We start from the raw sequence: 144,179 nt of genomic DNA, 5'->3' as shown, positions 1-144,179 counted from the left end.
AGATTCAGTAGTATAGTAAATAGTAGCATAGTACAATAATACTTGTACTTTATTTAAGTATTTCCATCTATTGCTTCTCTACTACATATATTTATGTATACATATTTATTTTTACAACTGTACAGTAGTTACATTGCACAATATTTACTCACAAGTCAATCTGTGACCCATGAATATAATTAGCATGTGAATGTGTTCAGCATGATTTTTTTTTCCCTATAACATTTTACCGGATCTTAATATTTACTTTTAGAGCCATAATTACCAAGAACAATCATGTCATCATAATAGCTTCTCAAACTCTGTTCAGAGAAATCATTAGTGAAATGATAAGGTTTGAAAAGGTTCTGTTATTTAACATTTTTTTCTTGTACGTATTTTTGAACCTGCGTTGAAAAAAACACAGTGTTCACTATCATCTATATTATTATAGATGCAGTAATGTTAATGTATAACATTTTAACAATATCAATTTGAAGTTAATTTTAAAAACTGTTGTCATTATTTCATTAAATCAAGATAAAATTGCTTCAAATGTCTGGGGATCAACAAGGACATCATAAGTATCTAAAAGTAAATGGTGGGTTTGATGTTGCAAAAGGATCAGAAAGTACAAAATGTGCTGTTTTACAATAAATAAACATAGTCCACTCTGTGTACACAAGTGGTCTATTGGGTCCAATATCCACCTTTGGCGAGTTGTCATGCGTATTTGAGCACAGTGCAGTACACCGGCATGTCCCAGGTAATGAGGAGTGTATTTCCAATATGTGATGGAAGGTAATGGGAGACGTCCTGGCTCTATCACCCCAGTGAAAGTCTGGAGAGCAGCAGAAAAGTGTCTGCTGCACCAACACCAACAAATTTCAATTATGAAAAACATAATTTTGTCCAGTCCCCTAGGACGGGGACACTTTGAGGGCTTTCCCTCACATGGTGCGAACAAACCTCTATGCTTTGCAGCTGTGTGGATGTGTAAGTGAGACGCACATTAAGACAGTCTCCCTCAGTTCCATGCACACACGCACACGAACACGAACACACACACACACACACACACACACACACACACACATACACAGACGGCAAGGAATTATACTTGTCTGTATGGTTTGTTAGCACTCAAGAGATAAAACTTTACATGTTGCTCCCAATTAGCACAGCAGTGACCGTGCACCGTCTCCTGTGCTCAGCTTCCCTTCTGAAGAGGGCCTATTTATGTGAAGACTCGTGAGAATGTGAGAATTGAGGCGAGAGAGAGAGGAGATATGGACTGTCTCAGATAGTGTGTGTGTGACTGTGTGTGTGTGTGTTATGAGGGAAAGAGGCTGAGAGAGAGGGAGTGAAAGAAAGAGATAGAGAGAAAAGGGGAGCTGAAATGGCTTAAGCATCCATTTTGAGTAGAGAGACAGGTCCTATTAACATTTAACAGCATTTGTGCAACTTGGTGCCGAGGTTATGATGCAAATGAGGAGGAATTAAAACTGGCCAGAGGTTTGTCATTGATGGATTGCAGTCTGGCAGTGTGCGCACTTCCTAGTGTCCATCAGAAGCGATTACTGCGTAATTAAACCTTATTTCTGGACTCTAGTGCATAATTACTTTGTGAATGTAACCATCATCTAAAAGCTACGAAAATGCTCTACCATTTAGTCTAGCAGTCAGCTCCAGTCCTGTGTCAGATATAGCCATCAGACAGAGCAAAAGAACTGTCACTTTTAATAAGAGGCAAAAAAAAAATAAAAATGAAACAGTATGCTTATTACAGAAAAATTAGGCTTTCAAGAGTCCTTTCTGTTATTTGCATAATTTATCCCCCACCCCACCCCACCCCCACACATGCACACACCGCAAGCTTTAGGCAATTTCCCTCACATTTGAATAGATTGCACATTTAAGGCTACTTAAGGAAAATTATCACTTTGCATATTTTAATTGTTATGAAGGAAGTGATTTGAGAGAGGTCCGTGGCTCATCCTCTTGAGCCATGTGGTTGCGGAGCTGTCTGATTCGACCGCTCAACGCTGCAGCTCCACAGATAACCTCCGAGTTCACACACATCCACTCCAGTTTCATCAGAATGCAAATGAAGCACAGAACACTGGGACAAGTGGATCTTTGATATTTACAAAATAGCCACTAATAACTTGAGTGTAATTTGTTTGACACAACTTTATTTTTCTCTTATCAGTCCTGATTGTTTTTTTTTTCTTTTTTTGCTCCTCCTGGTCAAATGGCCCTTGTTATAAATTCAGTGGAAGAAAACAAAGAGGCTGAATTGCTGCTAGAATTTCAGAGACCGCAGGATGGAGATGTGTACAGAATACAAATATATATATATATATATATATATAGATAGATAGATAGATATACACAGTATATTTCTCTGCTGTGTGCAGCTCGCTCTTATGACAGAAATGCTGCTATGGCACAAACCTGAGATAGACACTGTGTTAAAGCTTTAAACATGAAAACAAAGCATGCAGCTAGATGTTTCGATCTGTTTATCACACACACAACACCAGTCACACTTACCACTGTGAGAGCGACAGACTGCTGAAGAAACTGGATTCAGGAGGAGCTTAATGGATGGAGAGACTCTCTCCATCCATTAAGGTCTAACTGAGGGTCTCCTGCTTTGTTGTTATACAAATGACTAAATTAATTTGATGTGTGATTACACCTGCATTGGATATGTGAAATTGTTTTTTATAACTTAACATCTTTTTAAAGTCTTTTTATTGTCATTAAACGACGAAATATTTAGCACTAATACCCATGCTGAATAACACTGGTTTTCTAGTGAACACCATCCTCCAAAGACAGTGCTCCATGGGAGATTGCAGTGTTTTAAGTGTTAGTGCTCTTACCTTGACAAGCTTATCAGTGTGTATCAGAGAGAGAGTATTAAGACAACTGATAATGTGAAATTACCTTTTTTTTTTTTTTTTTTTTTTTACAGTTTTTGTGAATTTGATAGTTTTACTGCACATCAGGTGGAACTCAAGGGTTTATTCAGGAAGAGTGTACAGAAATGTAATGATTTGTGCAAAGAATGATGATCTCACCTATTATTATATTTAACTTAATACATTCTTTTACAAATAGGCTAAATCTAATGATAAAGAGTACCCACTACATCTGATAATGTCATAAATGTGTGAGGTGAAAAGGAGAATTACCAGCACAAGCACAATATGCAGTGTCTTTTCTCATTAATGTAAAACTTCCCACGCACATACTACATAATGACACCATGAAAGAGTCAAATTTAAGCATAGCTTAAAAAGCTTAGTTCATTTTCTAACAAAACACTGCCCGTACGGATTTGTAACTTATTATACATCATCATAAAGGGTATATTTGTGGGAGTGCAGTAAAAAGTTAGACTTTAATGTAGGCCCTATAAACTGCTGCAAGCTCAATTACAGTCCCTATGTTTTTTTGGGCTAAAATTATGATTCAAGTTTTCAAACTGCATATTGAACACTGTTTTGCACAAGAAATCACTTGGAAGGGAAGTAGCACCGGCTTAAATCAATCACACCAAAATATAATCAAGTAAAGGTATGAAAAGCAACTAGTTTTCAGAAAAAAAAGGAAACAGCTTTATTCAGTTTTTTGATAACCTTTATGTACCTTGAAATTAAAATACATTTAAGTTGACTGTACTGTATGGCAATACATACACACATATAAACATGTATGTGGTGCATTTTCAGTATTAATGCTGTGTATCATTAGCAAATGTACAGTACATACAGCTATGTGCAAGTTTATTCTCTGTACATGTATAGGAAAAGTGAAAAGTCAAATTTTTCATATCTTAATGTTATCCCCTCATACTTGCATGTAGAGTTGCAAGTGCACATACATACACATTAACATGCGCACTACAACAATTGAAAAAGGATTTAAGCAATTGTTATGGTTTAGGGAAAAAAAATGCATTGGAGACCTTGAAAACCTACAGTACACAGTCCACAACAATTCAACATGGTATTATAAATAAACTATGTCTGTACTGTGTGCAGGCTAACTTAATTTTTGCCCTCAAGGTGCCTTATTTTTTTCTGTAACTTGTATTTGACAGTGTAAAGACAGTCTTTAAGAGGTAGACTGCTCGGATTCAAGGGCAAGCTATGATTTTTTTTTTATTATTCCTTTTTTTTTGTCATTGTTTTAACTTTTTTATCCACAAATGCATGACATTCAAAATGACAGGACATAAATACTACATGTACAATATGTAGCAATGAGGTAGAAATGGTTATACAGAATGTCAGACTATAAAACTACATAAGGATGGAATCAAAATCATAAAGCACTCCTCCTCCTGTAAATAGAGAAATACTGACAGATTTTGGGGAAAATAAAAAAGCCATTCAAGTGACCGAGTCAGCATCACTGTCAGACTCTATGTGCTTATCAAAGGTTCTGCTCAAGTGTTGTTTGTGACTTTAGTTTTTGATCACTCACCCTTAACAATGAATAATTCATTTTAATGATAACATGTACAGAATAATAAATATACACCATATATTGATACATTGTTTTCCTCATTCCACATCTTGCTGTAATTCTTTTTACTGTTGAGCTGTGATGAAATAAAAGACAAACCTTTTGTCTATGTGCCATCTGTTGCACTGTGCTCTATTTCAATGTTTGGGAGACAGATTTTTCTTTTTTTTAAGCAAATGTGACTAGATGTCGGTTGTTGCTTAAGTGATTACAAGTACCACTTCATGTGAGTAAAACATTTCCCCTTCTTAACACAAATCTCTCTGTAAGTTCATGAACAGCCAACCTCTTGAACTCATGAAATCTGTGCTTGTTAATGGCACTTAGGGCTTCTCATCAAATTCTTCTCAAAAACCTTGTAATGAACAAAATGACTTCTCAAAATTGGACACAGAGACAATTATATTCTGGTGTGACAATACACTGAGTGGCATATGATGTTTTCTCCCAATATCTGTGCTGCATTTTATTTTGAAGACAAACAAACTAGTTGTGTTTCTCTGGGCAGATGAGAATGACTGTTCAACAACTGAAAATCTTAGTTTCACAAAACTCACATATCTATTAAAGATATTTGATTTACTGTGATACAATAACTTCACAACGCCCAGCGAGAGTGCTATGAAATGTCCAATTTAAAATACCAACAGTTTACATTGTGGCAATAAGGGCAGTGAAGTCCTTGACTTCAGATGTTTTATCATATTCAAAAGAAAGATGTTTTGCTTTGGCTTCAAGAAAAAAATGCAATTAATAAACACCTCAAAGTGCAATAATTAATGACACAATATTTAAGGGGGAGCTCTGCACTTTTGATGTTTTCTACTTATTTCCTTCATTTTTCCATTTAAAGTATTTGTAAAAATGTGTTTTACGTGAATCTAATTCCATGTAAATACACGTTCTCTTTTGTTTGAAGCTTGTTAAAAGAGAATTACTTTTAGAAAACAAATTTGGCTATTGACCCCATTTTTGGTGTATGTTAACAGTTAAGTTAAGTCTTCCTGTTATATGCAACACAACAGGAAAAAAACAAAAGTTTAAAGTAGACAGAAATTTGTCAACATTTTTCTTGACAAAAGACAAATGAAATGATCCTGCTTCTTTTTAAATCAAATTCTGTTGGGTTGGGTAGGGTTACCCTTCTACCCTGCCACGCATTTTATGACTGGAGTTGTTATCTATAAATATATAACACAGATAGTGTGAAACTACAACCAAATATTACGTAGTCTCTATTGTCTTGGATGCTCTTTAAACAAACTTCTCTCTTGAAGAGTTAATGATACCAAACAAGGTGGCTGTTAATCAATACATACACTATGTAATAAAAAAAAAAACCGAACACGTAAAACATGTGCAATAGACAGCAAACATGAAGGAACCCCCTATGAAAACAAACACAAGGTCCTTTAGTGCCTCTGCAGTATCATACACACACAGTGTTCTCTACTTTAGTGGCATTTTTCATTGTGCAAGTGCTTTGCTTTCCTTACTGCTCAGAGGACAAAATACATTCAATTCTTTTACTTGCCAATTCAGCTGTCAGACCTCTTTCATTGATGGAAATGTTGCATGAAAAATGGTTAATGGCTGCATGTAGTGATTAATAACACCTCAAACGTGAAGATGAGAAGACAGAAAAGGCAAACAAACAAACTGTTGCATTTTGTGAACAGACCTTGTGAGACTAGCTTTCAAGACATGTTCTTAAAAAGGAATGCCACTCAAGTCATGAATTTTACAGTTAGGGCCTAAGAAGTTGAAACCAATTATTTTGTGTACATTATATGAAAATAATGGAATTGGTTAAAGCCAGGAAATATGTACATAGCATCATCGTGGTGGTTTCACATTTCCTATTTTCTTTTTGAATCACAGATTCGGGGGGGAAAGATGCATTTGACAACATGATCCACCGGTGGATGTTAGCTAACTCAGACCAAATTGTCCTAAGGCAAAGGCATAGTGTATACCAAACCTTATATCCAGTGCATAAGTGCATTATGTGGTGAGAAACAGGGTTATTGGGCATGATCAAAATGTAAATCCAAAAGATTGTTGGTGGTGTTCTCTAAAAAAGGTCTGACATTTTGCAGTCTTCATGAATGTGTCTTTCAGAGATAACTAACAAACTGAGGTAGAAAGGAACTTAGGCTATACATAATCCGTAGGTTTCATTAATGATAAAACAGCAGCAGGATTGAATGAAATAGCTGAGGGCAGTTGTCTTCCTCAACCCCAAGATGTTTGTCTGCACTTTTCATATTTCCCTTCGCTCTGCACACCTCAAGCTGAACAATTGTGTCTGCAAACAGCGTACTAAAAGAACAAGATCACTGTATGTGATGGAAGTGAACGTTTTACCCAACAGGAAATAAAATACAAACAGAAATGGCCTTGAGGCTACAATTCAAGATACATAGTGGTTCAATTATTTTCAAAAGGCAAATCTCTAATTTTAGTTCAGTCTTCTATTTCGAACAAATCCAAATGTAAAGACCCACCGCTAAAATGATTTTATCATGTTTTGCAAATAAACCAGAAATACTCTCATACATTCATCATAATAACCTTCTGATGTCATTTTGAGCTATTTGAGGTATTACATAGCCTTACTTGGTTCCATAATGGAGTTTGAAATGCAAGCCAAATGCTCTTGTAGTTTGTAGTGCTTCGAACACAAGCTTATGAGGTACTATACATGTCATTATCACTTTCCTGAGTTTTCAAATTGAGAACATTGAAAGAAAAAAATGGTAGAAATTACATTAATGCGAAACACTGTGAATTACTACAGTACTGTAACAATATTTCAACAGCAATTACATAGTAATTTATTGTTTAAATTGAAGTCACATTGAAGTCATATTGTAAAATAATATTTGTTTTTGGAATTTCATCTATCGTGGAGAGGTTAGTTAAACTCACCTTAAAATTGCTTGAAAACAAATATCAGTGTCAATGTTGTTTTAAGTAAATTGTTACACATACATGAAAACTGTGGAAGGTAATGGGGCTGAACTGAAATGGTACCAATAAATTCCAACTTACCTCAAAATAACCACAACAGTTCACAGAGAGCACAAAACAGACACAGCTGTAGAACACAGTTCAAATGGGGAAGAAAAAGCAAGTTTTTTGTCTCATTTTAAAGCTTTTACATTAGCGCGTCACCAATGAAGATTGTGTGGCAAAAAAAAGAAACAAATTCAAAAAAAAAACTCAACTTAAAAAACAGCACCACCTCAGGCACTTGATAGCAACTAAATCTCAAGATCAGCAGAATAGTGTGTATATATAATAGTGTGTGTATATATATATATATATATATATATATATATATATATGTATATACAAAAACTGGGGGCATTCTCTACATGTCGTTTGCGCTTTAGTGAGCAGATGGCTTTAGCCGAGTAAAGCATTAATTAGTTACAAATGTGTGATATCCAGACTGTCACCTGTCTTTCAAGGACAATCCCTTTGCTCTACATATGTTCATGTCACCACTGTTTATTTTTCTTGTTCGCTGAATTTGTTTAATTATTGGGTTTAAAGAAATTGTTTTCGATGGGTCTTTTTCACTGACAACAACCAAACATTTTATTCCACTCAGTGTACATATCAAGTTCTTTTTGTGATATGTTAGGCTGAAATTTGCAGAACACATTGTCGAAGTCTTGGTAGGAGACCAGTCGCATCTGACTGGGATGGATACTTGACAGATCAGCACCAGGAATTCCATGGAAAGGACCTACTACAGCCTCTTGACACAGCTGGGCCACGTCCAGTCCTGAAAAACCCTCTGTCCTCTGAACCAGTAGTGACATCTCTTTGTCACTAAGACAGTAGTTATTCTGTGACAGCAGTTGGCTGATTATCTGGTGTCGTGCTGTCCCATCAGGCAAAGGGATGAGCAGTCGCTTGGTAAAGTACCTCCGAAGGGACTCTGGGATCTCTTCCGGCTTATTGGTGGAGCAGACCACGAGGACATGGTCCTCAACAGAGGTCAGAATACTGTCAAGCTGCATGAGGAGCTCAGCCTTGAGGCGATTCACCGGGCTCTCCTCACTGAGCTGGGCAGACAGCAGCAGGTCCACTTCGCTGATGAAGACCACGGCTGGCTGGCGGCACCGGGCCACCAGGAATGAAGCCTGGATGATCTTGTCCCCTTCCCCGAGCCACTTTGTCACCAAACTTGAGCTGCTGAGTCGCATGAAGGCAGCCCCGAATTGGCTAGCCATGCAGCGGGCCAGCAGCGTTCTACCAGTTCCCTGAGGTCCAAATAAAAGGAGGCTTCGAGGTAATGTGGCAAGTCCACTAAACATATCTGGCCTTAAAATGGGCCATAGTATTTCCTCTTTAATGGCTGCTTTGATCATATCAAGACCCGCAATGTCACTCCAGTCCACTGGAGGAACCTGCTGAAGGATTTCTGAGGTTACCATCTCCACCAGGTTGGAATCACTGTTCTTCAGTTGCTCCTCTGCAGCATGGATAGACGAGGTAGCCGTACCAATGTCGGGACCTGTTAGTGAGTGAGAGAGGTGCTGTCTGTGCTCTTCAGTTTGCTCACTCATGATGGGAGATCCAAACTTGCTGTAGGGCTCTCCAGCTCTAAGATCGCCCACAGAGTTTTTGGTTGATCCATAGGATGGAGGAGTTAGTGCTCTGCCAGAGTGCATGCTATATTTTCTTTGTTGATCAGAAGACAGTGGCTGCTTGGTTGGCTTAAACGCTAAAGATGAAGCCTCAGCATTTCTTTCAAAGCCATTGCCCCTGTTTGAGTCTGAGACACTGCTGTCTGTTATTCTGTACATCGGGCTCTGTGAAGAGCGCTGTTGGTTGTAGTTGAAATTACCGTAGCTGGAGTCCATATCTTCATGTCCACTCATGTAGAAAGCTTTTCGTTTTAATGAGTTAGATGTGCTGCCATTCAAAGGTGTTGGTGCAATTGGTGTATGATTATGGGACTGGTAGGTGTAGCCAGGCAGTGTGGAGGGAGGGAGTGGTGTTGGAGCTGCAATACCGGACGGCAGATAGGCAGAAGGAGGCGGTCCCCCAGGGCTATAACTAGGACCAACAGCAGTCTGGGAAGGGTACCCTGTTGGAGGATAATTGTAGTTGGGAAGGTTGGGAGACCCGGCATTGTAGCTTGGCACTAAGGTAGGGGGAGCAGGTGGGGGCGGTGGTTGTAAGAGCCCAGCACTGTGCAGAGGAGACGGGTGTGGGGAGGGAAGGGCTGGGGTATTCTGGCCACTGTAGCTAGAATGTAGGTAGGAGCCATTGTAGCTGGCGGTATATTCCTGAGAGGGGAGGCCCGAGTGGAGAGTAGTGGCTGTGTGGCTCCCACAGTTACTGCTGGAAAAGCTAGGCTCAGACAAGCTGCTGGCCACCCCTGGGGAGCTGCCTATGCTAGCCGACACATCTGTAGGGGGTAGGGCAGCTGTCATTCCAGCTTTGCTCACAGATATAACATCTGGAGCACAGTTCATTGGGTAAATCCCCTCCTGCCAGGACTCATTCTCAGACTTTCTTCCATTCATGAGTCCGGTGGTGCTATCAGAGTAGGAACACAGCAGGGCTCTTTCGTTTGGGCCCTCTAGGATCCCAGAGTACTTCTCTGCATATTTCTTTAGCAGATTGGAGGCAGTCAGTGCAGAGATGTCATCATTTGCCCACGCATACTGGTACGTTCGCTGTAAGTGCCCCCGGTAGGCCTCTACTTTGTGTGCTGGTGAGCGGGTAGTGGATGAGATATCAAAGTGTTGCTCTGCCCATTGTGTGTGCTCTGGGGTCCACTGCATCTTTAGACCTAGATATTCCACATAAGGGAGAAAAATGTCAAAGTAAGCATCAAACCATGGCTCAAAATCATTGAAAATAATATTCTGATCATTTTTTATGTTCTATAATAATCAAATAGTAAATAACTCAAACAATGAAAAGGGCTCCATGAAGATGTGTTCCTCCTTCACAATGAATGTAAAAGGGGAAACAAACCAAAATTGCAATCTTTTTTCTAATTGCTTAGTTGAAGAGCAGGTGGGAAATTGAAAATATATTCTTTATCAGGAAAATAAAAGTTCATCCCATTTCCTTCCAGAAAATATTTTTAATTCAACTTGCTTCATAATGTTCAAATGTCATATGCCATATGACAACTGACAATGACAGAACACACATCATGGTCAGTGAAAGATGTGGGATGGAACACCTGGTTAACGTGGTATAATCCACCCAACACAGAGCAGAATGACACAGACATTGCGGGTCAGTCTATAATCCAACTCTCATCTGAGGCATTCGGAGACAGTTTCAAATCTGCTTGGAGGAGAGCAGCAAAGCAATCTTCCTTGGCAGCGCTCCGTTGCTTTCATCACACAAACCCCTCAGCCCAGCATGAATTACATCCATATCCAGTCTGCCTGCTGCTTCCTTGTCCACAGAGTGAGGGAGGGGAAAAAACATGGTTCACTTGTCTTTTTCTCTGAAACCTCTTTATAAGGGTTTGAATGACATAAATAATCCTGTTAAATCCTAAAGTCAATCTGCAAATAAAAGTTTTGGCACATGCTGTCATGTTTAACTCTGTTTGGGATTATCAGAGGATGTACTATACCCCCAAAGAATGTAGACTATTAGAGAGATTATGGCTCAGAACAATCAGAGATAGTGTGCGGAGCCTCACACATCTTACATCTACACTAATCTCACCAAGAGCTACAAGAAGATATGAGAAAAGATGCATTTAACCAAGTCTTCTTTGGCTGTTACAATGGTCCTTGCCCCTGCTAAGCAGATGCTGCACTGCTTTAGTTCATACTTGAGCAGGTTCAGTCCATATAAAAGGATTTAGGCAAAAAACAGCGACTGTCCAGAGGCAGAGCAGATTCCCCTCTGACTCCCTCCCAGTTACTTGCCCACCCGCCTCACTGGACACCAGGAAGGAGCTAATTAGCAGGATGATGCTTCACTAATTGTGTTAATTTACAAGGTTTTAGTCAAAGAGATCTTTGCTACGGCTCATGTGGTTGTCAGCAATCCAAGATAATGATTAAGAAAAAAAAAAGAAAAAGCATGAGGCAAAAAACTCAGAGCAGACAAATATACAGTAGTAGCCTAACACAAAGAAACAAAAAGGTTCATCACTGAACAGAAAACATAGTATTAAAACAAAATGTATTATCACAGTGCAGTGATGGAGAATACAAAATTATATATTTCTTGTAAAGAAATCAATATTTAATTTAAATGAAAATTAACTAAAGAAATGTAGCATCCATAAAAAGTAGGTAGTGCTGAGGTCACCTTTTTTAGGTTTGTAGTTGGGTGCAATGCAAAAGTAGAGGTTTTAAGTGCAAAATTATTTTTCCAGTAAAGCCTCAAACACACAGCTGATATTTCCCCTTCTTGTTAAAACTACATTAAAATGCTTTTTTTTTTTTTTAAAAACTCTCAAACATGACAATTTTTTCCACATTATTCCTGAGAAAAAATGTGTCTTCAAAAAAACAGCAACTAGCAGTTCAATGCCTGGCAACTATCTTAGGCATTCACATCATTTCCTGACACCGCAGGCCAAACTATCAGGATAATGATTTTTGTAAAATAACTGAGTAGTGTTCATTAACACTCAAAGCACATTTTGTCAATAACAAAATTGCACACAGTTTATCGAGTGAGATTCTCCTATTACTGTTAAGCCACTTTAGACAATCAAAGAAGTGCTACTTGCAAAGTGTACTTGAGATCTCTGAGCACCAGGTATTTTATAGAATGGAAGACATTCAAGATGATTATCTACATACAGCTCGCGACTAAACACAGACTGAGGAAGACATGCACTGTTTAAATAAGCTTTTATATATGGATCAATATATGGATAAAAATAATTCTTAACCATAAACCAAATAATTTTAATATAACACAGTAGCATTATCATAACAAAATAGACAGTACAATTTGCAATTTCTTATATTTGAGGGAATTCAGCGCATCTATCAGATTCCTCTTAATGAGTATAAAGCACAACATATTGAATAAGAATCACATTTGAAACAGTTTATTTTAAATCAGTGTTATGGTATGGTAAGTAAATGCATCCACGCACAACGATTCCTACAAGTAATAACACATAAATAGACACAAACGCACCCATATGCACAAACACACGCCCACACACACACACACACACACACACAAGATAAGATAAGATAAAACATTCTCCTTTATTCCACTTTAAAAAAAAATTCAAATACAACATCCATAGGTGTCTTCCTGTGAAATGGTACAATTACAGAGCGCTCCGTTTGTGGAATGTTTTCAGATAGCCTAGGGGCTCAAGCTCGAATTCCACTCATTAGCCACCAACAAATAAAGGCTTTGTTAGACTACCTTGTCTGTCCATTCACAGATCTTAATACTCCTCTATGGTAAGAAAATATTTTTTTGTCCAAAATATATTTTTAAAAAATTGAGATATTTGTCTGTCTTATAGGTCAACTCAGATCCAAATGATCCCCTGTTCATTGTGATATTTATTTGAGAATTGTCACTTTGAGTGATGTTCTTACAATGACTATTATGTATTTAGTATTTCATACACCATTTCACAATCATTAAAGAAAAGAAGACCAGGTGGAGCCGAAATACATTTGGCATATGATGCCAGGGTGTTATGCTGCGCTATGGTGTTTAATTTCTGGTTCAGTGATCATCATCGATGATACAGAGATGCTGACCTTTTTGGGGAACTATTAATCTGGTAGCCTGGGCCGTTTTTAGACAAACAAGAGTGGGCCTCCACTCTGTCCATCCAATTTCCCAGCACGTAAATTGGACCGCCGCTTGCACAATTCTCTATTCATTACTGTGCCGCTGAAAGGAAGCACAGAGGTGGCAGAGCGGTTTTCTTTTCCTTTTTCTGTGTATGTGCATGTGTGCATGTGTGTGTGTGTGTGTGTGCGTGTGTGTGCGTGTGTGTGCGTGTGTGTGTGTGTGTGTGTGTGTGAGAGACAGGGAGAGAAAGGCAGAGAGAGAGGAGGGAGAAAGAGAGAGGGAGAGAGCAAAATGCCTTCCAGGAGGATTCCCGAGCATATAGAGCTGGACTCTCATTCCTCTTTTTTGTTTTGGGGGAGGGGAAGGTTGGGGGGGTGGGGAGTGAAAGCTGTCGTAATTGAAACGTGGCCTAATCAGACTCATTACCATTTTTACCAATTTGCGCCACCAAAGATGCCTATTAGGTAACTGTGTTTAATAAGCCACTCTTTAAAAAACTAACTGTAATGAGCTCTTTAAAGTCAGACTTGAGCGTGATTATGCACTGGAAGTGTTTTGCAGAGCCGAAGCAAGCTGGCACATTTAGTCATGTACAATGTCATAATTAAAGCTGCACAAACTCTGCACTTCACTCCGCACAATAGTCCCAGCTGAGGCCGTAGACAAGCTGAAAAGTATTTATAATTACTGATCATTACAACCCTGGGATTTTCATCTCCGGACGTAAACATAATTATGGGAGCTTTTGCTTTTATTCTGCACACAAGGACCACTCTACTTGACAAGCGTGCAAATATTGCAGACAGACAGTAATTACGTTTGTAAATAAAAACAAGCTCATGTTCATATTCAAATTCAATGGAGATATTCTAAGTAGGGGTGGAGCAACACATTCGAATGCAATGTGAAATGGTAATCAGTGGGGCTACGGATACCCATTCATCTCACATATCAAGTTAAGACTATTTAAACTCAATTTAGAGCTTCATGTGGCAGTAATTCCAATCTTTAGATGGCAGGGTGCCATTTAACCCCTCATTTAGAAAAGATATGCCTTCCTCAGTCACTGTCTTTTCCAGGGCTACTGCCCATACATTTCAGCCTGACCACCCATGGCAACGCATTACTACATGTCTCCACACTATCAAAGACCACTTATCCCCATGGATTCTACAGTAATCTGAAAATAAAAGGTGGAGGAAAAGGACTGTACAAGCACACACTTATGTTGCGTTTATATTGCCATTAACCTGACAGTCAGGCACACAATTTCCCATTAATGTAACTTCAATAATGTAAAGAGAGTTAGAAAGTCCATTCTAGCTTTGTGAGAGCTGTTATCACCTAACTCAACCATCTGACAATGTAGTCATAAACAAGTTGCTTCCCCTCTAGCACAATATTTCAGATGAAACTGAATCTGTCACTAACCTTTGCTTCATACCATGCTGTGTATCCTCTGTTTATAACTTCTATAACAGAAAATATTCCTTAGTAAAACATGAATTAATTATTCTGTTTATCAACAGTGACTCGGATAGGATGAAAGTGTAAAAAAAGAAAAGAAAGATACATATTAGTTTAACTATGGTAAGGTTTGACTAAAAGCTTCCATAACATTTTCTCTTCCCTTTCAGTCATTTATTAATAGGAGTGAATAAAAAAAAATAATATCTGTAGGCATATAGAAAGAATATAAATACCTTTTTGGGTGAAAACTGTATTTTACTACAAGAGCTGGAAAAACAAATACTTGTCCACTTTGTGTATGTCTCTCAAATGTCGGCCTTTTTGCGTGTGACTTTTGTTACACTCCAGCCGTGCCTGAGATCTGTGTTCCAATTTTGTCTCTTCTCAGGATTAATTTTGCCCTGAGCTCAGCCTCACAGACTCACGCTGCTCGCCTCACATTGTGCCTCAGTAGCTACATCAGCCTACAGCCCACCAGGTGACATTGCTATAGGTATTAGTGGATGTGGTTGCAGTTTTACTGCAGCCATTCATGTTGTAAGCTCATATAGACTGTAGGCTGTAGGTCGTATAGCTCGTGAGGCACAATTGACACAGCTACACCACTGGATTTCCACCCGTAATGTCTTCCCAATGTTTTCCTTGTGACCAAAGTAGTACACTAAATTAAATTTAAACGAGTCAGTAAACATCAAACACTTCTCATACCCTGTTTTCATGCCTTTAATTAGAAAACTATAAAGTCACCAACCACTGTTATTTCCCTTTTTGCTATAAAATGTATACTCACATACGTATACTAAACAGAGGCAAAAAAAATAACAAAATAAAGAAAACAACATAACTGTATAAAATAAGGGAAAGTCTTTTCTTAAATGCAGATGATCAGTCTTAAAGAACTTTTACAAAATAACTTTGCTATTTAAAAAAAACAAAACGGGTTTGCCTGAAACTAGTGTTGACACATTCCTGATGTAATTAAATGGGATTAAAAAGTAGCAGTTGTTTGGAAGTTCTACAATTGACTGAAAGAAATACGTTTGGTAGTTTAGCTATTTTAAAAAAAGCTCAAGTTGGATAGAATGGTCAAATTATTACTTAAGCCCACCAGCTTTCTACAACCATACTGTATGCCATGCTCCCAACAGAGAGACTGACTGGTGCATCGGCTTTACCTTTGAATAGAAGTAGGAATTCTTAGTATACAGTACCTGTTTCATTTGCAGAAACAGTGAATGCACTTTTACATCATGTCTTTATTTTTGTTACAAACAAGATGGCAGTTACGTTAAAAGTGTGAAAAGGCCTGAACTTCTTACTGTCAGTGTAAAAACTCCTGAAACTATAGTAATTGCAGATCAGCACATTATTTTTAACAGTTTCTAGCAGATTAAAAATGTTTGATGGCACAGAGCCTTTGATGATTTGAATAATTCATCTGAAATTCAAATGTTCCCACTAAGACATAATTTCTTAATTTTACTGCGCAAATGACCACTTTGGGAACTCTGTTAAAAGAAGTAGTAGAATTAAATACACACTTTGACTGTGTTTTTGGAAAGTATCTGTATAAATGTTTTTGTATTCAAAGTTATGTTTAAAAAAAAGTAAAAAGTACATGGGAGAGGTTGAGGTTGACATTTTTCTCTCAAACAATAAACATTATGGTGAGTCAGTTCTACAGGCTGAAAAATAGAGCTCCAAATATGTAGTAACTGGCAGCTGAAAATAATCCTCAAGAAATAAATATTTAATCCTGTTAAAAAAATATTTATTAAAACTACAGCACTACTGTTGCTGTGTTTTATATATATATATATATATATATATATATATATATATAAAAAAAAATTGTGTGCAGTTTTTAATGATTTATATCTTCAGGAGAATTGAACGGGTTTGGGTGAGACAGGAATATCTAACTGGTCTTTTCATGGCATTTGTTAACAATAGAAAAACTTATTTGCATGTGTGAATAGTTTCGTCTATGTATTGAAAAAAAATTATAATAGAATAGAGGAATGCACACAAAAACATTTATATGTTATTGTTACTCATTTTGACCCGTCATAAGAAATTTGTTATATATATAAAAAGTACAAGAAGACTAAACCTTCAAAGTAGGAGAATAACTAGAAAATTAAGATGGCATCATATGTCATTTGCTAAACTCACTTAATAAAACTCCATAAGTACTATGGGTTTTTTGGTGTGAGCTAATTATTTTGGCTAGAGGGGAACATGTATTTCTCATTTTTCTCTGTAATACCATAAATCGTGGGGTTGAGAGATTCTCTGAGCTGTCATTTCTCTGTCTCAGTGATGCTCATTAAACCATGACTCTTCAGGCCAAGAGGCCCCCGAGGCTACATCTTCCATTACTACCCTAAGTATAGCTAAATCCACACACATGCTAAACCAACAGCGATCCACACACAACTGGAACTTGTACATAGAATAAAACTAAGACTATTACAGCAGACAGGCTTCATGGTGTTCTGTAGCGCATAATACTGATGAATGCTCAAACGGCTTGTTAGTTAAAAGAACACAGTCGTTGAACCTGGTGAAACTTGTTAAACCATAGAGCACATGTACAGTAGAGGCAGTGGTTTTTGCGAGCCTCTATGAACTTAGCTGCTCTGCCTCTCCGGGGATCACTTAAACACTTCAAAAGAGAAAAGCGGCAGATTGTGACCTTGCTACATGAAGGCTCATTGACCAAAAGCTCCTCACTAACATCTTCAATCCCCAAAGTTCCGTTACCCCAAGGAAAACCTCAATCAAAGAGGAAACTGCCGGTGGGAAGAAAAATGCAAAGAGAACATTTTGCAGGATTTTCCTCACATTTAGAATGTCCTGACTTTTCACGTTAATGGCACCAGGAACCAGTCATCTGGTTTACAAACCAACAGGCCAAGCCCCATTGGAAATTAACAGATTATCTTGTTCACTGGTCCGAGTCACAACTGTGATTACTCCACACTTCCAACCATTAGACTTTACAGCTGTGTTAACCTGGTAAAGACGGGAAGGGAATCACATTGAAAAGGAACCTCATTGTTCCCAGTGTGATCCCGTGAGACAGAAATCAGAATGAAAATGAAAAAGATAAGGTGATGTTTCATTTCTTGTCAAACAGCTGGAAACACAGCGAGTGGTTTTTACACTAACCTGTCACAGAAAGCCTGCGAGTTTCACAGTCTGTTGCTACAAACTTATATTTAAGCAATTGTGCAAAATAAATATAAAACCAAAGCTCTTTTCTTTCTAAAGGTGGTAAATAACCTCACTTGGAATACAATGAGAGAAAACTAATGACTAAAATCATTCTGCGCTTTGAAAACAGAAATAAATGTAAATAAACGTAAAACATATTTTGCCTATAAAAAAGAAGGTCTGGCCATTTGTTGATCTATTCATTGCTCCCTACACCTCAAAAGTTTAAATTGAACTCTAATTGAAAATACCAGAGTGAACAGAAGAGGATGTTTGCCTGTGACTGCTGCTAGCTTTTCGCTGAAGCATTGTGAAGCCTTCTGTGGTATCGACTGCAAGTCTCAAAGAAGGTCACTTCTCCAACACGGGCCAGACAAAAGGTGAAATGAGACAACTGAAGCAATCTTAGGTCAATATGAAATAGAAATCTCTCAGCTATACTGTAATAAAGTTACTGAAGTGAAGTAGTGAAGCCATAAAGGGGAACTTTTACAAGGAAAGAGCTGTCTAGAAGATTGGTTCGCCCACTGGCAAACAATGGCTTCTAAGAGTTAAGGTGGCATGGCCGCTACGGCACCATGGAGCTGAAATAAAAACAAGAAAATCCAACACAACTTATCTTTAAAATATTTCTTAGAAAAAGTGTGCCCCAAAAAATAATCTAATAGGTTTTAATCTTGATGTGGTCTTAAATTTTCCTTGAAGTAGTTTAAAGGTGATGAAATGAGAATTTCACATTTATGTTTCTGCTTGTTCCAACATGTAATCACAGCTATGTGATGAGCAAAGAAAGTCACAAATCCAATGCTTTTTGTGTAGCTTTTCTACGTATTATCTTATAATTGATCTTAATACGCTGGATAGAGTTAAAGATGTTTTGGTTTAAACAGAGCTTGTCCTCAGACCATGAGTTTGTGATGGGGTTCAGGAAGATAACAAGCACACCAAACTGTGCTGAACAGGAAACAAATATTGAGTCGGTTGGAGGGGGGGGGTTGCTGTGAGAACTTAAGGAAGTATGCATTCATCCTGCCAGCATGTAAGTATTTATAATATAGTAAAAATAAATAAATAGAAACAAGCACAGCTAGAATAATGTCCATGCATATTCAGTTACATGAGATTATATGCAATTAGAGAGTTTGTTTGGGTGATACACACATACTGCCTGAACCTGCTGTGGGTCATCTTGATGTGTACAGTGCTTGATGTGAAAGCAGCAACTTACATCTGTAATTAATTGCTGCAGCTTGTTCATAATCACAGTGGTTGGTGTAATTTCTGTAAAACGCTGCTGCAAAGAAAATTACTAAACATCCCATGAAGCATCTATGAGATTACATTATTTTTCCTTTGGCTTGATGTCTTATTACAGAACAGAATCGGTAGGCGACTGTTTCCTTTTTCTTTTTTAGAAGTAAAGCAAAAAAAAATCTGCTGATGTTTATTATGGGTTATGGGATGGCGTGACCCCATGATCTTTTTATCCACTCTCATTATGGAAACTTCTGACTTTCAACAACATTTAATTTTTAAACATGTATTTACAACAGCAGAATTTTAAAGAGATATGACTACATTTGAGAAAAAGTCTATTTTTCCATAATTAATATCATGTTTATTGTTAGTGTCTGTCTGCATCCTGAAAATGTCAACATGTTTCAGAATGCTGGCATGTTGCAGTGTTGTAGTTCTCCAGTAAAACCCTGCAGTCCATGTTCCTGCTTTCAGCAATGTACAGAAAAAATGTGTGAAACAGTTACAGGATTAACACAATAACATGGTCCAGGACTAATCCACTGTGCCACATCACAGCTTTTCTAAATTGACTATTTAACCCTATATATATATATATATATATATATATATATATATATATATATATATATATATATATATATATATATATATATATATATATATATATATATATATTCCAATCAAAAGAATGTATATTTGCAGCAGGTGGTGGACAATACAGATTATTGTAAAGTAGAAATATAGACCTTTTTATGACGGGCAACTAAATAATACAAAAATATAAAAATATGTTTCTTTTCTGTATTAATAGCTTTGATTGATAGACAATTATCCATATGCATGCTGTCATGCTGTAGCCCAGCAACACTGTAATTGTCTCAGTAGTGTGATTTATACAAAGAGAGGAGAAAGAAATGAATGAGGACTCTCACTGTCTACTGTAAACCACTGCGGCAGGTGGATGAGAGCGTGGCAGCCTTCAAAGAGCTGACTCCTTTGACAGAAATGAGGCCAGAAAGCAAGAATTACTCTGCCTTTAAAATTATTCCAGAGAATTCCTTAATAGATCACAAAATGAAGAAAAGGGAAGAAAAAAAAAGGTTAATCTGTGGCACAAGGTAATTGAGAAAAATAAATGGGATAATTAACGGAAATTGAGGAGTAGGCATTCCAAATATTTCTACACTCTCTTTGTTCAACTGGCACCTTTTAGGTTTTGTAAATCAATTTCTTCAGGAAAGTTCGGATGAAGCAAATTTCACCCCACAAAGCATACATTATCATGAGCAGAACAAACAGACACAAATGTTCCCCAACTTTCATTACGTCGACCTCAATATGCAATTCTGTACGCAGTTTAAAGTAATGATTGTTCTACATTGTGCTGCATTTGCATGCTCAGAGATCAACCAATTAAAAGCTAATTAATTAGACACAATTCTATTAAGAAACAAATCCCTCTCATCAATATACACAACCTGGGGTCACCCATTGCTCAAACGTGAATCGGCTCTGTGCGCCACACGGACTAGAGAATAGCACAATGGCACAATTGGAGCTCACAATAAGCCGTTTGGCACAGATACGTATATTCGATGGAGCATGAACTCATCAGAGCTGATGGATTTTACTTCCCTGGATAGAAAGCAGGACGAGGAGGCGACACTTGGACATTCAGCTTTGTCTCAAACGGTCTGTGTTAGGACCAGGGCCAGGTGTTGGTCATCACAACTAAAGCTCAGATGTTGCTTCATAAACAATTGTGCATTCCTACTATATTCCAACTGTTTGATGCAAGTAATGCTACTGTACCACTTAAACATTTAGTGTTTGTCTCATATAAATGTAACGATATTCTGTTATATTTCCATTTTTTTGCATCATTGGTGACCTTTCATTGCACCCTATCCAGAAATCATTTTTCATTTTTCCTTCCCTGACTTTTTTTTTCTTCTGCAAACCCCTTTCACTTTTGTTTATTGGCCCGTACAGTGTGAAACTGCTGTACAAAAACGTCAATGAGACAAATACAGTGTTCACATCCAATTCCCATTTTACGATGATGTGGATTGTAAATCAAACAATGACAAATATTTGTTCATTAAATTGTCCTAATTTAACAATACAAATGGAAGTAGAATTTTTGTTAAAATTTTTACTGTCCTGAAATGATATGAGATTTTATGTTCATATACCAGAACAGGAATACGCCTAATAGCAGAGCTACCTCGGGCATTGAGCTGGAGCTTGATTCTTAACTGTAACAATTGTTGAATATTTATCTTACACGCACCAGCTTTCCATGTATTCAATTTAATGCTTAAAAGCTTGAAAGTAGGCAAATAGGCTGCTGACTGAAATATGCAATATAAAACATCCACTCCACAGTTTTTGCCTTTCTTACAGGTTATGCGCACACTGTTTATAAATCCGCCGCTGGCTAGTGTGAGCTCCCTTGATGAATTGTGAGCGGCCAACAGTGCAGTCTAAGTATAGTGGTCCACTTTGTGTAAGGCAATTCGTAAAGACTTGTTCATTTGGGTATGCATGAAAAAACAATATCCTACTGGGAGCATTCTGAGTTTCAAACACTTGGGGTCAACTACACGAGCAGATTCCACATGTGCAGCCCGTGGCCACTGAGGTCTGGAATCTACCTCCCTCCTGGCTGGGTGACGTTGCATGTTCTATTTCCAGACCGAAGGTTGAAGTGAGGCTGCAGGGAGTGTAACACTGACCCACATGACCTGTGGCCTAGAAAAGCTGCCTGAAGCTCTGCACAGTAAAAACGCCGCACTCCTTTGCTGCAGCCTTTCAAAGGCAAACAAAATCTTTTGCACATAGCCCGTGTCTTTTCATGCCAAATGATTTGCATCTTTTTATTTTTATTCACATCTTTGACTTGTTTGTCAATGTATTCCACGCTGTTATGGAGCCTCATGCTCCCTCTCTGAAGTCTCATGTGGGATGAAAGAAAAGAAGTCGAACGGGCAAAACTGCTTTACTCTCAAGCACAGTGTCTACAGGCCACATGTCTCCAGTCATCTGTCACTAGTTTACATACATACTATGACACTTCCTCTCTCTGTGGGAACACGTTGTCACTACTTGGCCGCCAGCAGAGGCTGACTGGGTGCTAGATGGGTCTCCCCCAGGTACCTCTAGGGAGCCACATTAGGCCCATTGACAGACTGACAGGAAAATACAGTCACAGAGGCAGGAACACACACACACACACACACACACACACACACACACACACACACACACACAGTCCATGCTTCGCCCAGGCACTCACTCCTCCTACAGTACGCCAGCTCACATGCTCCCAAGGCATGGCACACTTTGCATAAAGCAGTGACTTCGCTCTACATCAATTTTTTTTTTTCAGACACAAAATTATTTTTCACCCCTCTAGCCTCTCCATGCCGCATGGAAGTTTTGAAAGGAATAATGGAAACAACAGAGCCGAAGACTCATGGGATCCATTTAAAGATGTGGGAGAGGCGATTCAGTCAGTGTTCGGGCAGCAGAAACATCACGCTCCAAGTAAATGAATCTACCGTTGTTCTGCGCTGTAGAGAGAAGTCTGCATTACACCATGTGCAAGCCTATTAATGCAATACACATTAAGGTGATAACACATTTTGCTTTAAATCGGGAAACATTAGAGTAAAAGATCTGTGTGCAAATCGAGTTGGATACCAGTGCAAACAGCTAAAAATATCAAACTGTTCGGTACTACACAGATGTAATATACCGTAGAGTGAACACGGAGTCGTGCCTTTTTAACTTGTGTTTGTGGCACATAACATCCAAGGCAACGCAAACAGACGAATGGCTTAATATCCTTTGCTTAAGTGGGAGTTAAAACTGTGAAACCTTCATTCGTCATTTCCACATTGCCTCCCCCGATACTTAAGAGTGGAAGTGAGCGAGCGTGGGGCAGTCCACTCCGAGAGCTATTTTAGACCATGCGAAGTCAACACGACTCCCCAGGGTGAATTCCTGATAATGAACACAAAAGAAGTGTCAGCCCTCATAAAGCTCTGTGATGATGCTGAACTCTTTGAGTGCTCTTTTTTTTCTTTTTTCTGATTTAAATTAATCGAAATTCCATGTAGACTCTAAGAGCGACTGTCAAATAGGCCACTTACGCCACTGCAAGCGACACTTTTTTAAAGAGTTCAATATTTTTTAAAATCAAACGTTTCTTCACTATGTTTTGTTCCATCAGTTTTCAATCACTGTCTCACATTTAATTATTTGTGCACACAGCAACTGTTGAGAGCTGCTACTCAGTCAAAGGTTCACCTCCAGTCCTAACACCCACCTGGAGGCAAATCAAGGTTAGAGCCGTTTTCTGCAGCTAACAAACACAACGACAAACAACTTCATCTACTGGCCACAATAAACGCCGTACATAACATCATTACATATCCCAGAGTATACAGTAGAGCCATCCTGTGTCACTTCTTCACAGGCTGCTGTGGTCATGTTACAGTGTCAGTGCAGACACATACCCCTCCCATCCCCTCGGCTCATTCACCCCCCCCCCCCCCCCCTCCCCTCCACACCATCAGGCAGACCTCAACCCATCCTCTCCTGTCCTGGCACTCAAGGCCCCCGTCCGAGAGCAGCTGGCACAATGCCAACCTGTCAGCCACCCGTCGCCACCACAGGATGAATGAATCGCGGAGAAATTCTGCGCAAAAAAACGCTGATAGCCCGCATCTCGTCCGATTATCGCTTCAGCTAATTGTCTCAAATATCAATTTGAGGCAATTAGCACGGGATGTGATGAATGGGAGGGAGAAAAGCAGTCAAAAGATGAACCTTTATATTCAAAGCAAATCCATGCATGCTCTTGAATATGAATATCAAAGTTAATTCAAGCATGTATTTTAATACATGAATTATAACACTATTATATTGTCATTACTAAAATGGGGAACTAAAACAGTTGTGATCAACTGCAATGTGAAACAAGTGTATTAATAGTTTCTTTTTCCTATATTTGGTCTCTTAATAAAATCACAGCGAGCTAACTTTTTGTATCACTTTAAAAAAAATAATAATTAAGGGGTTGTATCAATTCAGACAGGTCAGTATCAGACACATTTGAGGATTTGCATAAAAAATTTGGCATTTCAAATGTGTACTTCTTAGAATAACCGATTAAACCCAAAAATGTGGTGTGGAGAGAAAAGTACTTCAAGTCGCATGGGTTTTTTCAGCCCAGCTAGAATGGCGGCCTCGATTACCAGATTAGTCAGACACTGTTTTGTGAGAACACAGGAGGAATTTCAATAGAGCAAATACAGTTTTCTCTTATCCTCTTGTGAAAGGCTTGCTGCTTTCTCACAATACATAAGTCACCAACAGCACACAATAATAAAAAGCACCTTGGAAGAAGGACAGGAAAAAACACCTCTCCACCAAGGTTATTCAATGATAAGCAACAGCACTCAGGCACACAATGGCGGCTCCAAGTGCCAGCCATTTTCAAAAGTCATGGAATTGTAGATTTTGTTCATCGTAGTCCTTGAGCTCTAGATATTCACTCATGTAATTTAAACATATATAAACGGAGTACGTCATGAGTATGTAGTGTTGTATAATTTCCTGTGGATGAACATGTTCAAGCGTTTTACTGCTACTCTATAGATCTTGTTCAACCTACCAATTATATTCTTATCTGCATCATTGTAAATCATTTCAAGGGGAGGTGAAGAATTAACAAGACAAGAACTGTGGACATTTGTGATTTTTTTTGTGTGTGCAAGATGCTGCAAGACTACATCAACCAGGCAACTCTAGGCATAGTCTAATCAATCTTTTTGGTCACTCCCCAGTTTTATTTATTTTAAATCAAGAATTTTGCATATCTAATAAACAGTGTAATGAGGACATCAGTGATTTAGGCAAACATCTCTGTGGCTGCCACTGGGGGTATGATAATTACAGAGGCAAATCTATGAACGCACATGAATCTCCTACAAGTCCAGATTAAAAGCCTTAGTGCTAAACCTAGTTTAGTACACCTGGGGATTGTCTATTCTAGCCAACCCCCAACAGGCCCGGAGCTGCCTTGTCCCCTTATGAGTGCAGACACACTTCATGTGAAGGAGATGGAACAAAGCCTCTGTTTCTACGTGTGTAAATGAGGAGGACATGGAGTTTAAGGCAACAAATGCTGCACTCAGTATAAATGATAAGCCTGGCACATATGGCCTGAATAAAGCAGCCCTACTACATGACTTATCACAGTGTTTCTATTATAATCTGTCATTTAGTGACCCCTGAATTCTATAGGCACATTGCTCATTATGGTACGGTTCATAATGACATCAAAGCACGCATGTGGGAAGAATTAGTTACTTTTGAAAAAGAAACACTGGTTCGAAAAAAAGCCCCAAAGAAAATACACAGTGTGCACACACACATTCACACAATCGCAAGATATGTAGTCGTTGGAAAAACTACAGAAATCTAAAGAATGATTTGATACATATACAACTCATGCTGCTTCATCCATTTGAATCTGTTCAACTAAATTAAACTGTTTGATCTGAATTATAGGAAAAAATGACAGGCCTGTAGCTGGGAGACATATGAAGGGTGAGTACAAGCAGCCAATGGTAGGCACATGCATTTTAGAAATTGTCTATGCCATGTGCTGTCACTCAGAGAGAAAAAAAACAAGTCTGAGCAGACAGTCGCTGTGTCTAAATGAGATGGTAGGAAGAGGAGGAGGGGAGAGAAAAGGGAGGATGTCAAAGATTCATGGTCCTTCATCTTTGCAGTAGAGCAAACACGTCCCTCAGTATAGCAACAGACAGCTGCCTCCACTTTCTAATGCAGTGCAACTTAGATCACTGCGAGCATTGTCAGCGTAGAGAGAAACACACAAAGATAACATAGCAAGTTGCCATGAGGGAAACGACAGAGATGTGGATATGAGTGAAGGAGACGGACAGAGAAAGGGAGAAAGAGTGGGGGAGAGGAGGGGGGACATGTTGAGTACTTGGATGAAAAATTGGGAGATTTTTGTGCTTTTTCTCCCCCCCGGGTCTGACTCCATCGGGGGACTCCCTCGCTCTTTAAGAGAAAAGACACCGCTTACACATATTTGCTTAAAGATGAAAACCCTGCACTGATCTCAGACGAATCAAGCAGGAGCCTGCATGGGATTTCCTGTAGTTACTGACAAATAGATCCTTCTGTAAAGATGAACATTTCATCAATTTACAGCAACCCTGCAGATGTCCCAGGGGGCGTATATACACAGAGTCGGCTCGAGGTATCCAGGAGATGCCTTTAATTGTCATCATTAGCTCACATGTATACAGTGTCAGTCCGGCCGTACACCACTTCCCCCTATGGTTTAAGTCGATAGATTTACACACTTCAGATTATGGACAGAACATTTACAGCAGCTAAATGACTTCAATGACTCATGACACTAATGTGTCAGAGACTGTTCTTGATTTACTAACCTTACAATAAATCAAGAGTTAACACTATGTTATAATTACCATAACAGCATTTTCTTTTTTTTATCTAATTTGGAATTTCTGGAAATCTAATCAGATTTATGTGGTTCTCAGGTCACAAACAATTAATGTGACTTCCTAAAGCAGTATTGCTTAAATGGAAAAGAGATGAAAATTCTAAATCTGATTTTTTCTTCTTCTATCCTTCTAACTAAATAGAACAAAAAGTTGCACTGACTGTGCCGTGGAATGGAAAACCTGTGGTTTGGCCACCATCTGCAAGCATTTCCTTTTGTCAACATAACAAGACTAAATATAACATGTGCATTTCTATATATCTCGCCCTGCCTCACCGTGGTATAAGTGGATTCACACAACTTTGTGTTATTATTTACAGTCGCTCTCGGTGTGAACGTGTGGATCATTCTGTAAAGAGGGTGATAAAAACCGGGGGGTCAGCATCTGTCATTGAATTCAGCTCAGAGATTCGTGTCAAGCAACAGCTTAGATTGCGATCATAAGTGCCGCCCTATCAGAAATAAACAGAGCTGTCAGCTTCTTTCCATGCACACCAGAGGTGTCTGGGGTTAAGTAAGGACCCGCAAGAACCACCTAACACACTGCATGTGCTCAGACACAGAACCTTTCCAGGGCTTGATACTGATTAATATCCTCAGGTACCAAACAATTAGCATACTTCAGATTACATCTCTGAGAGAATGGTTTTCTAATTGCAATATGATTGTTTGTCTGTTTTTGTTCCCCCGTGCAGGTGCATTTTAATTCAAAAGACACAGCTATTCTTCCACTGTACATTCAAAGTCCAAAGTCCACTGCAATTAGCAGTAAAGAAGCGGCAGCGTGAAAATACTCTGATTTTAGCAAGTTCGCAATCAAATTGTCCAGTTCCCAAAATAAAATGGTTACATTCGAAGAGATTACAGGGTATTTCAGATTTTTGAATATATGCAAGCTGTCAATACAGATTTAAATATATTTGATTACATAAACAATTCCCCATCCGGCTCGGTGACCACATCTTAGCAGCTAAAACCCAAATTCTTTTGAAATATAAAATACCCATCGCACATGCATGGGAGGTCTAGATATGAAATAACATAAAAATCTAACCAACACATTTAATACCCACTTCACAAAAACACATACCAACCAAACACTCCAACATAATGAACGTGGAAGTAATGTACATCATTTTTCTCCTCCACTGAGGGACAGAGGCTGCAACGCTGTTATTTTGTGAAGAGGAGTAAAAACATACTTCAGCTCACTGCTGATGATGTTAATTTCCACTCAGAGCGAAACATGCAAATGGAATGTGTGAACACAATTAAGTAAATTGTTCGACAGAGGTGGCAGAGGTTAACTTGGGACAAAGTGTTTGCAAAAGAGAGACAGCACACAACTTGTTACTTCTCCCGACTTCGTGGCCATGCTCAGATCCATTTACTGGCTTGTCACAAAGCATTTCCACTGGAACATGAGTAACAGCTATTTCTGACGCCGCCTTTGAACCAATTTGTGAGCAAATTAGTTCAAAGTTTCACCGGTGAATAGTTACAGAGTGTGACAAGTATATAGGAAAAGCACATGGCAACTTTCTAAATTAAGCTTAATGCGAGCACACAAGTGCGATTTCCTCGTAGTCTATATCGCATAGGGGGTTTGACAGACTACCTACACAATATTAATATAGTCAACAAATTAGCATTGTTATATATTTGTTGTTTCCAGTTGTCTTACCAAATTGTAAAGCTTTAGTATGTTTGTGATGGAAAAGACATACGGTCATTCTAACCAGTCTTTATCCTAACCACAGGCTTTGTAAAAGATCTAATAATTCAATTTAAAAATGGCTTAACATTTACCAGAAATCAAGAGTTACAGACATGTCAATAATTTTTAAAATTCATGACATTTTCAAAGGCAGTCATGAGAATATCATCTATAAATTCTTTTAAAGGCAAATAATACATTTGAGGATGAAATTGTCACAGGAGAGCAGATTCCCCACAGACAACTGTTTGAAATAAATAAGTGCAAAATCTCATCTTTTAGTGAAAATTGTGCAACTCATCTAGATAAATTCACGGCCATTGTCCTAATAGTCATACTGAAAAGTCATGCATGCACAAATATGAAAGCTGTGCAATGAGAAAGAGAAAGTTCAACTGCACACAAAGACAGCCAGTAAGGAAACCAAACCAAATTAAAGATTTTACTGTCACGAGCTACTTTGAACCTAAATGATCCACTAGAATTAATCACATAAAACTCCCATATGGCTGGGCTATGGTCATTAAAATGTTGCATGAAATACACTTTTGAAGATGAAGCATGCATGCACAAAGGACAAAAAAATATAAACATTACTGCAATCACAGCCCTTTTTTTTTATCCAAACATGGCAAATATGAGACAATGATATGATAATAAAGATAATTACAAAATGCACATACCATAGATACTGGTGCTAGAGATCATGTCTTCAAGCCTAGAAACAAGAGGAGAGGGGGAAAACAGCAGAATCGGAATTTTCACGAGGAGGAATTCCAAAGGTTGCTTCTCATTACAGGCACTTCTCTCTCTCTCTCTCTCCGCTCAGCGATCAGATTTCACAACATTAAAAAACGCACGGTCCCTTTTTTGTTTTTTTTCTCCTCGGGTATTCATTAAGGGGCCGTGCGGTTTAGAACAATGCAGACCCAAGGAAAAACGGATAATGGGAGTGAAGAAGAGTAGTTTCTAGATTTTTTTGTTGTTGTTGTTTTTTTGTTGTTTAAAGAAAAAGCCTCGGTCGGAGACGCGGAGCCACACGGTCCCGGCTGGAGCCTGTCACTTCCTGCGCGAGTTGGAACAGGAGGACAGGAGGCATGTGAGCGACTGGATGACACAAAACACACATTCTTCATGCCGCCCATTAGAGGAAGAGGGCTAAACCAGCGTGATGCCCCCCCCCCCCATCCTCCTCCTCCTCCCCCCTCCTCCCTTTACTTTTTTAAAATAGATGACTTGCCAGCAGTTGTCCCACTAAGAGCGCAATGACAACCCATCTATTAACCTCCCGCCTGCGGTTATCGCGGCAAGTTTTATTCAGGCTGACATGCACACACAAAAAAAACTTCCCGTTGCGGGAAAGTTATTCAAGAAGAGACATGGCTCCAGCCGTGTGTGTGTGTGTGTGTGTGTGTGTGTAACCTCACCCCCACCCCCCAAAAAAACAAAACCGTGGAGGGTAAAACATTAATTGCATTTAATGTCTGTCCAGTCCCGACACTGCACGCGTATTATTCACAAGTAACGACGACAAATGAGAAGTAAATATATATATATATATTTGCCTCTGGGAGGATAATGCAGGATGACTGGCCACATTCTGCACTGCAGGTCCGTGACGCGCGACGCGGTCTCCAAGCGAGCGTTTTGCGCGTAACAGCGCGGCTCCGTGTGTCCGTGTCTGTCTCTGTGTCTGTGTCTGTCTCTGTCGGTCTGCTTCGTGTAACAGTTCACGCCGCTGACGGACGGGATGAGTCTTACCTGTGTAGGTGACGGGGCGGCGTCGGGGTCTACAGCAGCATCGATCCGGCGAGGGCGCGGACGGGGATGGCTCGCTGGGGTTCAGCGCGGCTGCACGCGATTTGAAACCATTCCGAGTTAGTGAGGGGAAGACTGACCACAGCCTCTGCCATGTTGGAATTCCAAACGCTGGACAGCTGCTCCGCGGACTGAAGGCGGTGCGCCGCACACTGCGCATGTTCTCTGCGGCGGGAGCCAAATTCAAAGAGAAGCCACCTTAATGAGCCAGCAGCGCAGGAGAGTAGCCCATCGTGACATGGCTCCGTCTGATGAATTCAACAATCTTAAACGCTCTCTGTGACCGGAAAACTGCCTTCTCCTGCCCTGCACCGTGCGTGTGTGTGGTTGCTTGGCACATTTTGACCATATGGTTCATTTAAATGATGTCTTATCAGCTTTCAATTCAATTGCTAAACAGTGGTCTGTGGATCCCTCACTGCAGGAGTGGTCTCTGATGCATCTACAGGTCTGTGTTGTTTGGAATGAGTCTTCTTCACCAATCTGTTATTTTTATTATCCATCCCCTGAACAGATTTCACTACAGGGGTCATCAGAGTTGCATATTAGTCTGAGGTGATAAATGTATTTAGGCAATAGTTTGGCGGTGCACTGTTTTAAGATTTCTTTTCCCCCCTTTCTTGCTCAGAGTTAAAGGTTGATACTGATACCAGTTTTATAGCTGTCCACTAAATGTTAACCCACAGCCAAGCTCAGCTTAACATAAAGACTGTGGAGGGGGGGTTTGAAGCCACTGCAGGTGCCTGCAAACCTTACAGCATATACCTAATATACTTTGGTTTTTGTATGGATGAACCAATGAAATGAGCTGTTTCCCCTGTTCCACGTCTTTATGCTAAGATGTGCTACAGCCTGTAGTGTGAAGGTGGTGTCAATCCCCTCATCTACCTCCACCAAAATGTACAAACCTTACTTGTGCAACTTGTTGTGACACATTCTTCTTCTGGTTATTCTAGCTTCTCTCTCTCTCTCTCTCTCTCTCTCTCTCTCTATTATCTGCACAGCCTTGAGAGAGGGGGGTGATCTCCTCCTTTGGGGAGACACTGCGGGAAGACCCTGGTTAGACACATGATATGAGGATCGGCACCAAAAGTCCCATTATGCCCTTTCATATCCATACCCAAGGCCCTGGGAGTGATGCATTGATTCGGCCTTCAGGGCTCCCTTGACTGCGCCATGCTAATTCCAACTATGAGCTCTTTGGAGAGATCCTACCCACAAGGCAGGACGTGGAGCAGCCTCTGAGCCGCTCTGGACAGTGGCAGTTTCAGCTCATACACTCCGGTGTTGGCCATTGTTTCTTCTTTTTTTGGGGGGTCATATCTGCAGTTCTTTTCATATAACGTATATTGCTAATTTGAGAAAGCTAAAAAACATAAGGCATAACGATTTTGTAAACATTTTGTCCAACATCTAACAATAAAAAGGTGTTATCATTATTACAGTGCTCATCGGGTAATTGTCTCAGCTGACTCGACCAGAAGTGAGAGTCCACGCTTGTAGCCTGTGAAAATCTCTGTGTACTGTGGAGGTCACGGTGAGAGAAAAAAAAAATCCCAGCAGTGCATTTCCAGGTGTGGCCACGTCCATTGTCTCTTTCCTCATATGGGCATGTTCAGTCTGTGCCTTTGTCCTTGTGTCAGCAGGCAGGACATTCTAAATTATTTTGCTCAGCTGCCTCCATGAACTCTTGCTACAGCACGTCAATACACACATCATGCAGACAGCCGCACATACAGCTACAGGGATCACAGTTCATGTCCATCACACACTGGAATCCTCCTGGACAGATCAAACCTTGACGGACAAAAATCCCTTATACACACACACACATATATATATATATATATATATATATATATATATATATATGTATAAATACATTTCAGGTTGAAATTTCATACGATGAATTTTCTTAAAAGGTGTTTTGTTGAAATGATTTAAGGATGTGAAATGTTGTTATTTTCATACCCCCCCCCCCCCCCACACACACACACACACATGATTCACGTTAACTGTTCTACAGGAAGAATATGACATTAATTCATAGGTGAATATTAGGTTATATTTCTTAAGTTTATTACACCTGTGATGACAAAACACTCAAAACATTATGATTTTACAACAATTGCTGACACCTTCTTTCCCATCCTGCACACACACACACACACACACACACACACACACACACACTCAGAAGTTAATTTCCCCAGGAATGGGGTTAGGGCTTCAAGGGCACGTGACTGGCTGTTTTTTAACCGTCTGCCTACAGACTCTTGTGTCATGTGTGATCACTCCAGCAAATGTTGCCGGGCCCTTGTTATTTCTGCCAGTAAAAGACTGACTTTTGGATTAACCAGCTGCATGGTGTCTCTACATTTCTCACAGGCGCACATCTTGATATAACCAAGGAGTTCTCATTCCCCTGATCAGTGGTTTGTGGAATTATAATCTAATCTTTGCAGTGATTGTTGTTTAACGTTGTGTAATAATAGGCAAACCCAGCATCAATCCTCAACTGAAATGAAAAAAAATATATTGAGTTATTCCCCCGATGCTAGAGAGTGATGCTTTCCCTTTTTAAGAGTGTGTTTATATTTTCCATCATTTAACAACTTGACCAAATCGGATTTGGGGGCTTTTCATGGAGAGGTGCTGTAAACAACATAATTTGCCAGAATGCTTATCTCTGGGTTTTCAGAGGCAGCGATTCTCATCAGGATTAAAAAAATCTCTGAGGAGAAATAAAAACATAAGACACCAAGGCATAAGACTGTCGCCTAGTTTCAGCAATGAAACATTTTTTTTTACTACAAAAGGGCACCAGTTATTACAGAAAGAAAGATGTGTAAAAGTGAAAAATTACAGGCTTGATTTCCCACATTATTTCAAGATGTTTATCCGACACCCAGTATAGACTGGAGCTGAAGTCCTAATGGGGACAAGCTTGAAGTGAATAGAGCCCACAGAGGATAAGCTACTAAATCTTGCAATAAAAGCAATGTGATTTACAGTAAATTCCACAAGGCTGACAGTGCCACAGCTGAGGGCATAAACACTCCTTTCAATGCTGTGCCTCAGCGCTGTCTGCTGTGAACTACAATCACACAGGCATGCTTCTCAGCAGCAGTGACTTTGATAAATCACCAGGAAGTCCCACTGTTGGCTTAAAAACTAGAACTTGTTCGGTTGCAATTCTGCATTTGTCCCTCTCTAATGTGTATGGAAGTGGCTTTAGCAGTAATCTGTCAGTGATTGATTAGGTGTGGCCAAACCCCGTCTCCGTTCTCCTCTGCCGGCTCACTGTTCAGCCACAGCTGTGTATTTACAGAAAGATGGCTGTGTTAGTGAGGAGGCTGCCTTATTTACCTGCCACATATAAACACAGAGCTACCTCCACCGGGGGACAGTACGCCCCGGATGACCAGCAGCAGACCAAGGAACAAGAAGTGACATGTTCTTGTTGGTACTGAATTTGTGCACTGGTGGATAAACCAACAGATTTATTGACCAATGAATGAGTTTTGTTGTTGTTGTTGTTGTTGTTTGTGACAGGAGGAAAGCACATCCAAGTTTCTAATGCACAATATTTAATGCAACACAGCCCCCTTGTATCTTGTGGTATAAAAACTGAAATGTAATAGATGCGTATGCAACAACTAAAACATATTTATTTTATATGTGACACAAGAGGTTGCAAAAGCAATTTAGACAGGGTGCTGGATATTGATCACACTTACCAGCAGATCCATTTTAATTAAATATTAAGAGAGTGTGCTGCGTTGATAGCCGAGCCACAACTGTTTCTTGCCTTTCTTTTGCTGTCATTAAAAAAAAAAAAATCCTCTGAGCTTAAAAAAGAACACATGCTTTAATAACATTCACGTGTAATTATACTTGAAGTATGAAAGCTAAGCCTGGGTTATAGCAGATGTATTTTGTATTCAAAGAATATTTTAGTTATTTTTAAAAAGAAGGTCTGAGTATGAACATCCGTGCATGAATTTTAATGGAGATACTTAAATGGTAATTATTCCACTCAGGCTCAAACGTAGGTAACAAATGGAATTCAATCAGTGTCTGTGCATAATGATGGTCATTAGGAGAAAGAAAATAATAATGACATCCTATCTGCATTAAACCTGCAGACACTTTACACAATGATCCTGCAGCCATTATTGATCTCCATGGAGATAAGCAGTTGTCACTTTTCAGCATTGTGCCTGAATGTTAAATACGGCTCATTTTGTTTTTCTGCAAACTATTTCAGCCAACACCAAATTTTCATTTAATTTACTTCAATACTTGAAATCCTTGATCTCGTTCCACATGATTGTAATTTTGGTTCATTGTCAGAGCTGCCTCTCCAGCTCACAATGTTTCAAGGTTTCATATAAGGCTCACGTAAAATGAGCCATTCACACTTGAATGTGGTTGTAGTGATATTTAATGAGCAACTCTCGGCATGTGCTTGATATGTAAGTGACAATACAAGACAATGTAGCCATGAAGAAGTTAAGAAATGCACCTGCCTCCTCCTCCTTATCACTGCGTTATATTTTATTAAGCCAAACTGAAGCAACGTTCATTAGCTCATAAATTGGAATATAACAACTACACCAGTTATTTCATGTATACTCAGCAGACTCTTTATACAATGCAATGTCTTAGTTTTCCTCTTTGTAAAACTCATTATTAGATGAACGCTGTAACAGTTGCTTACACATATTGCACATTAGGCAGCACACATTGAGTCTTCTCCAAGACAGCTACTTGGTTGAATAATTAAATAAGATCTCCAATCAAATGATCCATGATTTGCATGCCTGCTGTTGCCAACTAGCTCCATCTGTTTGGTTTTGAGAGCTCTGACACAGTGGCTCGTGTGAGTGAAACAGCAATAATGTAATTGTGGATTTGACAGATACACCAGATGATGCAGGGACTGTTCGAAAGTCTGGTCCAAGTCATACTGTACAGCACGGTGTCATATGGTCTGCAAGGAAGCATGACAAAAACAGTTTCATGCAGGCTCTCCACTGTGTCCTCATCACGATTAACTTTAAATACCCTCCGAAAGTGACTCGCTCATTCATTTAGACGCACGCTCCCAAAGCTGGAACTATCTAAAGCAGTGCTCGGAGCACGGATTACAAAGTTGCTATACATTAATTGAATAGCAGGCTTCAGAGCTTGGAGGGTGAAGGACAATAGGAGCGGGGGCCGCTTGGCCGGGTGCCAGTGGACAATGCAGCGCTCTCAGCAGCAGGCAGCGCCCATGCCGGAGTCCACATCAGGAGAGACAGCCTCCGCTGCTTTGATGGATCTGTGATAGCAGCCAGTGTCTGCCCTCAGCTGGGGTTCAGGTATTCACCACCAATAACAAGTCACTATCCCACATTGTTGTTTTTCCTCCCCCCCCACACGCACATTTGAAGGACGGCATAGTATTTGTGATTTGTGATAACTTGTCATGAATTAGATAAAATAATGGTTTGATTACAATTATTTTTTGAAGTTAACAAATCATTTCCGATGATAAATAACCTTAGTACTTCTGAAGATTAAGACACTCCTTAACATCACGTATTTAACTTAAGATGACTTCAGTTAACAATGAAACATTATTTTTACGAACAATAAAACCTAATTGAAGTTATGGTCAAAGATTTAGGAACGAAGACAAAATTACACCCAGTTGTACAACATATATATTGAAGCAAGTTCACTTAACACAACTATTGCAGCTCAGATCATTCAATTCATGTCTCTTCTGTTTATTAGCTTGTATACTTCACATTGACTCAGTTCTCCTTTGTCCAAGTGCCTTTATGCCCCCCCCCCCCCCCCCCCCCCCACACACACACACACACTACTATTTTGATGCCAGTTGATGACAGTTCAAATAAACCATGAAGATATTAAAAATAAATTACTTTTGTATTGTAATGCGTTGTGCTTTAATAATATTATAAGCTATGAAAACATTTTATTTTACCTGGTTAAATTTAGATACAGCACTTAAACACAATGTCACTTTTAATGGTTTCTTGTTTCAAATGTTTGAAAATGAAAACAAACACTGAAGTTATTACCTAAAAGCCCCAATGGTTTAATAATGACTAATTATAGCAATGTGTGCAAACAGGTTTACAATGAAATTAACATTTCTTTTGTTTTCATTTTATTTTTTAACAATGGTTCAAATAATATTGTCCAACTGGGCAAATGATGATGACAATTATATTTTTATGCAAAGTGATCTGTTGAGATTTTGCAAAAGTAGAATTGAAGACTGAAGTTTTGAAATGACCACAAGACAATGTGATTCATGAGCCAGACATTAAATAGTTCATATTAAACTTGTATTTTATACATGAATTTGAATAGGATGTGTTGGACAATACCAGTCAGCTGTAGAGTAAATTTCTTTGCATGAATTGCTTATTGCCATAATTATATTGTATAAATTTGAAAGCAATTATTTCAAGCAGGTGTTTTTATTTGTTGCTGATTCTGTGTTAAATGAGTGGGGTGTGAAGGAATGCAACACCCATGCATCTAAGGGTTAAAATCCCTCCAATGTTTCAACACTTGTGCAGCTTGTCCTTATGGATTCCTCATGAACCTTATGGCAAATGGTGAATAAAATATTATCACAATTGAACCCTATACACAAAACAATTACAATTACACAAAAAACAACATTGGAAGTCTTCATTTATGCTATTGTTTATTCTTCTATTCCTGGGTGCCATGAAAATATTTACTTGAATCTAACCTCAAATGCATAGAATATATTAAGAGGCTGTGTGGGAAACATCACCATATGTGCTGCCTAGTATAGCGCGGACAAATGTGAGAGAAAAAGAGGCTTATGAAACACAGTGCCTGGAGTTGGATTCATTTTGCAAGCCAATGCTTTTGCAAGCCAAGACTTCCTGATCGTCTGTAATCCCCAGCTTTCACACATAAGTCATTGAGAGCGATGGAGTCCCCTCTGTTTACTCACTCCAAACCAAATGATCTTTCACAAGTAGACCACTTCAGATGTGAAATGGAATTTGCCAGGGTGTTCTATCCCAAGTCTATTTCTCTGTACGCTTTACCAATTCCCAAATAGGGTTCAGTCGCTCACAGATAATGTCTGCGAGGATTGAGCCGGGCTCCTCCGCTGTTTTAATGGCCCACGGGAAAAGATATTTGACGGAAGTAAAGAAGTGCTCTTAAACACATACACAGATCTGGATTTCATTTTGTTTTAGTTGCTCTCATGCTTTTGTTCTTCAATAATAGAGTGTTAATGATTCAACATTATAGCCGTTGCAGGGAAATTACCTATATTGTTTCTTTCAAATCCAATGTCCAAATTCAGACAATTCCTCCAGTTGATATAACATGGAAGAGGAGGATTGATATTCAATTTACTGTAGATGGATTTGATGTAATATAAGACATAATTTCTTTCTTAGATAATAGCTGTTTTTTTCTTTCATATGCGTACGTATGTTAGCGTTTAAAAAGTGGAGCTGATTGCTTTGTCTTTTCAGGGGTTGACAGTGTTACTGCTTTGGTATGTAGCTATGATAAATGGTCGTTTTAGTAGGGCTGTATTTACTTTGTAGAGTCATTATGAGAATATTATGTACGACAAAACACTCATTAATATTCATTATAATTGCAAACTACTGAGCTGAATGCTGATGGAGTGTGTTCAGTCGCTAACACGGGCCTGCGTTTTCTAATGTATCTCTCATGGCATCTGCACAACAATAAATGGAGGTGTTTAGGAAGAGGCCTGTAACCCAATCTGACTTTTCTAACTCATTTTCCCACACAATCAGAAAGCTCACGACACCCTTGTGGGGAAGGAGAAATTATCATACAACAGTCATAACAAGCACTCGCAGTACAAACAGCACGGCTGTCCGGGTAAGATGTAGGCGCAGAAACACGCGTTATCAGTACGTATTTGACTCACTTTTGTTGAATTCAGTGCATAAGCTGTCTCACGGTCTCCAAAGGATACAGTGTCCGCATTCCAGTTGATAAGGGCTCCAATTTGGTTTGTGTCTGGTAATTGTAGCGATGTTGAAGAGAGGAGCACTGATACCTAGTCTGTGTGTGAATGAGGCTGGCGATGGAAAGGAAAGGTCAGGCCCTGGACTTGCCTTCCTCCCCCCAGGGCTCTGAGCAAGAGGGGCCGGAGAACACCACAAACAATTAAACATGTTGCTTCTCAGGGTAGAGCGGCCGGACTCCTGTTGGTTCGAGAAGTTTTTTTACCTTGGTGGGTTGCTGTTGGTCACTCTTCAGAGCAATAATCTGCAGGTCTGAGCAATCAATACGGCCACGACAGCTTCAGCCTCCATTAGCGCAGACATCTCTGGAGTGCATGAGCACGGGAGCACACATTAGGCATCAACATCACACATCTGCAGGCATGCACACATACACACAGACAAACAGATATATTCAAGCTCATGCACAGAATCACCATTCACAGGTGCACATGCACTGATACACACGTGCATTGACACCTGTGTACTGTATGTACAAGAAATACACAAACTTGAATACAAAAAACAAACATAAATGTTCGTAGAGTCACACAAAATATTTATATTGCTATATCGTATTCATATATTTTGTTTATGTTTCAGAATGTATTTCAAATAATACATTATTTTTGTCCCCAAATACATCCTGAATGAAACATAATGCCACCCGAATGACACGTTTTTTTAAATCAGCACACAATCAGCAAACATTTTCTCGCCAAAATCACAAAATGTTTGTCTGAGCTCATCAGCAAAATAGTCACAAATCAAATGACAACATATTAAATGTGCTTTGCTACAGTATCCACTCAGAGCAACTTATGCATGATAAAGATTTTCACAGTATTGCGTAGGCTTAAAGCACTTAGTTGAGGTTAGAGAAAGATCACTGCATTTACTTAAACATCGAACTGAAACCACAGTTTCTCCCTAACCTTTATCAAAATAGACGTAATCTGTAGCTCACATACTTGCTCTCACAGATCATATTTGGATAAAACAGAATTAGCAGTATACGTGAACAAATGTCAATTATTGGAGACTGAATAGCTGCTCGTCGTTTTTTTTTCAGAGATTATACCTGAACCAAAATGACCACGAGGCGGACACTGGAAACTTCAATTTTGTTACAGAGATTTTCCCTGATCTCTAGAAGAGGCATCCCACACACGGCTTAATCTACGCAAAAGAAGATAGTCTAAATCTATTGTGTGAATATAGTCATCGGATGAATGTCCCAGAGTTGCAGTTGAATAGACAAGACATTAAGGCGTGATGAAAGGACCAGATTTTAAGAGTTAAAGGACATGGTGCCGTACTGAGAGCTGTATGGTTGTCATCTGTTGTTTGCGAATAGCAGGTAATAACAATACAGCTCTCGGGGCCTTTTGAGACAGTGCTGTGTGCTGTGGCTTGTCCGTCTGTGTGCTCTTGCTTGCTTTTGAGCGAGAACAGCCATGGACTCAACAAGTCTAACACCACTGGCACATCTCCAACAAGGCATGGCCCCCGAGGAAGGCAATGCCACAGCAGCTTTACAACTGCGCATACAAAGAGATACCTCGTCTAAATGCTTCCTGGTTAAAAAAAAAATCACAGCATAGAGTTAAAAAAGACATACTAATTGGTTCTCTTGCAAATTGACGGTCATCACAAAGGCAGTAGAGTTGGATGTTTGGAAATTCTTTAACCTAACGCAGACGCATTTACATGTGTGTTTGTGTAATGCTTTTTGTTCATTATTCTCTCGATCTCTTCACTTGGCATGCACGCTGGCAAACAGCAGAACGAATTTCTTCCCATTTGCAAAGTCAGTGCAACGATAGCAGGAGAGCAGTCCTGGATGTGAAAAACACACGGTTTGTTTAAAAGAGCCCTGCTTTCCTTTCGCATCCTTATCGCCAACACTTCTATCACTGTGCTGACAATGTGGAGCTAAAATGCCCTGCGGGAAGGTGATTCACGATCTGGATACACACCACAAAATTACATGCTTTTTGTACTGTCGCGCAGATAATGATTATTAAAATGTCCAGGGTGGTTCAATCCAAACCAGAACCACTTTACACATCTACTGTGCAGAGAAGAGGTGTGACTGCAGCTTCCAGAGGAGCCAGCTCTCTATTTCTATTTCTATTGTTGTGCACCTGTTTGGGATTTATTTGGACAGGAAACAGCATAGAAAACCTATAAAGCCAGAATCCCACTCATATTGTATCAATAACAAAACAAATTTGATTATTCGAATTAAGACTGAGAAAGTGATTTGTGTCACCTCTTCAATTCATCAAATTTGCGAGAAATACAAATTTTCATTCATCTTGCATGAAGCAAGTTAATGCTTTCATTGTGATATCTTTCTATACTTTTTTTTTTTTTTTCACCCTGGCTCGGTAGGTTCAATTTCTCTTAATTGTTCAGTGACCTTTCTTTATCCCTTCAGCAATTAGCTGATGAGTTTGTCTGGACTGTGGGTCAGTATCATTGAGTCGTAATCAACACAAACACAAAGAGGCTTTTCAGAAAAGGAACCGACTTGGCATTCAAGCACTCTTACCTTACTGCATTTTAGTGATTACAAAACAGTAATCAAATGGTGTTTGATGAAGGGGAGGCCCTTAATAAATGTTAACCTCTGCACAGTGTTAAAGAAGTACAGCAGAATCACCAGGATGAACTCAGGATGGAAGATTTCCATCCCTGTAATTATCTGCTTCACAGTGTATGATAACAAGAATGCTGCAAAACATAATCACACACATATTCATTACCCTCAACCACCCTCAAAAGATGGCAGCAGAGTTTTTTTCCAAAAGTCTTAAGGTGAAAGAACTTGTCTTATTCGGTAATATACTGTCATACAGTGACCATGTGTTAAAAGGTCCACACCAGTAACCATGAAGAATATGTTTGTTTTCAACATTTTAATGCAACAGCTAATCTGATTTTCTAAAAAAGGTTTCTATATATTATGTATATATATATATCAATTTCAGGTTGAAATGTCAGATGATGACTTTTGTTGAAAAAAGTGTTTTGTTGAAAAGATTTAAGGATGTGAAATATTGTTGATTATCATAATCTTACAGGATTCTAGAGCACAGACTGATGAAAATATTTGTTTTACAGGTTGTTGGTCGTAAAACCAAAATATTTTAATTTTATTTCATCCTATGACGGCGCTGAAGTAAAAGTCAAGGATTCATTGAGGTCATTATGAACTTTAACTGAGAACAGTTTGTTCAAAATCTCATGGCTACCCTTGCCAATATTTAAGTATTTTTCTCTGTTGTTGCTGTTTAGTCCAATGTTGGTGTGCTTTGCACATTATGGCCACTGTACTGGCCCCCGGTCAAGAGAGAGGAACAGACTAGCAACAGGCTGTACTCATTAGTGTCTACAACCAGAGATTCCGTGTTTGTGTTGGGATAGAGTTGACCAGCTTCTTTCAAATCAAGGGTTTGGCAGCAGAATGCTGGTAATAATGTATTCCAGAGTTCCTCTATGGTTCTGGACACTGAAGACCCATGCGTGTACTGTCACCGGGGACTGACTTGGTTATGCTTTGAGGGCAGCCCTGTCGGGGGTGGCAGCACCAAAGAACACTGTAGTGGTCTTGGTCAGTCATTATTATGTTGCCATGGAAAAGTTGTGACACAAACACAGTTTTAATGAGGGTGTACTGCTCTGTAAACTACTGAGTGAGCTACTGCGTCTGGGCCACACTGCGGCACTTACCCAAAGCTTGTTTTCCTTGAAAATAAAATATCACTGCCTGTTCACAATATACAAAAGAAGCTAGTTAAACGTTGACACCATTATGTGTTCGTATAGAGGCGACTGGTAATTAGATGTAGAAAGATGTTTATCAACGTTACGCGCTGTGTTCATGTACACCCGCCGTTCTCCCGCCACCCGAGTTGTGATATTCCTCCAAAGCTGCAATTATCAGAAGATTAACAAGTTCATGCTGCTACAACAGGAGGCTGTGGGAATGAATTTTGGTACCAAGAGCGTTTTGGCTGTTTGCCATCGCTGAAGGTGACAGAAATCTTGCCGATCTTGCACGACGGTGGAGGGGGATGGACAGAGCTGGCTGGGTGGAGCTTATGAATATGAAAGTCATTGCTGTTTGGGCTTCCACCCTGCCCTCACTGCCCCAGTCCATCAGATCGGCTTTACTCAGCAGATTCCTTTCCGCTGGGAAACAGAGGAGAGGCGGCGGGCAGCTGAAAGCAACCTTACAGAGCACGTGGCCGGAGCCCCCACTGTCCTGACGCTAATTATTGATCAGATGATTAAGGCAGATGAAGAGGGGTTTTTTTTGTTTTTTTTGAAAGCGAGAGCTGTGATTGTGCATCTCAAAGTTGTCCGGAGAGAACCGCCAAGAGATCGATACTTTCAATCACGCCAGAGAGCTCTTCTGTCAGTCACGCTGAGTAAGGTGATTACAATTGAGTCTTAAGACAATGAAGAACGTCGCAGGGCTTCCTCAGGCACAATCAGCCTCCTCACAGGTAGTCTAATGAACTCAGACCTGCTAAATAGGCCTCCAAACCATTTCCGCTGGAGATCCTGAGAGACCGGCCCCGCTGCACTGGCTGCTGCCAAATCCACCAGCTCTCACACATAGTGTGCAGACACAAACACACACACACACACACACATACACACACACACACACACACACACACACACACACACTCAGGCTAGGAGCAACAAAACTGCAACCTTTCATAATAAGAGAAAAAGAAACAGCACTGATGATTGCTGAACCCCTGCATGGTGCCCTTACACAAATCATTCCCTCCTCTGTGTGGAGTTTGGAATGGGAAGCCTTGTGCTGGCAGGAGGTTACATGTTCACAAACAGCAGGAAACCTGACAGAATGATAGCTCTTCCCTCAGTATATTCATAGCACAGTCAAAGCAACCACTGTTTTTTTTTATTGTTTTGTTGTTTTTACATCTTTTTGACGAATGGATGAGTGGACATAGATAGTGCTGTGTTTTTGTGGATAATATTTCAAAAATATATATCATTTCTGTCTTTTGACAGGGGATGAGGTATTCGAGGCAGCGCTGAACCTTTTTAAAACACGATCTCTGAGGAAAATTAGGGCAATAGAAATTAAATGATAGTGCAGGATTGGCATGTTAGAAATTAAAGCTGTTAAAATCCTTTCTGTGTAATAACTTTCCTTTTATACTTATATCCACCTGTCAGACAATAAGAGGGAGGAATTCAGCTGAAAATATCAGCTCTATTTAAAGCACAAAAGTTCCATGAAAAAAGAAAAAAAAAGAAAGTCTCTTTTGATTTCTTAATGCATAGTAAATATAATGATTTAACAATGGCAGAATAAATGAAAACTCTTGAGCAAAATGCGCCATAGCAAAATTCCTCCAAATCTCATTGAGAAGTGGGCTCCTCACTTTGATTGCGCCATCATGCTGAGTAAAGACCCCTCCAACTGTGGAACAAAGGCCCACTAGTTTTGTTCTGGGGATCTTTCTCTGCCTTTAACAGGCAGCGTGTAGCTGCGTCCATCTCTCTGTGGCTGACACCAGCCTTTCAGGGAGCAGGTGACTTGTTAGTACTCTAAGCAACAACGGGAACAGATGTGTCCCTGACAGAGGATGGATGGTGAGGGTCCATCTGGTCAGTGCAGCCCTGGACAGGAATGATGAATACAGCTTCATCAGTGAATAGCTGTCATCAATCGCGTGGCGTGGCGATGGCCGGTGACAGCCACACGCCAGCACCGGGCCCCAGGTGTGGCGAGCAGAGAGCGGGCTGGCTCTGGAATGCAGGTCAATCAGGCAAGACCGAGCCAATATTACATACCGCAATGTAAAGTGCATGCATTACAAAGCAGATGAAGTGCATTGCTTGTCTGTATCAAAGAGTCTGCGGAGTCTTTGATACAGACACAGACTGGGCCGCAGATTTATTTCAACACAGAGTGGTTACCGAGCCATCGAGCTAAGGACAAGTACCAGGCGTCTAGACAAGTCATGGTTCTACATTGTCTTCCCGGCGGTCCCAAATGAAATGTGTTGCATCCTTGTCTGCTTCACTGCATAGACATGGAGAGGCACTAAAACACTGACCTTGCTCTGGACCATTCTGAATATGTTATGGCTCCCGGTTGCCTTGAACTGTCACAACTTTAAATCGACCACTTCTAATGGTTTCATGTACTGTGTGCCGATCATTATAATATGCAGGAGAGTCTGCTGCTCTTAGTTCTGCTTGGAAATAAATACATAAAAATGACAGTTACCTCTCCAGTTTTATTTATATATTGATTTAATTTATTGTTAAAAGAAGAATACAAAAATGAATTGAAGAATAGCAGCAAATGGTCCTAATGGTCCGGCATGCCGTAGTGGGTGTGTTCCAGAACCGTGGTGTTGGTAAAAGCAGGTCACTTAAGTCTGGAAAGGGGCAACTTGATAATGCTCCAGTTTCTGACTGGCAACTGCAGGAAGAGTTGGTAGAATAAATAGCAAGTGTTCACTACATATCTCACTAAACGTGACATTTTCATAAAGTACCAAGAAGAATACAGATAATCCAGAGTCGGCACATGGTACACGTGGTCTGCAATATTGTAATTACGGAAAAAAATATGAATTTAAAAGAAAATAAATGTATAGCACAATGTGGTGCATTTAAGAAGAGCTTTTTGTTTTAATCAGTTAAAAATGAGTCTACTTTGCACAGCTGTGACTGACATCATCCGGACTTAAGTGTCGGGATATAAATAGCGGGTCCATGTGGCACACTGTCAAGGAGGGGGCCCTAAACACATGTGCACATGGGACCTGTTAGACGGCACCAAAGTCTAATACATATTTATTGGCACATTTCACCTCAGCTCTCGCCGAACACAAGTCTCAACCACGTCCAATTCTTTCAAGTATGGTGGTATTTAAATTCCCAATCAGTACATTTTGGTCAACGGAATAACAAAGGCCCACAGAATTTTCAAATTTGAAAACAATACTATTTTTAAGCTTATCAATTAGTCATTATTTAAAATTGCATCTATTGTACATTGCCTCTAGCAATATAACTGATGTAAAAAAGCTGTTTACAGCGACTAACAATAAATGTTTACCTGTTTTGTTACTATATTACTTGTTATTATGTATATGAAATGATCAATCAATCAGATTGGGAAAAGCACCTGATCCTGTGTTGTGAATTTTTGACAAAATGGTCCAGTTTTGCCTTTACAGCCTTGATTGCCTTATTTTTTTTTTGTTTTGAAACAAGCGTTTTGCCTTATTTTGTGGTATGCATGCATTAATTTAAATCTTACGTTAAAGACGTGAAAATGTTCTTAATTTGTTGATTTTATTTTGCTAATTTTTGCTAATATATGCTGCCTTATATCCTCTGCTCAAGTGCAATACACTCATTCGAAACATTTTGTTCAAAACATACTAGAAAGCTTTCTAACAATATTATTCAAAACAAAAAACAAACAAACACCGAAGGTTAAAAAAAAATTGCATTATCATGTTTTGGGGGTACTCAAGCTCAATTTATGTGCCTCACGGCTTATCAGTTGGTTGTTTTTAAATGCCGCTGGCTCGGTTCAGACATTTTCCCTATGAGCAGAGGAAGGTGGTGTAAGCAAGCACAGAGCTGGTTTTGTACATTTCTGCTGCCCTGTCGTTTTCTCAGCAGGGTGTCTCTTGGGAAAATCAAGGGGAGGGAAAGGCCACGGGGGGAGGGTCTGTCAGAAGACACACACACACACACACACACACACACACACACACACACAGAGGCATCACATCTCCAAAACACGTCAAGGTGTCGGCTGTCTGATGCTGCTTACACGTGATTAAGCCTTTGCCTCTAAACAGGCTACTTCTGATGACCCTGCTGGTGTGTGTATCCAATGTGTTGCAGTGTTAGGGTTAGGTGTCTCTCTTCTCTCTCTCTCTCGCTCTCTCTTCTCTCCCTCCCTCTCCCTCTACCTCCCCCCTCTTTAGTTTTCCCTCCCCTCCAACAGATGCTGCAGATGACCATCTCAACAAGAATCATTCTCATGTATAAAGCTACACTTTGCTTTGTGAGGCTCCATGAAACTGACATTAATCCACTTTTTCTTCTACAGACTGACAAGAGCATGGAATGGAGGTGTCACACTTGCAGACAGTGGAGGGGGCAGTTGGGCTTTGACAGCCCTGCAAAAGCACTGCTGCTGCCTGTAACAGTCAGAGCACTGCAAATTGGAAATCCAGAGGAGATCATCTGTAAAGAACACGTCCACCGGTGGTGTAGGATACAACGGAGCCACAGAGGGGAGATGAGGAAAAAGCCAGAAAGCAAACAGCCCGGCATGAAACGAATAAAAGCATTACAGACATTCTCGCAGAACACAACCAAGACTTTTTCCAGTTCAAAAATTCCAAACAGCGACGGAATTCTGTTAACGATTTTCATGTGATTACCAAAAGAATGTAACATACATTAGAATATGTTATATATTGTGTCGTGTGTGTGTGTGTGTGGCCTTTCGGCTGTTTGTCAGGAGTGTGTGGTTCACATCTTGCTGATCTTCAAACAGAAACCATCCATCTCCCTGACATCTGCTGGGATGTTGAGTTTTACCAGGATCCCTGGGTATTTATTGGAACATGTGGGCCAAATTGCATTACCTAAAGGAATTTGACCAGGTCATATACAAAGATTAACTACGTGTATTAAAGTAATTTGTTTCTTAAGGAACATATTGGCTTCTTAGCAGGAATACCGTGTTATGAGTTCATTCAATCACTAGCCAATATCTTGGGATTTCCAAGGAATAACTCTTTCCTCTTAATACTTTATGGCTTGTTGGGTTGATTTGTGCTTGTTCATCAGCTGAGTTACACACATGCACACACACACACACACACACGCACACACACACACACACACACACACACACACACACACACAAACACACAATGGCTGTAATCATACGTTACATTTTAGATTTGCGATTGCAATGATTGCAAACAAAGAAACTTAAACTTGCAGCAACTACAATCAAGTTCAGAAGCAATACTTTCTATTTCCACATTTATATGATGATATTTCCAAGAAACTACAGTAGAATGGTTCTCAGTAGAGTGCCGTCCTCTGACAAGGACAAACAATCCTATACATGATTGTCTAGTTCTTATATTAGAAATATACAAAAAAATTGGTCTTACAACCTGCATGGTACAATAGTAATGAACATTTTAAATCAGAAACAGATTTAAGAAAATTTTTGTAATGCAGTACCACCAATTTTAAAAACGTTTTTGTGCATGGAGAGACTCGTCCGTGGATACATCCCCCTTGTGTTGTTGAACACCAGCTACAGTGACAGCTTTCCTCTGTGATCTAGGACAAGATCTCTGCTGCTGGGTGGAATCGGTTGAGTCATTTGGATGCCTTGCTTATCTAATGGTTTGGTGATGGCAGAAGCCTTCAGTCCGTATTAAAGTAGACATCAGCCCACGAGAGAGAGTGGCCTGGGAGAGAGAACTACAGTACAAACCAACAGTGGCAGCTCTAGTTTTTTTTATATTTATAGCGCCCAGCAGGTGTCAGCCGCAGCAGTCTCTCTGCCCCCTTCGACACCCCATGGCTGCTCAGGCCCACCATATGAAAGAAAAGAAGTGTGTGTGTGTGTGTGTGTGTGTGTGTGTGTGTGTGTATGGGGGGGGGGGGCTTGGGGGGGTTAGCTGCCGCCTGGGATTAGGTACCCGAATCCAATCTTGAGGAGCAGTGGGCTCCAGTGGCGTTAAAGTGTTTTCTTGAGAATTTCTTATGTTCCCCACTAGCTGATTATTTCCAGATTTTAGTTCTGCCTCAGCGGAGATGAGCCCCACACAGTTTTGCCAGTTGTGGTTAAGATGTGGCTCGACATCTGCTGGCCACACTGAGACGAGTTGTATAATCTTACACAATGGCACATCCCACAGGCAAATAATCATAATTTACCAAACTGATATTAGCGTTTTGTCAACATCTCTGAATCGATAAATCTGAACGCATCATTTCATTTCACACGGAAGGTTAACTGGTGATCTTTCTCTCCACCGTGTGCCATCTTTGCTTAAACCGTCCAAAACAAAGGCATTCCCTTTTAACCTCTCTTTGCCTTGTCAGCACTGCTCAGTCTACTCTTGCTCATTAACCTTGCTTGTTCTTCCACTTCATAACCCTGCTAGTATGACCCCCCCCCCCCCCCCCCCCCCCCCCACACACACACACCACCCCCCATTCCAACTCTAAAACCCTTTGAATACCAAAGGGAAAAGGGTAGTTATTGCAATAATATATCTGTGCAGTGATTGAATTTCCAGCAGAAATGTAAAAGAGAACAATTTGGATGATCAGCCTGAGAAGTTGTGCACGAAAAATGTGTTATCATGAGACAGCATAATATATTATAAGATGATATATACATTTTTGGAAATTTTATTTTTCTGGCCATGACATAGTGACATTGTGACCCAATAACAAAACCCTAGTATGTTTACATTCAATAGTAGCCAACTATTTACATTGTGTTTATCCATAAGTATATCCATGTTGAGTGCATCTTCGATTTCTAAGCCAAAAAATATTTCAGGTTGTTTTCTGTGCCACAGCCTTAGTTAGTGCTTTGCCATGTTTTTGTTCTGATCAGCAGAAAAGTGTGAAACCATGTCCTGACTTTACCTGACTATGTAATATAGTTAAATTAAGCACTGATATGGATTTCATTTAGATAAATATGCGGTATAATTGTACATGCTTTTTGTCCAGTGTGTATATATAGTTGAAGTTCTTTATTGAAGTCCCTTTATTCATGGGATTTCTGGATTCATTTTTTGATGCAAATGAAACATAAACACCAAAACTGTCTTCCAAGCATGCAAATTGTGTTGTGATGGTAAAACGTCATGCAATGAACAAACATGTTATATTACATGACAATATTACATGTTGTCAAAGAAGAAGACGCTTTAGCAAAAATCAATGAAATCATACCTGCAATAATCATCTAGTAGAGGAAAAAAACTAAAATCTTTCAAATTCTTAGTATCATATCCAGACCCAGTGGCAGCAGTGTTTTCTACGCACAAGCTACAATTTCCAACATGGATGAACAGACAAAGAAAAGTGTGACACCTACAGAGAGACAAATAATTCTCTGTGGGGCCACACCAATTGATTGCGAAGTGATACCAGAGAAGGGGCAAAAACACTATCGCTTATGTGCTGGTTACCATAGCAACTATAGAAGCAAGTCTTAGGTGCTCATTACAATTAACCCCTTTTCCTCTTTTACACATTTGAACTATCTTTGCTTGTGTAATCAGATACAAACCTTTAACCCAGTACCTATTTGAATTTAACTTCTTGTCTGGGATTTTTTTTGTCCTTGGGTCTTTGGATCAGTAGATGCACATACTTACCGTTGCAGTTGAGAGATGAGAAAGATTCAATTTTGCATTCTTCTAATTTCCAAAACTCACAATAAATGAATTGACAAAGTCACTCAATGTAACTGGGTGAGGAGTATCTCAACATACTATATATAGTTTTAAAACAACTATAGTATCTGCATTGAACACAATTACAGGCGTCTACAGAGCCATATCTCAGTGGAATAGTGTATCATACTTCATAGTGCAAGAATCTAGCAAAACAACAAAAGAGGATATTTTCATAGTTAGATTGATAAAATAAAAAAAAAGCTTGTCTCACTTAAGAAAATGAACCGAGATGTAAATTTCTGTCACTATGAACTGCGAGATGACGGCACAAATGTTCATTAAAAGGTCAAATAATTAAAATATTGATTAATTAGTCTTACATTGATTCACATTTCACACTACATCAAAGCGTACGGCTCTAATTGCGGTGCCATTATGCCACAGGCTGACCTAGTCATTTTTTTGTCACGTGTAATGAAAAGGAACATTTCTTTAACTGCCTTTTAAATTTTTGACCTGCAAAAGTTTAATGGGTGAGTACAGTGGGTGTTGAATCTGGATTGGCAGTAAAGTCATGGGTGGCTGATGTCTGTGAGTCTGGTTAAGTGGCTGTACACACCAGGAGCTGAAACACCTCTCACGGGGGATTGGTCAGGGTTACTGTGTTTAAACAAAATTACGTTCACCAGTCTCTGCACACGCACAATGAATAATTACACAAAACTTGACTCTTCTAGTGTTTTAGTGCACTTTTTTTACAAAGCATTAAAAAAAAATCTGTGAAATATGCCCCAAAATGTTTTCAGGCACCATGGAAATGCAGTTATCAAAGTTCTTTGATACAGGCACTTTTTTTGTGGTTGGCATTTGGTGGTTAGTTAATGAAGAGGCGTTGAACAGGAATTGAATCCTATTTTCCACTCCATAGAGTCAGAAAATGGTACTTGAGACACTCAGGAATCCTAATTTTCCTCCTGAAATTGGAAATGTGTAGACATGAGTGTGAGGTGCAAATCAGCAAAGTTTTTGGCTGACCAGGGGCAGGATGCAGTGCTAGATTCCCCTGTCCACATAATTTCTGTCAGGTTATTTCTACATATTATGCCACATACAGTCATTTTCTAAAGTCTGTATGAAATGAAAATGACAGTGAGGCTTTGGTTGTTTGAGAGATTACACCCACCGACTAAGCATTGCACTCCTATTACATAGAAGTCAAGTTTGAAACTGTATGCAGTAGAACCAGCTGTCTTCCTTTTTTTTTATTCCACACATTATGCTTCCTGGAAACTCGACCTTGCAACTCAACCACCGACAGTTTGCTCTAAGATTGTTAGAGTATTGACATACAGCAGGTCTATTTGAGGAAAAAAAGGTAATGGATTAGTGCAGTTCAGGCATTGTATTCTGTTTACAGTCATGCATCTGAGCACAACTGTTAATCTCGCATGTAAAATGCACTCATCTAAACAAAACTCTTATTATCTCACACGAATCTCAGAAAACTGATGGTTGTCTCTCAACTGTAACATTTTGTCACTCGGAACACATTGATATAAAAACAAAAAAAGCGCTATGTATTTTTGAAGTAGCCAATATCCCATAACAACAAACTGAAGGGTTCCTCTTTACACGTACAGTGCAACTTTGCAGCATATGTCAGAGTTGCAAAGAGTAATTCATGATGTTTTCTCTTGCAACTGTGGACAATATTCAATTTTTTTAATATTTAGTGGTTGAGTTTGAGTGCGAAACGAGTTTGCAATTAAAAGCGATCCACATCCACATTTTGCCCATGCTGACAGCTGTTGCGACGACCGTGTGAAGAGTTTTGAAAAGTGAGCTCAGCCCTGAGAAATGCGTGTTATCAATTGTAAAACACTCTTCTAAAGAAAATCCCCACTCAAGTGCGATACTCACTCAAGCTCACTGTATATGTGAGCAGAAAACATTTCCAAGAGGGTATTTATACCTCCTCACATAACTTATGAACACATGTATAGAGATTATACAATATTATAATATTAGGTTAAAATAATGCATAACACATAATGGGGCACTTTTCATAAATTGCCTTCACACAATCACTTAAAACCTCCCACCAACCTCCCACCCAATTTCAAATGCTTTTCAGTGGCACATTTATTAGATCTGCAATTTAAAATACAAGGCAGTGGTGAATTCAACATTCTGTATAACAAATGTTATTTTATCATCACATCATAGATAGATAGATAGATAGATAGATGGATAGATAGATAGATAGATAGATGGATAGATAGATGAATAGAAAAATACAAAACCCTGCAATCACAGCAAGTCCATTAATAAAAGGCTTTCTGTCTTTCATATCTTAATGAGACATGAACAGTATTACATACCACCACGATTTTGCTGCATCAGAACTTATATCCATCCCACCTTTGTTGCACCCTGCATTTGCATTTCAAAGGGAGCCCCTGGGAAGCCACTTTGCATATTTACATCTGATTAACAAGTTTAAATGAACATGTCAAAAATCTTGAAAGTGTCCATCACTGACACAGAGAGAAGCATGCCGATTTTCGTACCATGATATGTAATGCACCAAAATGCTACACACAAACTGTGATTACGATATGATATGATATGATGTTGGCTAACACACCTGCATGTCTTATAGACTTGCTGTGCATTTAAGCGTCCTGTTAATTATATTATTATTTATTTTTAGGAGAAATTTTGCACTTTGGAAAATGTGGTATACAAATGAGTAAATGAGAAAATTTCTTCCTCTGGTAACATTTTCTAAGCCACAAATTTAAACCAGTAACTACAGTAAGTTTGACCATGTTTAAAATGGCTTAACTGGTCAAAAAGTGGCTCTAAAGTGATGCCTCAATGATTTAAGTATACAGTCTGTCTCATTTCATGGTGTTTCCACCAAGACAGACTCATTAAATTTCATGACCATCCCTTAGTGGTCCCATTATTATGTATTTTTTACACATCTGCCCATTATAGTGAATTAAAAGGAGGGTGAAAGAATGGTCAAGCTACCACATCATTAAAGAAAATCCCAAATTCTAACATTCAGAGGAAAAGAAAACACCAAGTTCACAGCGTTAAGGTAAAGCGTGGTCATGGTTAGGAAAAAAGGAGGATATAAATTTCCGATGGATGCTTTGTTCTGCCGAGCTCTCTGTAAGATATAAGATATGAAATAACTATGTGATTATTAATTGGGCCCATTGTAATTTGAGGATTCTGTGCTGCATATTGTTGGCAGCTCTCCACGGGGTCTGTCTGTGCAGGAACGTGTCGAGGGGGTACCAGCCAGGATGCCTCAGCCATTTAGAGAGCAGCTTGCCACTCGCGCATCGGCATACCAATGAGTGGGGTTAAAAAGGCACGGCTCCTCTCAGAGACAGCCCTCCTTCTCAGCTCAGCTCCAAAGGGTCTCCACGGACTAATTTCCAAAACCACCTCTTAATGTGGTCTTGTGTCAATCACCTGAACAGACAGCTTCATCCCCTGATATGGAGCAGTCACATAGTGGAGCCAAGCAGACCAAAAGAAGGGGCTTTAATGCCAGATGGATCATTATTAACAACTATGAAAAAATACAATTAATAAATTAACAATACGATGACGAATCCAATGATTTTTTTTCATAAAAGATTTTTGTTAACTAAAATGTGCTTTTAGGAGATTTTTAATTTTTAATTTAAAAGCGGGTTATGTCCTGTACAATTTTTAATACATAAAAATAAACAATGGCACTAGCAAATAAAAGCACGAGCATTAATAAGGGCACATAGATAATAATGCACAAAATGGATGAAATGGACAAACTCCACTTTTCATTTGTGAATGTGTGTTACATGTAATTAATGTCTCAGCATGTATCTGAATCATTATATCAAGTCGTCATGGTAACATGATCATCATCATAGATTGTTTTTCCTCAAGTATTTCAGTAAGCATTTTGATCTGTCTGTGTGTGAATGTAAAACAATCAATTTTACTGAAATGCATATTTACTGCAGCATTACTGAAACTGACTGATCCATTTAATATACATTTTCAATGTTTTTTAACTATTAGCTTAATCGATCGATAATAACAATTTTGACTGGGCATTTGTGCCTCTAAAAACAAAATGAATTAAATAGTAAGAATAGAAAACCAATTTAGACAAAAGATGAAAACATTAAGCTAAACAGTAAAAGGTGTGTTTTGCAGCAGCTGTGTAGCTTGAATAGAGATACTGTTACTAATACTCATTTCTGATCCACAAACAACCACATACTCCATTTAACTCCTAAACACAACTTTGTCTCTCACTGCTCCTGAAACCCTTTGGCTTCTCTGAGCATTGAATAGCTGAGATGCCATCCCTCACACTGCGCTTTGCTTTTTGTGTTACAATCCAAGATGACATACGACACGAGAAATGATGAGAAAACTGTGGGGAGGCTTCCAGTAGATTGATTCTCCCATCGCTTCATTCCTTTCTAGTTAGTCTTTTATTGGCTACAAAGGTAGAGTCATCGTGGAGCCGAGTGAGAGAGGAGTGAACCAGTCTGCCCTGTTTAATCCACGGGGCATTGAAGGAGGGTGATCACTTCTTAAGAGCACAAAGGCCTACAAGGAAATCAGTGCAGTCTATGAGATCCCAAAGCTGATTTAAAGGAGAGATGTCCCAGCGTGGGCTCCAGGCCTTTAACAGGAATAAGGCCATCCTGTACAATAACAATCCAAGGCTCCAGAGGAAAGCACTATTCATGGTCAAGTAAGAAGGTCTCAGGTTTGGATGGAAACCCTGCATCTCTTATTGAATGAAGACGAAAAAAGAAAAAGAAGACTATAGTAGAGACTATGTGAATTATTCACTCCTTGCTTTAGCGGCACAACATGCTGCGGATCCCGTTTGTGTAATCTACTGAAATTATATAGTTAGATGATGTAGATCTACTGTATATATACAGTATATTCCAGTAACGTGCAAGTACTCTGACAGGGAATAAGAACAATCCAGTAGAGTCTTTTCCTATTTTCTCTTTGTGGAATTGTGTATCTTCACCCAAAACCCAAATCAATCCCTTGAAAAATAAACACATCTTCCATTAAGGCACAAAGAGGGAGCAGACGATAAGGATATCATTCATGTGGATTTATGTTTTGCTGGGTGAAAACAAATGCAAAGCCGTCAGACGTAAAGAGATTAGTGAAACGACAGTTGGCTGGACAGCCAGTGGCAGTTTTAGGAGATAATCAGTGTTCTCCGATTTTTTTCTGTGGCTTTGACATCTTTATTTCAAAGGCATTGATTGCACTCAGAAGCTCTTATCTACCTGATGATGTGCATTCATTCACACAATGTTAACATTATTCCAGATAATAGTTAGGCTAGTAGTTTATGTAATTTATTATTAAGTCTAACAATGTTTTTGCCCATTCAAAGTGTGACGGTCAGTTACTGGAGTCCCAACCGCCCATCACCCAAAAAAACCTCACAGTCGTCTCTGGTCCCCAGCAACAAACCTGCCAAGTTTGAGGTCGATCTGATGAGCGGTTGTCAAGAAACTCAAAAGACAGAGATTTATGGATTTATAAGAAGGATAACCCACGAGGACAGAGCCAGCTTTGTTGAAAATACAAGCTGAGCAGCAGAAATTTGGAGCAAAAAGTTTTTCTAAGGTCTAAAGACAAAATTAATGAAGGAGAGCTCTGACTTTTAGTCGTTGTAAAACTGTCATGAATGTTACTTTTCAATCGCCTTTGTGGTCCAGAATTTGTATCACAGAGAACTCATGTGTTGAATCCTGATTGCACGTAGTTCCATTTTTTCTTCAATATCAGGGCACTCCTACAGCAGAGGGAGGACGACATGTGGAATTCTTGGAAAGAAAAAGTCATGAGCGACATTAAAGCAACTGCATATTGTATATTTGTTTTGTGTGGTAGTCTGATTCAGTTTTTGCATTTTCAAGTTACACTAACCCTGTTACATGGCTCTCTGTGGAAAAAGGGGGGACCGTTGCAGAAGTGACAGCACATGGACTGAAGAGGAAGATACAAGTTTGTGAAAGTATACTCTCAAAGTAAATCAAAGCGATGGAATAAGCATATCTTTTTCATTAGTAAACACTAAAGATCAAATGCACAGTATGTGTGGCATGGGGTATGTGGAAATAAAATACGTACTATTCATGACAGCAGAATGTCTCATTCCAAATCCATGCATCCAGAATAGTTGGCTGTCGAAAGAACAACAAGAACCCACTCAAATGTAATTTTAAAGCACAAATTCATCTTCAAGTGTCTATTTCATGTCATCACCATAGTCAATATTTTATACAGAACATTTACAGGACATGAAAATAAGATATTTCGCTCCAAGGTGCAAGCAGGATTACATTTTTGCTAGCTACAGTGTTTACAGCTGTACTGTACGCTGGTCAAAATGTCATATAATTTATAGGGGGGAAGGGGTGACTTACCAGACAACAGAGTCAAGGCTACATTCAGACGCAGCAGGTTATGTATTAGATTATGTAATTAAATTAGCTGACCTTATGCATGGTCAGCTAAAATCTTTGGCTTCTGCGTGGCCACCACAGGCATTGTCTTGGCATGTCTGTCTTTGGCAGATTTGGCTTGGCAGAGGAGAAGCAGAAGTCCTCCTCAGGACCACTCTTTGGGTTCAGCTTTTTGCATTTTAAACAAGCAAGGTTAATTATACACGTCTGATGCCAAAATTTGTGCATATGTGCAGGGTTTTTAAATGCAGATAAACCTGCTAAAAACTCCCTAAACATTGCCAGTTGCCTTGATGAGTTTGCCTTTTGTGTTCAAACTGAGAACTAGCTGCCGAGCAGACTGGTAAAAAAAAAATGTTTTTCTCTCTTGTCTCTGTGTGAGACACTTTGGTCTGTAAATGTTTGCAGCCCACTCTCAATGGACCTGCATGGGGGCTAGCATGTACTGTCGTTTTGAAGCCGATTTTTGTATCTTGATCAGCGCCATGTTGGCTTTTTTGAAACCGGACGTAGGATCTGACTGAGAGCTCGTCCACTGCACCTTCACCTGCACCTGCAGCCATGCACCGATTGGACGGACCAGCTGTCACTGTATCGGCGCAACGGTGCTTTATTGTGCTCTAAATTAGTCAACAATTTATAAAATGAGCATTGTGCTATATTGAAGAAGATCGTAGAGATTGAGACCATACACTCCCCAGAAAAAGGTTTACTGACGTTATTAATCTAGTGAATGGTACAATCATATTCTCCAAGACTTCTACAGAAACTGGCGCTTTTTGGCAACCAGAGAGTCGCCCTCTGTTGGTGATTCCAGAAAATACAGGTTTCAGGCACTTCTGCACTGGCTTCATTTACTGGACCCAGTGACTACATCCTTTTAAATATACAGTCTATGGTCTGGCAGGTATCCAGTTTTTAATCTTCTTTTAGCTTTGGTTTGGTTTTTACTAAAGTCTGTGAGAAAGATTTGACCCTGTTATTTGATAAATGATCCACTATTCCCCTGCTAGTTAATCTAATTTTCTGTGGTGACAGGTGATATCTTTTTGAGTAATCTGATCCATTTTGTTTCTGTCATGTAGTTAAAGTGTGTGCATTTACATGTGTAAGTCCATCCCCAAGTGCTACTGATTTTTTTGAGCATCAAAAACAAAACTGCCCTCCACCTCCATTGTTCATACAGACATGTTCAGGCAGTGACTATAGCTTGTAAATTCTTACTGCCATGTTTCAGTCATTGGAGAAATATGACAGCAATTACTCCCCTTCCATGTGAGTTGACCACCTCTGCAAACCATTACACATAAATATGTTGTGATCCCTGTGTTCAACAGTCTGTTGTGGACAAAGATGCATTCCTTTCCTTTTAGTGTGCAGTCATGTCTGAGGTCATGGCCATTTTGTCCATATCCCATTTCTTGGTGCATCTTTAGCAAGTCAAGCAAACTGTGAGCTGTAGCTTACACTGAAGTCTTTCTCTGTTGTTGGTATATGTGGGTCAAAGAGGAATCTTTTGAAAACAGAAAGATAGGAATACTGCCCAGCGCTAAATGAAAGGGGTTTACAAAGCTCGAACTATTTTCTTTAATGTCTGACCAGAGCAAACTGATATTCGGTGGAAACACCCTAAGTGCAAATATTGCTACACCTGCTCCATCACTTTTGTACCTTCACACACAGAAATGCATCTGGAAGGCAGTTGTGGAAGAGATTCAATTAACTTGTGCCATAATAAGGGGCAAAGACTCGGATGTAGCAGTACACAACTCAGGTCCAGAGGTATGATTGACGCTCGCCTCCGTTCAACCTCAGCATGAAAGGAAGCGCAAAGTAAACAAATAGCATGTTCTCAGAAGATTCTCTGTGTATTAAAGTGGCCAAAAACCATCATATTTTTTTAGGCAACATGAAATGGTGTTTGCACACACAGGTATAAAGTACTATTGTTTAATACTGAATCAGTGCCGAAATGTGTATATGCAAGGGGGCTTGTGGACGAATTGAATAAGTCTGTGATCCGTGCTGTAAATCTCTGAGTTGAAGGACAAGCTGTATCTTATACTGGCCTCTATCTGAGGCAGAGAAAGCCTTTGGGCAGTGATGGAGAGGTAGAGAGGACTGTGGAGGAACAATTGGTAATTTCAACAGTATATTATTTTGATGATCTTTCTTTACAAGAATAAAGAACATTGTCCCTCTTCTATTTTCTGTCTTTTTAATTTGTATTCATATTTTGAAAAATGTGACAAATACAGATTTATCCTGGTGGGCTTGCCTTGCGTCATTGCGCTGTACTTGCGTTCTCAAAGGGTGGATGATACTTTGCAGTGACAAGTGGGATTTTATGTGATGTGCTGAAAGAATGACAGTGTCAAATCTTGTCGCAAACCTTTTATGTTTCACTTCACTGCGCATTTCCATCTTTCTCCTCCATAACAACAGCCACAGAATATATTAGGCTTGTTGTTCCTTGTGCTTGATCATGTTTTGGAGGACGTAAATGTTCTGTGAACTAAACACATGCACCTAATTAGGAGGTAAATGCTGATGTCACAACACTCTCACGCAGTACAAAGCAAGCTTTTCAGACATTGTGTAATTTGATTTAAATTACAATGACTACTGTCAAAACAATATTGCTGTATTTTTAGGACTTTGCATTAGAACCACTTAAAGATCAAAAATTGCTTTCATACTAAGCATGTAAAATAAATGTATAATGCCCTTAGCTTTAACAGTCAGTCAGTCCCTCTGGTTGCTGTGTCAAAATCCTAAGTAAGGTAATCGTTAACCATTGGGGTTGTGTGTAATGTATGTTTGTGTGACTTTCATTGTCCTTTGTTGCAGAAGAACTGGTGTGGGACAGTGTCCAGCCCAATGAGCATCGATCAGCTTTTGGAGGGCTGATTGGTCAGCAAAGTCTCAGCACTGCAGAGTGGAAACACAATGCTGTGTAGTACAACTCTGAAGTTGTATAAGTGTTGTACTCATTTTTTCTTATATTTATTTTTCTTCAACTTATTACCTCTGTCTTCTGTTTCTGTTATAACTTTAATACAGACAGTATCAGAGAGGAGTGAAAACTAAGACTTGTACTTTGTGTGTAACTCATTCTTGGGGAATGAGACAAAGAATCCGTGATGATAGCACCTACTCGCTGTTACTAATTTCAAGTTAAAATTTCACTACACACTTTCTCATTTGCAATTTTTTGACGGTGTGGCACTACTGATATTTAAGTATTTTTACTTAATTTCCAAAAATACAAAAATTATTCAGTCATACAGTATTTTTTACATTCTTTTGTTCATCTTTTACAAACAATGTGATATTTGAGATACAGTAGATGTGTATTTGACAGCATCCTCTTCACTGACATGTAAAAAATAGCAAATATTGAGTTCCTCTGCCTACTGTCTGTATGTTCTGATGAAAAATCATGGACATTTACCCAAAGTCCTCCATATACTTCGTTTGCTAAGTATAAATGCTTAAGGCAGATAATATAATGAATTGCAATATCATTAGTTTGCGTGTGTTTGGATGCTTTCTGCCCTCTTGTGGTAGTACTTTGTATAATGAGGCATATTCCACATCGGTGGATCAGTTATAATATCCAAGAAAAAATAAATGAAATAGTTTAAGTCATATATAAATATAAAGACATATTGATGAATGTATGAGGAAAAAAAGCAATGAATAAGGATTTTGATGCATGCAATAAACTTTTGTTTAAAAGATGTGAAAGAGGAATAAATACTTTTGGATCACGTATAATATATTTCCCTTATAAATTATACATGCAACCGTCAGTTTCATAGTGTGCAAATTCTTGACCAGTGCATGTCAGTTAAATTTTAAGGTTCTTGTTCTGCTAAATTTGTAGTATGCCACCTTGACTTGTAAGATTATAACCAAAGATTTTGATAAAGACAATGCAGGCGCAGAATAGATTAACATAATTTAGAATCGAAAACATGATACAGTAACACTGATCCTCCCTGACTCTGAGCCAGATTAGACGGAGAGTGAATCTGTTCACAAATGCCCAGCAAAAGGTCAGCACAGTATTGAATTTTTTCAAATTTTTTTCAAAATACCTCCTGGCATTGCAAATATTTTTGACCACTGCGTAATACTTTGGGGAAGGATGAATCCCCACTACTCCATGCCCCATCTCTCGTTTTACCTCCCTCTTTCACACATACACACACACACACACACACACACACACACACACACACACAAACAGATATACGACTACACTATGCCTGCCAATCTGCACAGAGAAACACCGCTCTGGGTTATTCATCGATTGACCATTCAAATCCCAACATATGCTGCTCTGCTTCTATTCCACTGTGTTCTCAGAAATTGAGCATTTCCGAACTTCTTCCACGAGGCTTCCTGCTCTGCTCAGGAGTCACTCACACATCATGTTAATGAGGGGGAAAAAAACGTAGGCAGGAATGTAAATTGATCCAATACGTGTGTTGTGCTTGTGCACATGCGCACGCGTGCATCCGTGTGTGCCTCTGTGAACGTTTTGACCTATTTTGAGGAAAAAAAATCCAAGGACAATACATCATCCTAAGACCTGCTCTGTAACCTTGAAGTAAATTGGCCCATGATATATATCATGTTGTTTTGAAGTTTCTTTGCACAACTACATGTTAAGGTATGAATGATAGCGGAACATGAGAGGGAGCCTGAGACCCTGGATCTACTTCTACAGCGCACAATAATATTCACTCCAAGTGCTGCACTGTCAAACATCTCAACTTTACTTCAGATTCACGCCTTTCTACCTTCAAAGTCCAAAATGTTTTCCTCACCGAGACCCCCTCCCCTGGTTCTACCCCTGTCGTTTTCCTCTTCTTCCCCATCTGTTTGATCACCCACAACATCGGCCCATCACCACCAGAAGCTGTGGTTTATGTCTCCCTGCTGTCCATAGCTCACCGTCTGCCTCCCAGTGAGAGCTCCTCCCCGCTGCGCCGCTGCCCGTTTGCCAAACTCAAGTGTTTGTGGGAGAAGTGAGCAGGTTTTACATGGAGGACTGCCTTATTGTTGTTCAGTTCAGATTTTGGGCAGCCACACTTCAGAGTCACTGTTTGTTCATCTGTGCAGGGCCAAACTCATTCCTCTCGCTCGCTTCCTCTTTCTGTCTCACTCCATCACACACACACACACACACACACACACACAGAGAGAGAGAGAGACTCTGCAAACCATATCACAACGTATATCTGTCATAAAGAGGACTGAATGATCTGAATGAAATGTGTTTGGTCTCGTGTTATGTCAGCATATTGTCTGGGAGCATGTCAACACTGGGCCTGCTGGGATGTCTACTGAGCAGTAGAGGTATGCCATTCAGCTGGGGATTAGAGAGGGACGTGGCCTCTCGTGGGCTCCCTCAGAGCAAAGCCAGTCCTCCCATGTTAATTTCTCAAGGTCAAGAAGAACCTCTGCAATGTTTCAGCTTTGAAGGTGGACCGAAAACACAATAACAGGAACCCTGCTGAATAGGAAAAAAGAAAAGCAAAAGGAACACAGTGATTCGATAGCGCTACAGCTACCTGTTCGCTCAGACCAAAGAGGCCGGTTACAGAGGTGTTCCAGGCTGAACATCAAAAGACAGATACAGCATGTCGTTTTAATGTGAGTTCATATAGAACGTCTCCCTTCGACATAATAAAAGCAGTTACTCTTTTTTTTTTAAACAAGCTGATCCGCAGTGTTCCAGTAACAGAAAATGATTTCCGCTGTTGGCCTTGTTGGCTCAATTCCTGCAGGAATAAGCGTAGATATGACCGTCCATCACTCACTGTCTTAAACAGTCATTTTACAAGCGGCACTGTCGAGGTCTAATTGAGCTACTTTACATTGTAATAAGGCAACAAAATGCGCCGGATTAAAGCAGACCCTGTTCCCTTATGTATTTAAAAATAGGGCTTTGGAAAAAGCCACATTGCTTGCCTTTTGAGATTTAATGACTATCCTGTGACTCCACAGAGAATTACAGACAGTAATTGATTATTAAAACTTGAAATTGCAAACCACATCCATTATTTGAGTACGAGTGCATGTGTTATCCTTGTAATTAACAAAGCTTGGCACTTACTGTTTGCCAGATCCAAGACCTCCAGAAAAATATATCAGAGGTTAGAAAGGCAACTTATAGAGCAAGCACTGTCTGGGCAATTATCTGAGACATAAAACATTACCAAAGATGCTCAAAACACCAAGAAAATCCCCTTCACACCCTGGCACGCAGTGTGTAAAAACATGTATTATAATTGGATGGTGACTGTAGATTTAATAAATACCCTTTTTTTTTGTTGCTGCTGTTGTATATAATTGTATGCATTTTACAACCCCAAAGTGTTATGTGTGTACATTAACATTCTGCTTTAAAACAGAGAAATAATGTTGTGACTGCACATGACTTAAAGATTTCAACCCTGGAAAATCTTGCTGTAAGAACATATTGAAGGTCTGAGAAAATATCAAATGTGCAAATGCATAGATATTATTTTATTAACTGGACACGTCAAGTAACTGCCTCCATGTTTAAACAGAAAGTAGAAATGTAGAAATAAAAGATTCCTTTGATCCATCAGGTAAATATATATTGGGGCTCTGAATGATGCGTCGCCTACTATTTTTTACTTACCAAATTACATTCTGATTATTGATAAGAAGTAATGACACAGATTTACAAACTATATCAAAGTAATTGACATAAAGACTGGCTTTGCTTTTTCCAAATGAAGACAAGCTTTTCCAGTTTGATCTAATTGGGGGTATTATGCTACAGTACCTCATAATTGTGTGAGGTTTTCGTGTGTGCGTGTTTGTTGCTTCTGATCTATAAGCAATTAAGACAAGATGATTGTGTGACCAGTGTTTATGAAAAGTAAGTTTATTGCTGTAAACTAAAGTGAGCAAACATTTTTGAGATGTAAAATGCAACCTAAAAAAATAATAAAAATTATTTCAAATCTCGCTCTAGATACTCATGATGGGAAAGCCCATTTAATAATTAAATCCTCCAACCTTAACTTAAATGCATACCCTACACAAACCTAGCCTCATTGGCTCCTAGACTCATAACCAAGCCCAGATAACTGAAAACAGACTACGGGAATACAACAAGAGGGGCATTTCAGAACAAAGTGAAGCTTACTACGCTAAAGTACAAAACCTGAAGTCATAAGAGTAAGGGTGCAGGCAAGAGTGAATCCAGTGTAGTAGTGCGAAATGTTGCAAACAGCGGTGGTTGTCCATGAGGGCCCGAGACAGAGCAGAGAGAGGCTTTCTTTACTTGGAGAGCTGCTGTATCCACAGGCCGTTTGGGCTGGATAGAGCTGGATGAATTCATTAAAGGAAGCGCAGTCTCTCCCAGCTGCCATCTCTCCCCCTGCAGCCAGACTCCGATCAATGGCAGGAATACATCCAAAACAACATTTAGCACAAGACCTCGGAAGCAGGGGTGCATTTAAGACTTCTCTGTGTGCGCACATCTCCCCTGGATGTGAGAACTGTTTTGAAATGTGCTATTGAAGTAGAGCAGGAGAGGTATAGGGGCAACGTGCTTGTATCAGAACAGAGGAGATTGTTTAACACAGGCGAGACATTTTGCCGTTTAGATGTTGCGTCGTGAACCATAATTGTATCTTACACTTCATACTGAAATATCTGTTTAAATACCAAATGAAGATTAAAGTTGGAAATAAAATTGGAAATCATAGAACTCATTACTTGCACCTGTAATATTAATTTACTCAAGAGCAGACAGGAAAAATACACTTTCCTAATCCCTCACGTCTATGCATGTGTCTTGGTGTATTCTCAGCTCATTCTTTCCAAAATGTCAGTTGATCGATACCAGTTTGGTCTTAGTAGCACAAACTTTTAGAATCTTACATTTTTTTCAGTTAACATAAACCCAATGTACATCTTTGAAACGTTTAATGTGTATTATGTCATTTGAATCGCACTAGACACAATATGATTTCAGACATAAATGTAGACGAGCAGAAGCAAAATGCTTCTAGTACCATCTAGTGGTTATAAAAAATACTTGAGTGATTGTGCCATGGAGGACCTAATGTGTTGGCCTAATGTGTCCCATACACTCGCTAAAGTGTGGCTGAATTTAACGATGCACTGGGTCCCATTAGAGAATCGTGACTTAAGGATTGACTATATATTTAAAAAAGAACATCTTAGCAGAGAAGCACCCCACTGTGTGCTGATGAGAAGGCTAGGGTAGACAATTCATTTTTCTGTAATATTTAATTCATATGATGCCCTGGTTACAGAGAAATATACTATACAAAGCCTAAAATGTATAGTGTTTTATATTATAAATAAAGACAGACTATATTAGCCTGGTGATCGATTCATTCATTCTGCACCAGATCTTATTTAAGCTTTACCAGTTAATGGTGCTCCTTATTGAACTGCACCACACATGAATTATACATTGCTGGCAATTTTTAAACATCGAGGAAATCTACTGTCATGTGATTTAAAATGTGATGATGCAATTCTATAACTGCTAAAACAGAAAACAGCAAATATGATAATTAATCATATAAAAGTCATCATTACAAACACACACACACACACATAGTATATATGTATGTATATATAAACTATGTAGTCCATGATATCCATTGCTCAATGCACTGATGAACCAACAAAAACAAGATGGTCATTTCAATTATGTCAGTGATTTAGGAAAAACCTCCTTTTACTTTGTCAGAAACGGTATGCCCACAGCTGTGGTGACAATAACGTCAAAATACAACCCACCCAGGTTTTGCAAAACTTTGTACCCCAATCTTATAATATAATATAGTATATAATAAAAATATAAAAGCTAAATTTTCGAATTTAATTTCGAAATCAGACGTACTGATTCCCATCTTATTTTTTTTTAAATATATCACTGCTCTTAATCTAGAGCAAGCTCACAACTAATTGCACGTAGTACAAACATTTCATTTAATCACATACATTTAAAATCAATGACAGTGCCAGCTAGTGAGGTTTTGCCTCCTCTCGACCTCCTCTCTACATCAGTCTCAGTCAGCATGCACAGTGAATCTTCCTGAGAGGCCATTTTCTCTCTCAAATAGAAAACAATAATTTTCTTACAAAAATAATACCTGAATAGTAGAGAGATGCAATGACAATAATAAGTACGAGTTTTACTCGGATTTAACAGGACAGAGGGGTTGTGTACTACAATTCCCAGAATGCAATGGTTGCAAATGAACAATTCTGCCTTTGTTGGGATTCAACCTTCATTATCATTGACAGACTATTTAACTGACAGGTATACAATATAAAATTACTGTATACATACGGCAGTAGACATTATATTTATAATTCCTTGGTAAGTGTCACTTACCAAGGAAAAAAACCCAACTTTCTTTCATTAGTGTCATGATGTAGTTAGAATCACGAGCTGTTTGAGTACACATTCAGCTTTACAAAATGCAGGACAAGAAGTCATGTTTTGAATCTGCACAACGGATTTATCACATTATTGGGCCAAAGAATAATGTTCACCAGACGAATAGTGCACATCATCTTCAGCGTCCATAGTCAGTTAATTATACCGTCTATTATCAAATTCAGCTTTTTCTGAAAAGAAAAACATAAAGGGCAGACCAAGTGCCACGGTATGAATGAAGTTTCACTGAGCGTGGCTGTTCCGCTATTGTTTGGACTGCATCTTTCTCTTTGTCAAGGCACAAGAGCACTGGGAGTGTTTGTCCACAAAGGCCCTAGAGTTAAGGTGCACATGGGCCCTCGGGGGCCTCTCGGTTCCCCCTGGTTCACAGGGCGATCCGGGCACAGTGGTGCTTGAGCTTGCAGGGCAGCACCCCGCGGTTTAGCTGATAAAACTCCACCAACTGGATCAAGTCTGTAAATTGTGTGTGACCCTCATCCAGACTGTAAAATAACTCCCCTTCATCATCCACCTACCCGTACAAGCACATACAAGAGAAAAGTCACATATTAAAAAAACAAAAATGAGGGGCCAAATTTTGGAGGTAATTTTTGGAGGATGAACAACAAGCATATACTCACAAGTAGGATCTGAAAGTGTTTGACTTTCTGCACGTGGCACAGGGACAGTACAAATGTCTTAGGGTTGCTTTGGCTGTCCCTCAAGAGAAATACTCTGAAAACAAAAAAGGAAACGCTGTAGCTGTCGTTAAAATTCCTCACTTTTGCCCTATTTCAAGATTTTCTAAAATACAGACACAATAAACCTAAATTGTGAAGAAAGTGACATATTCAAACACGTAATGTGGCCTCTGCTGCTAATTAAAACGCAACATCAAAAAAATTTCCCCAAAGGTTCAATTTATTACAGACTCTTGCTTTAGCCCCCTTTATGCTGCTTATTGGAGATTTGCTTGATGTATGTTGACAAACTAAAATATGTAAAGAAAAAATTCAGAAGTTGTGATAATACAATAACACATTTCTAAAGTGGTTCTAATATCTATTTTGTACCTATATCCCTCACAACAACTGCACTGCCAAGCTGAATATGTATTTGAATTAAAAACACAAGGGACTTGCATTGTGCAAGTCAAATGTGAATCAAATTAAATATATCTAACAGGAAAAAAAACTTTAACAACAGTACTTTCATGCTTGCAGATGACTTATTATTAAGAGTGAAGTGTACTGAAGCTGCTTACCCATCGATAAGACCCTGTTGAGTGATGAGACGCTGAGCCTCATCCCGAGACAGTTTGCTGTGGAACCAGGGCTGGGCCAAGTGGAGGACTGAAGCACACAGGAAGACAATATGCATTTTGCAAATTATTTATGTCAGAAAATCTGAATAATAAAAAAAATCGTGTCCAACGAACCTATGTTTAACACTGAGCTCTGTGACGTGGAGGGGCTCCCGTGACTGCTCAGACGGTGGAGGCTTTTCCTCTGAGGCACAAAGGAGTTACGGCCGGAGCATTAGTCCAATCAATTTTAGAAATATAGTAAATTCATTGTGTTGCTCTCCTCTTCCATTTGTTGTTCATTTATGAGGTTGACATTACAAGCATTATTTGCTACATCCTTAATAACTCGTAATAACTCTTAGTACATGGTACACGTTTCCACGAGAAGAGTAACATTAATATAGCTTACCCTCCATGACAGGCCCTCCGCTACAGCCACAGACAACGCCTCAGACTCGTTCTCGATCACGCGGCTCTTTTGACCAGAAAAATCCATGGCCACCAATGAGTTTTCTGAGATGCTTCTCTAAAATGATACAGTTAATATGGTGTTATTTTTGTATGGTCCGTATGTGCATAGGTGTGTGCAGCCCCCCCCCTCCTGTGACCATTAATGGATAAGTGGTATACAAAATGGATGGAGGGTCTGTCCAAAATAACCAAGGCTCCTCTTATTTTTTGGTTTTCTTTGTACTGTGGAAAGCAAGTAAATCGACTTCTGCCGTCTGTAGTGGTATTGTATTGCCATCTAGTGTCTGAGTAACATGACTCCATCCATTTCTGGATGATTCCAGACAGAAAGCACCATTTCAAGAGGATTAGTGATGCTGTGTGGAGAAAGACACGTGGCACATTTGACTCTTTTAAGCTGCCATCTAACCAGCTGCGCTCGCTGGAGAAAGTTCTTCTTATCAGGATTAACACAAAGCTCCAAAATTGCCGCATTCATTCCTCCCACCAGCGATGAAACGTGCAATTTAATGGTCAAAACAAAGTGAGCAGTGTTTAGTTTGAGGACAGAGACATTCCGGAAAGCTGCAATTTCTCAGCTTTCCAGAATTTCTATCTATCTATCTATCTATCTACCTATCTATCTATCTATTCCAGTTACTCGTATTTACTCTACCCCAACACACAAAGGTACCTTATCAAAGTTTTACTAACAGTAACACTAAATATGGCTGTTATTTACTTTTTCAGCTTGAGCCTACGGAGCTCCATTCTCAGGGTAGCATGTACAGCTAAATCTGTCAAGTCGATTCACCAGCCCGACCCTGCTTTTGGCAGATTCATGTACTCCTCGAGCTCTCCAGCTAATCCTCTTGGCGAGGCTGTTGGTCACACATGAACCTCTAACAGCAGAGGGGAGGTGATGAGATGTTAAATCTGAGAGCAGCTGATCGCTGTGTATTTTTAGAAAGGAGAGGGTTCACGAACATGTCCAAAAGCCAGAAATAGATTGTGTTCACTGCCACAAAAATACTCCCAGAAGAGTCTGAGGCTATTCCGGGACAAGAACCCTGCATTAACACACTGAAGGTGCCTTATTTGTCCTATGCAATTATATTACAACACTGCTACACTGTGACTGTATGTGTCAGCATGTGTTACTACCTCCAACAGATTTTCTTTAACCTTTGCCTGTGATGCTCCGTTCATTTTCCTTAGTTGACCAGGGGGGTGACAATTATACTTCGTAATATGTGCCTGGCAGGCATTATAAAGTCCCTGTTGTAGCTAGAAATGAGATTGATAAGTGCAGTTTGTGAGCCATACAAAGTGACAAGGTGAACTGCAAAGTTTCACGTAGTGATTTGATTCATTGTCATTGTATAGAAATAGTAAAGCAGCTTTAAAAATACATTTTTTTCCCACAAGACAGTGAAATATCTAGTAAGAGCTTCAGCTTACCATTGGTGAGGCTTTTTGTTTCTGGTGTGGCTGAATGAAGTTTTGGTGCAGCTGCATCCCATACTGTAATGAGAAGATTTCAGTATTTTCAATTAAAACCTCTGAAATTCTTTCAGGAGAACTGTGGCATCACGATGAAAAAGGAGAGATACAGATAAATCGGTCTGTTGTGCTTCAGTGTATATTATTTATAGACGAGCAGGAGAGTGTCTAATGCTTTAAACTGTCTCCTGCCGACATCCAGACAACGAACACATGCTGCTTCTATCAAGAGAGCGGGTGCTAATCCTGCATCACTCAATACTTTCCCCCGGCCTCCTCCCAAAGCCAAATCTGATGCTAGCATTGAATCAACATTCCTCTTAGACATAGACCTGGAGTTTGTGATCAGCAAGCCAACCTTTAACAAGCGCATGGCTGTGATCCAGCAGGTCCTGGTCGGCTCGTCGTCTGCACAAAACAGCTTCAAGTCCCGCGCTGAACTGCACTTCGTGGACTGGAGAGAGACGTTACATCAAAACAAAGGGGGTTCAACATGCTGGAAATCAATACTTCTGCTCCTGTCTGTGAAAGCGAATGGTACCTTGACACAGAAGCCGTAATCTGTCGGCGCTCCATGTAGCTTTTTGGCTGACAAGACGGTGTAGACATCACTGTCACTAAAGTCGGCAATGAACTGGAGATGCCTCGGTTCCTGTTACACAAACAGAGGTTACAATAACACAAAAGTACAGTAGAGGTATAAACTTTCATTTCACATCAAATCATTGCTAATATTCATTTTCACAACATGTCTGTCTGTAATGCTCAAGACATAACTTGGTTTGAGAATCTAAAATGAAAAACTACAAACAGTGGATAAATACCAAACTGCATTTGAATTAATTCATGGTTACAGTCTAATCTTTTCAGGAGAAGGCACATAATAGCTCAATTAGGACAGAGGTGGAGGTTAGCCTATTTAAATACATCAGAATCATGTTTATTGCCAAGAAGGTTTTGACATACAAGGAATTTGAAAAACTAAACAATAAAACGATATATATGAAAAAATATTAGTAAAAAAACTAAATAAAATATGTGCAATATGGAAATATGAGTTATGGCTAAATAGGTTGTACAGGAGAAAATGTGCAAGTAACCCAGGATATTGCACATATTTCATCGATCAATATTTATCTATGAATCTGTTATCAGTAACTCAGGGTGTGACTAACCTTTAATTGTAATGACGGAGATGTATTCAGGAATATAAATATGGGCTGTACTGAGACGGTATGAACAGTCACATTGGGCCGGAGATAAATTTCCAAGAGAGCACAAGGACTACCACTGTTCTGCTTTCACGTGACACACTGTTCCCACTTCCTTATTTAAAGTAAAGCCACAGCTGTCCGCGTCTGTGCTGACTGACCAAGCCCGCAGATGAATGTAAACCTGCTAGGGCAAAAAGTGGGCACGGTACCAAAGCCTTCCTGTGCTCGACAACAAAAGGTCTACTGTTGTAGGAAATGAAAGCAGTCGAGGAGTTTGCGTTGGCACGGCTGGTGCGGAGGTATAAGGTTCACGTGTCAGCAGCACGGAGAGCACTGTTTCTGCCCGGCTGCTGTGCCAGCTGACCTAAGGAAAATCAAGCTCAACCTGTTCCCCTGCCCTCTCACAACACGAGGGAGATATATATGAACCCATGGTGTAACAACACAGGACTAGGATGAATTATTCATAGTATAAGTCAAGCCTTGTAAATAATTTTGCAATTGTTGCCATGCAATTTTTTCCCCTCATGGGTGCTTACTGTGGAAAAAGAAGAAAAATACACGACACACCAATGTACTGTAAATACGTACAAAAAAAGACTATATGCACCAGAATAGTTTGGGTTGTTGATTCTCCGTCAATTCACATATTCTCTAAACAATTTTGTTTCACTGACCTTGGAAGTTCCCTTGTTGGAAAAATAAAGCCCAGACCGTCGCAGGACAAAATAAAACTTTTTCCAAGATTTCCTGCTTTGCTCTTTGGCATGAAGGTGCCCATGTATCTCTGGACAAGTGCTGGAGTTGAGAAAAGTCTGATTGAGGTAGAGAAATATTTGTCAGTGGATGATCTCAAGGTAGAACCACAGAGGTTCTGAAAGTCACAATTGGTCCTCAAGGTCAAAGAGAGTTCACTGTTCTTAGAAAGAGACCGATACCTGAACAAGCTGAGAGTGATCCAGCATCCCATTGGTTTCACTGGAGATGGAGACCATGTGATCCGGGAAAAACTCCTACCAATATGAAAGCAGCATCAGTATCACAACACTCTTTAACCTCCTCAAGCCACATTCTACTTGGTGGGTGATATTCCAAATGCCAAATTAACTGAATAAATCTTAATACACACACTTTCATCACAAACTCACCAGAGGTTTCCTGAAGAATTCATATTTAGCATAATTCTTCCTAAAATACAGCCGGCTGTCTGTGTCCATCCCCCCGCCGGATAGCACCTCCATAACCGACTCATGGTCTTCAATGGTTCTCTCTGATGAGACACGGGGGAAAGAAAAGAAAACAGCTTAACCCGTTTTGTCACTGCTCTGTGGATTAGAGATGGAGAACCAATAGAATCATCTATAATGTCAAACCAAGTTAAATCATGGACAAAACTATTCCTGCAAGCGTTTTATCGCACAGAGTTGATTATCAACTTTTTATCAGTGTGTAATCTCTGGTTGAGTGTGGCTCTCAAGTCAAGAAGTACAACATAAACTAATTATTTCCTAGAACCAAAAAAAAGAGGAGCTGTTCAGGCAGCGATGGAAAGCAGTGTTGAAATATGAATGAACAAAATCAACGAGTAGCTTGTTATGATTAATGAAAAATGACTTATAAATGATTCAATTGGGGGGGGCATCTATAGATATACCATTTACATATGAACTCATTGGAGAGCAATAGAACGTAGTCTTGACTAAAAAAAGATGACTGGAACAGGACAGATGGAGGAATTATGTAATGTGTGAATTGTGTGAAAATGCAGCTGAGAAATCATTAATGTCCCCTTGCAGATATCATTGACAAATATGTTGTGTTTTTCACTGTTGGTTTACTAGGAGCTATATTTCATGAGTTCATGCACCACTATCGAATGTAAAATGAGGAAATGTACATTTTATTAACATGCAATAAGCTGACATCACAGTATATGTCATGTATATGTTGAAAATCAACTTGGATTTTACAGCAAAGCCGTGCTAGGAAATTTTCTCCTCGAGCCAGAAAACTATTTGAATTGCTGAAAAATGTGTTCGACGAATCAGAGGTGTAGAATACGTAAAGCCACACATGACATTCTAACTGAGCAATTTGGTTTACAGATTGAAAGGATGCTTTCAAAGAAACATTTACTTCACTTATGGTTCATTGCAAAAATTATAATTAATACTGTCAGAGAAAAATAAAATAAAAATGAGATATATATTTCCAAGAGTGGATCTGAGCCTCTGATAGCAGGTTGTAGCAGGACCTTCCATTTAAACACATCTTGAGCATTTGGAGATTTTATAATGACCATGTTGTCATTGAGATTGTCACATGGATTCTCACTAAAAGATGATAATTGTGCAGAAAAAAACACTATCTTACCTATTCCAAGATGGGACAAGTGTTCAAAGAGGGTCCAGCTGTGGTCGTCGATGCAGTGGTTCTTCAAGACGAACAGCTGGCATACGTCCCGGGCAGTGATGTCACTGGGAACTTCTACTGCTCTGCTGGTGTTATCTTCATTGTAAACTTTGATTACCTGCAACAGCAGCATCAAATCAACAAAGCCTTCACCAGGACGGGACACTTTTTACCTTCAGGGAGAACAAGTAGACTGTTGTTTTTGTAAGTAACGCAATTGACAATATTGAACATGGGGCAGAGCATCAGACAAATTAATCAGTTTGACCTAGATACAACAGTGAGGTAGCCATGGTTTTCTATTACAGCTACAAAATATTCAGAAAATCAGAGTCGGCGAAAAGCCATCAAAGTGGAGAACAATGTGCACAAATCTGTTTGCCCAGGATGTAAAGACTTTAGTTTGTGAAGAAAAGCATGCGGTAATCTCTCAATACCACATTGAGACATCAAACGCTTAGCGCAGCACAAATTAATCCATCTCAAAGTGTAACTTACCCCCCGCCCCCCTCTGTTAAGAACCAAGCAGAGGTTGGGCAACCTCTATAGCCTATACATGGCTGAGAACAACAGCATTGCAAAAGAGAGCTTTTGTAAGAAACATAAAAACACGCATCAGACGGCACAGTGAGTGTCAACTGGGAGGCAGGGAGTCCATCTCTCTCTCTCTCTCTCTCTCTCTCTCTCTCTCTCTCTCTGTCTCTCTCGCTCTGCGCTGCAGTGGAGCTGAAAGGAGGTACTTAGACGAAACCGCTTCTTTAGCACAGCGCTTTTCTGACTCCATGCATCTGTATTGCTGCGGCTCAATTTCAAATCACCTGCTACCTTTCCTCACCGTGAGGACTCCAGAGGTCAGAGATCAATCTGTCGTTCACTCGTGGTTGGAGAGAGAGAGAGAGAGAGAGAGAGAGAGAGAGAGTCACAAGGCTCCAACCCCCCCCCCCCCCCCCCCCCTCTCTGTTCACATTCACACACCCATGGTAAGCAGATTTCTCAGCATAAGAGAGCAATAACAATGGTTCTGGTAATGCTAGTTGGGTCAACTTAGCCTAAAACTGGCCAGTGGGGGGTAGGGGGGGATAGTGGGTGGTCGGGTGTTGGTGTTGGTGGGGTTGTTTTATCGGTACTTAAAAAGCTGGGCAGGACGAGCAGGACTCCTTCTGTGGCGATAACAGGAGGGGAGAGATCTCCAACAAGGCTGAGGTTTGAACTCTCAAGGACAGGAGCAAATGGAAGCCTCTCAGCATGAGATATTTACCATTTAATCAGACCACGTGGAGCCTTACAAGTCTAACACCTTTTTTTTGTAGATGTCTATTAGATGGATTACTCCAGCAACCAAATGTACCAGTGTGTAAATTATCCAACACTGTATCATGACACTACAGGTTAATCATCAAAAATCTATTTTGGAAACATCTCAGCGGCAAAGACCACAACAAATGAGAACTTGGCACAACACAAGTGCAAATTCATCAAATCAAAACATACTGTGTCGTATAAAAAGATGTATGCATCTTTTGTTTGAATTTTAAAATACACAGCAAAGTGTAATAAATGTTAGCATGCTTTGTGAATACCAGCAACAAATCAAAGTGGATCAATCGCTTGACTGGCTCCTGTGATTTGCAGACATAAAGTCTCCTACTGATGTTGCATTTAAGATTAAATTACTACTTTCAGCAATAAAAAAGCTATTCAGGATATCCACAGTTGGGTGAAATAATCGTTATCACATAACTCAAAGTAATCATGAATTATATATTATATATTATGCATCACTGTTCCACACCAGGTAATTGAAAACACTGAGTGGACAGTACTGTTAATCATTGTTTGAGAGTTTATAATGAATGGCCAGGCAAGGCAGCATACTGCATAACCCGCCGATGCTTTTATCAGTGAACACAGAGCTGCATTCATCAGCAAGTAGCCCTGATCCAAATGTACACATGCTTTCACCTGAAAAGCCTTCACGTCCGCCTACATCGTGTCAATCATGCGCACCAGTTATGTTGCAACAAGCTGAAGTAAAGAATGTCACCAGGAGAGTTACTTCTGACAGATTATTGTTCCAAACAAACCAGACTAACTCAACTTAAATAGGATCAATAGTAAATAGTAATTACTTGGTTTGCAATGAGTCGTGAGTGATAAGACCCAATCGGGAAGAGAATGTGGGTGTCATTGTTTCACAACCTTAAACTAAAATAATTAGTTCCAGGGGCTCAAACTTTATTTTAAGGTTGTTAAGCTCATCACCGATATACTAGAATCTGTAAGTTTGGTAGAAGTGACCATTATTCAACCGGCTTAATAGACCTGTAGTGTCAAGCACAGATCTAGGCAACTTCCGGCAGTAGTTAGACTCAACATTGATTTACTGTCTTCCACTCAAAATAGTTAGCTTTGTAAAAATGGCAGAACCAAACAAAAGTCTTTGCTTCCTCCAACTCGAAGATTATGGCTGAAACTGACTGGTGCTAGAGAGTCTGCTGAAAGTCTTCACGCTTTGATGATGCATCACTTCATGGTTTGTCTGTCCTCAAACGACTGTCAAAATGTATTTATCAGTGCTGACGGGGAGCATCTCACAAGCCCTGCTGTTTGTTGCAGTTGTCCCAGTCTTCTGCCCTATATTAATTTGATCCTTTATTGTGGTTGCTTGGGACTTTCTCCCGCTGTTCACTTGCGGGCCTTATATATACCAGGCCTTGACATGAGTTAATGTTACCATAATCAATATTGGTGGCTTCATCTGTGAGTGGTCATAATGTTTTTGGCTAAAAAATGTCTGACCACCAACGTATCAGTCAGACTGTACGGTATGCAACTGCAAGCAACATTGGACACACTTTGTTACTAACCTGTGTGGCACTGTATCACAGAGGTGAGGCTTAAAGTGGTGGAAAGTGCAACAGAACAGAATGTGCTGTCTTACAAATGTCTTCCAATGAAAAGCCCACCCCCCCAAAAAAAGGTCCATACAAGGTAGAGTAAATGCAGACATGGACTATGTAGGACTATATATAGCTTTGTTGAATAGAAACTCCTCTATAAGACCTTCTTATCTCAAGGACAGGACAGTGTGAGCCATGTTGCCAATTAGACTACTATGGTTTAACCTTGAACTGCACTCTCACAGCTGCAGCTCTATCACCGGGTGGTGGCGTGGAGGTTGCCTCCAGCCTCGTCTTTCTACGACAACCATTGAGAAATGTCCTCCCTGCTACTCACGGTTATAACACTGTAAACAGTCTCACCTTCACACAAGACTCTCTCTTTAATGGCAAGACCGGGTGCTATTTACATCTTCACAGTTGCCTTATTGGTAGGTTTCACTTCAATATTAACTACGCTGTTAACTAAGGGCTCTAAGTGCTGAGCAATTAAATTGGACCACTTAAAAATACAGATAGCCTGAATGCCATTTGTTTTAAAAGGCATACTCCAATGAGGAAATCAATTAGTGCAGCAGAAAAATGTTTTAAGTCATAAATGCTTTGTGTGTTCGTTAATAGAACCAATTGTCCCTAGACCCCTCAATCGTCACCACAATCCCCCTCATTTATTTTTAACTGCACTTGCTGTGATGTTAGATGACTGATGATGTGGTGACATCTCAGTGACTGTGTGATTGTAAATAGAAGCCAATTACCACGAAGGTGTAGGGATAGACTGATTTTTGTAACAATGTCATGTACGGAAAGGCAGATTTTGAAAAAGCAACAACATGGATATTAGTTTTTCAAATGACATCTTCATTCTTTGTCAAAGATTAATAAAAAAAAAAGAAAAGAAATTAAATTAATCAGCTAACATTTTTTTTTCAAAAACACAATTTAAATTAGGAAAATTGATTTTCAACTGGCAATAGCATCGTTAAACTGTTGTGAGCAAATAATGTGAACAGTATGTGAACCTTCCAAAGTTTTTATGATGATAAAACTTTGGAAAGTTTTACATATGATGAGCCACCACATAGTGCTCATCCAGCGGTATCTGAGACAAAACAAAACAAAACAAATCAAAACAATCTGCAATCAGGAAGAGCTTTGCCAGTAAAAAGGGAAAAAAGCTTTAATGTTAGAGGAAATCCATCTGAAAGTCCTACCCTCTTCTGCAGACAAAGTGGTGTGATGGCAGGCAAGGTGACTCTTCTGGCATGGAAATTCATGCTTCTGTCTTAGATGCACTAATAACTATGTGGAAAAATATCCATTCGTAGCAACTGAAAAAAAATGATAATGTACAAATGATGGTTGTAATGTGAATAGTTAATAGTACATAATATGGTATATAATACCAAAAGTCTACATGGTGACCGTATTGGATACTACAGAAAACAACTAACATTGCGATCCTTCACAATCAAAGTGTGAGAAACGCAGTCATGTCGCCTCCCTACAACCACAAACTCCTCCTTTGTCCTTGGAAATGTAAAAGCTTTTTCCTTTTCGCTCCTTTTAAAAAAGCAGTTCCAAATCTGAAAGTGTGTGTGTGTGGGGGGGTTTTCTCATGGTGAACGGAGTTAAAATATACAGTCCCAAGGCCAGAGAAAGCTAAAATAACTGGAATCAAAGTAGCAAATTCTGCCAAGTGATAATGCAAATGAGCCGAAGGTTTCCCAGAAAGTACACGCATCAGGTTGTTTTCGACTTCTTTGTAGCCAGACACCACATGGCTATTCTTAGTCTCTGACAAATAATACATTTCACTGCTCAAACGTTTATGCGAATATCCATGGAGATTCTGCAAGAATGTCATTTACCCTATGAGTGCTGGCTGATATTAGACAAGACAATGGGCAAAAGTTATCATTCAACAATCTGCAGTTTACTAGCCAATTAGATCCAAAAAAATCCAAAAAAAAATTTCTCCTCAACATAAGACCTTGTTTTGACTATTTAAGGTCTTATTTCCTATTAGTTTTGAAAAGAGCATCATGTAGGGATTTCTATTTATATTATTATGATCAGTAGAAGGAGGCTAGAAGTAGCAGTAGTGCTGATCAGTAACACCTTGCTTTCACAAACACATCAGGCTCCTTGAGAGAGAGAATGAGGGATGGGCACCCAGACCAACTCTCACTCCCACAGCCATAATTCACAATCCGTTTTTTAACCGTAAGACTATAAAAAGCAGCCTTGCAAATATGAGTGTGCCGTCTTTACAGGACAATCCCGAGAAAAAACCCTTTCAGAATTGAGTTTTAAGGGTTGACACTTTGAGGTTAAATATGTATGTTTATAGCTTGCCTCTATTTTAACATACTGCAATGCATATAACTGGTACTTGTACTGTAACTTCATTTAATGTGCAATACTCACCGTCTTTCTATGCAATTTCAATACCTGATATTGCAATCCTGTTATACTGTATATATTCTGTTCACACTGTATATATTTGGTTTATTGTATGTATTATTTCTACTTTTTTATATTTCCTTGTTTTTTATATTGTATCTTTACTTATTCATATATATTTTTTTTTACTGATGTTTCTATTTTTACTACCCTCTCTGCTGCTGCAACAGGGCAAATTTCCCCATAGCCGGACTAATAAAGGATTATCTTATCGTTCCTTATCTATATGGAACTATACGAGAGGGGTCATTACACAAGAGACAGTATGCAAAAGATACCAGGGGCAGACAGACAGACAGACAGACAGACAGACAGAAGGACTGACACTTCAAGATTTATTGGGAGGACCTGTCATAAAGCAGTGGCCACGGAGTGTCTGTTCAAAATGTGTCAGTTGAAAGTCCGTGATGTCACAACATCCCATCATCAGTCACCGATTGTGCCACAAGTGTGATTTTGCAGTTGTTTTGCTGAACTTGCAAAGCTGCTGGAAAAAGACAGCACTCTGCTTTTAAATTTTCTAAATATCTAAATTCACAGCACTGAATGTGGAAGCTTGGCAACAGTCATTGTCCTCTCTTTCAAATTGTGAGAACAGACGGGAAAAGAATGACCTCCCACAACAGGATTCACGTGTGACGAAGCGCAACGACTTGTGAGAGCACAGACAAACAGGCGCTGCTAGTATCACACAGCTAAAATAAAATTGGAATTAATGGAGCCAGAATGATAACATAGTCTCCACAACTCTCATAATAAAGCCAGCTCCAGACACACCGTCCTTGACCACAGTTGATTCAAGCGAGAACCCTTTGCGGGCTCTGTCAGAGTAACAAGACGGCAACCTGAGGTGCAGTGGTGCACATGTGCAGGTATTCAGTGCACGCCCACCTCTGGGCAGAGGGATTTACAGTATATACTTAGTAAAAAATCAGCCAGAGACACATATCAGTGTCGCTCAACTGGTGCAGAATTACAAACTTAAACCCTTGATAATGGAAATACGCGATACTTGGCCATTACTCGTGCCAAGGGATATAGAGCTAGAAATTAGGTGACCAGCATCCAGTGATCACTAGAGGAACTGCAGCTGCACAACCTCACTCTGCATTGTCCAATTTGTTTGGCGCAGGGATGGCAACTGTGCTTGAGAGGTGTGCTGTGAAATGTACACCTAACTGGGCCAACCTTCTTGGAAATTGATTTATGTTTCATTGTTTGACAATATCCAAGTGAATCGTCTTTTTCACCTTTACTTAGTATTTACTTAATAAAATTATGTTGCGCTCAGGTTTCCCCTAGGCTGGTCGTCACAATATCTTTTACGTGCTGTCTGCACAATCCAAGTGTTGCCAACTTGGAGGTTGTTGTTGTTTCCAGTGGCAAAAGGGATGCTTAAAACGGTGACGGGCCGAAAGGAGAAGGAGGAGAATGCCGTTTGAACTAGATGGTGGACTTTTACCCACAGTGTGCATCTGGTGAGTAAGACTAATACCGAGGTAATCCTGTGCATCAAATCTCAGTTCAGAGCCGGTTTCTGAAGCCAGGCGATGTGTATTGAACCAACAAGAAACTTATATTTCACCCCACAAAACTTAAGTCAGAAAGAGGGTGAGACAGAGATAGAGAGAAATAAAGGGGCATGTGCATCAAACACCAGATGACTACATATATATATCCATTCAAATTAGTGTGTTCATTATGTTATGAAAAATCCATAATAGTAAATAGTTTCAAAGAAGAAGAGAAAAGACGGCCACCGCGGCCTCTCTGGAGACTGTAGTGATTGTGACTGACACCAGCGCTCCCTCAGGATTCAATCGTGATTGATTCCAGTTTGTAAAACACAAATTATCCATAAGCGTAGCTCTGTTTTGTCAGCAAGCAGCTTTCTCACAGATGATTTATATCCGTGACCCTGAGGACTGCGTAACATCTGCTGCGGAGGAGAGGCTAAGTACATGGACATGATGCGCGTTGCATCTGAAATAACATCTCTAAAGGGGCAGGCATTTCCTCTGAGTCATACAGCTGAACCGGGCACTCAACACCCGTCTGTCTGTGTGCTTCTGGTTTCTGGTGAGAGTCCAACCATGACTGCCTCCACTATATTCCTGGAGAGAGGAGGCGGTGCCAACTACTTGAACTTCGCCCAAAAAACTAAACTTTTTGCCATTGTATTAATTGTAAAGGTATTCCTGTTCTTCCACTCACAGCCAGGTTACTCTGCCCTCATCGACAGTATCACTGTGTCTGCACAATGAAAAAAAATGGTAGCGCAAAAGTTTTCCCAATCCCACACATATCTACAGCACCGTCGTGTCGTGCTGAAGTTTTGTGTGTCACAGTGATTTGGTGCTGTGGCTGGGCAGAGTCTGCAGAGACGAAGCCCTCGCAGTTGCCAGTGGGAACTTTTCCTGAGGTCAAATTCAAAAGTGCAGGAGGATTTTATTTCACAAAGTAATTGCTCATGTCACAGTTGTATGTCGGAAACAGCTGAGGTTGTATAGCAGCCACACTGATTTATTCACCGTGGAAACTGATCTGTCCTAACAATCCAGTTGTCTTAGCCTACTGTAACACTTGCATTTTTATGTAACGTTCACCTGACTACACACTGGCTCTATATGCATTTCGACATTTACTTTTCCTGGAGGTGGTTCTGCTGACAGCAAATCTTTGTCTTCCTAATAATGTGGTAGTCAGTGGACCACAACACTGCAAACATAGGGGCTAGCAGGGGGCTCAGATAAACCAGTTTCTCACAAGTGAAATAGTATAAAGCCTGTGTACAAAATGTCAAGCAGCGGGCCACAGCTCAACACGGAGTTACTTGAGATACTACGACAACAGACATTGCTGCCATTTTCTTATCCATCTCTTTTCATAATCATAGCTAGTCCCTAGAAGATGGGTATTTTGGGATAGTTGTAACTGATGGGAAAATGACTAGCCAAACAAACAGTAAGCTCAATGGAAAATGTCCCTTTTATAGAAACGTTGAAAGAGTTGGTGAGTGGTGCACACTTTGAACAGTGATGTCACTGGTTCCTTGAGTGCTACAGAAACCAGATTAAAAGCTGTGAAATGAGGATTGTCCTGCAAAAGCAACTGTTCATTCTGACACACTTTCTTTTTGCCACCAAATACTGCTGTTGAAAAGGATCAAAGTGAGGGGCTGGACAATGTGTTGCACATTGGCAAGATACATGAGGATCGCTTCAAATTTGCTAAATAGGAAGCCACTTTGTTGCAGAGCGAGGTCAAATGGATCAGAGAGGATAAAAAGAGAGACAAACCACTTAGTGTCTGTAACGCCAACGATGGCGGTTATATGACAAATATTCCAGCCCGACCAAATCAAGGCCAGAACTCTGCTTTACAACTGGTCAACCAGGAAACAAATCAAGCAAACCATACTGTTGCAAGCACACAGTTAAGGTTCACAGCTTTGACCTACAGGATGGAGGAGGTGCACACAGAAGTCACCAAATATTCTAATATTCTAAGCTTTTCATCATATTTCACTGGTGATTCAATGCCTGCAGTTTTTATGTCAGGGTGACCATTTAAAAAGCAGTGCTGGCTCTCTCGCCATTTATTTAGTTGGGAAATTTGAGTCCCCCGGTGTTGTTGCCAAGTTGGCTACTGAGTGGGGAGACTTGTCTATTAGGACTTTGACCAGGTGTCATGTTAATTCTTTACTGCGAAAACGAAGGATTATTCCTGCATTCATCAAAGAAAAATGCCAAATTCATGCAAATCTTCACAATACGCTGGTTCAAGCACAGAAGAATTAGCAATCACTCTGTAATCATCTGATGGGCAATGTTGTGTTGCGCGAGGAGCAAAGAGTATAGAAAAAGGCTCATGTGAGACTTTGTATGTCAAGCTGAGGCGCTTCAGTGTTAGATAATCAAGCAGTCGTTACCAATGCATGCGGAGGGACAAATGCCAATTAGATTACATTCTTGTGCTAATCACAAGCTTCCAAAAAATACAAAAAACAAACCTCTGAATATATTTTCCTTCTCAGCCTGAAAGCAACACGTGAGTGGTCTAATACTGCTGATGATTGTATAACTGCAGAGCTCAGACATGTCGAGCTTTCCCATGAATCACTGCTTTCAGCTGCCCCCTGCTGCTTCACATGCACACATGAGTTCACACACACACAGACCACAAAGATACAGAAAAAAACCTAGAATCAACTCAAGCACACATTATTAGGATTCACATCCAGGAAATATCTGGTGGTTGACAAACCAGACTAATTCAACAGCCCTGGAAAATGTATAGACAAATCCATTTTGAAACCTTTAATTGTTAGCTTTCCAGCACAATGAATCTGCTTTCTTTTCACATTTTGAGAGTGAGTTCTGAATGTGTATACAAATCAACCACAGATCACGTTAAATATCTTATCTTACATTTTCTTCTGACTTAAAACAGAGAGGGACATTTCAGCTGAGAATATCAACAGTTGCTGGCGAGCAAATGGGAAGTCTGTCAACATCTCAAAGTGAAATCAAAGAGCCATTGTTTCCAAAGATACAATAAATTCTAAAGCTCTAAGCAATAAAGATTTTACTGTACTTGTCAATTGCAAGCGCTGTGCTAGATTAGAAAGCCCGTTGGGCACAGCGACATTCACTGAGAGGGGAGGGGCTTAATGAACAGGCAACCGGTGATCCAAAGATTTTATCATCTATTAATCCCAAATGAACAAAATTGGCACTAGGTCGAGTTTGGAGTGAAACTTCTTTCCGGCACCAGCAGGTACTTCCCCACATTCACTACGCGAAAAATCACACACCCTGTGCTAAAACAAATGTACAAGAGTGGCTGTCGGGCACTAGTCCAGGCATTTCCTGAGTAAACCTTGAAGTTATAATCAGATTTTTCAAATGCAACATCTATCACACTGATGTATTGCCTATTTTGATGATGTTTAGAGGCCACCGTACCGTGTGGGAATCTGAGCTCTCAAAAGTAATAACACCGTGTGTACTGCAGATTGGCCGAGTGTGCAGACACAGCATTTTTCATCCCCTCACTGTCACTAATTTCCATACTCACATAACTGGCTCAACCATCCAAATGCCCTGGAATTTCAGACAAATCACAAGCAAAACGTCATGTAACTACACATTTAATCATATTCAAATACTGCACTGCGTGCAGTTGTTTTTCTGGCACTTGTTAAAATTTACATTTGCATAACTTTGCAGCCTGTGGTAGCATATGGGAAAGGTTTCAACAGAGCCCTTATTCTTTTTTTCATTTTTTTTTTCAAACAATATGCTTCTTTGTGTCGCAAACACCCTCAAGTACTGCACATGGAACACTCACCTGAGTTGCACTACTTTTGGTCCATGGTAACAAACATTCAGAGACAAAGTGGGGGAGGGTTGAGGGGATAAGTTCAGGAAAAGGGTTTGGAACAGGAGAACAGAACGACTCCTCTCCCTCTTTACTGCTCCTGAAGGACAAAAAAAAACAACAGACAGACAGCGGGAGAAAGAGAGAGACAAGCGCTGTTCAGATTTGAATTCAAGTTCGATATGAGATCCCATATTCAAAAACCAAGTATGTCACGCTGACTTTGCCTAGCCTGTGACATTGCAATCACGTAGTAGACTTTATGCTTGACTGATTTCACGACTAGTTTGGAAATTGGTTACAGCATATTGCTTGATACTCGTGTCTCATGCGCAGGAATGGGAAATATAAGCGGAAGAGGTGATAGAGGAACTGACAGATCTGACGGGAGCAGAAGGCCGTCTCTGTTTGGACCCCTGGTGCTCTCAACTCCCAGACGACACACAGCAGTTGCACACAAACACAGACAGCTCCTGAGCCGCTGGCAGGTGGGAAGTGAGCTATTTTATTATCAAGAAATCTAATAATCAATTTGTACAGAAGTTGTTTTTTTCATCATAATCACAGAATTACAGTTATTCTCTGTCACCTTTCACAACGACTCAGGGATGCATCGTTCCAGTCAGGGAGTGTTTGGGAGTAACGAATAGAAATGAGCCATATTTTGTTCTTTAACTTCTAAAAAATACATTTAGCATGTCATAGTAATCTACTCACTTTTAAATCTGTCAGGAAAAAACCCCGATTATTAACAACACAATATTCCACTTTTGCAGATGAGTAGGGCCTCGGTTTGCGAAAGGTGCAGTCCTCTGACGGACACTTTCTTCACTGCTCTGTACAAACAGCAGTTACTGAGTTACTAATTATCTCCCACAAACTACAGTAACAGGTGCCTGATTCGATTCCAGGTCTCCAACTGCACTGTTGGAATAATACGTTACAATTCATCGACAGCTGCATTTGGGTCGAGACAATTATGTTCACAGGTACAAAGTCTGCGCTACAGCTTTTAACTAGACCTCTGTGTCTCACTCCTGCTAATACAAAGAGTCTACTATAGGACGACATGAATGACATAGTCTTCTACAACGGACTGGCTTCCAATCATGGCAAGTTTAAAGAAAGACAATTGAGCCATACCTGTTCCCCTTGCAGAGCGCGGTCCTGGTCTTCTGGGCATTTGGTGTTAGAGAAGGAGCTCGCAGAGGGATGAGGGCTGGGCTGGGAAAGCCACTCACATTACCCTTGCCACTCTGAAAAATATCTACTTTCTCTCCGAGGCTTCTGGAAGTGTGTATTTCGTCCAGTGTGTTATTCATATCACTCATGTGGGCCGGCTAAATCCAAGGCATCATCTGGAGCAGAGAGAAGAGACAGGCGGTTGGACTGGAGTGTGTGCAGAGCACAGTTGGAGCAAGCTGGCTGGCGGGGGCTCCTCTGCTCACAGCTCAGCAGAGCGCGCGCACACACACACACACACACACACACACACACACACACACACACTCCCAGTCTCTCTGGCTCATCTGCTGCCCACGAGGGTGGCCCAGTGGGGCAAAACGATCCCTCCTACCCAAACATGATCCACCACAATAAAGATATTTTTAACCCACTGACTCCCACAACAGTCATCCTTGCTCTGACACAGTGGTGTATTAATAATCAACTAATTTGCCCAGGCTTATTAAGTCTTTTGTTATCGCTGTCGCTTACATTCCCTTTCCTCTGCTTTTGATTCTGATATAGTTCCCCTTTGCAACCTTTGTAAGGGCAGCAATTGTACACACAACTCACACTTACACAAAAGGGGGTTGTCTTAAGCTGAGTAATGAATGTGGGAGGGCTGCCAGTGCCATAAAAACCAACTATTCTTTTGTCATGGACTTCGCACGGGGATCCAAATTCCACTTTAAACTTAGCAAACTGTAGAAAGCATGTAGCTGTACAGAGTGGCCAGCCAAGCAAATTGGTTGTGTTGTGGGCTGTGTCATTCAGTGACAGGCTCCATGTGGGGGGGGGGGGGGGGGGGGGGATGATAACATCTCTCTGAGAGGTAATGTGTAACAGAGTCTGACAGGCTACTGGAGATACAGACCAGCAGGCAGCAGCATAAGCAATAACCCACTAAATTAACAGAGGACAAGGATAATTTGATCACTTTAGTAAACGTGACTGGCTGCGAGCTGTTGAAACAGAAATACAGAGGAAGGAAATAGTGCAGAAATGGCAAATCTCAGTCTTGGAGGTGGCGGTTGATATGTATAACCTTCTGTCTCCATTAATCCACACTCCTTCACATGTACCTATATCATATATCACATTAACAGTGCTCCGCGTGGCTTTGGGATAACATATTCTAGCTAAGCTCAATAATATATGTTTAGGAAAACCATACAATGATTACAGGAGAAACAACCGGTCAGCAAACGCATCCGAGTTTGTTGCTGCTATGTGTTAAGGGGGGAAAACCAGCAGAGTTGATATTACAGTATAACCCCTGAGGTTGAAGAGGATAGAGCAGTTAGATGTGAGGGTAGACAAATGATTCCGCTGAGGTCCTGCAGAGGATTGATACAAGGACAAGAAACCCGGGGCACCATGAGAGGGCCAGAAATAACCCACAGCCCTGGAACACATTCTTTTGGTATCAGTCAATGCAAATGCTAATTGCATTGGTGTAAGATGAATGCCAAATCTATTTTAAGGAGTTATTAACAGTGTCTCAAATTACGACAAGATACAGTCCTACTTTGATTATTTCGTACTTTAATGGACCGTGATGAATTTGGTAAAGTGGACTGTCTCTCTCTCTCCCTCTCTCTCTTCCCATTTTAAGAAACCTACTAAAAGATGGTGCTTTGCCCTCTGCTCCCTGCAGAACGGAGCCTCTGTCACTGTTCACCTCTCCATGTCCACCGGCCTCTAATGTTGAATAATGCCTAGTTTACACGATTTGTAGCCAGATTTTCCAATCGCAGACAAAGTTTGGAACTCGCCAGGGAAAAGCCCGGCAAACAAAGTAACAAATAGCCTAAATGTAGTTTTGATGGAAGAAAAAAAGGTCAAAACTTTATGATTCAACTTCTTAAATGTGAATATTTTCTGCTCAAAAAAAAAGAATCAGTCTTACATGCTTAAGAGGGTCAGGGGTTTAAGTCAAAGTGCAGCTGCCCAGGTCAGCGTGATGCAGCTTCAGGTCACCACACTTGTGTACTGAGTGGGTCAACTTGTGTGAATGCATGTGCGAGGCAAAGCAGCTGTCGGGGGCAGCTGGTAAACACTTGTGCTGCAGCAGCAGGAGCATCTTCACAAAACCAACGCTAACCCATTCATAGTGTGAGACACCGGGGATGTCATGCAATCTGTCAGCGTCACCTCTGCGGAGCTGCAACATTTAATGGATTAATGGATTAGTAATCGATTACTTTATTAACCAACAACGATAATAGATCAATCGGTTCAAGTAGTTTTTATAGGGGAAAAAAGTCTAAATACTCTGATTTCAGCTTCTTAAATGTAAATTTTTTCTGATTTCTTTGCTCTTCTATAATATATCTGGTTTGTGGAGAAAAACAAAACATCATCTTGGGATTTGGGAAACAGGATCTTCATTTTTCACAATGTTATGACATGTTATGGACCAAACAACTGAACGATTAATCAAGAAAATAATCGGCAGATTAATCGATTATGAAAATAATCGTTAGTTGCAGCCCTACACCTCTCCCAGAAAATGGTGTAGAAAAATAAAATGGTGTTGGATTTGTGCTTATTCAGTGTCACTTCATCATGTTCAAGGCAACAGTAATAACCACATGAGGTGTGTGATACAGTCACGTGTTAGACCTAAGAATTGATACTTAGGTCTTTAATAAATAATTTGTTCATATGTTGTTATCAAAAATGGGGGGGGCGTGCAGGGAGTTTGACTATACCGACGGTGTAGAATTCATCGGACTAGACTTTATGTTTTGCCAAAAAACTTTGTTGAGAGAAATTATAAAAATATATTTTACTTCAATTTTACAAATGCAGAAGGCTTCGTAGCCTCCTCGTGTTGTGAAAGTCTGTCTATTGTCACAAATGGGTGCGAGAGATCAAATCTTTGATTTATTGATTTTTCTCTATAGCCTTCGTAATCCCAGCAGGAAGGCTCCTTCACTGTCCGTCTGTCAACGACCTTCGCGCTGCGTGCCACGGTACATTCTGCCGGAGCTCTTCAGAGTATAGGTGACTTAACTTTCCATTCACCGGTCAACGTGACCCGCGAGTCAACAATAACACATAAACACGGAGGTGAAGTAAGCCCGAACAAAGAAACGAATAGCCTAAAACACTCAAATCTAAATTTAAAAAAACAAACTGCCGGAGGACAGTGAACCCGTCGCACGCCTTCCCCTTCCTGCCCCGCGCCACAGCAGCTTGGACCGACTCCTTATTCACACCAGTTTAAAACTAACGACCAGACTTGGAATGTTTCTTCTTCTTCTTCTTACCTTATGCCTCTGTGGGGGGAGGTTCCAGTTCAAACTCTTCCTGTCGCCTCTGCGGAGGAGAAACGAACTCCCGGTGCCGCACGCGCAGCGCGGCGCAGCGCGGCGCAGCGCTCCTGGAGCGGCCGTGCGTCATCACGTGGTACAGGTGAAGAACAGGTATTCAACCTGCTCAAGTTTCAGCTCTTCAGGACGACGAATCATTTATCAACCCACTGGAGGCATTGGGAATAATAAAGACAACAGGGATGATTTAAAAAAAAAAAAACTTTATTCACAAGAACAACAGGTGGGCTCTGCACAACAGTGTCTCTTTCTGCATATAGCTTGATCCAAACTCAATGCAATACTTAAATATAGATTTCCTGTATAATCTAAGGAGCCTTAAGTACCGTAGTCGGTCAAACCTGTTCTGCCCTATACATCCAGTATTTATTGAGATAAAACATTATCTGAACAAAACCCAATAATATTACATTACTCTGAAAATCACTCAAATAATTTATAGAATCACATTTGATAAATGCTCTCGTCCGTCCGCTCACAAACCCGCAATGCGTCCAATGCAAGATAGTCTTCAGCCACACAAGATGAAAGCGAAAGCGTTAAAAATGTGCAGGTCAGCCAAGGTATATCACTCGATGATGTGTGAGAAATGAACCAATATACATCAGTTATTAATTTTTCCAGATACATCAATTTTATGTACACTGTTGGAGTCTCCCAAAAAGAGGTCAGACAAAAGACAGTTGCTGCTTCCGTGTCGTGGGGTAAAGGGGTTCTGGAGAACTCAAAGTAGACAGGATAAGCTACTCCTGGAAGGAAAAAAATATTATTATTATACATTAATAAATATATTTATTATATAGACCTTAATATCATACTGAAATGTGCTGGATTTTGCTCACAGTAGATGACAGATTGTCAGAAGAATTAAGGCACTGCTATGGACCGCTCTCGCCTTCCATTTTAACAATCCCACTAAAAGATGGTGCTTCGCCCTCTGCTCCCTGCAGAACGGAGTCTCTGTCACCATCCACTTCTCTGTTCTCACCATCCTGTGACATTAACAGAAGAAAGGGAGACACAATGTCACTGAAGACTTACTGTACCAGACGACATAAAGAGACAGAAAGAAAGAACAAGGCTGTGCATTTTTTAAGAGCTAATAAAACAACTATATTAGCCACAACGAGAGTAAATGCAGTATTTCAACAGCGATTTTGCATCATATCCATGACTCAACAATTCCAACTATGTCCTGATGTGCGCACATCACGGAGAAATTCTTGGGCAAAGCATATCACCAGCTTTGCACTTGAGAATGTGTTTTTCTTTCACAGAGTGGAAATTTTTATATCCAAGTGGACATTCTGTCCAAAAAGTACTTGGAGATCACATCAATGTGTAAATCCTGAATTTACTGGGGAGAGTGAGTTATTTCTTTCAAAGGAAGCAAACAATAAAAATGATTGTAGATCATCACTCGGTCCAGCTACTCAGGACACGGAATCTACTTTGAACATTAAAAATGTCAAATGTTAAGGCAGTGGTGGAAATATTTCAGATTGACCTTGAAAGCCTCACAAAAAAAACATTTTTACTTTTCATGACCAAACCAAAACTTGGTTCGATAGTCAACATCATGTGTTTATTATTCGTTAGTCATACAAGAATATCAAATTCTTTTTTTCGTTGTGGATTATATTGTGGTTTGTAGTCACAACTGCAGGTCCTTTTGACAGATAGCAACACAGCCTGCATCCCTCAGTCTATTCTGTGTGGAATGCATGCAGGAAAAATTTAAATATAAGCAAAGTGTTTGAGTTGCTGTTTAGTCATTCATTGTCAGCAGACTGTGCCCCAAATCTGTGTAACTTTTTCTTAATATAGTGCTTGAATCAGCAGTGCAGTGTGGCCCTCTGCTCAAGCATTAAAATATCTATATGTGTGTGAATAAAGTGTTTAAACAGCTATGACCAGCAACACTGGTCTCCGTAGAAAGCAGTCTTTAAATGTAAGTATACGCTATCAGAACTCACCTTGAGCTCAGACAATGCTTTTGTCTCTGGGACTGGTGGGAAACTTGTATTCGGAGAGAACGCTGGTGAGCGAGGCGACTTTGGGCCACAGGATAAGGACTGGCTCCTTTTCACAGCAGAGGACACCGCCTGGGCGAAGCGGGACGGGGTTGCAGGGGAATAGGGCCGAGGGGCTGCAAAGCTTCTTAGTTTTTCCAGGCTCAACCCCACACTAGGCTCTTTGCATGGCAAACTGCTTTGCCTAGTCATCCGCAGGCTGGCTACATTCTTGTCCTCCCCTTTCGGGCTCAGCTGGACGCTGGTGGCCCCTGTCGTCTCCTCTTGACACTGCACAGGGGGCGGAAGAGGAGAGGCGGGCGACATTGCTCTCTCTGCACTTCCTTGAGCCTCCCCCTGGCCAGAGACAGGACTGGTACTTTTCTCTGCTGCTGAAGTTACATAATACCCAGGTGTTTTTTTGTGCTGAGCCAAGCGGAAAGAGCCGGGCTTAGGTTTAGTTGCGGGTGGAATTTTAGTCTCCTTGACCTCTGCTGGTGAACCTGTTTGAGATGCCCCGTTAGCAAAGGACGGGCTCTTGTCATCTGCTTTTAGGGAACTTGCAAGTGATGAGGAATGAGTAGATTCGGGCATACTTCCATTAACAGTGTCTTGGGTAGAGGCAGTGCGAGTCAGTAAGTCCTCCCTGGGTTCAGTAGGTTGCAGCTCTCTTTTTGAGTCCACCGTCTGTTCCCTCGGTGCGACGCTCTCTTCCAGCTGAAGAGAACCGATATCAAGTCCCTCCTCTGGAGCTGCAGGGGCTGTCTCCAGTGTCAGAGCAACTTCAAAATATCTCAGTTTCTCCAGAGATTTCTGGGGCACAATTTTAAATGTCGTCATCCCCACCTTGGGGATGTAGTCCCTTGTCAGCTCATTGGAAGGCTTGGGCTTTGGCTCAGAGTCTGTGGCATAAACATTTGGGGCCTTCGTCGTGACAGGGGCGCTGGGTGCCGAGTCTTGACATGATGAGGTCTCTGGGATGTGGGATAAGGCAGGATTCTCGAGGTTGGCTGGGTCCAGCTCCTCCGTCAAAGTGGCCATATCTTTCTTCCCTGATTCGGGGGAAGACGCATCTCCTGCGGAGGGAACTTTGTCCATGTGTTGTTGCGGCGGCACAGTGAGCGGTGCGAAATCCGTTTGCACTTGAGCGTCGTCTCCAGTGGGGCGTGATGTGCCGATGGCCACTGGGCTCTCCGACCTGTCAGCCTGCTCCCGGGGGGTTTCAGTGTTTGCCTGAACAGAGGCCTGTGCTTCCGCCTCCTGCGTTACAGGTTGAGCGAGGCTGCTCGCTACAGTGCTGCTATCACCTTCAACACTTTCCGCTATGGACCCTTCACAGATTGGCTGTGGGATGACATTTTCAGCTTGACACGGACCCCCATCTATACAGGGGGATACACAAGAAAATCATATTTAAAGGGAGTGTTGACTGAGAAACAAAAAGAAGACGGCAACTTAGCACATTAATAATAAATAATAATAAACGTTATTTATATAGCACAACAATGTCAAAACGTGCTTTACAGAGAATAAATAATATCAGACAGGCAGACAGAATGAGGTTAACACAAAGGAACATGAATAAAGAAAATCAGAAAGATAAAATAGGTAAGATCACACAATATGTACGCTAAGTGTAAGACATATACTTTGAACCTTTGTGAAACATCTGCAGAATGGATATGTAAATACAACTTAAACCCTCGAGCAAACTCACTTGTATCTGCCAGTTCAGAAGAGGCTGTGGCAGCAGTCGTCTTCACGTCACTGAGGGCTGCAGGTTCAGTCAATGTGCTCTGCAGTTGACTGAAAAGTATCATAAAGACATAAAAGTATTGCTAATGCAAATGACAAAAAAAAGCTAAAAAACATGGCTCAGTCTTGAGAAGTCTTACTAGAGTTCGTACTTGCCATCTGAGGACAGATCATGAGACTGATCTTCCTCATTGCCCTCCACCGACACTGTGCCTTGTGACACTGTGCCTTGTGGCTCAGTGTCTGGGGACGGGGAATGCAGTGAGACATCGGCTGAGGCGCTGAGGCTGCTGTCCTCTCCCTGGGTGTCACTGGCAGTTGCGGACATTAGAGAGGGAGTTGTCTCCTCCTGCTCCATTATCTCCTCCAGTGTGTTAGCAGCTGCAGCTCCTGTAGAGCATCATCATGAAGGAAATCAGTCTTGTTAGAACAACAATCAGTGGAGCATCTCGCATCACAGGATTCTGCTTTGGCAAGGGCGTGTATTGACTCTAGCATAATTGTAAAAACAATTGTGTTAACATGATTTCGCAAAATGTTATGACATTAACAACTGGGTTGGCAAAAGTTTAAGAGTTTTTTTAAAACTATTTTGCGTTGTTATATTTGTTTTGCTTTTAGTTATGATGCATCCAACATACAGTATTTATTCATATCATCGGTTTACACATTTCCAGTAAAAAGGTTCCTCCGATGAATGAATTCCCCTTAATAGTCCTTTGCATCTCTTTCTTTCCCTCTCGCCAGGTTCTTAATTTAGCACTTCAGGGAAGTGCATCAGAGAGGAGCAGAGAGCAAAAGGAATTTCAAGGCTACTTAAACAAAACTCGGTGTTCCCAGCCTTTGATCTCTACATCTACTGAGCCGCACCGTGTTGTTTCGGGAAACAGCGGAGGAAGTGATCTTTAACTGGGGAGGACAAAAACGATGGTGTATACATGCAGACGGGAGTTGTAAAGTTTCCACTATTACATTTTGTATTAATGGGTTCTGGGAAATGTGCTGCTACTGATGATGGTTAATAAAAGAGCTGTGAGATTTTCTGATCACACAACACACAACAAGTGTGAGAAAACAAGAAATAGCAAGACATAAAGGTCTCAACATTTAAAGGAGAGTTCATTAAAGGAGTGTGTAGTGTATAATAATGAGGGATATTCAGGGCTCTTACTAGTGTCTAATCAGGATACACTCGATGAGAGAATTAATTTTAATATAATGGTTGTTTAAGCTGTAGAAAATTTTCAATAAGGGATTCTAATTCTGTATATAGATCTAGATCTTGCTGTCGTTTTTCCCAGAAAAAGAAAATAGGCACAAAGCGAATGCTTTCACCTCTGTAGAGTCATGGTGGTGCCAGAGATCTCACTTACCACTCACTACATCTGCAAATAAAACACAAACATCTGCATGGCTAGATAAAATCCAGAGAAAGTGAGAAAATGTTTTTGGAGGGGGGTTGGGGTACTGACCGTTTACTGAAAATAGATAAAATCCAGTTTAAAGTTTTAAGTCCACTGGACAATCTTTATCATTTTAGCAACACGAACAAAAACTTAAATAAATTGGCAATGTGGTTTATAAAACTTCAGTTAAGAATATTCCTTCATATTCATAGTTTCTGCTTTAAATTTCTCCGTTTACAGGATGGGTGGTGTTTTCCTCACAGCACAATACAGTGAGGGTCAGACGTGTCTATACAATCACAGGAAAATATGTCAAAGCAGTTTAATAATACACAACAAAGGGAAACTACCAAAGGATCCATACCCTGCAGTGATTTGGAAAGTAGCAAAAACAAGCTTCTCAGAAACTTTTTTTTAAACATTTGTCTGATTGTGGTTTGGGATTTTTTTTGGGACATTTCATTGATATCTGAATAAGCAAGACTTAATTACTGATTAGATAGAGTAAGTGTGTGTATTTAAAAATGGGAGAGAAAAAATACATGTTGGACAAGAAACAAGGCAGAGAGTAATCAGAGACCGGGAAAAGAGGCAAAGCTTAAGCTCTAAAATACTAAATGAATGAAAATGTCTAGTATAGAGAGCATGCTGGCAGAACTCTGAAGCCTAAAGACTCTATAGAGTTCAAAATAAAGCCTATTTAGAAAAAATACTTTTCCATGCTCTCACCACCACCACCGTAGAGTTCCCATGACCATGCTCCCTAAACGAAGCACTGTTAAACAATGGCCACTAGGAGGCACAAGAGTCAAATTAAACTTTGTTACAAAGTTTGACAAGACCTGTCTTGGGGGTCAAAGTACACATGACAAAATATCATACATCGGGCAATACTTCATATCCAACGCAGCAGTGAAAGAATGTAAACGTTCGATGAGAATGACCACAGCAACCCACCGAGTGAGTTGTGGTGGAAACTCTTGCAGGAAACACGGATAAACAGACGAAAATGTAAACACAGACCAACCTTGCAAATTTTCATCAAGAGGAACTGTTTCTTGGACGACAGCACTGGGGGATGTGGGGGGTGGGGGGGCCTTGCGTTTGGTTCTCTTCAGTGACGACTCCGCCGAAGACCCCCGACTCAAACCAGCCATCTACACAACAGCATTAACTTCAGTTGCATAATCCATGTTAACACATAAATCTTATGACGTGTCGTTCTCGTGTTCGGAGCTTTGCTGAGATGTCAGAGCTGCTGTCTCAACGCCCAGTCCACTCACCTGGTCACTGTCCAGTTGGCCGGTAGGTTCCGAGTTGAGTCTCCTGCGGGTGCTGAGGTCCGAGGGGCAGCTCTGGGACACAAGTATTGGGGGTGGGGGTGCACGCCTCTTCTTTGGGCCGTCGATGGGGCTCGAGGGAGAGTTGAGCGCAGGCAAATGTGTGCTAGGTAAGGCCATGCTGAGCGGTCGAGGTTTGCTCACAAGCACCGGAGAAGCCGGGGCACTGGCCGTTGTTGCCTTTAAAAGAACAAACATCCAATCAGAACATGATAAGAGGAGTGTTCCCAAACAACACAGTGCATGTGAACCAATGGCAAACCAAAGTAAAGAAACCTCCCTCTGGACATTTAAAGTTTCGTAAAAACGCTGCATTACCTGGTCAGAGTTTTTCTTGCTTTTTCTAAACTTGCTGAAAAGGCCTTTGTTTTCTTTCTCCTTCTGATTTTTATCTTTGCCCGGCGTAACTATCCCTTAGGGGAAAAACAATGTAGAATATCATTTGTCAGAAATATGACAGACCCATTGATGTCACTCAGACAGTTTACAAACAGTACCTGCATGAGTTGGTGAGGCTGGACACACGGGAGAAGCAGGTTGTCCTGCAGAGTCACCAGGCATGAGCTTCAGTATCGAGCAAGTGGTATGTACAGTATAGCAATAACACAATGAGTGAGTAATGTCGTAATACATTAGCACTTACCTTTTGTGTCTCTTGCATAAACCTCCCTTATTGCATAATCGTTAAGACAACTGGACAAGTCCAGGGGGGCCAGTGATTGGATATCTCTCAGTAGAACTGTAGTCTCTGTGTCAAATTCACATTTCTCACATATTGCTGGTAAGAGTTCAGCCAGGGGAACTCTGGGATTAACTCGTAGTATTGTTTTCTGGGTCTTTTTGTAGTTGATCACCATCCGAACAGTTGCCTGGAGAACACAAAATGCTCCACTATGATAATGATCTGTGGTCTGATAATCGATCTGTTTATTCAACATGCAGTATGATGTCTAACGTGTTTGACGTACCTCGGGCATTTGAGGACTTGCCTTCTTGTTTTTGTCTTCCCCTTTAGGTTTCAGTATTATCTTCTCTGCAGCTAAGGTCCCTATGAGAGCATTCGGCTTGAGCTTGATGTTGTTCCTGTTGGCGGTGACCAGTTCCAAGGTGTGGCTCGATGGGTTCAGGTGATACTTCGCACAGAGTGTCACCAATAGATCCATTAGGGGTTTGCTAAGAGACAAGGAGCGGGGATAAGCATTTGTTAGAGGGGGAGGAGCCAGTCACACAGTTTAAAATATAACATTCTGATCAAAGCAATTTTGAAATGTCCCATTAAACAATGGCATGGAAATGGTCTGGATTATCTCTTCACTTTGATCTGACACTTGATGATACAGTAAAAAAGACAACGCCTTAAACTTATTCCTCAAAATAAAGCGTCAACTCTGTTGTGCGGGCAGGTTTAGAGGGAGAAAAGAAGGCAAAGAATTCAGTGCTTAATCCGTTCATATCAGATTGGTCTCAGTCATTTCTCAAGAGCCCGAGCTGCAAAAGATACCTATGAAAGAGTGTTTGTAAACTGCGCGCATTGTGAGAACGATAATGATATCTTAAGTAAACTTTGTTGATGGAAAGTCCGGGCTGTGTGACGTAGAGTAGAGTAGACTTGCAGAAGGACACGCAGACCTTGTTCCAAAAAACTCTGGTGCTGGAAACTCAGTTTAAGTATTTGAATGAAGGATTTAAATTTGTATTTATTGCAATGTAGCATTTGATTATATAAATAATCATCCTATATGTGCAAATTCAGTGCAAAACGGTTGTATGTATGCAACTGTCTGCATTAAACCATGCACACATCACGATTGTGAGATACGGATTCAGTGATTTTACAGTACCTGCCATGGACCATGGTCATCTTTTCTACTCCTCCTGGCAGAACCACAACCAGAGAGAGGTCTTTGTCAATGAGGTTCTCTTTCTGGTCCATGGTCAAATGAGGGTTTCCTGGGTACCACTGTGAGAAACCTGGAGAACCCAGATTCTTTAGTCCTGGTGGGGATGGTGCCTTGCTTTTGGTCGACACCCTGCAATTGGACAAGGGAGAGTAAATTATTTTAATTTCTTTTTAAAAAGTTTGACTTTGACACTGCCAGACAAATGAACACTTAGAGAGATGACTGGGAATGTTTTTTCCACTTATGTGCGTGTTTGTCGAGTTTCATTTTTTGCCTCTTCAAACAATAACCTGATTGAAAATCAAAGTGCACCAGGCAACATGAAAGGAATCCTTTTTTCCTCAGGTTTTTGGAAGGCAGTGAAGCCACTAACTGAAAGAACTCAAGTCCGCTTTGTAAACAAGTCACAAGACAACCAAGCGGACAGATTTACTCATTGACCCTGAAGAAATGGCTGTGAATGGTCAGACTTGTGAGACAGAAATTAAGATGCAACATAGAGATTTCTCATTTGTTACTCTTGAGCGTTTGTCTGGACTTGGCATTCCTGGAAACAGTCTCAATAAGTGTGGGAGAGAGCAGTAGCAGTCATGGGGGTTACAGACTCATCAAATATGCCACAAAACAAATCATAGGCCAATAACTTTACTATACTGTATCACTAATTTAATTTTTCTATCAGCTGTTCTCCTGTCAAGACAGTAACACTTTGTAAAATGTGTGACGCATTTGTTATCACATTCTCATAATGCTCCTGAGAAGTCGTGAACAATAAATAAAACCTGCTGTCAGTAAACAACAAAATAATGTTTCCTTTGGAACGGGGGTCATCATTATAAGATTAGCTGTAACCCATTTTATTTTGCTTTGTGTTACTACTCACATGAAATAGAAAAGCTGCAGATGTGATGCAAAAAAGCAAAAAACAAGATCACATCAGCTCAGCAGAGGCCACACTATTGTACTGCGATACCATCGAGTCAGTCAGTCAGTCAGTCAGTCAGTCAGTCAGTGAGCCAAGGAATCGGTCACTTCAGAAAACATTTGGTCAGCGTGTGCATGGATGAAAAGAGTTTTTGCAGACCCGGTGCCCTGAAGTATAGTCTGTAGAGTCTCACGTGGGGGCACTGCTTATTCAAACAAAGGAATCCGAGCAATGCAAGGTCACAGGCTCCAACGAGGCACGTCTACAGAGGATTATTAGTCTTACTGTGGGGGCGGGTGTCCTTAAACACCATGACTATGACTTATATTTAAAATATGCACACATGCATACACACACGTAACATAACATACATGTGTAATTCAAAGGTACCATATTCCGCATACACGCAACTTACTTGTTTTGAAATCACTAAACGGCCTCACGCCACCTTACCCAGCAGACCTTCTCAGGCCTCGTACCCCTGCTCGTACTCTTCGTTCTGCCAACCAGCTGTAGCTCACTGTACCCAGGTATACAGGACTTGAGACAGAGCGTGGCAGGGCGTTCACTTTCGCTGTGAGGGCTCCACAACTGTGGACAAACCTTCCTTTGTCAAACAGACAAACTGTCTGGGTCAGTCACGATTGCTTAAAAATATTATTTGCAAAGAGCTATTGTGCCAAGATCAGTCAGTCAGTCTTCTGAGTGTAATTTTTTTAACACAAATATGTCAAATGGAATCACGTTGTGCTCATAATTAATAATTCATTAGAGCTGGGAATATACTTTGCCACCTATATTACTGTAACAGGCTGTATATTCCACCATAAAAGGGAAGTCATCATAATATCCGGACACTATTTTTAATGGTGACTATTTCTGTTCTTGAAGGGGTTTAGACATTGTCTATGTCCATGTAATTCTGCAGCAGGGGGTGTGTTGTTAAATATCAGATGTGTCGTGATAAAGGGGATAACAGTGAGCACTGCAGGTTAAAAGGAAAAGCTCACAGAAGTCAGTGTTCAGCCAGCCAGCTGCACCCGGAGACTTGGATGGCTATAGCAAGTTATTTCTAAGGTGGCTAATGCAAGCTAAAACCTCCAAGACTCATAATTTACAATATACTGTATCTGTCTGCCATCTTGTATTTGTTACTTGCATTCTTCAGAGAAACACATTCCTTCTCTTATGTATATGCCACAAGACAATGTAACAAGAAGGAAGCATCAGTCGTATCTACAAACGTCAGGTTTAACGCGTTATTGTCCGCTATTACTCAAACAACTGCACAGCGGGCTTTGAAATCCATACGGTCAGTAGTGAATTGGAGGGTAAACACAGGTATACTGCGTATTTATTTTTCAATCGGCATAGCGAATATCCACTTCTAATTCACCTCTTTTTGAGATGGCTCCATAATAGTTGGAGAAAAAGGCTGTGTCGTTATGAAAAGTAAACTTTAACAGACTGATACACCATGTTTGCCTCATCTGGAATATGTTATACATATTCATGCATTAGGCCCCTGACAAATAATGTTGACTTTATAATGCCACACCCAGACAGACACTATCTGTTGCAAATCAGCTGTTCCAAGTGACAGTTTGCAAAAGAATCCACTGGGTCATAGACTCCTTGCATGATCGTCCACTTTTCATGTGCGGATGGACTAAGGAATAACCTTTACCCTGTGGGTTTGTATTGATGCAATATCTGCATCTGCATCAGAAATTAAATGACAATGTGCAAATGTTACAGGCCCATTTTGGGTGTCCTAAAAAAGCTAAAGTTTGAAACCTTTGTTTATCCTTTGCTAGAGGGGACGCTTCAAAAAGAACAGGACATAAATTAAGAGTTTACCCACTTCTCCAGGCACCACTACACCACTGCATAAAGTCGTGTTTCAGCTGATCAGAGGTCAACCAGTATCTCTCTCACTACAACAGGAAGCAACAAGGATGACACTCTGTAATTTGAGAAATTGCGAAGAGAGCTGAGGCAGCAGCAGAAAATCAAACAGGCCTGTGAGCAGATGGACAAAGCAGAAACCCACTTGTGTGTCCGTTCATCTTTGACCCACCAGTAGCCAGGATAAATAAAGATCTAAAGCAGACAGCAACATGAACAGCAACATGTCTATATCAGAGCCTTTTGCCAAATAGGACCCTACATCCCTGTTTTGCATTTAGATATAGCATTTAACATCAGTTACGAATTTACAGTATATCTCACATGTGTGTTTATGTCCTTCTTGACAAGAACTTCTCAAGGCTGCAGTATAATGCTATACTATCCTTGCTTCATGATGCCTGGGAGACTGTGGGCAGCAATAGGGTGCGGTATGGCGGGTAGGATGTCAGCACTCGACGCTCCCACAAACTTTTATGGGGAGTTTTGGGGAGCGGGCTCTTTTTCAGACAAAGTACAAAGCACAGACACATAAAACTGGTGTTGGGACATTTCTTGTCTTCCAGTTTCCGTCGCTTCTGTCCAGCACCTAGTGCAAATCAGGTTTGGATGGCACGCTTTCGTACACCTTCCAAGGTGTCACGTCAGCTATACAGTTACTACTCTAAACTATCATATTTTACTCAGTAAAGTTAATAGTTAAAACACATTAAAGTTAGAAGTGAATAATGGGCATAACATTTGTCATGTGGCAAAAAACCCTCCAAGGAGCCAGTAAGCTGACACATTAGAGCCATAACTACGTTACAAGGTCAGGTTTTCTTGATACATCCATTTTCAGAGTAGTTTTCTCTGTGTGTGTGTGTGTGTGTGTGTGTGTGTGTGTGTGTGTGTGTGTCTGCCAGATGGTTTTGGAACTTGTCCGTCTTCTAGTGGATCAAATTAAATTCATGAAGATTTTGTTTTTGGTCATGTATTCAGCTTTGTACTACACACGTTTGATCTGGATGAAGAGAAAATGCCTCTATCTGCCGGTCATCATTTCCACCAAATAAACTTAATAAAACTTGTTCCAGTGAACTGCTGGATTGCAAAGGAGAGACTTCACATGGAAGAAGGACAAGGCTGCACACTTGTGACCTTGATGCAGTATTGATATATCCACTTTCAACCCTTTGGCACATATTACCAAAATGTTCCATAAGAGGTGTATTTTGTGCTCCTGTTTGAGAAAAGAACAGCTCACATGTGCAACCAAGGGATTTGCTGAGGATTACCAATCGAGTTTCCACAGCTTTAATGACGTTTTCGAGCTGGTGATGAGATATTTGCATTTCAATATGTTGCAATGATTGGATTAACAAATGAAGATTCAAACCATTTTTGTTCCCCAACTGTTGGGTTTGTATCTTGACAAATCAATCCTGTCTGAAGTATTGCAAGTATAGTTTTTTACAATATAAAAAAAAAGTGCTGTTTATGTTCATTGTCGCCGTTGAACATACTGATTTTGACACACAGTTCATGGAGCTGCATGATGAAGGAGGGTGATTTACGTAACAGTGCACAGATGCGGAGCAGGGCGGTGGTTCCACCCCGACTTCCAATGTTTTTCCCCCTGAGGGGTTTTAAAAACTGCTAAACTATCGACATGTTTGTTGTTGTTGTTTGTATCCAAAACTATTATACACTATTAAGGGATGGAATTGCAATTGTAATTGTAACCCCGCCACCTCTAGGGACCAGAGAATAATAATACGGAATGATCCTGATATGTTAAAGAGGAAACCTCCTCAACCTAACTGCAGTTCAGAAAGGAAACATACAAGTAAAGAAGGGAGTGTGAGATAAATATACAGATCAGACCCTGTTGGTATGGGGCCAACGTGATGATCGTGTATTTCCTGCAGAGCATGTCAACAGAGAGTCGAGCTAAGCAGACATTTACACTGTGGTCTCTACTGGGTACAAAGTCCCGGTTTCTTGGCTCTGGCTGTTTATTTGGAAAATGGGATTAGGATCTTTTAGCCCTGTGTCTAAACTTTTCCACACGTTGTGACGAATGGCCTAATACGGGACCTTGTAAGCACATTTGTTTAATTGATGCAGTTCTTATGTGGCTTGCCATGAAGTAAAGAGAAAATACTATAGTGTGATATTTTACTGTGAACAATTAATAAATTAGCATGGAAAAAAACACCCAACGCCCACGCCTCAGGTTCAGGGCCAGTCCAGTTTTTACAGCATGTGTCGTCAGTGATTACATCAAGACACCTCGAGCATGTGACAGACACGGACACACGGGCTGGTTTGGTTTTTGCCTTCCGAGCCTGTGTTTTGTGTTGCCTTTTCAGACGCCGCTGAATGAGAGGAGACGTGTTGAAGCTTGACTGTGCTGATGCTTCATTCACAGGGTTTCCCTGGGAGGTCTGACACTCACAAACAAGCCAATTCAATACCACAGGACATGCGTGACAGTCTCCGATCGCAGACTAGCAGGAAATAACAGGCCTGCGGTCATTGTGCCATTTGCTGCCGTTTCACCGTACGACAAATTTGTGTACTTCCGTGGTGCAAACAGACGGACTCAAAAGTCCAAATAAACACTGTGAGCTGTGGGGGGGTTTTCTATGATTTATTTAACTGCAGCCACTAATTGATCTGTGAGTTGAATATGCACATCGGTTAAAACAGATGTCTGGTGTTCAGCCACACACACCTGACAAAAATATGCCACAGTAGATCGAGACAGGCGAGAAAAGGCTCCAAAATCCAGATGCTACCCCTCATGTAAAAAATATTTCAAATACTTCTGTGTGAAACAGAATGACAGCGAGAGATGGGGGAGAGTTTAAAGACTGGTGAAAGAAGTCATTTCCTAGAAGTAATCCAAACAAAAAAGACATCTCGACATACAGCCAGAGCTGGCTCCAGGGGGCATGACTTTTTCTAGAAACATTTTAGTTACTCCTATGTGTTTTTACCACACAGTGCATTTTAATTCCGCGCCGGTACAAACTTTATCCTGAGGGTCTGAGAAGGTTGAGGATTGGCAAAAATGCCAACTGTGGCATGCTGACAGCTGCTGAGCAGCAGGATGCCCCCTTAGGGAATCCATGCTCATGTTGGGTTCATGTACAAAACAACACACAGGTTTTTCAAAGAGGGTCCCTCTGCCCGGTCACAGTCTCAGTTCAGACAACACCCCAACTATTTTGAGAAAGAAGAAGAACCATTCAATGCTCCGGTGACCAGAACGCAGAAGTTTCACAAGCTGGCGGGTACAGTTGAACGTGCAGGCTCAAACATGCCAGAGAGCAGCGGCTCCAACACACCCTTCCTCTCCAAGTCAAAGCACAAAAGACAGGCAACAGTCTGAACGAAAACAAAAAGAAATAGGACACGCATAAGGTCTCGTACGGAGGAGTTCAGTGATTCCGATTAACCCTACAGACACGACAACCAGAGGCAGAAGTTTGGAGAGCAGGTGTGACAGACCTGCTTTTCCTCTGCCTCTGCCAACATTTCATTCCTCGCTCTTACCTCTTCGTCCAAGGCTGTCTCTCTCCGCTCAAATTATTTCCATTCCGCTGAGTATCTCCCATGAAAAAGTCGCACGGACTAAACGGTGTCAGTGTAGGTAGAAAGAGGGGCCCACCTTAATGCCACACCCAAGCTGTGACATCAGAAAATATGTCTCCCCTGTCTAAGATCAGTCCCCCCCCCCCCCCCCCCCCCCCCACCCACCCTCCCGGTGTATCTGAAAGCTCCTGCGCTCCGGTGCGTCGGCGGCACACTCCCCCTGCGGTCATGAGCATGAAAGGTAAGCAGCTTTGCCTCCCTGTGCAGACATGAACCTGGTGGGCGGGGCCAGCGGAGCAGCAGTGCACCGAAACCCACACTGCAGGGCAGGTCACAACGGTGACTGTGGATAACAACCACATATGCTGAATTATCATGATGTGTTTCACTCAGGAGTGGAGGAGAGTTAATCGGGCCCCTTATCTCCGTTACTGTGCTTCTCACAGTCTTGGAATCCTCCCACTCACCTAATTTAATCAGGTAACGATCCCGTGTTTGCTTTTCATTATGAAATACAATGCAAAACATTGCCAGCGTTTCAGAACCACGCCTCACTTCTGCAGAGCTGACTCACTTGGAAATCCTGTTGGAGGACTAACTCTGACTAACAAAGGGCCTGAAAGCACCTACTCTAAACACCGACGAGCCCGTGATTGCATCTTTCTCCGCACTTTCTTGGTTTCAACACGTGAAAATCTTTAGTAAATAATTATGATCGACGATCAGACATGATTTTTGAGATAACACTGTTCCACTCTGAAACTATCTAAAACTGTGAGCAAAACCATATTCTAACGTCAGCACAGATATTCACGGGAGCAGCCCAGATGCCCTTATTAATGGAGAGCTGTCAAAAGAGGCTGTCAGCACCTTGCACTTAACAGACCCAGGCACATTTCCTGATCCAGGCAGAGAAAGCTGAAGTTTTTTTCCTCTTCTGATGTTTTCATTGTTAACTTAATCAACAGAACAAGAGGCTGAATAAACAGCTTTGTCTCGGCTTCCTTTCATTTTCTCTGATCTAAACGAAACGGTCGTTACAAACGCAGCAGCTGTGCGACCATTGCTTCAAACATCATTTTTAAACCTATTGTGACTTTCCTATAATCACAAATCATCAGATATAACAAATACAATTATATCAAATATTAACAAATGTCCTGAACCCGATGACCAACCTACAACAGGTATATTGTTTTTTTGGCAAATGTGAATGAAATACTTGATAGAGCTTTGGCTTTGTTGTGGAAACTGTGCACCGCCTGATACGGACGCAATAAAAGTTGACTCTCCATCATGAAACGAGTCAGCAGTCTTACACTTTCACTTGAGAATGTGCAGCCCCGCTCCACAAACACCACCAGCGAATACCGTCACGTGATAAGGAGGTTAAGTGGTGGAAGGAGATGTCAGTGTGTACGAGCAGGCGGGAGGAGCTCAGACGTTACTCCTTTCGGTGGTGCTGGGTCGTCCCCCCTGAGAGAAGACAAAACACACGGCCAGAGCCACAGCTGGTAACTTGATGAGAAGTCGCTCGGAGTAAACTCTTTTTTAAAGAGGGTCTGGAAAGGCCATTAGCGTTATCGTAAGCAGTGTGGGGTGGGGGTGGTGGGGGATTAGTGAGAAAAGGGAGCACAGGGACCCCATGAGAACTTCCCACTTCCTATGTGTATTGTTTATTATTGCAGGCAAAAAACAAAAAACTCTTTTTCCCACAGCAATTTCCAGCCCATGCCTGGTTAAACTCAAACCCTCTGGGCGTCCCCGACACACACATGTAGAATTCTGATGAATATTTAAGGACCAGTCTTGTGACATTATCTTTTTTCAACGCAGTATATAATAACCCCTTTTTTTCACGATCCACCTCATTTTCACTCGGCGTTATTACTCCCATGTGGCGCTCACTCTTGCACCACACGTTGTGCAGCAGAGCCAGAGTAAGCCAGCCGGCCACGTATGTGAGGTAATGAGATTTAAGATTATATGCCGTTATCTCTCAGCTCCCCTCATTCTAGACTGTGAACTGGGGTCCGCTCCGGTACATTACCCTCACCTTATCTCGGAGCAGCTCAAATAGTTTTTACTCTAAACATCGCAACAAAACAAACCCTGGTTCTGCTTAGAAGAAGAAAAAGTGACATAATGTGTTTTTGGTCTCCACTGATGCAAAAAGTAAAGGTTTTTTAATTGAATAAACATGTCAAGAAGGTGAGCGGGGAAGTAGTTGTTTGGTTTTCCATATCATCGTCCAGCATAGTTTGAAAAAGATATGGTAATTGCCCCCCTAACCTCTGGGGACGTGACCAAATGTGTGTTGTTGGTTGTTTTTTTGAGATAAAATAACTCGAGATAGAAAGCTCCCCCTGAGTCGTGACTTTAACTATCACACGGCGTTCTTTCATCTGAAACAATGCAGCATTGTCTACGGTGGGGCATCTTTCAAAAAGGCGCACCAGCATGCTGTCCCTCTTTCGCAGATCACATGAACTGAGGTCTCTGAAGCCGGTTCGCACACAGTGACTCTGCGCTAACACAGGCACGTTCTGTGTCTTATTACATTGTTGTTGTAAACAGCATATCCAGTCAGTGTTGCACAACAGAAAAGAAAAACTCCACATTTTAGCTTAATGTCACCACTGGGTGACACCCATTTCTCACATGCAAACTCAGGGCGAGGACAGCACGACCGTCCTGAACTTTTACAGTCGTGGCCAGAGGAGGAGCTTTTGCCCTTTTCCTCCTTCTCTCTGGAAAAAAATGTATGACCTTCACAAGTTTTATTTATATTAGTATTTCTGCTCCTGAAGATTCTTCAGTTTCAACAGAATGCAGCACCTCATAGGGATCGTTGATAGTGAAATGGGGCTAATGATGATGATGATGATGATAATGATGATGATGACGATGATGAATGTTCACGCTAAAAGTTCATAACCGGTCTGATTTGAGGCTAAATTCACCACAGGATCGAGTGCTGTAGTGCCCATGTGCACAAACACCTGGGTGGGTACATATGCACTGAGGTGGTGCCACCTGGAGAGCAATTTAAAGTGGTGCAATTTCCCATTGGCTACCATCTAATATTAGTTTACGCTCGGCTTTATGATTTGTCATTGGTTGGATACTTGCTCGACAGCTTGTCAAGGTCTTGTTCAACAGAAAAAACCTGTAGTATACTCAACCACTACCAAACGTGACAGGCCAGGCCTTTTTGCACACGTTCAGTATCTCATCTAAACAAGACAAACACTGATAATAAAGGTCAAGTGAGACAAAGCAATTTGTTTTCTGCGACGCGTAGAAAGTTTGAATGTTGGTCGGGATAAATAGGAGTTTCTATTGAGAGAGCACAAAGGACTCATTCATGATAGGTCATATTAGACAGGCTGAGAGTGGGAGGCATCCAACTGTTATGGCCTGGAAGAGTGTATAACAGAAACAATGAGGGGCCAGGGCTCCACGTCCATTTAGTCAGTGTACAGGCACAATGTGAGCAGCAGACCTGTTTAAACACGCAGCCGTGCACAACATCACTAAAATACGAATAGTTTTAATGTCTACTTTAGAGTTAAGGAGAAAAAAACAGCCCCCCACTGCGTTTCATAACGTTCATACCCGTCCAGTGAGAAGAATTCACTGGTATTTACGGTCAATGCGTTGGTTTCAGTGCGGTAACAAAGACCACCCATTCTCCCCGGGTCCCTGGTGGTCGTGAGCCATTTGGTCTGTTTTAGCCCCGTGAGGCGGAAAGTATCCATGAGATAAAACATCCCACTATTCAAAAGACACACCAGCTCATTAGCAGGGCGAGCTCGCTGGGCCTCAGCTCAGATTTTTCCTCTTGCTTTATTACGTCTGGTGGGTGGAGATCGCTGAACGACCTTTTATCTCGCTTCTTGGCTGCAGATGATATGAGTGGGCTTCCTGAGGGCAGCATGCCGTGGACCGAATGACAGCCTTGTTGTCTCGGAGAATAGTTTCGAGAAAAAACTGTATATACTGTATATACTGTAACATATTTTTAGATTTTGTTTTCTTATGTTTTTTTTATATTGCTGGTGGTGACTACCAAACAAAATGTGGTCGTACAACAACAATGACAATGAAGCCTTATGTTTCTTATACTGTAATATGCTTCAGTCCACTCGAGCCCCTGCGGTTTTTGTCATCTTGTCTTTTGTCTCTGTTTCCACCACACATGCCTCATCTTCTTCAGCTATCGCTTGGCCAATGAATCAATCAATCAAACTTTATTTGTATAGCACCTCTCATACAGATTAGTGTACGTGCTTCACAATTGACTGATGAGCCAACAATAAGACTAAATAAATAAAAGCCTGACAACGAAAAACCTTCTTTTCTTTTCTTTTTTTTTTAAAGATAAGTAGAAGAATCAAGGTCAACAAAAGGGGATAAAATCTTGCCATGGTTTTCATCTGCAGACTCAAGCGAGCAGCTGTGCCCTTGGACTGCCTGCATGCTGCCTGAAAACAGCTGTGGGGATTCACGATACCTTAACTAATTCCACATTCTGCCCCGAGGAGAGCCAGCCATGTGAGATCATGGTTTAAGGTGTGTCCAATTTAGCAGGGCTCCAAGTTGCAAGCCGCACGCTGCTGAGAGCAGATACGCAGGAATGACCACGCGTCTTGAAAAAATAATCTGTGATATCCGTCAAAAAAGTTATCTTCCTGGATTGTTACGGTGCTGCGAGGTTGGTGATTCAAACGAAGCGTTTCTTCAAATTAATTTACGATTTAGAGAACAAACCATACTAAGAAATAAAAAAATAAAAAAACTTCATTCAGTAATGTCATTCAGACTGTTAATAATAAACTATAAATGTATGCTAGTTAGCAGATTACTGGCAACATCGGAGCTTGAAGAACAGCCCGACCAGTGATTCTGGCAGGGGCAGTATTTGGATAACGAATGAAGCGCAGCTCTGGGGGTCAAATGAAATCCTCACATACGACTGCATTGCTCAAAAAGTGAGCAGCAGCAGCTCCAAATATAATACATATTGGCTCCAAATATAAGAAACCACAAATAAGACTGAGAACACGTGTGTTCGCCCACACCCCAGCAGCTTATGGAAGAGTGTGGTTTACTTACAATAGTCGAACCACAGGGTGATTCAGGTCGTCTGCTGCTCTCCATTGCCAGGGAGTGTGGCCGGGCTCCCAGATTACAAAACACTTATGAAATATGAATGCAAGTGACAACAAGGGGGTGTTTGTTTTTTGTAAACTGTATATGATGTGTCTGGATGCTATTTTTTTGCAAAGGGGAACTGACATTTTGCAGGGCAGGAGGACTGGAAACTTAGCAATTATGGAATACTGGACTGGAAACTATCATATGTTTGAATTCTCACCTCTAATTAAAATCTCAAAAGCTCTGCAGATCTGCCCTGGATGCCAAAGGCGTGAGTAGTGACTGTAGAATGAAAAAAAAGTCTGGAAACTCACTCCCAGTTTTTCTTTACTGATTCCAACCACTGGAATAAAGGCAGCTGACATCATCTCAGAGCCCGTGAACCAAAACTGATGGGAAATTCCATCATGTCACACTTTTTTTTTTTACAGTGAATTACTCCGACCGTTGGGCACGACAAATGAGTATTTTATACAATATCGGTTTCACGTCCAGCAGACGCCTGATTTCCACAAGAAAAAAAAAAGGGGGGGGGGGGGGGGGGGGGGGGTGGCCGGGCTCATCACGGAGACAAGAGGAGGTAGAATGTTTTGCCTGCAGAATACTTCCCATGACCTCTAACATATGGTCAAGGCAATTTCTCACTAGAACTCTGGAGAGCAGGAAATGAGGAGGGTTCAAAGGTTGAAACGTCTGCAACAACTGTGACTCTGCGGCGTTGTGCTGAGTGAAAGGAATGTTTGTTGAAAGTTGGATCTGTAGATACATTTCTTTTTGATTTTTTTTTTCTTACAGAAGGTGGCATTATGCTCATGCCTTTCACAAACTGGGTCCCTGCTTCAGCTTGCTCGTGTTTGCCACTCACAGACAGAGGAACTTGATTTTGGTGGTGTGCACGATGAAGAAAGAAGCTAGGCCTTGCTTCCCTTTGAGCTGTTTTTATCATTTTATTTTCCAGACAGTGATGCCAGGCTGGGGAGGTGTGGCTCAAGTTATAACTGAATTAATATTTCTAACAGTAAAACAAAAAAAACAAAAAAAGGCAACTGCAGCCGCCTGGTCTCATTAGTTCTTATTAGTTTTTGTTCCTCTGACACTGACTAATGAAATAAAGAAAACCCAGAGATGACAGCTGGTGATCCAAATGACAGATACATACCTCAGACCTGAGCTGCGTGGATGGGGCCGCGATCCATGATCATCCATGACTAAACTCATTGGTTTAACAAAATCCCTCGGACTGGACACACACACACACACACACACACACACACACACACACAAAGAAAAAGCAGAATTCATCTTTGTTAGTGGTTCACGACCTGAGTGCTGTGAGTGATGCGAACACAAACACTGAAATGTGGGCGAATCCCACATGAGGTCATCGCTTTTTCATAGTCCCCACGAAAAACTTATTTTGTCTTTTCTTTTCCTTTCACAAGCACTAGTCACGACTGAAGTGACCCGCGTCTCACCATGAATGCAGTTGTCTGTCGGAGCAGCGGTCGACTTCCATCGGTCTTCAGAACAGAGGAAGGTGAGTCGCCTCGCACAGATGTTGTGTGGATGAATGATCCACCGCTCCGCGTAAATCCCGTGGTGTTGTTGTTGTTGTTGTGCTTTCGACGCGCGCCATTCCAGTGTCCTTACTCTGTCTCTTGGTTCTTCTTCCCCTCCTCTCTTTTAAACCAACATTTCTAACGCATTCCCCTCCTGACGCCGAACACGACTCTGCCAACTTGTTTGGCCGAGACCCGGAATCGCGACGCCGAGCTGCAGAGAAAAGGAAGAAGTGGGACGTCGCTCAGCTCCACTTCACCTTCCCTCCGGCTCCCGATGGTGCGCTCGGCCGAACGGGGTCGTGTCCAAATTCACGTCTTGGCAATTAACCCACGATGTAACACAAACATGTGTCGAACAAATCATCAGCAGTAGGAAATAAGCTGCACGAGAAAAAGACACCGGAGCAGTTGTTTTGAACTTCCTTTTAATAAATGTGTCATTTGTCTGCAGCGACATCGTGTGGCTGCTCGCGGAAACGACCCCACACCCCGTGTGAGAGAATAATAAATATCGACGTGGACTAGAGCTGCGACAATTCACCGATTAGTCATCGACAACTGACCTAAATAAATCAACAATTATTGTGATCATTTATTAATCTCTGAACTGATTTCAGCTTCTTAAATGTGAGTATGCTCTGATTTCTTTGCTCCCCTGGGACAATAAACGGAATATCAAAAACAAAACATCATCTTTGGGTTTTGGGGAACACAATCAACACTTTTCACCATTTTATGACATTTCATGGGCCAAACAACTAATCGATTAATCGAGAAAGTAATCGAGAGTAATCGTTATGCTGCAGCCCAAAAACAGACTATTGATTACATAAGAACAATTATATTAGAAATAATCCCACATGCAATAATTATCCAAAAGTAAACAGACACCTCTACATTAGTCTGTCCGATTCCAAAACTGATTCCAAAACTTCCAAAACGTCGTAGACCTGTGCAGTTCTTCCACACCAAACTGGGAAAATCACAATTGTATAAAACAAACTGCTGCCACAAAATTGGAAGCACAATGTTGTCGAACATATCGCTGTAATCTGTGGCATTGGGATTTCCCTTCATTGTGGCCAAACCCCAAACTGTTTGGGAGGATATCCCTGTCATACAGGTGGTGCCGTGCCGGAGACATTGGCGTCTGCACAGTAGAACATCTCCGCGCCGTGTGAACAGTCTTGAGGGAAGAGGCCCGTCATGGTCAACCCAGTGACCATGACGAACACGCCAAGTATTATCAAGACGGAGGCGAACAGGTTTTCACCTTGGAACCAGCGGCCAGGGGAGAGTTTGAGGATGCACGCTGATGGAATGATGAAGATCAGTGGCGTGGCGCTCAGAACACCCTAGGTTAGAAAAAAAATATATATACAAGTTAAACATAGTCAAATGAACACCTGTAAATAGAAAAAACACTGGCTGAGTAGGGTTCACTTACATTCAGCTCCAAAACAACTCCGAGACAGTCATAGGCCAAAGACACCGATGTGCAAACTGCCACTATGAGCACGGTTATGGCAACGTGTTCGATTCTTGAAAGATCGTGACTGAAAAAGACGTTGGATACCACCTGCGAGGATACACAATAGTGTGAAAAATCAATTTGCTGCTGGTGTGTGCGTGTAGTTAGATGTACACACCTTCTGCAGCTAGAACAACAACCCTGAAGGAAAGAACACAGGTTCCTGAACACGACCCCGACACTGTCGAGCTGTCACCTGCTGAGAAGCTCAGCAGGAGCGACGGGTCCAAAAGTGCTGCTTTCATTTGTACATTTTTATCGACAAAGTCATATCTAGACCCTCAGAATAAAAGTTTCCCTTGCATATGTTAGTGTTTAACTTTTAAAGTCTTGAGTGGAAAGACTTACCTCTCGTGTAACAAAACACTCCAGTGGAAATGTGGTTATTATGCTGAGACCAAAACAGAAGCGACCAAATGTGGCCAGGTTATCCTCCCTGCAGTAGTTCTCAAATATGTCTGCTGCAGAAGTGGACATGTGATCTCAGTATACATTTGTGGTGTTAGAGAAACTGAATGAAATGCACGTGCACCTCAACTGGACATTTTGTATGGATACCTTGTGAGTAGCCGGTGAAGGTGGTGTAGCCAGCGACTGCAAACGCAGCACTGATCACAAGCGCAGAACCGACTGAGACGTGGGTGACTCGAGACCATTTAGCTGCAGTGGGCTGCTCCAACGAACCATAGACAAGGAAGCTGTTGTGGTGGCAGATGAAGGCTGAAGAGACACACAGGGCCGGAACATCAGAGCTCTATAATCGTACCACAAACACATTGTGCTCCGTAGATGTAGGCACAGACACAGTTTGAAACAGTTCCCGTCTTTGGATTCGATGGTAAATGGTGCATATCTAATTCATTTGGGACTAAGACGCAGCCCACTACCCAAATCTTATTTCAGGCAACAAAGCACTGCATTTTCCTGAGAGCATGCAGACCTGTTTTCAACGCAAGCAGACAGAAAATTAAGCCAATAATTGCCAACTAAAAATACAGCAGACACAGTGTACAGCAACATTATCATCCTATTGGAATTGTGTTTTTAGTTCTATTTCACCCACCACCAACTTCTGAAAAAAAAAATCTTAAGATAATTACTTTCATCACCAAAACTTTTTTCTAACACCTGGCTTCACTTTGGCAACACAATCCACGATCAAGCATGCACATCAAGCAGACTCACCAAAAGACATAACACCAACTGCCTGAATTGCATTCCACTTTGCAAAAGCCCATGCATTCTCTGTGGGAGGGCTAGAGAGTGATTTGTTTTATATTCAGTCGTAAAGGAACACAGAGAAGAAAAACATGATTGTGTTTCTAGAAGCATGTCAGTGTGTATTACTTTCTGTTGTTCATACGCAGGAATATTTAAATTTACTATGGGTTAGCAAATGGCAGATTCATACATTTGGGGTCCAAAGGTAGCTGCTCTGATGATTGCAATGATGAGGATGGTAAGTGTCAGCACCATTGACAGGAGGGACACCTGGCAACACACATGGAGGTTTTACAGGGCATCTCGGAAATCACCAAATTACAGTGACACGTCTCGTCATCAGCCTTACCTTCCCCAGTCGGTCTATGTTTCGATACAGTGAGAGAGGCATGGTGAACGCAAAGGTTGACAGCAAGATCACAAAGTGACGCTCGGCAAGTACGTGATCTGGACCAACTGCAAACACAAGACATCACGACCACATTAGAAATTAAATATTTGGGGACCTTGGATATGGACTGCGTGTTTAACAATGGTGTCATTTTGGTTGTTGTCTGTGGTGGAACAAACAGTATGCGTCATACCTCCTGGTATTCTCTGAAACACTTTGGTCAGCATGTCACCAGTTGTGATGTTGTAACTGACCATGGCTGTGAGGAAAACAGAGGCAACAGATCATTCCATTATTCATATTCATCTGCTGGGTTATAAAAAGTCCAGAGGCAACAGCCATAGCAGCACAATAGAAACAAATGACTTTGCAGACCACATTTGGCAATTAGACTTAACATGCTGCTTTATAACAAGATACAATAGTCAACTTTGGATACTTGCTATAAAAAAACATACCAATGAAAGGATACAGGAACTGCAGTCCAGATACAATCAAAAATCCAGGGAAACCAAATGTGCTTTGCACCAGTGACTGATAGCTGTTTGTCCCTGACAGGTTCCCTCCTTTAATCAATAAGATGATGGAGTAATCTGTGATGAAACAGGGTGTTGTTGATTTGTTCATTTGAAAAAATTCATGTCTCCATTCACATAATAGTTCACCTTCAACAAACTCACCTGTGATGAACGCAACGACTATGAGAAGCAGGAGGCCAAAGGGGAGCCCTGCCTGGTTCAGGGCATATGGTAAACCTGGTTTTAAAAAGGTGAATAAAGCATTTATACTGTACTGTAGCTGAAGGGAAATCAAAGATGTTAGGAAATCATCAAATTCATTTTAAAAAAAGGGCTTTACACTCTTGGTAGACTAAGTAAAGAGTCATACTTAAAAATTGCTTTAATTATTTAAAAAAACAATAGGCACATTGACTTTTTCTTGTTACAGGCTTCAGTTGCACATTAAATATAAATTAAGTACCATTGTAATGTTTGTACTGTCATATTTCATAAAATTTCTAACATTTCCTACATGTGATCATATGAGCATGATATTAATACCACAGTGAGCACAAAGTCACATTTGGTCTATTCAAATAACTCTAATAAGACTAATATTTGGGTTTATTGATCCGCTTTCTCTGTCACACATTTATGGACGATTGACGAGGGAAGACTAGGAAAAAAATTAAGAAGTCGGTATTACGATTCATTCTACATAGACTGTAGAAAATAAGGCTGTCAGACATTTCTGTCACAATGACAGCAACTTTTAACTGTAAGGAACAACAAGTCAAATTATAATTGCATTGAAGAAAAGCCGTCTGAAGCTGTAGTTTTAATAGGCACTGTTTTAAACTAATGATTACACTAAATATTGTTTAGAATATTTTTGTAGCCAAAGGCAATGTTTGCAACAAATTGTTTTTGTGTTGTTATATGTAAAACACAAGTTTTCCAAGTGCAGTCAGTTAGGCTGCAGTATAAGTCTACAACAGTTGCTGCAAGGGGAATGTGAAACAGCACAGGCTATATATTTTTGAGGATGAAAGGGTTAAAGGGGAGAATTGGGGGCAACAGGCGGGAGTCATATGATACGGAGGGTATGAAAGCTTCTCCTTGTTGCACAAAAAAGGAGCAACGGCATCTGATTATTTAACTGAATCACGTAGAGCTTGAAATCAACAAGAGGCTGTGGTTTGACACTCATACAATCCACTAGGTATAGTTCAATTATAACTTGTTTAGCAATGCAATGTAGTTGTGCACTGAATATTTGCCTATGATTCCTGATCCAATGATGGAATTGATGAAATTGAAAGTTGCAGATATTGTTGCACTTCTTGCTCCTCCTTTTTGTGGAGGAATTAATGCGGCCCCTTCTTCATTCCTGAGCTGGAAAATAAGACAACAATGCAAAGAGAAATGACAAAGAAATAATAAAACTCTCACACTGTTATTCAAATCCCAGAGAGTCACTTCACATCTACAACAGTACCTGTTGGGCCATCTTGAACACCTGCAGGTCCCTGGTGTGTTTCCTCTTGTCTCTTCTCCTCACATATCCTCGGTGTGACTGAGACCAAGAACAAAAAACGAAAAAAGAAAGTCTGTCAATATCACTCAACGCTCAACTTGAGCCGTGCGAACCGCCTCAGCAGCGCCCCCTGGTTGGTGCGATGGGAATCAGCGGGGCAGCAGCCAAACAAGGACTTGAACGCAATCAAGCCTACATCCCATAATTTCAACACCGGATCACATTACACCAGCGTTAATTCAAATACCCTCTGAGAAATGGGTTGCACTATGACACTTGGTGCCAGGTTATGGACACATGCTATGAGAAAAAAATTGGAATTTAAGGATTTATCAAAGGATTATTCTGCCAGGCTGTTTAAAAAACGGTACTAGCACGGAAAGGATTAAAGAATAAGGAATGAACTAAAGGGGTTCTCACTGAGAAACTGAAATGTTTTGTGACGTTGCAGAGAAAACAGGGATCAGCAGGGGTGACCCCACAGTGGATTCAAAAATATGGTAGCATATATATGTTCTCATACTTTTGCGTAGTTTTTGACACTGCCTAAACATAAGCAAGTGAAAGCACTCCATTAAAAAAGTGGTCAGTTAAATAAAAGTCTTATTTTTGAGTAAAAGTGTCGTTGTGTTATTTATTAATGTACAGTATTTGTCAACTGCAATGAACACACATTTTTACATGATTCCATCCACTTATGCAACCGTCAGCGTTTACACACCAGAATGCACGCGTGGAAATTTAATGGAATGTATCATTATTGTTGAAAAATACATGACCCCAATGCTTAAAACCTGCAATTCAAAAACCGTAAAATAAAATGCTCTGAGTGTCCACCAGGTGGCGACACAGACGGACTGAATGTGGTGGCACACACGGTCAAGTCGCCCACCCAACTCAACAAAATGTTTTATTATCCATATGCAACATGACAAAATGTATTATTATCCCTATGCAACTTTACAAAATGTTTTATTATCAATACGCAAAACATACACAGACGTATGACTTCCTACACGCCATAAATGATGGGACTAAGAAATGATTGAATACTTGATCTGTTAGTTGACTGTAGCACAAACACAGAGAGAGAGGGGGGAGTTTGATCCATAGTTGTGGCGTTAACTTTAGTTCTATGATACATAACTGCAAACATCCGGACAATTACGCGCGACGTCCAGCGCAACAGCATCCATCCAGTCTTCCACCCATCCTCTCACTTGCTGCCCATGAACTTCCGGAAGCTCGCAGCACCGAGTGTAATGTCTCTGACTCTGCCGCGCGGAGGGGCGGAGGACACTGTGGCCCTCTCTCTCTCCCTCCCTCTCGGGTTTTCCTTGTTCAAATCGTGGCAATGAGCAGTTCTGCGCCGAGACGAGCGTCAAACGCCATACACGGACGGACAGGGTATTCTTTTGAACAACATTTCACCCGCAGCGAAGTTCGTCCACGGTATTGACTCAAGTGTTGTTCACCTGTCGAGGATGGCAAACTGATGGTGAGTTGAACAGAATCTGGGAAAGTTGTATGTGCTTTTTATCTGCGTTTATTTCTGAAAATGTTTTTATGGATATCAGCTGAGAAAAAGTATCTATCTATCTATCTATCTATCTATATCTATCTATCTACCACATTTGTAATTATATTTAGAAACTGGCTTTGGGGGTTTTAAACTTGACAAATATGACGTAGCTTTTCTACATCACATTTTAGCATATTTTCAAAAGGCATGTTTCATTGATAAACAGTGTTGGAAGGTCTGTATGGGGGTGGGGTGGGGGGGCGGTGAGTGAACTTCTAGTTCATATTGGCAAAGACTACAGTGCAAATAATGGGCTTTAAAATATTGCAGAAGTTAATTGATATGGCAGCAATCATTAGCCCACACTCAGAGGACTTCCTGCTTGCATGATAATCAGCATCATGATTAGATTGCTGTCAATTAGGGTTAGGGTTTTTTTCTTTTTTTCTTTTGCTTTCTATCACTGTGACCACGCAGCGGGTTTCTACATTAAAAAAAAATGACTGTATCATCTTTTCGCCAACGCCCAGAAAGAGCAGGATCAAATTGTGATCCTGTAGTCTGGTCTGTAAGAGGCAGCGGGGCATTAGTTGTGAGCACTTAAGAGCTTTGAGTGTGTTGGTCCCAGAGGAGCCCACAGATACTGAGTTGTGATCACGCTGCATACAGGTATGTTTAAAAGTACGTGTTATTTTAGATCCCACTGATTGATGGACGTCAACCTACTAATCAGTAACCATGGTTTAAACTACTATTCTACTATTTTTTGCTTTGCAGCTCCGTTGTTGGCCTACCGGGCTTGTCAACATAAAGGGCTAGGGAGTCGTCCAAAACCGAGATATAGTTATAGTTAAAGTAAGGTTAGCTGTACTGTATATCTCAGAGAGAAAAAAAACTCAGGCCAACAAGTAAAACTTGTATTTTTCTTAATTAAAAAAACCCAAAATGTACAAGTGCATTTAATGTAGGCTGCAGCTACGCATTTTAACATCATTATTAATCTGTTGATAATTTCCTTGAATAATTAATAATAATAATAATAATAATACTAATAATAATAATAATAATAATAATAATACAATGCAAAGCCCAAAGATATTCATAATGCTGTTAAAGCAGGCTAAAGGAACCAGAAGATATTCACATTTGAGTAGCTGCGACTTAAAAAAAAAAAAGAATCCATTTACCAAATAATGTATTAATTTAATCGACTTATCGTCGCTGTTCAAATTTAATGTCAGTGAAATTGTCACCAATGTCTTTGTCCTACACCCAGTGTAGCTTTTCCTTGTGTTTTATTCGCAGGTCTGAATCTATCACGAAGCATCCCTCACTTCAACCAATTATCAAGAAGCATTTTCACGTCAATGAAATCAACAGTTTGAAATGAGTTATGTACATTAAATATTCACAAGCTGAGCTTCCCTTTGACACTGCGTAAGTGTTTAGTATACCTGCAGGTGAATCGGATTGGTGGCCCGAGGCCAAGGCCAGTCATCGCTTGATGCTTGTCGGCAGGACACAGTTAAAGTCATCGTGAACAGCAAATACCAAACTAATGTGTTGACATTCTGCTCCAGCGAAAGTTGGTGGAAACAAATGCAACTATTTTAGGTTAGTCAGCGCAAGGTCATGATGCCGACAGGTTGCAGATAGTATTGAAGTGGGCCTATTTGAAGCTTCAATGTGGCGGTTCATATCTCAAGTTGCGTGTGAGTTGGGAACATAGTGACAGAATGATGCATACCTCTTTAGAGGTTAGGCACCGCAGGTTGACCTTGTCGGGGTGAACACCAAATTGAAGTTTGTTTTATTTTGTGTTCATTAGGCAATTTCAAAGTCTATCTTACTTGATGGAAATAAAAGATATGGGCTTCCACATCTACTGCACCATGTAAACAATATGTGATGCATTGTAACGAAGGGCTACACGTGTTTACTCTGAACTATGATGGTGCATTCACTTATCACACAAATTGTCTGATTGTGTGTTTCACACATAAAGGCCGAGTAGGTGGGCCATGAACATCATCTATGTAGGAGGGGGCATATTTGAAACACACTTCATCACCGACCCAAACCCATTCAGCACCAGTAAAATCGATCCCATAATTTGAAAATACTGTAATTTTTAATGAACTATTCATGTATTTTGTGTGAAATAGAATGTTAGAAAGCACATATATATAGATAAAGGGCTGAGGGGCCTGTATCATGACGTTCATCATTGCCAGGGTATGTTTTCTTTAACTGGCTTCTTCATCGGCCGTCCTCATAACCTGTACGACAAAGTTAGGTTTTCTAACCTGGCTATGCGTGCGCTCATGTGGAAGAGGCCGAGTTGTTAATTGCAAGCAACATTGTCAGAACCAGAAGTTGTAATATGATATGAGAAAAAACGCTGATACCAGCAGGTAAATTAGGTCAAAGCGACTTGTGACAGTGACATTGAAATGTAAATAATATGATCAAATTACTCGATAGAAAAGAACCACTCAAAATATTGAGTGGTTTGACTGATAATATAGTTTTATCAAGTTTACTCCTGAATGAATATTTTTGATCTTTTGTCTGACAATGATCAAACTATTATGAACATAAGCTGATGTCAGTGATGTTTCTGCTTCTGAAGCAGAGGAGAGGAGTAGTTAACATGTGAATCAAAAATCAAACTAATTTGTTCATTGATAATAATGGGAAATATTGAACAGTGTGTTCAATATGTAATGTGTAGGTACAACTGTAGATGGTTCTTCTGATTCAAAACAGACACAAGAGACAATGATTCTCAGTTGAGGTACTTTAATATCAGCGCACTGGGTCATTGTTCATTTCCGCATGCATTCGAGAAGAAACTGACACAGACAAAGAAAGCATGTTTTATATTTACACATGAGACGTACTTCATGAGGTAAAATAGACTTAAAATGTGTGGAGGTATCTTGGACAGTTTTCATCTTGTCCCAAAAACGAGCACGGTAAAGTACAAATATCATATGAAAGTGGCTTTTTGAACCATAAACTTCATCTTCCATGGGGAATAATATCTCATTCATAATAAGTGTACGTACACTATTGAAGTTTATATAATAGACCTTCGGATATAGGACATAATCATAGAGAAGAGTTCATGGATAGTTCCGAGCAAAAGCTGACTCAGTGTTGTCATAAATTTGATAGTAATTTGTACAATTCCACAATCAGTCCCATTTAAAATCCACTTAAAAATGTCATTGTTTGTGTCTCTATTGAACTCAACCGTGTCTCCGTTGTTTTTTGTATTGTTCTTCTGTGTTTCAGCATAAAACCGACATGTATTTCAAACTCAGAGATTTTTTCCCCCCAGTTGTTGGACATCCCCTCCGTTGTCACAATTGCGTCACAAGCATGTACAACTCGATGCCGAGGGCAGCTGATTGATCAGTGTGTTTGCGATTGATTTCTTGCATTACAGCACAGCGGGTGGAAGTGTTCTATTACACTATTACATTCAGATCAGGCAAAAGATCTCAGTGGCAGGGCTCCCAGAGAAATGCCTTGTAGTCTGTAGTGCATTCATATTTAATACCGTCTCAGGCTTTGAGGCAAAAGTGGACTTTTCATTTTGAGGGATGGAGGAGAGGAGCCAGAATCTTACCTGAAATTGATCATTGTCATGTCAAATCTTAATTTTACCTCCAGAAGAGCAGATAATGAGATCTAATTTTACCACAGCCGGCAGGAATTTATGTGCATGACAGACATCTGTAGGCTCATTATAGCCTCCCACTTCCTGAGAGGATGATCTCGGAGCAAAGCTCTGAACTGCACCCGCCCTCCTCTCCTCCATTTGAAGTAGTTTGTCAGCGGGATTTTGTTACCAGAAATACAGTTGATTAGCCAGAGGTTAATCATTCCACATTAAAATCGTTGAGTTACATTTTTCAATTGAATAATATTTCATGTTCGGGAACAAGGATGTAAATCAGCTTCTTCAGTCTTTTTTCTCCTCTGACCCCTCAGGCCTTTCTCATGTCGGAGGCTAGCTGTTCACTCTGAAGGTGCAGGATGAAAAAATGGCACAGCTGCTTGTACCGCCAGGCCCAGACAGCTTCCGCCCCTTTAGTCGTGAGTCCCTCAAAGCCATCGAGGCACGGATTGAAGAGGAGAACGCCAAGAAGCCCAAGGGCGAGAAGAGAAAACGCGATGACGAGGATGACCTTAAGCCCAGCCGTGACCTGGTGGCAGGCAAATACCTCCCTATCCTGTATGGGGACATTCCCAAAGGCATGGTGTCGACACCGCTGGAGGACCTGGACCCCTCCTACTGTAATCAGAAGGTAGGTTCACAATTTCAAGTTTGATTTGGTCTCATCATTATGAAGAGCAGACGAATCCTTTTGCTCAGTTGTCATCACAAGACCGAAGTATTAGACTTAGAGTTTCAGAGGCTGAACAAGAATGAACTTCCATATGTATATTTTGATTCTTTGTAGGGATAAGATGTGGTTTAATAATCCTAAAGAAGCTGCATGCAGCTGTTTAAATCCAGTGTTGTGGTCTTGGCAGAGGCTTTGACTCTAAGATGACAGGAAGACAAGGCCGGTGTAAAGGAATTATATGAGGTTCATCAGCAATATACAAAATGGGATTAGTGATATGTTCACTTAAGTAACCACATGCTGTTGGATGTTGCCTCTGCCAAGGAAGTAATTTTTTCACCCCTGTCTGTTGGTTTGTTGTTTTTTTTGTTTGTTTGTTTGTCAGCAGGATTACTGAATGGATTTCTACGTAACTTGGTGGACGTGGGCCAAGAAAGAACCTATCAAATGTTAACACTTTTATTGAAATTGCGAGAGGTGTTTTTTTTTTGTGACATTTTCACAGATTTCACAGGGAAATTCCGACATATTTAGGGGATTGATATCTATGAGTGTGTGTATTTTGTTTGGCTTGGTGGATTCAAGGACACTGCTGGCCCTTTGGTGGTGGTATGCGCTCTACTGAGTGCAATTGTAGTTATTTTTTGTAAACTATAATGAAAAAAATTGCAAGTCAGTCTAATAGAATTTCATACATATCTCTCTTTTTCTCTCAGACTTTCGTAGTATTAAACAAAAGAAAGGTCATCTTCCGCTTCAACGCCGCGCCTGCCTTGTACCTGCTGAGCCCTTTCAACCTTCTCAGAAGAATATCAATTAAGATTTTGGTACACTCATATCCTTTCATCACAATATTAATCTGATAAGCACTAATGATGTTCATTTTAAGCCTGCGCAAAAGAGCCTATTAACTTTTGTTGAGGATCCATCCTAATGAAAAAAAATTGCCATATTTTGGGGACTGATATCTCAAACTGTGCTCAATTTAGTGCAGATTGATTACATTTAAGGAGACTGTGGGCCTTGGTGGAGGTATGCCCTATATGATGAATGTAGAAAATTGTTTTGTTCCATAGTAAAACAAATGACTTCCTTGACAACGGCCTGCAAATTGTTCAACGTGGTGATCATGTGTACCATCCTCATCAACTGTGGATTTATGACACAGAGTGGACTGCCTGAGTGGGCAAAGAATGTGGAGTACGTTTTATTCCATGAATTGCACATTGAATCACATATGTATCGCAAATATATCATATACAGTGTAGATGCCATTTGGATTAACAGATACACTTTTTTTCCCAACAGGTACACATTTACTGGCATCTATACCTTTGAATTCCTCGTTAAGGTTTTAGCTCAAGGGTTCTGTGTCGGAAAGTTCACATTTCTAAGAGATCCCTGGAACTGGCTGGATTTCTGTGTCATTGTTATGGCGTAAGTAGTTATAATTCTATTCTAATTATGTGTGTCATAGTAAAGACCTTGTGTTCAAGGTGCACAAGGTGGCAACCAGCAAAGTTTTACTGGTTTTACTTCTTGAAACAAAAGCAACAGCATGTTTGATCATTACTTACATCTATATTACCAAATAAAATTTTGCCCTAAATCCAAGCTAGGCCATTAAGCATAGGCTTATCATGTATTTTTCTTACTGTCAACTAATCCCCAAATAATAATAATGAATTATTTTTTTGGTTTACCTGAACTGTCTTTGGCATGCAGCCAAAATCAAATTGGTTCCTATTGGAGATGTGAATCTTTAATCTGGTTTGTTTTTAATCAACAATTGAGGTCTTCAGCAGAGAGGAATGCGCCTTCAGACAATACATGTTAGAAGGGTCATTGATGGTTTCGGTCTTTATGTTAATATTGAATAGCACCAACCTTTAAATCTATATATCACATGGGGCCTGGTTTATTTCTCATCACAATGGTCTCATTATCATTTTACCCTCACCAATGTGCATGCTTTCAGTTCGTACTGTAACTTCACCTGATACTGTATGTACAAAATGTAATCATGTAGCGTATCAAGGTTGCATTGTGCGGTTCAATCTATGTTACATGTATTGTTGTCTGAGTAAATATGCCATAGTAATTTTAAGTTTCCCTGCAGGTATGTAACAGAGTTTCTAGTCCTTCGCAATTTTTCAGCTCTGCGCACGTTCAGAGTGCTGAGAGCTTTCAAAGCCATTTCAGTTATCCCAGGTAAGCCGCAGGAGCGACTGCATGTTAGGTAGTCTCTTGCACGCTTCACCTCAACCTCCTCTCCTCCTTGAATTACCTCCCCTTGCAACTGCCGTGACATGTATGCTGGGATGCTCCATTAGACCACCCGTCCACTGCCTTATCACAGATATGTCAGAGTTTTTTTTAGCTGCAATCCTATCCCCCGAAACAATCTTGGGCATCCCAGGTGAGAGCTATAGATGAAATGGGAGTCTCTTTCTAGATCCAGCTGTTTGACTCTAATGCCAGATTTAATGTTTTTGTTTATTTCCCCCCTAAGGAACTACAGAGACATAGTCGTTTGCATATTTACTCTGTGAGATCTGTGCCATTTGCTTATGTCTTTTGGACATTATTTTTTCTTTTTGCACTGATGTTTCTGAGAGGACTATTCTAAACTGCCATTCAATTTTCTTTGCTTGTGTTTAATGAAGGCATAATCCCATTATTTGTTGTACATACATCATCACAGACATGCATGCACACCACATCCTGTGTTACTTACCTCAGTCTAACTGCTACACTGAGGCTTTATTGATAAACACTGAGTTTTTTTGCTATTAAAACATACCGTAATTGTGAAAGACCATCATCTAACTGCCCTCTCGGCAGATGATAGCTGAGGAAAAAGTTAAAGAATATATGTGTTACTTCAAGACAGAGCTCAGTGGCATTGTTTTGTGTATTGTATTTTGGCAATATATTGTAATTGACTACTTAGGGTAATTAATTGATACTATATCTGGTAGGCCTGAAGACCATCGTTGGTGCGTTGTTCCAGTCAGTGAAGAGGCTTTCTGATGTGATGATCCTTACGGTCTTCTGCTTAAGCGTCTTTGCCCTCATAGGGTTGCAATTGTTTATGGGCCATTTAAAGCAGAAGTGTGTACGGAACGGCACATTATATAACACGACGGAGAGCGGGAACAACTTCAACCAATCAGCGTTCTTGATCAATGAGAGTGAGTAGTTCATTTCCCTCTTCTGCTTTGAGTAACGACCACAATCCTAACCTTAAATATCAAAACTGATTTTGCCTCTCTCCCAACCAGGTCATTATTATTACCTTCCAGGAAAGACAGATCCACTGCTTTGTGGAATGAGCACTGAAGCTGGGTAAGTTTATTCCCTGCCTAAGTTGGAGGCTATACACTAGAGAATGAATATAATTCTCATATGACTTGATTAGGCATGAAACATTGTCATACCATGTGAATAGGCAGTAGTGTGATGTCCTCAGAGCTTCACAGACTTTCTGTTTGTTGCAGGCAGTGTCCAGAGGGTTTCACTTGCCTCAAAGTGGGAAAGAACCCAGACTATGACTACACCAGCTTTGACTCATTTGGCTGGGCCTTCCTTTCTCTGTTTAGGCTAATGACACAGGATTATTGGGAAAAGCTTTATCAACAGGTAGGCAGTGGAATTAGGAAGACCAAAAGTCTCTTTCTAGTCATATTAACCCCTTTGTTAATGATTTTCAATTTATACACACATACAAAAATACTATGGGGGCAGAAGTGTGGTGCAGTAGTTAGCACATTTGCCTCACAGAAAATTCTGGGTTTGAAAGTTCAGTTTCTGTGTGGAGTCATGTTCTCCCTGGCTGTTCTACTCCGACTTGCTCCCACGGCCAATAAGCATGCATGTTAGCTTAATTGGAGACTCAACTTGTTGGTGTGAATTGATTGGTTGGTTGTTATTCACTGTTCGACAAGGACGTGCCCTGCCTCTTTTTGTCAGTCAAGTTAAAGAGGCAGCAGACAACTTTTGTGCCCCTAGTGGTTCCAGGTGGTATTATTGTTTGGTCAGTCGTAAAAGCGCTGCAGTAGCAAGACGCCCCGGTTAGGACAGGTACTTTTCCTCAGAGTTTGCAGTCAGGTTGATTGTGTAACTTCCTGATCTATTAGAAAGAACACAAACTGCGTGTCGTTATTGAAGCCTCTCAAGTCCCGGAGCTCTCTACATGAAGTGAATACTCGTCCGAGGTTCACTCTTGTTTTATCTCTTTTTCTATCACACTCCTTTCTTCGCCCTTTGTTTCTCCGTCAACAGGATTCTTTGGCTCTGGCGAGGTTGAGTTTTTTTTTTGTCACTTCGGCTATTCCACCACCTGCCATTTCCCTCACTGGGCATATACCAGGAGAACGCTAGTCTCTTCTTTGTTTTGGTTACGCGATGGGTGAAGCAGTTCTTTTGTGCTGTAAATCGAGTCGTCATTTTTCTGCGAAAACAGCGTCCTGGTGGCCAAGAGCGTAACATGGTGGAGGCAAGGCCTATGGGACCCAATATATGAGTAGATGGTATTGTTTTTCTATTTCCTTGACATTGTGCAATCAGTTTTAACATCATTATGACAAGTTTAATCCAAAAACTTGTCTATTTCCGCTCTAAGTCCGTTGAAAGGAGTGACAAAAAGAAAATTGTGTAATAAGGCTAACACTTGAGAGCATGTAACTATCAAGCACAGGTCGCTGTGTTTAGTTGCTCTGTGAATGAAGTTAATCTAGATTGACCTGTGTAGCTGTGTTTTGGATGAAGCTAGTTACTTTTGCCATACTGCCATTATGAATCTTCCTTGGGGTTTTTTGGATGGCTCAGTGACCCTTTCAGAATATGTTTTGGAGGTGGGCTCATGAATTGTTTGACCTCATGCATTGTTCAGGTTGCTGTATTTGTACTGTCTGCTTTTCAAAATACAAGGCAAAAAGGCAGTGCTCACGGTGTTAAGGAGGGGCTCTGTCAAAGACAAAGCATTCTCATATTACAATATTGGTATTAAAGGGTGTATTTTGTACATCCTGTTCAAACAAAAGCTCCAAATGAAGTGCAGGTGCATCTTGGCTAAAAGGAACAAAGATGAGTCCCACAAAGACTCAGGCAAACACATTGTGAATGGCCTTAAAAAGGTAAATAGGTTTCCAATGAATAGGCCACTGCTTAACCTTAACAACAGTTCAGCACTGTGTGTTATTGGGTAGCATTACCTGTTAGGGGCTATCAGCAATCTTTCATCATGATGTGGAACAATGATAGTTGGTTGAATGATAGCAGTTTTTTTTAACTTTGATTGACAATCGTATTCAAACCCAGATTTGTCTGCCCTTGAATAAATAAAAGAAGCTCAGTGTATGTACTAATACCTATACCTACTTCCTGACTCATTTGTCTCGAACCACACTAGTTACATTCACAGTGAGTATTGTACTGGAAATGAGACATTGGTGTGACCTGAGGGTGACACCAGCATGGCGTATGAATCTGCACAGCAAATTCATTAGACGTTTGTCCTCAGCAAATCACAGGGTATTTTAATTGATTCATTTAAAGTTAATCGATTTCTTTTACGTTTATTAATCTATTGTGAATGGGAATCTCGCCATTCATTTTCAAAATATTTTGAGCACAAACAAGTGGGGGGAAGCGCTTACCTCACGTAACCTCAGCCACAGCCACAATATCACAATATCAATCAATTTACAGGACATTGTCCTTTTATACATACAGACAGTTTACCAAAAAGTAATGTGGCAATAAGACAATAAGAAGAAAACAATCATTATATCAAGTAAGTCTATCAAATGCTGTAAGTACAAATGCATTGGCGATTACTAATAATCAACATCATTTCTCTGACCAGAAATATTTTTGTGTTCGTTCCAGACGTTGCGGGCATCTGGGAAGCCTTACATGTTGTTTTTTGTGCTGGTGATATTCCTCGGTTCTTTCTACCTGATCAACCTGATCTTGGCTGTAGTGGCCATGGCCTATGAGGAGCAGAGCCAGGCCACCCTGAAGGAGACTAAGGAGAAGGAGGAGAAATTTCAGGCCATGATGGAGCAGCTAAAACGGCAGCAAGAGGACGCTCAGGTACACGGCGGCTCATCCCTATAGATGTCATTATTTTAATGCCATACCATCTACAACATGTTTTACCCATCTTGCTCTATAGCACCAAAAGTTCAAATTCTTTCGCTGTTCATTTCAAATTGCCACAGCAGTGAAAAACAGATTAGAGAATCCTTGATGAGCCTAGTTTCCTTAATTGGGAGTTTCCAAAAGAAACAAAATGTATGCAAGGTAACAAATCATAAAGAAGGTATAATTGTAAAAATGTTAACTTAGTGTGGTGTCCATGATTGTGAATATATTTTTGGATCTCACAATGCCAAAGTGCTCACAAGCTTGCAACTGAGCGGCAACCTTCTCCGTGAGCACCACTATGCTGACTCTGTGTGGGAAAATACCACACGACGAGTCACATAGATTTGTCCTCTCTTTCCTCTTCAAGGCAGCAGCAACTGCAGCTGTTGCTGAGACTGGGGAGGTCGGTGACAAAGCTGGTGGCATTGAGAGCTCGGCTGACACCTCCAAGCTCAGCTCCAAAAGTGCCAAAGAGAGACGCAACAGGCGAAAAAAACGAAAGGAGGAGGAGGGCAAAGGGGCTGAGGAGTCGCAGTGTAGTATAAATAGGACTCGCTGCCGCTTCTCCGTGGATGCAAACCCGCTCAACTACGATATGAAATGCTCTTCCGCACATCAGGTTCGTCACGATCATAGTATTACCTATTGAAAGAGTATTTAGTATTGTATGTTGCATTATTCATTATGTATTTATGCTTTTGTGATTACTTTCAGGTCATGCAATTGGGTTAATGCAATGTTTCTTTCAGTGCTATAACAATTACTTTTTTTAATTCATCATCATCTTTATCAGTAACGTCACTGGTATCATCATCATCATCATTGTAATCATCATCTTCTTTGTTGTCTTCAACAACTTCGTACATTCTTGTCATTGTCAATCATCATCAGGATGCATTTTTGATTTTACGATTTTCCTTATTATACAATGCTTATCATCATTATGATCATCATCATAATGTTATTATTCGTCATGATCCTCATCTTTACCTGAGTCACCACCAACATTTGAATTTTGCAGTTTCCTCAAAACGCTGTCACTGTGACATCATCATCATCATCATCATCTTCTTCATTTTGCTTCTTGCTTTTCTTTACCTCATCACAGAAAAACACCTTTTTCATTTGCACAGTCAAACATCGCCATCGCCGTTCTTTCTTAGCATGTGTCATGTGCCCACTGAAGAATATATTCTTCTTCCCTAGTCCTTTCTGAGTTTTCGAGGACACCTGTTCTCATCCAGACGGAACAGCAGGACCAGCATTTTCAGTTTCCGAAGCCAAGCGCAGGACGCAGACTCAGAGAATGAGTTTGCTGATGATGAGAAAAGTATTTTTGAGGATAACCTAAGCCGGAGAGGCTCTTTACTTTTCCCCCGGACTTTTGATCGGCGCAGCAGCAGCAGCTTAAGCCAGTGCAGCTTCTTGTCACATCGCCGGCTTCCACCCTGTGGGATCAAGCACAGTTCTGTAGACTGCAATGGGGTGGTGTCTCTGGTGGGTGGGAATTCTGTCCCATCATCACCTGTGGGGCTCCGTCTGCCTAAAGTGACAGTAGATTTCGTCTCCACTGCAGACAACGTAAGGAAGTCTTGTCGAGTCCACATGGTCCTATTTCATTTGCCTGTAGCTCTGTCTCACTCACACTGTATTGACAACAAATCATATAATGAAAGTAGTTGTAATCATTTTTCAAAACCAAAAGGTTTTTAATTGATTTCTATTGTCCATGCAGCATTCGGGTTCTATTCATTCCAGAATGCTGTGCAGTGAACAATAACTGTTGTGTGCTTATGCCCGTACGTACAGGGGCCCATTTTTAAAGCTCTTTGTAGTGGTGCATTCTGAAGCTCCCACATTTAGCCATTACATGAAATAAAACTACACTTTCGTTCCTGATTCACTACGATTGTACACCCAGTTTAATGTGGTTTGTTATCGTCTGTAACAGTTGCATCTGTGACATCTCTACCCCCAGGCTGACACCACTGACTCGGGGTACAGACAGGCCAGTGGGGGACCAAACCAGGAGTGTATGTACTTCCTTGATGGCCCAGAGGCCAGACAGCGAGCTCATAGTACAGCTAGTGTCATAACCAGCACATTGGAGGGTAGGTATCTATCTTGAATGAATTGTGGATATCAAAAGATAAATGTTATTTATACATAGATATTTATTTTTGTTCTGTTTTTACCACCCATCTGTACATCAGAGCTGGAAGAGTCGAGGCAGAAGTGTCCCTCTTGCTGGTACAATTTTGCCCAAACCTTCCTCATCTGGGAATGTTTTCCAGCATGGCTGAAGATCAAGAGAGTGGTTAAACTAATTGTAATGGACCCATTTGTGGATCTAACCATCACCATCTGCATTGTTCTCAATACATTGTTTATGGCCATGGAACATTATCCAATGACCACGAATTTCAGCAATATGCTGACTGTTGGCAATCAGGTGAGTGAAATGTAGAATGTAGTGTACTGTAAATCTTTTTCCCAAATGAAGATTGTTTAATTTATTATTATTATTAATTATTAATGCTCAGTATTTCTGTTTTTTGGGGGGGGTTTCTTATAAAGGTCTTCACTAGCATCTTCACTGCTGAAATGGTCCTTAAGATCATTGCATTGGACCCATACTACTACTTCCAGGAGGGGTGGAATATTTTTGACGGAATCATTGTCAGTTTAAGCTTGATGGAGCTTTGTTTGGAGAATGTGGTTGGCATGTCTGTTCTGAGATCATTCAGATTGGTAAGTCTATGTGTGTCATTGACAATATATTCAGGGACATTTTCAGTGCGGAAACATGTGGAACTGATGTGTTTTCTTTTCACAGCTGAGAGTATTCAAGTTGGCTAAATCATGGCCCACTCTTAACACGCTGATCAAAATAATTGGTAATTCAGTGGGGGCTCTGGGCAACCTGACCCTGGTGCTGGCCATTATCGTCTTCATCTTTGCTGTGGTGGGCGTGCAACTGTTTGGAAAAAGCTACAAGGAATGTGTGTGTAAAATCTCTGTCGACTGCACTCTGCCCCGTTGGCACATGAGCGACTTCTTCCATTCATTCCTCATTGTGTTCCGAGTGCTTTGTGGAGAGTGGATAGAGACCATGTGGGACTGTATGGAGGTGGCTGGGACGCCCATGTGCATCACTGTCTACATGATGGTCATGGTTATTGGAAACCTTGTGGTACATTATCATCTCTTCTTGTCTATTCATTAGTCCAACTTGTCACATTTTTTTAGATGATGATGCTCATTGATGAATAGAATAATAGAATGAATAGAATAGAATAGAATGTGTCATGGGCGACCATGACACAGCTACATGTTTTGTTCTTCTCATAAAGTACCATAGCTAAAAGATAATGCCATCTTACACTAGGTAATGCCATTGTCTGCTAGGTGCTGAACCTGTTCCTGGCCCTGCTACTGAGTTCATTCAGTGCCGACAACCTGGCAGCGACAGAGGACGACAGCGAGATGAACAATCTGCAGATTGCCATTGGACGTATTCACAAAGGCATTGCGATTGCCAAGTCCCTGCTTCGAAGCAGCTGCAACAGCGTCTGTCTCAGGGATAAGAAGAAAGGGAAGGGTGATGACAAATCACTGAATGAGCTCCACAGACCTCTAGGGCCGAATGGTGTCCCCAACCACACCATCAAAGACTTTCCTAAGAACGCCAACGGGGACCTGACTGGAGTGGACAAAAATGGAGACAAGTACATAGTCAGCAGCAAGAGTGACGATTCTATAATGTCTTTTATCAACAATCCTAGTCTGACTATCACTGTTCCTATTGCTGTGGGAGAGTCAGACTTTGAAAACCTCAACACGGAGGACTTCAGCAGTGTCTCATCTGACCCAGCAGGATGCCATGTGGTAAGGATGCTCTTGTGGATTGGTCAGATTGGTCAAGTTGCTTTTACAGTTAGATGTTGTTAATGCTCCTCTGAAACAAGGGCTACATCCACATTAGCACACATCACTGATGCTACGCTGACGCATGCCGTCCACACTACTACAGTTTTCGATGGGGCCTTGAACAGTTTGGACACGCTGCTCGAACCGTTTTAGTATGAAAACTCTTGTAGTATGATGCAATCACCACATTATCTTCCTCCATCTGTGAATGCAAGTGTCGCTAACACTTACTATCAGTAACAGTTCCACTTTGTTTTCACTCCAAGAGAAGAAATCCCTGCTCTTAATTTTTCACCATTGTTGTTTCTCCTTCGTAGTATTTTCTGTAACTAAGTTATCAACTGCAGAGAAGACAATCTGCTTCTTGTGTACGCCGGTATGCACATGCTCAGAGTATGTGAATGGTCAAATGATATACATTTTCAAGTGTGTTAGTATGGACGGGGACTCAAACTGATCAGGAGGGAAAACGCTTGTGGATGGAGATTGTTTCAATTTTAAAACGAAAATGTAGTAGTATGGATGTAGCCATAGTCGTATCACAAGCAGATTAATGTTTAAGATGTGTGGTGCATGACAAAGGATTTCAGTGTTGGTATAGTCGCATGTTCCATCGCAGTGGTCACTTTGAAGCACTCAACCATGGCAACAAGGTACGAGCATTCCCTCAAAGACCCCATATATCATGACCCTTTAATCTGGAGAGGCCATATAGACAGGAAAATACCAGTGTGCAGATAACATTATGTGCCATTTAAGTCTGAGTGCTCGGGAGCTGAATCGTCCTTTTAAGGGGGCTGTTTGCTTTGAATTGAAGTGAAGCTCAGTGTGAAAGGGGGAAAAGAGGAAAACACTGACCATATGAAGAATACTTGTAATGTTATTTTTTAGTAATTTTGTCCCAGCTTTAAATAATTTTCTTACACATAATATTTAATGTGAAGATCGGTGCTGCTGCTTTACAGATGCTATTAAAATTTTAGGAGACTTTATAAATCAATATTTTACTCTCATGGTTATTTACAGTAACCATCCAATAGCCTTTTCAGCAGATCGCTCATTTGCTTTTGCCATTACTTCATTCTGCCAACTCTTCATTCCCATTTATTTTTATGCGATAATATCTTTCTTGATTTAAATAAAAAAATTTAAAATTTCTTTTGTTAAATTGCTAATACAGACTCAAATCTAATTAAATTTCAGTTTGAAACTGGTTTAAACTTTTCCATTTTTCATATTGCTTTGTGACAGGAAATGACATACGCCGGTATGCACATGCAGTATGTGAATGGTCAAATGATATACATTTTCAAGTCTGTTAGTATGGACGGGGACTCAAACTGATACGGAGCGAAAACGCTTGTGGATGGAGATTGTTTCAATTTTAAAACGAAAATGTAGTAGTATGGATGTAGCCATAGTCGTATCACAAGCAGATTAATGTTTAAGATGTGTGGTGCATGACAAAGGATTTCAGTGTTGGTATAGTCGCATGTTCCATCGCAGTGGTCAATTTGAAGCACTCAACCATGGCAACAAGGTACGAGCATTCCCTCAAAGACCCCATATATCAAGACCCTTTAATCTGGAGAGGCCATATAGACAGGAAAATACCAGTGTGCAGATAACATTATGTGCCATTTTTCATATTGCTTTGTGACAGCAAATTTTCGTCGAATCAAATTATGCATTCCCCAACAAAGATGACAACTGCACCATGAATCACCACGAATTGCTGATTTTCACCGTTTTTAAACTATGATTATAATGTCATAATAATCAATTTATAATTTTGACGGTTTACACTTGACTTAACACAAATTCAACATGAAGCCCCTCTGACACAAGCAGAATAGATGGAGTGGCAACACAAACACGTTGACTTTAGTGCTCACTAAATATCCCAGTCACATGCTTACATCATTCCCTGCACTGCATTAGCTGGTCCCAGGACAGCTCAATGCTCCTGCACTCTCCAGTAAGGCATTCAAGCTGTTCTCATCTACCGGCTATTAGTAGACACACCCTTTAGAAAGCCACACAACAACAGACCAAATGAGAGAACATGTGCATTCTGCACAACACTGTCAGCCTTCAAATCACAAATGTTAAGTCTTGTTACAGCAAATACTGTTTTTTTTATTATTTTATCCATTGTAAATCATTGAATTCTGTTTGTTGTATTTGCTCATCTAAGACTAGTTCTACCTGGCTTCCTCCACAGATTGTAGACGATGATGGGCAGCTCAGTTCCTCCGAGGGTAGCACGGTGCATGGTTTGCCCGATGGGGAGGGAAGAGAGTCTCTTGACTTTGAACTTGAGGATTCTATGTACCCTGACGCTTGCTTTCCTGATGGTGAATACTGCCACAACCACCACCACCACTGAACCTGCAATGACTACATTCGTGGTGTTTGTCTGCTACTCCTTATTGCACAACTAAACCGCCATCTCCCCTTCGTCTCTTGCTCAGGTTGTGTGCAAAGGTTCAAGTGTTGTCAGGTAAATGTAGACGTGGGCTGGTGGAAGGTGTGGTGGACCCTAAGAAAGACCTGTTACCGGATTGTGGAGCACAGCTGGTTTGAGAGCTTCATCATCTTCATGATCCTGCTTAGCAGTGGAGCACTGGTTAGTCTGTGTGGGAAGTGAAATGTCGACAGAGTTGACACCTGACTTGGCTGCTGTCATGTATTTATATAATTGTATCTGGCATCTCTCAGTTAGTAGATTGTCAGACTAATGTGTTTCATCTAGTGTCATTGAGTTTCCATTGCAAAACGATACATACAGAATCTCAGGCATTTACAGGTTACACCGGAAATCTTTCTTTGATATTAACCGTGAGAAATTGTTGGCACAACTGACATTTGCATTCAGTTTCCCATTGAATTAATCTTTGTAATTTTCTTCACACAGGCATTTGAAGATATCTACAGTGAGAAGAGGAAGACTATCAAAATAATGTTGGAGTTTGCAGACAAAATCTTCACCTACATCTTCATTCTTGAGATGTTACTGAAGTGGGTGGCATACGGATTTGCCAAGTACTTCACTAATGCCTGGTGCTGGCTGGACTTCGTCATTGTTGGTGTAAGTGCCTTTCCCTCACACAGAAACACACAATTCTTTTTACCTGAGCCGCTTGAGTGTACTTGTATGTGTCCCTTCTGCTTTTCACATGACATGTTTTACAGGTATCAATAGTCAGTTTGGTAGCCAATGCCATTGGATTATCAGAATTCGGTGCCATCAAGTCTCTGAGAACGCTGCGGGCTTTGAGGCCCCTGAGAGCCTTGTCACGGTTCGAGGGCATGCGGGTAAGGATCACTGGCTTTCCCCGACCCACTCTGACTCATGGTGCACTGTCTGCTGCCGCCTTACTCATTCATAGAAACCCGGGTGTCACTCTGCTGAAGAGCAGCAGATCACCACAAAAATATTTGCATGTAAATAAGAATATCCTCTCCTTTCCTGATTCTCACTCTCCAGCTGTTTCTCCTTAGGGCTTGACTTACATTTTAATAAATTATGAAATTGATTGCATCAGTTTCCTTTGCAATACTCTATAATTTCACTAGCCTGGCGTAGCCAGATTAATACTCAAATGCGTATTAGTCTGGGACCTCTCAGTTAATTTTCGATTTCCAAGAGCCGTTACCACAATGGATCCAGACCAAAATGCCTCCTCACACCATTGGATAAAACTACAACCAGTAAGAGCAACGAATTATGTCCGTTGAGTGATGCAAAAATGTCAACTGACTAGAGCGTGCAGAGATGATGATGATGATTCCACAATGTGAACGAGTGTTGCTGGTTTTGTAGGACATATTTGCAAATATCCGGTACTTTTAGTCAAATGCTCGTTCCCCTGTGGCAGCCATCTTGGTTGTTTACAAAAGTCGCTTCTCTCCCGCGTCATTGTATAAACCCCGTCCATTATCAGATAAATGGTTGTGATTGGTCACACCAGTGATGCAGGATTTTGATCAAAGGAATAGTTTGACATTTAAGGGAATGCACTCATGTCACAAATTTTTTGCTGAGAATATTGATGCTATCCTCATATCTGTCCATGAAATATGAAGCTGGTAGACAGTTTGCTCAGTTTAACATGAAGAGAGGTAACAGCGTCGGGGAGCTACCGTAGTCTGATTCTGTCCAAAGGTAAAACAAATCTGTATATCCAAAACTTGCAAATTAACTTGTAATATCTCAGCTGTTAAATCCATAAAATGATTTTATGGGTGGTTATATTAAGCTGGCTATGTCTGAAAGCACGCTCTATTTATTTGTATTATTTATTTTTAGTCCTACACTGTATTAACAGTTTGGGAGGAGGAAGCAGATGTTAATTATTAAGCTGTAGAGCTGCTTGTTAGTGGATTTTGTTGCCCTTTTATGTTTTGAAGCTCCAGCCTCATATTCAAAAAACAAATATGATATATGATATCTATACCCCTGTAGCTTTCATTATGAATGACAGTTAATCAGCATATCTCCCAGAATGTTCAGGAAGTGAATAGAAATGAAATTATATTTTTGTTACCTCTCATACCATTATGACATTTTGCTGTGCAATACAGGCATGATCTAAACAGGGGTTGATAACTTATGTAACTTCAAAGGGATCGTTGCCGGCCGCTGGAATCAATAAAACATAATGATTAGTTGCTTTCATATTGTGGTGGTCTAGATTAACAGCGCTGTTATGATGATGGTCTCTCCTCAAATGGTAGCCAGTGAATTCCCTCATTTGCATGAACACTTTCTAATGTGCATTATAATTTTACTGTTTTGGATGATCTTTGCTGGGTTCCTTAACAGGATTTCTTCGTGCTTTATTCATGTCTGTTTACAGTAATCACCTTTTGTGGTGTCTCCCTGCCTCTACAAGGTGTTTTCATTCAATGTTTTTAAAATTGAGATGCACTGTCTACTCCACTGCCTCCTCTCCTGATTATTCCCCAAGCTTTACCATGCAGCTATTATTGTATCAGAGCTTTGGTCTGTGATGAGCTGATGTGGATGTGTATGTTGTCACTGAAACATATTCACTCTAGTGTTTTCCTATTCTTACCAGAGTATGCTGTGTTGAGTATCAGCCGTAGGCTACATTCTGAGGTCTCCGCCTGCTGAACACATTAGTTTTGTTTGTGTGTTGGTGTGCAGGTCGTTGTCAATGCCCTGCTCGGAGCCATTCCCTCCATCTTCAATGTGCTGCTGGTATGTCTCATATTTTGGCTCATCTTCAGCATCATGGGAGTCAACTTATTTGCGGGGAAGTACTACCATTGTTTTAACAAAGCCACCGGTAAGCCTTTCCTTCCATCAGAGGTTAAAAATGAGACAGAGTGTAAGGCCTATGACAAGAGCCCGGCTCGCTGGAAGAATGTCAAAATCAACTTTGACAATGTTGCTGCGGGATACCTCGCACTGCTGCAAGTGGTAAGTTAGCGTGAAATTTTATGGTTGTAAATATGTTTTTTGCTTTAATGGTGATGAGTTTGAAATAAAGGAACGATCAAAGGGCTAGTACAATATATATTTTCCGTTTCCATATAGGCTACATTCAAGGGCTGGATGCAGATCATGAATGCTGCTGTCGACTCTCCAAGCAAGGTAATCCAGTTTTCGTGTGCAGCTCATCCTGTTAAATGATATGTTTTGTAAACTCTCTTATAAAATGTGTCACTCAATATCCCAATTCTTTAAGTTGTATTATAGTGTATAATTTGCATTGAATCAAACCCGTTTGGATACTATTACTCTGAGTAATAGCCATTCTGTGTATTAAGATTCTGTAATTATCCATATATATAGTATATATATAGAAAATTTGAAAATTAAATGATTTAAATTAAATATAATATACACATTTTATATGTTGTTATACGACTAGATATTTTTCTTCTTGTCTTTCAAAGAAATATTGAATATTGAACAACATTAAAATCGCAATATAGAAAAGAAAAGAGGTTTATTGTCTTTCAATGTTGTGCAGTGCTGTGTAAAATCTGTATTAACTTACTGCTATTGCCGACCAGCACAATGTGATCACAAAACAAGACCACTGTCATTTGTGGAATTTTTTGCATCATCTTACGATTTTGCAAGGCAATAATGGAACAAGAAGTAGCAGCCACAACGATACTTTCACTGTTTGCAGCAAAGATTCAGATTGCTGTGGCAATTATTTGTTCTGTATGACAACAAAATTAAATTTTGTTTGGCTATGAACAAATACACCAAAATTCTGTTCGAGGAGCCTTAGATTTCCCCAGAATTTGAAAATATAAAGAAATTGCTGTTACTGTAACCACCATTTGCCAAATTTACAAGGACAGAAATCTTTAAATCTTTACTTCAATTTACTAACGTCTCTTCTTTCTGTCATTATTATAGCCAGGAGAACAACCCGAGTATGAGATCAACCTGATTATGTACCTGTATTTTGTTGTTTTCATCATATTTGGAGCCTTCTTCACACTCAATCTCTTTATTGGTGTCATCATAGACAATTTCAATCAGCAAAAGAAAAAGATAAGTATCAAACTACTTTCTTAGCAAAATTTTATATTTTACTTGGAATTCAGATGGAAATATCTTTTTTAAAAGCATCACTGTTGCTGTGATTTAACATGTCTCACATCCTCATTTTACTTTGGAGGTCAAGACATCTTCATGACCGAAGAACAGAAGAAATACTACAATGCCATGAAAAAGCTGGGGTCAAAGAAACCACAAAAACCGATTCCTAGACCATCAGTATGTAACTTTAATCGTGACTGACTTTAATCTGCATCACTACTAATCCATATTGATTTAATATGACCTAAAATGAATATCTGTCTCTGCCTCGTGTCTGTTTCAGAACAAGATTCAAGGATACATCTTTGACTTCACCACAAAACAAGCATTCGATATTTTAATAATGGTTCTAATATGGCTTAATATGGTAACGATGATGGTGGAAACTGATGACCAGTCGGAGAAAAAGGCAAACATTCTCAACAAAATCAATATAGTATTCATTTGCATCTTCACTGGAGAATGCTTGTTGAAGATGATTTCTCTTCGCCAGTACTTTTTCACAAACGGCTGGAATATATTTGATTTCATCGTTGTCATTCTGTCAATCATTGGTATGACACACCTCCCGCCAGATATCTATAAACATAATCATTCATTTTCTCAGTGTACGTGCTTTGTATGTAGTTTATTAAATGTGTTCTGCTTTCTGCCCTCAGGTATGTTTCTCTCAGACATTATAGAGAAGTATTTCGTTTCGCCAACCTTGTTCAGAGTCATCCGGTTGGCTCGGATTGGCCGCGTCCTCCGCCTTATTAAAAGCGCCAAAGGGATCCGGACACTCTTGTTTGCCTTGATGATGTCACTTCCTGCTTTGTTCAACATTGGTCTCCTGCTCTTCTTAGTGATGTTTATTTATGCAATCTTTGGCATGTCAAAGTTTGCCTACGTCAAGAAGGAAGAGGGTATTGATGACCTCTTCAATTTTGAGACATTTGGCAACAGCATGATCTGTCTGTTCCAGATCACCACCTCAGCAGGGTGGGATGGCCTACTAGCTCCCATTCTCAACACAGATAAAGAAGATTGCAATCTTACCATGGAGCATCCTGGCAATTCTGCTAGGGGAGACTGTGGGAATCCTCCTGTGGGAATTGCGTTCTTCGTGAGCTACATCATAATCTGTTTCCTGATTGTGGTGAATATGTACATTGCAGTCATCCTGGAAAACTTCAGTGTGGCCACAGAGGAGAGCGCGGACCCACTAAGTGAGGATGATTTTGAAATGTTTTATGAGGTCTGGGAAAGGTTTGATCCTCATGTATCACAGTTCATGGAGTACAATAAGCTGTCAGAATTCGCAGATGCTTTGGAGCCACCGTTACGCATAGCCAAGCCTAACAGGCTCGAACTGATCTCCATGGATCTTCCCATGGTGAGTGGTGAACGCATTCACTGCCTGGACATCCTGTTTGCATTCACAAAACGTGTTCTAGGTGAGGGTGGGGAGATGGATATCCTGAGGGCGCAGATGGAGGAGCGCTTCATGGCCTCCAATCCTTCCAAAGTGTCCTACGAACCCATCACGACCACTCTGCGCCGCAAACAGGAGGACATTTCAGCCACTGTCATCCAGAGAGCGTTCAGAAATTATGCAAAGAAAAATCCTGCCAGTAAGCCCTCGGACACATCCAATGATGACATTCAAAAGAATGAAACGCTCATTGACAATCAGGTTGTTGTCACCGATGAACTCAAAAAACATTCTTCCGCCGATAGAAGCGAACTACCACCTTCAACTGCCTCTCAGCCGTCAGGTAACAGTGTGACCACAGATGAAAAAAACAAATATGAAAAAGACAAAAGTGAAAAGGAGGTTGCGGCCAAAGATGTCCAAGAGCATGATATATAAACAGATCTTAGGGATACAACAAAGACATTTTAATTAATGACAGAAGGTTTGCATCATTCAAAGTTGACAAAGACATCTCTCTTCCTCTCTATGGATATCTATGCCAAACTGACCATGCTAACTTGAGGTTTTGGCGCCTAAATGGAAAGGTTGTAGTGGGACCATTTTGGTTGTGTTGAGGAGCCAGGATGAGCTGTTTGTGGTGATGGGAAACGTTTCTCAAAGTGTTTTGAAAGACACATTAGTTAATGCTTCTGTTGCAGATCATTCTGCTATCCAGTGTCTTGAATTATTATTATATCACTCACTGATGTATTAACTGACTTAAATTGACTTTAATGACTTAAATGGACTTTTTATACACTTTTTTTTTTACTCTTCAGAAGGGTTGTTCCTTCAGGGGTCCTCTTTATAATGAGAATCATTGCTTTTAGGTTAGTCTTGCTAACTGATAGCACTTAGAGTACTTGACAAATCCAAGAGACAGTGTCAGAGTTGCTGCAGTTAACAATTAATGTTGACCTGTATGAATGTTTCACCATGATTATGCATGCTAGTGTTCTCTTTTCTTCAGGCTCTCTCCCTGTCTATCATGCTTCTTGATGCCAACTTAACAGTCAGGACACTGATCATTTTACACACATTACAGACATAGCCTAAGGTCCAAACAAATCTAGTCATACTCAAGTATGCTTGAGCATCAGTGTCAGAGCAGCAACACTTGGCAGAAAGACTCCACACATTGTTTTGTCGAATCATTTGTGTGTGTGTGCTATCATGTATGTTTGTAATGTTGATAATTATGTACAACATTTATCATGAAACTGTGCTCAAACAATCCTCAACCGAGGGTTTGTCTTTGAAAGCTGGAAGTTTAAGTCAAAGCCTTCAGTATGTTGTTGGCACATTTTCTCTGTACCCGTCGTAAGTTACCTCGTTCAACCACAAACCTCTGACAGTTTGCTGTTGGAGAAGATCATCTGTAATATTGTCTATATGTACGACAGCAGTCACTGTTTTTGACTCCTCCAACATACATGGGTACTCCCCGTGTCCACCGTGTCGTCATTTTTTTGTTCATTTTTGGACCATTATTGCAAATATATTGTATTACCTGTGTTATTATATCACATTATTTTCTCCATGTTCTGCTTCATTCTGGCAGATAGGGATACACATGCAGCAGGAGCTGTGAGGTGAGAAAATGTAAATGTCTATTTAGAACTGTTTGTTTGGACTTAGAAGGAAGGACTGTGGTTGGTTACTGGTGATGTAATATGATTATTCAGCTGCATATTTTCAGTTGGAAATAGTGACTGAAAAAATGGGAAGTTGAACTTTTATTTTTATTTTTTTTGTGCTTAGTAAACTGTTTTTACACAGTTTACCTCTCAATCTTTATCATTCTAAATATCTAATTGGATGAAAGATGGCTCCGAATATTCTGAATGATTGTCTCAAGGACATTGCATCACTCATCTCTCGTCCCCTTGGCTGTTTCTGACTTCTGTTTACATTTTACATGGGCATTTAGCTGTGTTACTTTTTCACTTCTTCCCATGCCATCCACTCGAAACTGTGTCACAGCTTCATCCGTTGTTGTAAAAGTATAATTCCATTCATGTGAGTATATTTTGCATGTAATTAAAACCTTCAATACTTGCACTGTACTTTGAGCATAATGAAAGAATGTTTTGATTACATAGATTTTAACATCTCTCATCATTTAAATGCACAATGCTTGTGTAGTGTATAAATAAATTGCATGCAAGACACTGCTATAACCCATTTCAATGCAAAGCCAAAAGAATAAAGATTACATGTACCTCAAGTATGTGTAAAACTTTCATTTATTTTATAAGGCCAGTTTTAATTAGTTTACTTAATTTTTGAATTGAATGTGAAAGTGTGATTAGGGGTGGATCATAAAAAGAAATATTAGTGAACCTAACTGAGCCTGAGCTTGTCACCAGTTCTGTGCTTCATTTGTCTTCTGTGAAATACTGGTTCAAACACTAAATGTGTATATTATGCCAAATACGATGTTAAATTAAATAATATTTATTTTTACTTTTTGTTTCTTTATATGTATATATATGTATGTATATATATATATATATATATATATATATATATATATATATATATATATATATATATATATATATATGTATATATATGTGTGTATATATATATATATATGTGTGTATATATATATATATATTTTGACCAATGGGTAAATCAGGATCAGAGAAGGTTTTAGGTATCTTAGGTCACATGGAGGCCGAGCACAACAATCTTTAACTGGCAAACGAGACTTAATTGCAGCAGAGATGAGTTATCATCAATACCAGGATACATTTACTTTCTTTTCCCACACAGTTCTTATTGTGTTCAAGAAAAGAGTAATTTACTTTGCATTCAGTGTGAGCATGAGTCCACTTTGATTAGCCTAGTATACATTTTTTGGAATATATGGTGATTTCATGATTTGTCTTTTTTTTTGTCTTTTTTGTAGTATATATTTTTGTAAACTAATTTCACCATATCAAAGCAGACAAGGATTCATAATCATACTGTGTGTGAAGTGGATGTGGATGAGTGATGGTCAGACTGTTGTGATAATTGTCAGATTTCATTTTGAAGAATGTAAAGATCTTAAGAACTAACTACAGTCACTGAGAGGCATTGAGCATCAGCTTTGACAGTAGTAAGCTTTATGACTGCAACACTGCTGATAGCTACCAAACCATAATCAGCATTAGTGTCATTTGCGAACCTGTCAAATGTTGAAGCTATCAGCGTCTATTTCATGTGCTAAATGTAATGAGCACTCAAACTGTTAATGGTTCGACATATATTGATCTCTTGAATCTCTGGGGATATTGAAGGCACTTGTGTGCACTCGAATGTATAACTTTATTATACTTTACTGAATAACTAATTTCTTCAGAATGCTTCAGTCTCCTCCTGGCCAAGAAGGGAGCTTCAGAGCTGAACATGTGTAGATTTTTCTTATATTTTCATTTCAGCATGCAGAATTATTTCATCAAACATCTGCGACAGAAGCTAGTATCTTGCTTCTGAGTGCGCTTTGTGGCTTCTGCCGGAAACAATTAGCATTTTTAAGTGGGTGGAACATTTTTATTAATTATTAACAACAGTCCAAATATTCATTACAGTTCAACATTGCTTTTACCTATTGTGACTGCGGAATCCTAAGGGCAGTAAACAGAAGGCGGATGGCAAAGTGCTGATTATTCCTGCCATTCTGTCTCACAAAGATGATGTGATTATCAATTTGTGCCACATCCACTCATTGTGCTTTATGGCTCATATGTTGTTCTCCTGACAAAGCCAGTCAGCAGTTGAGCTTTGTGTGAATAAAGGTTGGCCAGCATGCTCTCAAAAGTCAGGTCATTGCAATGGAAACAAACTGGAAAATGTTTGTATGAAAATGTCAAAAGATTCTTTACTGGGGGAAAAAAATTGGGCTTTTAATTTGATTCATCAAATGATGAGAGACAGCCAGACAAGCAGAACACAGGCCCTCTCATGGCAAGAGGCGGGGTTACTGACCAGTGTATCAAGAGTGATTCTGCAGATTCTCCTCCCCAGTTGCTCAGCAACAGGACATCAAGCCCCTTTGAGTGTATTAGGGTGGAAGGTCGGAAGTCAGTCTGCCAATTCCAACCCAGGAGTCTTGCGATTCGGGCAATAATATGTAGACATTTGGGACATATGAGAAAGGATGTCTACTTGGCTTGGGATCTAGCCACCCACATGGAGGAGAATGATGAAAAACACTTCAGTAAGAAATCTGAGAATGCTACCCATAACAGCTTTGTAATTGTATTTGCTGTAGATAGATGGGAAGAAGATCAAATTAGATTGGGTAGTTGTGAGCCCCCCCTCCACGTTCCTGATGTGCTAATAGACAAACACAGACTGACAGACAGTCATAGCACGCACTCACTTTTTATCTCAACCACTAAATTGTATGTACGCACGCACACTCACACACACACACACGCACACAAACTCACTCTGTTTCAAGTGGGCCACTCCTCCAGTAACTCACAGCAGGACACACAATCACAAATACTTTAGTTTACAGACAACACACTCAATCAAAAGATAGTACAACAGTATGATTAGTGCAAATATGTAAGAAAATTGAAATCCACAAACATTAATATAATACATTTTAAATTCAAATTAGTACAAGCAACTTTTTTTTATTGCTACACATGAAAAAAAGACATGGAAGAGTTTATTTGTAAGTGAGCCGCTTGTATTATTGGCAATGGCTCGTTGATCAATAATGGTCAGTACAAACCACAATGGATATAGCCATTAGAATGCTACAGCAGTATGTCCCAGGGGTTAGATATTCCACAGTATTTCCCCTAATAGGTTTTCAGATGCATTCTTTGGAAGTGCAACAACACATGCAGTATTTATCACTCTTCGAAAAGTACAACACCTTGATTATCTTTCATGTAACTACTATGTATAAGTATTACTGAAAATGCTATTTATTCAATTTGGATTAATAAATGAATCATGACAAATTTGTCATTATCATGAATCATGCATGTTTATATGGTAAAATAAATAGTGAGCTAAATAGTGTAGTACCGTATACAGACATTTACCATTGCTGTGCACGCTCAGAGCTCAATACCAACCTGATTTACTCTTCCATTGATGTGTGCTGCAGAGAGTAATGATTATGTGCCAGGGCTGGTGCTAAACAGTATCTGACAGGGCATGGAAAGGTTTCTCCTGGAACAGTTGCAACCATGCTGGACTGTGGCTGGTCCTGCCATGGACTCAACACTGTAGACATCAGGAGTTCATACTTCACAGTCAATGCATCGTGTTGCATAACATTGGGCCACTATTTAAGATTGGCTCGGTGGAAATATGTTTCCAT

At 40.4% G+C, this 144,179-nt stretch overlaps 5 protein-coding genes across 14 annotated transcripts; 1 reads left to right on the top strand and 4 right to left on the bottom strand.

Annotated features, from left to right (window-relative positions):
- Nucleotides 1-7,864: 7,864 nt before the first annotated feature.
- fign (fidgetin) lies at nucleotides 7,865-30,597 on the bottom strand. Its single transcript, XM_035651352.2, has 3 exons — nucleotides 30,306-30,597; nucleotides 29,228-29,262; nucleotides 7,865-10,339 (listed from the first exon to the last, which is right to left on the bottom strand). The coding sequence occupies exons 2-3, from the start codon at nucleotides 29,250-29,252 to the stop codon at nucleotides 8,106-8,108; spliced, it is 2,259 nt and encodes a 752-aa protein (XP_035507245.2). The 5' UTR covers nucleotides 29,253-29,262; nucleotides 30,306-30,597; the 3' UTR covers nucleotides 7,865-8,105.
- Nucleotides 30,598-63,344: 32,747 nt separating this feature from the next.
- On the bottom strand, nucleotides 63,345-88,186 carry grb14 (growth factor receptor-bound protein 14). 6 transcript variants are annotated; one of them, XM_047337344.1, is made up of 15 exons: nucleotides 88,037-88,186; nucleotides 84,681-84,895; nucleotides 83,508-83,637; nucleotides 72,751-72,907; nucleotides 71,526-71,647; nucleotides 71,316-71,390; nucleotides 71,055-71,192; nucleotides 69,705-69,815; nucleotides 69,522-69,617; nucleotides 69,122-69,184; nucleotides 67,620-67,736; nucleotides 67,343-67,412; nucleotides 67,169-67,256; nucleotides 66,546-66,639; nucleotides 63,345-66,436 (listed from the first exon to the last, which is right to left on the bottom strand). In XM_047337344.1, the coding sequence occupies exons 2-15, from the start codon at nucleotides 84,866-84,868 to the stop codon at nucleotides 66,290-66,292; spliced, it is 1,596 nt and encodes a 531-aa protein (XP_047193300.1). In that variant the 5' UTR covers nucleotides 84,869-84,895; nucleotides 88,037-88,186; the 3' UTR covers nucleotides 63,345-66,289. The 6 variants fall into 6 exon arrangements, 5 of the variants coding, with proteins under 5 accessions (XP_047193300.1, XP_047193301.1, XP_047193302.1 ...); XM_047337345.1 differs by lacking the exon at nucleotides 88,037-88,186 and adding an exon at nucleotides 85,254-85,306; XM_047337346.1 differs by lacking the exons at nucleotides 84,681-84,895; nucleotides 88,037-88,186 and adding exons at nucleotides 83,235-83,260; nucleotides 84,255-84,369.
- Nucleotides 88,187-88,282: 96 nt separating this feature from the next.
- Nucleotides 88,283-109,953, bottom strand: cobll1b (cordon-bleu WH2 repeat protein-like 1b). 5 transcript variants are annotated; one of them, XM_035603993.2, is made up of 14 exons: nucleotides 109,564-109,953; nucleotides 109,248-109,328; nucleotides 96,454-96,642; nucleotides 95,581-95,785; nucleotides 95,256-95,481; nucleotides 95,110-95,154; nucleotides 94,931-95,025; nucleotides 94,556-94,792; nucleotides 94,300-94,429; nucleotides 92,007-92,256; nucleotides 91,829-91,917; nucleotides 90,076-91,493; nucleotides 88,942-89,091; nucleotides 88,283-88,848 (listed from the first exon to the last, which is right to left on the bottom strand). In XM_035603993.2, exons 1-13 carry the CDS (start codon nucleotides 109,602-109,604, stop codon nucleotides 88,978-88,980), a joined length of 3,120 nt encoding a protein of 1,039 aa, XP_035459886.2. In that variant the 5' UTR covers nucleotides 109,605-109,953; the 3' UTR covers nucleotides 88,283-88,848; nucleotides 88,942-88,977. The 5 variants fall into 5 exon arrangements, with proteins under 5 accessions (XP_035459886.2, XP_035459889.2, XP_035459887.2 ...); XM_035603996.2 differs by having other exon boundaries at nucleotides 92,019-92,256; nucleotides 109,564-109,949; XM_035603994.2 differs by having other exon boundaries at nucleotides 88,283-88,842; nucleotides 109,564-109,812.
- A 362-nt stretch (nucleotides 109,954-110,315) lies between these two features.
- On the bottom strand, nucleotides 110,316-114,875 carry slc38a11 (solute carrier family 38 member 11). Its single transcript, XM_035603999.2, has 12 exons — nucleotides 114,792-114,875; nucleotides 114,574-114,688; nucleotides 113,474-113,548; nucleotides 113,252-113,386; nucleotides 112,987-113,052; nucleotides 112,752-112,858; nucleotides 112,593-112,672; nucleotides 112,367-112,437; nucleotides 111,740-111,901; nucleotides 111,530-111,642; nucleotides 111,098-111,229; nucleotides 110,316-111,005 (listed from the first exon to the last, which is right to left on the bottom strand). Exons 1-12 carry the CDS (start codon nucleotides 114,801-114,803, stop codon nucleotides 110,766-110,768), a joined length of 1,308 nt encoding a protein of 435 aa, XP_035459892.1. The 5' UTR covers nucleotides 114,804-114,875; the 3' UTR covers nucleotides 110,316-110,765.
- Nucleotides 114,876-116,076: 1,201 nt separating this feature from the next.
- scn1laa (sodium channel, voltage-gated, type I-like, alpha) lies at nucleotides 116,077-141,071 on the top strand. The gene is made up of 27 exons (XM_035604361.2): nucleotides 116,077-116,328; nucleotides 120,355-120,671; nucleotides 121,430-121,548; nucleotides 121,824-121,913; nucleotides 122,022-122,150; nucleotides 122,833-122,924; nucleotides 123,695-123,907; nucleotides 123,998-124,061; nucleotides 124,214-124,355; nucleotides 126,606-126,812; nucleotides 127,234-127,485; nucleotides 128,073-128,447; nucleotides 128,845-128,977; nucleotides 129,080-129,318; nucleotides 129,444-129,617; nucleotides 129,703-130,059; nucleotides 130,275-130,754; nucleotides 133,021-133,153; nucleotides 133,271-133,425; nucleotides 133,714-133,887; nucleotides 133,992-134,114; nucleotides 135,970-136,245; nucleotides 136,363-136,419; nucleotides 137,203-137,340; nucleotides 137,461-137,565; nucleotides 137,672-137,942; nucleotides 138,048-141,071. The coding sequence occupies exons 2-27, from the start codon at nucleotides 120,408-120,410 to the stop codon at nucleotides 139,238-139,240; spliced, it is 5,955 nt and encodes a 1,984-aa protein (XP_035460254.1). The 5' UTR covers nucleotides 116,077-116,328; nucleotides 120,355-120,407; the 3' UTR covers nucleotides 139,241-141,071.
- The last annotated feature ends 3,108 nt before the right edge of the window (nucleotides 141,072-144,179 follow it).

Source organism: Scophthalmus maximus, chromosome 14 (genome assembly GCF_022379125.1).
Source record: "Scophthalmus maximus strain ysfricsl-2021 chromosome 14, ASM2237912v1, whole genome shotgun sequence".
Classification (NCBI taxonomy): Eukaryota; Metazoa; Chordata; class Actinopteri; order Pleuronectiformes; family Scophthalmidae; genus Scophthalmus; species Scophthalmus maximus.
This window is presented reverse-complemented; position numbering and strand designations above follow the sequence as displayed.

Bases quoted from the DNA above. Each gene is read 5' to 3' on its own strand.
- fign (XM_035651352.2), bottom strand. From the start codon at position 29,252: ATGATCTCTAGCACCAGTATCTATG. The intron at 10,340-29,227 runs GTATGTGCATTT...TGGAATATCTAG, and splicing joins CTCTAGCACCAGTATCTATG to GTCTAAAGATGCAGTGGACC.
- grb14 (XM_047337344.1), bottom strand. From the start codon at position 84,868: ATGAGTGATATGAATAACACACTGGACGAAATACACACTTCCAGAAGC. The intron at 71,193-71,315 runs GTATCGGTCTCT...TACCTCAATCAG, and splicing joins ATCACTCTCAGCTTGTTCAG to ACTTTTCTCAACTCCAGCAC. The intron at 67,737-69,121 runs GTAAGCTGAAGC...GTATCATTTTAG, and splicing joins AACAAAAAGCCTCACCAATG to AGAAGCATCTCAGAAAACTC.
- cobll1b (XM_035603993.2), bottom strand. From the start codon at position 109,604: ATGGAAGTCGACCGCTGCTCCGACAGACAACTGCATTCATG. The intron at 95,155-95,255 runs GTAAGTGCTAAT...GTGACTCTGCAG, and splicing joins TTATGCAAGAGACACAAAAG to GACAACCTGCTTCTCCCGTG. The intron at 94,793-94,930 runs GTAATGCAGCGT...GTTCTTTTAAAG, and splicing joins GCAAGAAAAACTCTGACCAG to GCAACAACGGCCAGTGCCCC.
- slc38a11 (XM_035603999.2), bottom strand. The intron at 112,673-112,751 runs GTAAGGCTGATG...GTGTGTTGCCAG, and splicing joins ACATAGACCGACTGGGGAAG to GTGTCCCTCCTGTCAATGGT. The intron at 111,643-111,739 runs GTATCCATACAA...CCACTTCTGCAG, and splicing joins CTTCACCGGCTACTCACAAG to CAGACATATTTGAGAACTAC.
- scn1laa (XM_035604361.2), top strand. From the start codon at position 120,408: ATGGCACAGCTGCTTGTACCGCCAGGCCCAGACAGCTTCCGCCCCTTT. The intron at 123,908-123,997 runs GTGAGTAGTTCA...TCTCCCAACCAG, and splicing joins AGCGTTCTTGATCAATGAGA to GTCATTATTATTACCTTCCA. The intron at 127,486-128,072 runs GTTCGTCACGAT...CTTCTTCCCTAG, and splicing joins AATGCTCTTCCGCACATCAG to TCCTTTCTGAGTTTTCGAGG.